This window comes from Schistocerca gregaria, chromosome 2, assembly GCF_023897955.1.
Source record: "Schistocerca gregaria isolate iqSchGreg1 chromosome 2, iqSchGreg1.2, whole genome shotgun sequence".
In the NCBI taxonomy this organism is placed as follows: Eukaryota; Metazoa; Arthropoda; class Insecta; order Orthoptera; family Acrididae; genus Schistocerca; species Schistocerca gregaria.
In genome coordinates this window covers 209879532-210023710 of record NC_064921.1, presented here as the reverse complement: position 1 = coordinate 210023710, position 144179 = coordinate 209879532, and positions in this window count along the sequence as shown.

Here is a 144179-nt window from a genome sequence, read left to right as displayed (position 1 = left end):
AGAGTAAACATTGGACAATTGAACATCGGAAAATCCTTGTGTAGAGTGACTAATCTCGGTAGACAATGTGGCAATCCGATGGCAGGGTGTGGGTAAGGCGAATGCTGGTGAACGTCATCTGCCAGCGTGTGTAGTGCCAATAGTAAAATTCGGAGGCGGTGGTGTTTTGGTGTGATCGTATTTTTCGTGGAGGGGGCTTGCCACCCTTGTTGTTTTGCATGGCACTCTCACAGCACAGGCTACAGTGATGTTTTAAGCACCTTCCTGCTTCTCACTGTTGAAGAGAAATTCGGGGAGGACTATTGCATCTTTCAACACGATCGAGCACATGGTCATAATGCACGGCCTGTGGCGGAGTGGTTACACGATAATAACATCCCTGTAATGGACTGCCCTGCACAGAGTCCTGACCCGAATCCTACAGAACACCTTTGGGATGTTTTGTAACGCCGAATTCGTGCCAGACCTCACCGAACGACTTCGATACCTCTCTCAAGTGCAGCACTCCGTGAAGAATGGGCTGCCATTCCCCAAGAAAACTTCCAACACCTGATTGAAAGTATGCCTTCGAGAATGGAAACTGTCATCAAGACTAAGGGTGGGCAAAAACTATTGAATTCTAGCATTACCGATGGTGGGTGGGGGGGGGGGGGGGGGGGGGGGAAGAGGGGGGGCACGAATTTGTAAGTCATTTTAGCCAGGTGTCCGGTTACTTTTGATCACATAGTGTAGGCTGTGCAGCTGGCATACTCCACGATCTAGTTAATGTGTTCAAGTCTCGGGCTGCCTCTTGCATTTTTAGTAATACGTTTAATGATACCACCAACAAATGGGCGACCCACGTGCTGTGCCTTCTGTGTTTCATTGCTTTCAGGAGACGAGGATTCTCTTCCTTCACTCTGTGGAGCACCTCTTTATTTGATGTCTCGTCTACGCAGGAAATCTTGAACATTCTGCGATAGCACTACAACTCGAAAGCTGTTATTTTATGATTTTTCTGCTTCCACCTGGTGGTTTCGGCGTGCAATATCCTTCCTTGGCCTTCCGTCTGACGTAATGGTATTAGCTACGTAGGCAGAAGATTCGACAGTATCCAGTCGCTCATTGTTAAGTGAAGATTTTGTAACAGTGTTTTGTCTGCTCACCACTAAGATTTTTGTTTCGCTCTTATTAACTTCCTTATTATAGGAAGAGTTGAGGGTGCTTAGCATCTGAGCCAGCATCAACTAATTGTTCTACATCTTTATTTAACACTTCAATACCATCAGCAAGTCTTAGCATGTCTATTTTCCTGCTATGAATTTGAATTTTTCCTATAGTTTCTTGTTTCTCCTTACGTTCGTCTGTTGCCCTCTGTATGTATCCGTTGAACAAGACAGGAGACAATGAGTAGCCCTCTGTATGTATCCGTTGAACAAGACAGGAGACAATGAGTAGCCCAGTCGCGCACCATATTTGAAAGTTTTTGTTCTTGATGTTTTCCACGCTTCATCACAAGCACCTCTTCTCTATACAGTTTCTGCGTTACTCTTCTGTCCTTATACTTTATGCCATTCTCTCGCAGCATCTTGAAAAGCTGTAGCTAGTCTTAGTTTTAGTAAAGAAAAAATTGTTGAAATTGATCGTATCATTTCATTTAACGGGTTAAGGCCATTCACATTGCAGCATCAATGATAATGTTTCTTAGTAGTATGAAAAAGTGATACATTACTTGTACTACTGGTATAAGGTTGACGTACGTCTCCGTCAGTGAGTGCTCAGCGTGACTGATTGCTATGCGTAAGACCACGGTTCAATTCCAGAGAGTTCCAAGGAGATCCCCTTGGTGGGAGGACAGGAATGGGTGTGCGCTCAACCAGTAGAGGAACTACTTGAATAGCAACGGCCTGGAGAGCAGTGTGCTGAACCCACTTCCCTCCATACCGCAATCAGATGACGTCATTGGCTGAGGATGACACGGCGGCCGATCGGCCTCGACTGGCCTGTCTGGGGCCAGAACGGTGGAGCGGTAAGTTGATGTCTGTAATTTGTGTGCTGCTCTAATCATAACATTGTGTTACGTTTGATGTACTTCTCACAGATTCAATAAAATACTGACATCGGTAGATGCGTACACATTCCAGAGATGGTCACTGATAGCATAGCTTCCGTTGCATGAAAGTAAAGTTTACTGTACTTTTCACAAAAAAGCGATGTATTTTGTGTAGTTGGTGATGCACAGCTTCCAGTACCGGAAAAAAAGGGATGACCGCCAATAAGATGCTACACGATATCATTTGAAATAAACAGTGTGTAGCTCCCTCATAAGTTGATTTGAGAAGTATCTTTCCTTTTTTCTTGGTGGAACTAGTTTCGCACACCTGTATCTACTTTAAACCATCTGTACCGTATGATAGACAAATACAGACAATATCCTGTGTACAAAAACTGCCCCTGCAGTGATGAACAAAGCCGCACTATGGCTGACTCAGAAACGCTGAATACACTATGTAGGACTGATATTAGAATTCACAAATGCGGTGTACTTACTACAGATGAGTCGAGCATGCCGGCCAGGGTGGCCGATCGGTTGTAGGCGCTACAGTCTGGAACCACGCAACCGCTACCGTCGCATGTTCAAATCCTGCCACGAGCATGCATGTGTGTGATGTAATAAGGTTAGTTAGGTTTAAGTAGTTTTAAGTCTCGTGGTCTAGGGGTAGCGTCTTTGATTCATAATCAAAGCGCCTTCGGTCCCGGGTTCGATCCCCGCCACTGCCTAAATTTTGATAAATAATCAGCATTGGCGGCCGAAGACTTCCTGCATAAGAAGTCAGCCTCATCCTGCCAACGGCCTTGTCAAAGAAGGCGGAGGAGCGCATAGAGGTTCAGGGCACTCTCTTGCCCTGGGGGTGGGCAATTGCCCCTAATGGCGGAAGAATCAGCAATGATCAACGACATGAGGATGCAGAAGGCAATGGAAACCACTGCATTAAAGACATGTAACAGGACATGTGCCTGTAGTTGAAGAAGTGTGATGATGATCTCTCCATTGGCAAAAGATTCCGGAATAGTCCCCCATTCGGATCTCCGGGAGGGGACTGCCAAGGGGGAGGTTACCATGAGAAAAAGATTGAATAAACATCGAAAGGATAATGTTCTATGAGTCGGGGCGTGGAATGTCAGATGCTTGAACGTGGTAGGGAAACTAGAAAATCTGAATAGGAAAATGGAAAAGCTCAATCTAGATATAGCTGGGGTCAGTGAAGTGAAGTGGAATGTAAGACAAGGATTTCTGGTCAGATAAGTATTGGGTAATATCAAAAGTAGCAGAAAATGGTATAACAGGTGTAGGATTCGTTATGAATAGGAAGGTAGGGCAGAGGGTGTGTTACTGTGAACAGTTCAGTGACCGGGTTGTTCTAATCAGAATCGACAGCAGACCAACACCGACAACGATAGATCAGGTATACATGCCGACGTCACAAGCTGAAGATGAACAGATAGAGAAAGTATATGAGGATATTGAAAGGGTAGTGCAGTATGTAAAGGGGGACGAAAATCTAATAGTCATGGGCGACTGGAATGCAGTTGTAGGGGAAGGAGTAGAAGGAAAGGTTACAGCAGAATATGGGCTTGGGACAAGGAATGAAAGAGGAGAAAGACTAATTCAGTTCTATAACAAGTTTCAGGTAGTAATAGCAAATACCCTGTTCAAGAATCACAAGAGGAGGAGGTATACTTGGAAAAGGCCGGGAGATACGGGAAGATTTCAATTAGATTACATCATGGTCAGACAGAGATTCCGAAATCAGTTACTGGATTGTAAGGCGTACCCAGGAGCAGATATAGACTCAGATCACAATATAGTGGTTATGAAGAGTAGGCTGAAGTTCAAGACATTAGTCAGGAAGAACCAATACGCAAAGAAGTGGGATACGGAACTTCTAAGGAATGACGAGATACGTTGGAAGTTCTCTAACGCTATAGATATAGTAATAAGGAATAGCGCAGTAGGCAACACAGTTGAAGAGCAATGGACGTCTCTTAAAGGGCCATCACAGAAGTTGGTAAGGAAAACATAGGTACAAAGAAGGTAGCTGCGAAGAAACCATGGGTAACAGAAGAAATACTTCAGTTGATTGATGAAAGGAGGAAGTACACACATGTTCCGGGAAAATCAGGAATACAGAAATACAAGTCGCTGAGGAATGAAATAAATAGGAAGTGCAGGGAAGCTAAGACGAAATGGCTGCAGGAAAAATGTGAAGACATCGAAGAAGATATGATTGTCGGAAGGACAGACTCAGCATACAGGAAAGTCAGAACAACATTTGATTATATTAATTGCAACAGTGGTAACATTAAGAGTGCAATGGGAATTCCACTGTAAAATGCAGAGGAGAGAGCAGATAGGTGGAAAAAATACATTGAAAGCCTCTATGAGGGTGAAAATTTGTCTGATGTGATAGAAGAAGAAACAGGAGTCGATTTAGAAGAGATAGGGGATCCAGTATTAGAATCGGAATTTAAAAGAGCTTTGACGGACTTACGGTCAAATAAGGCAGAAGGGATAGATAACATTCCATCAGATTTTCTAAAATCATTAGGGGAAGTGGCAACAAAACGACTATTCACGTTGATGTGTAGAATATATGAGTCTGGCGACATACCATCTGACTTTCGGAAAGGCATCATCCACACAATTCCGAAGACGTCAAGAGCTGACAAGTGCGAGAATTATCGCACAATCAGCTTAACAGCTCATGCATCGAAGCTGCTTACAAGAATAATATACAGAAGAATGGAAAAGAAAATTGAGAATGCGCTAGGTGACGATCAGTTTGGCTTCAGGAAAAGTAAAGGCACGAGAGAGGCAATTCTGATTTTACAGCTAATTATGGAAGCAAGGCTAACGAAAAATCAAGACATTTTCATAGGATTTGTCGACCTGGAAAAAGCGTTCGACAATATAAAATGGTGCACGCTGTTCGAGATTCTGAAAAAAGTAAGGGTAAGCTATAGGGAGAGACGGGTCATATACAATATGTACAACAACCAAGAGGGAATAATAAGAGTGGACGATCAAGAACGAAGTGCTCGTATTAAGAAGGGAGTAAGGCAAGGCTGTAACCTTTCGCCCCTACTCTTCAATCTGTACATCGAGGAAGCAATGATGGAAATAAAAGAAAGGTTCAGGAGTGGAATTAAAATACAAGGTGAAAGGATATCAGTGATACGATTCGCTGATGACATTGCAATCCTGAGTGAAAGTGAAGAAGAATTAAATGATCTGCAGAACGGAATGAACAGTTTAATGAGTGCAGAGTATGGTTTGAGAGTAAATCGGAGAAAGACGAAGGTAATGAGAAGTAGTAGAAATGAGAACAGCGTGAAACTTAACATCAGGATTGATGGTCACAAAGTCAATGAAGTTAAGGAATTCTGCTACCTAGGCTGTAAAATAACCAATGATGGACGGAGCAAGGAGGACATCAAAAGCAGACTCGCTATGGCAAAAAAGGTATTTCTGGCAAAGAGAAGTCTACTAATATCAAATACCGGCCTTAATTTGAGGAAGAAATTTCTGAGGATTTACGTCTGGACTACAGCATTGTATGGTAGTGAAACATAGACTGTGGGAAAACCGGAACAGAAGAGAATCGAAGCATTTGAGATGTGGTGCTATAGACGAATGTTGAAAATTAGGTAGACTGATAAGGTAAGGAATGAGGAGGTTCTACGCAGAATAGGAGAGGAAAGGAATATGTGGAAAACACTGATGAGGAGAAGGGACAGGATGATAGGACTTCTGCTAAGACATGAGGGAACGACTTCCACGGTACTAGAGGGAGCTGTAGAGGGCAAAAACTGTAGAGGAAGACGGAGAGTGGAATACGTCAAAGAAATAATTGAGCACGTAGGTTGCAAGTGCTACCCTAAGATGAAGTGGTTAGCACAGGAAAGGAATTCGTGGCGGGCCACATCAAATTAGTCAGTCGACCGATGACCAAAAAAAAAAAAAAAAAAATCTAGGGGACTGATGATTTCAGAAGTTAAGTCCCATAGAGTGTTCCGAGCCATTTGAACCATTTTTTGAGTCGGCCATAATGACGCTTCGCTCATCACTGTAGGGGCAGTTTTTGTACACAGACTACTACCAGTATTTGTCACATTTACGAAATGGATGGTATGAAAATGGACGCAGATGTCCGAAACTAGGCACCATCAAGAAATAAAAAAAGAATACTTCTCAATGGAACGTATGACGGGAACAGAACCGTTTATTTCGATTATAATACAGTTGCGGACCTATTTGTCACCTTCAGCGCGCAGAATGTTCGTACACTAATTTACTTTGAAGAAACATGGTCGTATTATAGTTTCTTTCAGATAGCTTTTTTCCCGACGATATCCAGTCCTGATGGATACGTGTACTTCAGCGTTAATTCTTGTTCGGACTTAGATTAAGGCGGACACGTATGGAAATAATTATAACTGGCGTCATCAAAATTACTCATCTTGCATTGAACCACTTCCTGTTAAGACAGCTATAAACGGTTCTAAATTTGTAATGAAAAAATTTTACTACGATGGAGTGTAAGACGAAATAACGGTCGAAAATACAATATTCATTTATCGCAAAAAGAAAATGTAGATTAATCTACGAACATTTGCTCTGATGCGAACGCGTTTGGTTATTGACACAGAAGTGGCTGGTGGTGCGTGCTTAAATATTAATTAATTTATGCTTCTGTGTAACGTCAATGAATCTCCCTACCATTATGAAATATATACACGAAAATATTAAAAAGCAGTCAGAAAAATGTACGATAAATTAATTTGGAGGTTCGGCCGAAACGTAAAGGTCATTTGCAGTATCCTGATTAAATAGGTTCGCTAATTTTAGCTGCTTCTCAAGGCAGCAAGTTTAAAAAATATCACTGTATCACAAATTATAATCTGTTCTAAAGATACATACGACCAAATTGAAACATTTACACTGAAGCGGAGTTCACGTTTTAATGGAACTTCATGACATTTAAATTACGTATGGAAGTCGTACCAGAAACGTTAATCTTCTTGAAAACTAAGTCGTCTGGCTATGCCTTACGACTCTCGTCAATGTTTCGATCTTCCAGCGCCACAAACTTTCTCCATCACAGCCTGGTGGACTAGCGTCATCAGTTACGTATAGGTCTGGTTTCGAGACCCGTTCCGAACAATGTTCTAATTTATCCGAGAGCTTCACAAAATAGCTCATCGTCATGGGTAGATATGTCAACGACATTTTATTCTTATTCCATGGCGAAACAGATCAGAGTAATGTTATTCATTTATAACACAACAGATTGCGTCATAAGATTAAATTCACAATGGAGGCAGAAACCAACAAAACCATTTCGTTCTTGGATTTAAAAACTACGAACTAAGAACGCCTTAGAAATGTAAACACGGAATAATATTATTAGGAAACCGGTGGGTAGTTCCTGGGGTGCAGATTCATCAACTCTACGAACAGCAGCGACATCAATAGGCTACACCACTCTAGAATACTGTGCTCCTGTCTGGCAGAGAAGTCACCATACCAACATGGTAGATAAGCAGCTCCGCGATAACATGCGCATTATCACTGGGACATTAAAATCTACCCCAATACCACCGCACTCCGTCGCCGCCAATATAGCAGCGTCAAAACTAAGACGGCAAAAAATATTTAAAGAGTGGGAAAAAATAACAGAAATAGATGAAGCAAAATGCCTACATTAGAAATTTTCCAAATCACGGAACTCCATACGGAATAATAGATACATAAGAGGAGAGGATAGCTCCAGCTTACAGACGCTTGGATAAAGGAATGGGAGAACTCAGTGAGTAATTATCACTTTATAACTGACCCCCCCTAAAGCACTAAAAGGTTTCACCTTTCCTAGGAAAGACTGGGTTAAGCTCAACCGTAGCCGAAGTGGTCACACTAGATGCAAGGCCACGCTCTATAAATGGGGATTCGTAGATAATCCAAGCTGTTACTATGGTGCACCTGATCAAACCCTGGACTACATCAAAAAAATGAACCCTAGGAAATTCAGTGGATCAGAAGGGGACTACACAGAAGCCACACCTCAAGCTATGAAGTGGATCCAAGACCTAGAAATTGACGTGTAACCAATAGTTTCTAGTCTCGCATTATACATGTTGAAACGTCCCCTTGGAAAAATTTATACACGACTGTGCTTAAACTGACACACAATAGTTTTTAGCGCAACGCAATCTGACTTTCAATAATCCCTCCAAGGGAATGGCCCTGACTAACATTAACCTATATGTTTCACAAATCACTTACCTCACAAAAATCTTCGTTACTCGAACTACTGCAATACAGCGAGCGTCACTACTGCCAGCTAACTAAAAGATTCAAGCTACGGAAGTCACTAACTACTGATAGGCACAGTTAGCAAATGAAAGGTTTTAATAGAGAACAAACAATGTATTTACCTTTATAGACATAATTTCATGACAAAAATTCTTACAAATTTCAAAACTCTGCCATCTCTCTCCCCACGTCCACCACTGCTGGCGGCTCACCTCCAACTGCGCAACGCTACGCGCCGCTAACAGCCAACTGGCGCTGCCCAACACTACAATGGCAGACAACAATGCAAACCAGCCACAGACTGCACACAGCACAATCATTGATTTTCAGAGCGCTACGTGGCGTTACCAGTAAAAAAAACCTACACAGCCTACTTACAATGTCACATATCTGTGTATCATATCAAATTGACCACGCGCATCTATAAGAAAGATTTAACTCACTAGTTCATGATGTTAAATATATTTACATGTATATTATTTAGCATCGTAATGTCAATTTTTGTACATGTGCTGCTGGCACGTCATGCAATAAAAAAGTGGTCTGAACATACATTCGACCCATTTTGTAAATCTACCACAACCGACATAATAATTCACGACCAGTCATATCACCCGAGGGCACATAAAAGTACATTTTTCCACACTAAGATTAAACAATTGGACTGTCTAACACTGGACAAGAAAAAAATTAGACAGGAACTAAACATTCTCCGAAACTTGGCTAGAAATAAGGGCTTTCTTATGAACATTGTGTTAACTGTCTAAGAGCTCTCTCTTCATGTCCTGTCAAATATTGCTCCACCAGGAATCCGAAGACAGCAGGCAACAACCCGGTCATGGCAACACTACTGCCTGTGCACCAAGAATTACTGGAAACACTGTGGAAATTTCCTGAAATCTAAAGCGCCAGTAAGGAAAGACTGAATACTTGCCCAAGGAACTACCTATGACAGCTATAAATCCTCAAATACTAAGTTAAATAGCAGTGACGTTAACTGTAGCAACAAACAAGATGCCAACCCACAACTCCCAGGAATGTCACTTCCCCGCAAAATATGGTGTCAATTAAACTGTGTAAGAAATCCATTATGCACAAGGAGGATAAGGATAAGATTAGTGTTTAACGTGCTATCGACAACGAGTTCATTAGAGATGAAGATTTAGAGAAATCACGAAAAACCTGAATCGGGATGGCACGACGCCGGTTTGAACCGTTGTCCTCCCGCCTGCGAGTCCAATATTGAAACCACAGAGTTACCGCGCTGGATGTGATGTACTAGTGGGGAACCACTGACAAACCTAAGTATGACTGTGAAACTGATAAACAAACGTTACTACATGTTGTAAAAGTTAGCTTGTTACGCAGATTGTCTATCAAATGGAGGGATTTTATTGAGGTCAACCATGTTGGTGGTCTCGTTTGGTTAACTTTATAGTGGATTATGGCTGCCTTTCTACCAAAGCTATGCTATCTAATGAACAATAATTGTACTAGTGTTTATTGTAGTTATTTTACTGTTTATAATGTAGCTGTGTCACATTCTAACACACTGTATAATTATTTGTATAGGCCGGTCTTGTATTTTTTAATCATTTCAGTGTTTTTATTTGTACTTGCAATGACATACAATAAATTAATATAATCGTAATAATGTCACATACCATTAAATACCACACTGACTAGATTTTCTCGATTGGAATACTTTGAAATTTGAGTAGAATGTTTTTTTGTAGATACACGACCATTTTGTACCTTAGGAAATCTTCTGACATGTAGAAACACTTTACTTTTCCCGAGTAATTTTCGTAATTTCAGAAAGAAGTGGATGCTGTTATTTGGATATGAAATAAGAAGATATATGATAAACTTATGTTACTGGACTGGCTAGAGGCGTAAGTCTTACTGTGTGCCAACGTACGGCACTCTGCCGTAGGCCTTGATCATACCATGTAGCCTAAGCCATCACTATTAGCTGTACGTGAAGGAAGTTAGCAGATTACACCATTAGTGACTCGTATGTGCACTAGGTCTGTATTCATGAAGGGTTTCTGTTGTTGGAAGATATGGTTGGGGATCGGTGCTCACGATGTAGATGTCAATAAAAATGAGGTATCTATTATCATAGAATATGGGAAGACGGTATCTGGATGTAAATGAAAGAAAAACCTGTGATGTTTAGAAGAACTCAGTTGCCCAATCTGCTCATTATGATAGCTGAGTAAATATTAAATAACTTGGCCATATTTATCTGTTGCACAACGAATAGCAACAGGACGTAAAATGGAAGTTCGCGAGGGAATATGCAAGCCTATGCTCTGGTACAAATATCACGCTTATGCGAGAACAGCTGAACAAATAAATGAGCTAAACAACTACTAAATACGTGATGGTTTCTGTCCCTTAGAACAATCTCGGCTGAGTTAGAAAATTACTTTTAGAACTGCGTCTGGGAAAGCCCAGTCCCATTTATCACCAATTGTTAATTATGGAAGGGTCACAGGAATCGTTCAATGGCGATATTCAGGCACATATACACATACAATAGATATCTAGGACAAACATTAAACGGTCATTCTATTGACTTAGGTGCACGAAGCAAGTGATCAAGAATTTATCAATAATAGTTGCACCATGGAAAAATTCTGAAACTAATTTGGAAGTTTTACCACCACGAATCAGTAAGTATGAAATGTAACAATTCTCACAATCCGCGTGCACGTGGATTCTGCATAATATGAGCGATAAAATTAAGTGTAGCTGACAAAAGTGAAAAGCATACAGTACTGCGAGTCACAGTCTGCCAGTATAAGGCTCTCGCCATCTCAACAAACACATGTGGGAACTAGATTCCCAACGGAAATCGAAATTAGTGACGTTTCAGAAATCTGTTCAATTATAGATGCCTCTGAGCACTATGAGACTTAACATCTGTGGTCATCAGTCTCCTAGAACTTAGAACTACTTAAACCTAACTAACCTAAGCACGTCACACACATCCATGCTCGAGGCTGGATTCGAACCTGCGACCGTAGCAGTGCGCGGATGTTCAATTATACTTTGCTCTTGAGATCACCAACGAACTAAATCAGACTGAACTGAGAAGATACATCACGATTCTACAAGTCTGAACAGACGTAGAGCACAACAATGATCTGCATGTGTGGCCAAGTGCAGCTGATTATAACGTTCCGAAATTAACCAGGAAAATTCCTTATATCTCTCAACGAGCAATGAGCGATGAAAGCAAGACTTTAAATTGGTTGGAGCTGAAATTTACATAAGTAAGATAACGAATTAACAATGAATAGGCACACTCACTCTTAGTCGGTGTCGGCCGTCTCGCGTCTCCCGGAACATTACCGAGCGTACTCTTTTGGAACCCACGTGTCCCGTTCCTCCGGAAGTGACCAGATACCTCCCTTTGTGTGGTAGCATCCTGTACAAGAGCTTTGTCCAAGGCAAACAGAAACCTCTTTGCTGCCTGGTACATGCTTTATAGCGTTGGCTATTCTGCCACTGTAGCAGGCGACGTTCACTCCCACAGATCTAGATACTGAAATTTACCTTTTGCACTCTCATACATGTTTTTCGTTCATCAAGGGAGAGAATGAAAGAATTTATATATTGATACGCTGCACATAGATGCATTGAACAGGCGTGTGGGGCTCCAATAGTTACCAAAAACCTTAGTAAAAATGAGGTGAAATAAAGGTAATTTACACAATGGCAAGTACAGACACACTCAGATGCTCAGTCTTTTTTATGTAGTGTACAGTTTACTCCCGGATTTGAAGTGCCAGAAGTGGATACATTAAGTTAAATGTTAAACATCATGATAAGGAGGCTCATTTAGAAACTTTTCATTCCGTATACATCATCTCTATATGTTCGCTGCAAAGTTCAGTATAAGCCTTTTTTGACAGCATTTCCTTTAGTGTTATGTCCACGTTAACCACTGTGTGACCGTAAGTCGTGTACGACGGTACGTAAAAAATAGATCTAATTTTAAATATGTCTCGTGCACCTGTATGATCGGTCTTGTGATACTGGTTCTGTGACAACTAGATTTGCACACAAGCACCTTGAAATACAGGAACTCATTGAAATATGACATGACAGGGACTACTTGGTATAATGTGCCACCGCTGAATTTTTAAACAGTAAGCTTTCATTAATCATAGTACATTTTATCATCTAATTTGTTATTGTGTTTAAGTTTTAACCGATTTTTACTGCATTGACTTCCTATTCCTTCCGTTTTTGAGGCTACTATAAAATGGTGAAATACCGAAATTGTACAACGGTAGACAAATATAGAAACTATGAAGGCTGCACATGTTATCAAATCATTCACACACTAAAAAAAACTTTCCGTATACTTTCAACATGTTCACGAAATGTGCGTCTGTCTCCAGTTTAGAGATATCTATAGCTGATGAAACGGATTATGCCGGTATTGGTGAGGGTGGGGTTAATACAAGGGTAGGAACTTTAATAATGGTAACTATTAATTTACAGCTCGTACAAAATAGATACGTGTTTCAAAGTTTTACTGGCCTTCAAAGTAGTCACCAGCATTTTATATAACCCATTGCCAGCGATGTGGAATAGTAGGATACACTTAGCAGTGCCAATTGTTTTGACAGTTCGTGCTACTCAGTCTATTGCCCAAAGAATCTGTAGCAGTTCTGAAGCGAATGCCATGAAGTGTTTCCTTCAGTTTAGAAATGGAGTTGAACGTATGAGGACTTTAGTCAGGGGAGTGCAGTAGGTGGTATAGCACTTGGCAGCCCCATCACTCAAACAGATCAGCAACAGCGTGAGCTGTACGTGCTTGAGCACTGTCCTGCAAATGATGGTCAGGTCCTGCATAAAGTGTCATCACTTCTGTCTCTATGCTGTTCATTGTTGGAACACAACCTACGACCAGCTTAGAGACAGAAGTGATGACACTTTCAGAAGGATCTGACGATCATTTTGCAGGACAATGCTGAAGCACATACAGGGCAAGCTGTTACTGATCTGTTTGAGTGATAGGGCTGCTAAGTGCTATACCACCTACTGCACTTCCCTGACACAAACTATCGTGAGTTCAACTCGATTTCTAAACTGAAGGAAAAAACACTTCTCCGCATTCGCTTCAGAACTGCTACAAATTCTTGCAATAGATCTCACCGCTCGAACTGCCAACACAACGACTTCCACATCGCTAGCAACTGGTGTACACAATGCTACTCTGAAGGTCAGCAAGACTTTGAAACACGTATCCATTTTGTACGAGCTGTAAATGAATAGTTGCCGCTATTTAAGTTCCAACCCTCGTATATTTGAGATATAAATTGGCCAAAGTTTGTAATGAAATAAATTGCATCTCAAGCAACTTTTCGAGCATCTATTAGCCAGTACTGTCATTCCCTTATCTTCACGAGGATATCGTGACTAAATAAATGTTGCTCTGAATGTGTATAGAACTGTAAGCTATAGCGAGTAAGACTTCTCGATCTTCCCTTTTGATGTGATCATTGATGATTCTGAAGTTACCAGAGAGTAAGGATGGGACAAACCGACCAGTTAAAACCGTACCGTTATTTTAGTTCTGAGTAACTCGTATTTTTAGCTATTTGTTTGGTCTGGCTTAAAACAAGTTTTTTTGTTTTTTACTGATAACCGAGTAAAAGGCGATATATCAATTACCTGTATCAGCAGTCCTAAAATTTTTCGTTTATAAGTAAGCTTTTTCTTAAAAAAGAAATAATTTTGATTGTAAAATGGGCATTGGTTTGAAATATGGCATTATTATAGAAAATGCACAAAGCGATCAGTGCTTTTTTAATAGCAGTGTCGACAGAAACGCGCAACAAATACATGGTATAAAATTAGTACAGCATTGCTGAGACAATAATGTTCTTTGGCTTTGTGTCTTGGGTTGAGGTACGTGTGTACAGGCAGTACACAAGACTTACCCTCACCTGGTCTGTTCGGTAGTTTCTCTCTCCCATCAGCAGACATTGGTTGTATTGCAGAATAGCACCATCGGGAAATATGTTTTACGAAGTGACATGTCAATGAAGTACAATGCTCAATTTCCTTTAAAATATTAGTCGCTTGTCTGCCATTTTTGTGAAATAAAAGAGGAGGGACATTATGGCTTCAATAATAAATTAAAAACCTAACCATAGTTCGTTCATAGTATAAAATAAAAATGTCAAGTAGCTGATCTGCTGCTTTGAGCAGAGTGTAAATAGAAGTATACTAGTGATCGTTTGTGGTATTCAAACACTTATCACTTTTTGAGAAAAACAGTGAACATAGACGGTCTGAGTTTTATTTTATTTGCCGATTTCTTTAGCATTTTGATTCTATGTACACTACTGGCCATTAAAATTGCTACACGACGAAGATGACGTCCTAGAGACGAGAAATTTAGCCAACAGCAAGATGATGCTGTGATATGCAAATGATTGCCTTTACAGAGCATTCACACAAGGCTAGCGCCGGTGGCGACACCTACAATGTGCTGAGATGAGGAAAGTTGCCAACCTATTTCTCATACACGAACAGCAGTTTGAAACGTCCCCTTAGAAAAATTATTACAAGACTGTGCTTAAACTGAAACACAATATTTTTTAGCGCAACGCAATCTGACTTCCAAAATCCCTACGAAAGAATGGCCCTGACTAACAATAACCTATACGTTTCACAAATCACTTACCTCACAAAAATCTTCGTTACTCAAGCTACTGCAATACAGCGAGCGCCACTACTGCCAGCTAAATAAAAGATTCAAACTACTGAAGGCACTAACTACTGATAGGCATAGTTAGCAAATGAAAGATTTTGATAGAGAACTAACAATGTATTTACCTCACTAGCCATAATATATATATCAGTTCATGACATCCAGTCTTACAAATTTCAAAACTCCGCCATCTCTCTCCCCACTTCCACCACTGCTGGCGGCTCACCTCCAACTGCGCAACGCTACGCGCTGTTAGCATCCAGCTGCCGCTGCCCAACACTACAATGGCGAGTATTACAACAATGCCAACCACCCACAGACTGCACACGGCACAGCCAGTGATTTTCATACAGAGCGGTACGTGGCGGCGGCGTTACCAATAAAAAAATCTAAACAGCCTACTTACATAGCCCCCATGCTCCCCACAAAAAAATTTTACAAATTGTTATGGGCAGTGGCCAATACATATTTGAACAATTTTTTCATAACTACAATAACAAAGAAATGAAATGCACACACTTATCGATACAATGGTGGGCAAAAGCTAAAATTTTCTAACAGTCCATAAAGACAGTCCTGATCATTCATCAAAGTAAAATTGCAGTGTTTTTCTCAAAGTCTGAGTAGTAAAAGAAAATGCACACGGAAGTAGTGGATTTCCATGCAGTCTTGAAGAAGTAGTGTTGTCCTTTCAACGAAAGACAGTGCTGACTCTTGACATGCAGGCAGGTAATGGGCCGCAACATAGCAAACCCACAGCAGAGTCAGTCGAAGTTTTAAAGTATATTGGTAGGTAGGTCGTCACAGAGTAGACACATTGTAGTCCTGGTAGAGATTACGGTATTGGTAGGCCACCAGAGGTGCAGACCCACTGCAGTCCTTGTAGAAATAATGGTATTGGTGGGTCATCAAAGGTGTAGACCCAATGTAGTCCTTGTAGAGATAGCCAGTAGCCATCTGTTGCGACTGTGCAGGCGCACAATCACCGTTGAAGAGTCTTGCGGATAATATAGCAAGTCCATAACCACCACTTGTGCACTCACAAAAATTGTTTTGAAATGTCTTTACAACCAGCAATGCTGTTATCCAGTCCCTTACTGAATTATTAACACACGTGCAAACACTATCAGTCCCTACTTCTCACACATTGTCCATATACTATGACCAACAGGAACGTGTGCAGTGAAATGTAATTTACAAGTTACTTAATTTGATGAACTGGTGTCAATTACAATTTTATAACACAAGAATACAATAACAAAGGTACAAATACATCTTTAAAGAACATAACAATACAGATAACATTTGCAGTAGTATAGGCTTTACAAAAGAATCGAAATAGCAAATACATCAGTGTTACAAAAATTACGACATAAGTACATACATAAAAGATCAGAATAACTCTTGAAACATCAACTTCACACATGAGCATTAAAACAAAATACAATAAATAATGTCTGAACATATTTACAAAGAAAATAACATAGTATTTGAAAAATTCTACAACATAAATCTTATTAGCTAAACACATAAAGACAGGAGAAAGATAAATACACAAGGGTACATAAACACATCGAGGGATAATACGAAAGGAAAGGACAGGATTTGTTTTACTGCAGTATTTTGCATAGAGATCTCCCTTAGTTCATCATTATTCCCAAAAAGTCCTATCTAAACCTGCTTTCTGTATTCTGTTCACATCCTCTTTCAAAAATAGTTTTTCTCCACTGTACACTACTTTTTTGGCCAAACCATTTCCTTATAGCTTCTCAATGCTTTTCTTCCAATTCATCATAGTTAGTTTCTTATATAGTCTACCCCCTCTTAAGCTGACTTAAATCTACTGAGCTCAGATACTAAACTAAGGGACGAGGCACTGCAGCAGCACAAAACAATTAACACAAACAGCAATGATTAAAAAAGTGGAAATTGGAAAAAAAAGGCAGCAACATTACAACTAATATAAGGCAATCCGCAGCAAACAAGAAAAATAAATCAGTAATAAAATTGGCTTAACCTAGTAATACAAGGTGACATTCAGTAGCAATATGAATGGTAAACAGCTGCAGCAAATGCTATAACTTATACCTAAACATGACAAAGCTCAAGCAGAAAAAATGTTACACTAAAGACAACAATGCAGATAAGGACAATGTCTATTCACATCTTAATGTCTATGCAATTAAAGTGGTGCACCACAAAAATTTATTGTAAAAAAATATTACCATGTAGTTGAAAAGACAATTCTGTATGCAATTTCTGTGAAGGGAAATGTGTCTTTGTGCTACTTCGTTTTTTTTTAAGTACATCATAAAGTTATTATTTACTGGATCTGGAGGCATAAAATATTTATATTAGTACATCCATAAAATTTATTTTAACCAATGCTTCAGTGCAGTTAGAAATTAGATATTAAACAAAATGAGTAAATAAATGCATAAAGCAAGCCACATGGCATTTCTCTCAACTAGCAGGACAATAGCCATGAAATGTTTCTCGTCGTTTCATTAGGCATTTTAGTAAATATCATAAATTAAGAGCTCCACAGTGTAATCATATGTTTTCGAGTTTGGGCGTGTAGTATTTGCGATGCTTTCTACAAAGGAATCTCAATAGCGAGGATAATGGCCTCTTTTTTTTTTCTCCACCTCTGCCTCTGACAGGCACACACTAATGGCTTTCTTTTGTCAGGTGATTGTCGCGCAGCTGGGTGCCCACGACGCATTACATGCAGGTGGTCACTTAACTGTCTTATCGAAATATTTACGACACCAGTTTCCGCTACAGTGGCAGTCTCATATAAAAAATTTCACAGGTCAAGATTTTGCGTTTCGCATCTGTAGAAACAAAATTCTATTAATATAACAGTGTCCAAAAAGTTTTCTTCGGCATTGTAATACATTCAAGCATTTACACACATTTCATAACTCTTAAAGTACAATTCTTGGTTTCCAACAACCTTTTTCACAAACCAGAGTCCCTAACCACTACTCATTATTCCTTACCTTATTCGTCGACTCTTCTTCAAGTCGACACTTCTTCAATATTTCAACATAACAGATACATAGCATAACCAAATAACTCATACAGCATCAGCTTAAACATACCTCAGCAGCACAATTCACATCGTCGTCGTAATAATATCATAACACCTCACTCAAATCTCAAAAACTTCATAGCTTTCTGCAATAATTTCAAAACCTAAAAAAAATTCTCTGCTCATGTCAAGTGTCATCTGCCTCAAATGTACTTTAAAAATCATGATCCCATACCAAATACGTCATTCAAAGCTCTCATAGTATCACAATGGTTCTGAAAAAATATGAACATTTCACAAAGTACAGACAAAATAGAATTTCATAAGTGTGAAGTTATCCAACTGTGTAATTACGTAAACATGTGTCACTGATGTAGTAAAATAAATGTTTGTCTCTCCCAGTTAAATGATCAGATAGCTGTGTAATTAATGTGTTAGAGAAATATGGTACCAATGTGTAAAGTTCTATAAGCAAATACCATATTAGCTAGGGCTCCTTGTGTTTGCCACACACATGGTACACAAAGTAAGCGTGTACCCCCTGAGTATTAATGTAATTATATCCTCAGGTGTTACAGATTACAGCAATGGAATGAAATGTATCACGGAAAACCTTTGTATCATTGTACTTCAAATATCTTTAAAAATAAATGTTTTAAGTACAAAATTAATCACTCAAAGACGTGTACTGTAGCGATAAACAGTGCGTCTTGTTGTAAGATAATTATGTGGAAGTGTCGTAGTTATCGTCCTCTGTAAGCAAAGTTCTGCTGAAGTCAATGTACTTACCTCGTAATAAACGAAGTGAATTGCTTTGCGTATAAATATCTTAGTTATTACGCTTATTGCCGTGATGAAGAAAGTACTGTGCTGTAACGTATTGCTGTGCTATGGAAAAGGCTGTCTAATTGTAGCTATACCACAAAAGTTACCACTAAAACATGTTTTACTTGCCAGAATAATTCAGAAAAACTGTGCTTATATAAAACAGATACACCGCAAAAGCACATTGTAAATTGTGTCACCCATTAGTAGCCTCGTGATATAATCGTGTAGCTATCAAAGAAACCAAACGCTAAGTCATCTTTAATCTCACAGAAATTACTTCAAATAAAGAATGTCTTTTCAAATGAACCAAAATGTTGCATTAAATCCTCATTAACAGTATATGTTCTAAGTATGTAAGCCTTATAGTCGTTACGTAATCGTGCAAGTAACAAGCAAGAATGTACAAATAACAACACTGTTTCGTCTGTTCACTATAACAATGCATTCGTAATTTATGTTTAAAAATGTTCCCTAGGTTCTAGACTGTATAGTTAACTTCAAAACATTGTTGCATGTTAACAGTTTCTCAGTGTGACAAAGCATACTAGAAATGTGAAGTGAAAAGTTTTATGGCAAAGACAAAGTTAAAAAGCAGATTATCTTTCAATAAACGATTTTACATGTGAAATGTAGTACAATCCTTTACTCTTCCTAGTACGGAGACTGTCAACTGAAAAGCAATTACAATGTTTTATACGTCGGTAAGGAATGCTAAATCTTTTCTCAAGGTTAGTGTCTCTTGTTATTTTTCTCTGAGCCAGCCGGGGCACGTGGCTGCCTGCGGTGCGAGTCATTGTCTGCTATCTCTTTGTTGGCGCGCGCCGTTATTGGGATTAGGAGACCTAACTTCTACAAATTCACTGGGACGAGGAGGTCCTGCCCTGTTTGAAGCTCGCCAGTTCTGATGCAATTCAGGTCTGTCGTTACGATCATATCGTCTGTCGTCATATCGGTAGTTCCTGTAGTTTCTTTCTTGTCGGTTAAGTGGTGCAGAATTTCTCCCTGAATTATCACTGCGCGGAGGACCCTTGCGTCTGAAATTGTTCTGTCTCCCGTGATAATAATTGTTCTGTTTGCCATATTGTCTGTTTGTATGATTGTCTGTGTAATATTCATTACTACGGAAGTGCGATCTTTCTCTGTAACTATTATTTTGCCAATGGTTGTCATACGGGTGGTGTCTGTTTTGTTCACGATTTGCGGTGTAAGAATAGCCTTGTCGTGTCCAGTTATTATTTCTTTCATCGCGAAATTGCGACGGATGTGATCTGTAATTGTTGTGTTCCTGTGTTCGCGTTCCGCGATTGTCAGTGTCAATTTCCAGTTCTTGTAACAGTCCCTGAAAAGCTTAAATGTCGTCTTTGCATCGTCCTTCTAAAATAATCTGTCGTAAATGTTCAGGTAATTTGATTAAGCAAATGCGGATGAGTTCTGAGGGGCTGTATGGGTTTGAAAGATACTAATTCTTATGCAACATGTCTTCAAAATATTTGACAAGACTGGAAAATTCAGATTGTTCGAAATGTTTCATCATTATGATGCTATGTTTTACTCGGTCTTGTGTGGCTTGGGACCAATATGCTGAGAGGAAAGCATGGTAAAATTCTCCTTCACTGTGGCAATCGTGAATGACCGATCGCATTCTTACAGCTGGTTCATTCTCTAAGTAGCCACACATAAATTCTAATCTGTGTTCTAATGACCAGTTGGGAGGAAAACAATGAGAGAATTGATGGAGCCACGCTTGTGGATGAATGTCGTTGCCAGAATTCTTAAATGTTTTGAATTTACGTGCAGTAATGAACAGCTTATAGTCAAAATCATCGTGTCGGCGGGTAGCATATCGGTCATTGTTACGTCGTATCGGCGGTTCCATCTCAAAATTCGGTGCACCTTGCCAATTACTTTCATGATTTCCGAAATGCCCTGTGTTATTGTTTTGTGGTTGTTCTGTATTGCTATGTCCCTCTTCCCATACTGGGGCGCGAGTGTCCTCTGAAATATGTAATTCTTGTATTACTTGAGCCAACTGATCTTGTACTTTCCACATTTCTCTTTTGTACTGTGTGTTGATTTGACTTTGATTCTGTTTGAATTTCCTAATTTGTTCATACTCTTCAGTGTCAGTGAAGGCTACAGGTTTTGTGTCATTCAGATCATCATCTACCTTCGTAGATACGTTAGTGAACTGATCTGAAAGTTCGGCTACTTTATCCGACAGTGAAATTATTTCCTCTGTGTGTCTTTCTGAACCAATTTTCAGAGTATCTACTGTGTCCTTTAAGTTCGCTTGAGTTTTTGCAAGTTGCGTAACCGAATCGGTAGATGCAACTGAGTCAATTTTAGCTTGCAAGGTCTCATGATTTTCATGAACAATAGTTTGCAGTTCTTTTATGGCTGCTTCGTGATTCTGTAATGCATTTTCATGCCGCGAAAAAATAGGTTGGAAATGCTCACAAATTTGTGTTTTTACGTCATTACAGACTTTTTGACATTTCGATTCGATTTTATGTAACTCATTAGTTAAATATTCACGTGTTTGTTCAACTGTGGTGTCTAACTTTTGAAACTTTTGTTCCATTGTGTCTAACTTTTGAAGATTCTGTCCCATTTGTTTCTGATTTTGTTCAAGCGTTGTGTCTAACTTTTGAAGATTTTGTTCCATTGTGTCTAACTTCTGAAGCTTTTGTTGTGTTTGTCTCTGATTTTGTTCCATTGTGTCTAACTTTTGAAGATTTTGTCCCATTTGTTTCTGATTTTGTTCAAGCGTTGTGTCTAACTTTTGTAGCCTTTGTCCCATTTGTGGCATTAACTGTAATAACAGTGCACTGGTGTCTGAAACATGTTCCTCTGTGCTTTTCGGCAGTGCATTTGAACCGGCAATATCCGCATTTTGAAAAGCAGAAAATGTGTCTTGATTTATTTGAGAAAACGGTGAGGACGCAAAATCTGAATCTACAGTATTTGCAAGATTGTGTCCTGTCATTTCGGAATCCTGAGGCGAGCTGTTGCCGACCGATCTATCGATAATGCTTCCCTGTTCACTAATTGTTTCACTGCTTACACCATTATTTGCAGCCTGCTCCATTTCCCTATGTGCTATTACCAAATTACTACTTTGAACGTTAGTGAATTCATTACATGGTGACGCTAACACACTGCTTTCGTCTTCACTGTCATTTCTCAGTTTACTTTGGAGCCTAGTGTTACGTATTTCACACGCCATTATTGTCACAATTTTTCACACAACAACACAGAAAAACACAATTTGAAGAACAAAAATAAGAGAACACATTAACATAGCACTGAAAATAATATCTAGTTAATTGCAAGCGCAGCTGTGAAATACTTGGTGCAAATCTACATGCATGCCACAACTGATTTACTGTACAACAATGAAAGACTGCAACTACAAAGTAAATTCTCGCTATGATTACATGCTAGGAATAAACAAAGGCTACACTAACTACACAAACTACAAGAAAAAAATCAGAAGATTCCAGTGAGATATCCTGGCAGGGTCGCCATATGACACGTCCCCCTTAGAATAATTATTACAAGACTGTGCTTAAACTGAAACACAATATGTTTTAGCGCAACGCAATCTGACTTCCAAAATCCCTATGAAAGAATGGCCCTGACTAACAATAACCTATACGTTTCACAAATCACTTACCTCACAAAAATCTTCGTTACTCAAGCTACTGCAATACAGCGAGCGCCACTACTGCCAGCTAAATAAAAGATTCCAAACTACTGAAGGCACTAACTACTGATAGGCATAGTTAGCAAATGAAAGATTTTAATAGAGATCAAACAATGTATTTACCTCACTAGTCAGAGTATATATAGCAGTTCATGACACCAATTCTTACAAATTTCAAACCTCCGCCATCTCTCTCCCCACTTCCACCACTGCTGGCGGCTCACCTCCAACTGCGCAACACTACGCGCTGTTAGCATCCAGCTGCCGCTGCCCAACACTACAATGGCGAGTATTACAACAATGCCAACCAGCCACAGACTGCACACGGCACAGCCAGTGATTTTCATACAGAGCGGTACGTGGCGGCGGCGTTACCAATAAAAAAACCTAAACAGCCTACTTACAAGTTGACCGGCGTTGCATCGTGAAACGTTGTTGTAATGTCTCGCTAAGGAGGAGAAATGCGCGCCATCACATTTCCGACTTTGATAAAGGTCGGATTATAGCCTATCGAGATTGTGGTTTATCGTATCGCCACATTGCTGCTCGCGTTGGTCGAGATCCAATGACTGTTAGCAGAATATGGAATCGGTGGGTTCAGGAGGGTAATACGGACACCGTGCTGGATCCCAACGGCCTTGCATCACTATCAGTCGAGATGACAGGCATCTTATCCGCATGACTGTAACGGATCGTGCAGCCACGTCTCGAACCCTGAGTCAACAGATGGGGACGTTTGGAAGACGACAACCATCTGCATTAACAGTTCGACGACGTTTACAGCAGCATGGACTGGCAGCTTGGAGGCCATGGCTGAGGTTACCCTTGACGTTGCATCATAGACACGATCGCCTGTGATGATGTACTCAACGACGAACCTGTGTGCACGAATGGCAAAACGGCATTTTTTCGGATGAATCCAGGTTCTGTTTACAGCATCATGATGGTCGCATCCGTGTTTGGCGTCATCGAGGTGAACGCACATTGGAAGCGTGTGTTCCTCATCGCCATACTGGCGTATCAGTCAGTGAAACCCTACGTTTCAACAGGATAATGCACGAACCCATGTGGCATGTCCTGTACGGGCCTTTGTGGATACAGAAAATGTTCGACTGCTGCCCTGGCCAGCACATTCTCCATCTCTCTCACCAACTGAAAACCTCTGGTCAACGGTGGCCGAACAACTGACTCGTCACAATAAGCCAGTCACTACTCTTAATGAACTGTGGTATCGTGTTGAAGCAGCATGCCCAGCTGTATCTGTACACGCCATCCAAGCTCTGTTTGGCTCATTGCCCAGGCGTATCAGGGCCTTTATTACGGCCAGAGGTGGTTGTCCTGGGTACTGATTTCTCAGGATCTATGCACCCAAATTGCGTGAAATTGTAAGAAACTGTAATCACATGTCAGTTATAGTATAACATATTTGACCAATGAATACCCGTTTATCATCTATTTCTGCTTGGTGTAGCATATTTTAATGGCCAGTAGTGTGTTTTGAAATTGAGCCAAAAGTTCTCTCTTTCCGTTTTCCTTCTTACTTAAGTACAAGAAATAATGGAAATAAAAAACGGAAAATTCGTTAATGCACAAACGATTATTTCTATCAGCTTTTCCACTTTCAACTGGGGCGAAGAAAAAACGATAAAACCGAAAACCGGTTGTTTCAGCTCTAACTGCCATCCCTACCAGTGAGAATCATGCCGCGTTATTTCAAGAATCCAACAAAGGGAGTAAAGAGATAGCGGGGTGAGGTGATGTAAAATTCCTGATCTCCAGACATTGCGCTTGCGTTCTGGGTTAAGTTCAGATAAGTCTGCGCAGTCTATCACTTGAAGAGTGCGTTTGATAGTGTTGATGATATTTCGTTATATGAAGACATTCAATTTAGCGGTCCTCTTGGTGTTATTCCAGATGAGTAGCACATGTGGTGGTACCGGAGTTCACGGTCTGTCTTCTATCGTCATCGTACTACACAGACTTGAAACTCCACTATACACACATCAAATACATCAAAATACAACACAAAACTTCTGCAACACAACGGTATATACTCGCCTGTTACAGTCACCTACACTCAACAAATGAACCAAGACAAATCTTCTATACGTCACGAGCGAAGGAGACATTGTGCGCGGGAAGACGGGAAGATTTTCTGGCTAAGTGGGTGCCACTACCAATCGGAGATTCCCAGCCAAGAATGTTATATACTCACTGTCTTTTAGTAGTACGTGTCTGGAGTATAGCGTTCCAAGGAGAGGAGAACTAATACATTTGTTGGCTATTCCACCAACTACAGACAGGGAAAATAAAACCTGAGACTATCATTTACAATTTCTAATGTGTACATTTAAGTCTTAAGGGCAGGGAACGCCAGATTACATCAAACTACCAATTTTATCGCTGCTGTTGTACTCAGGTATGTGTAATCCGCAGGTGCTTTAATGAAGAAAGCGAGGTTATAGAAAACGTTATTCATTCTAATGACGCATCTTTTCGACACTGCGTAATGCACTGAAAAGCTGATGTAACTAGTGGTATGAACTAATCTGTTTCTCGTGGAACTCAGATGTAGTGATTTTTAATGTAACACAATATAAATCAATTGTGGCTTGCAGATGTAACAAGCTTTATTGTTGGTATGAGTTTAATAGCATTTTTGCAACATCTCCTTTCACTGTCCCATTGTTCCTGCTCGATTTTCTCTTCATATAGTTAACAGAACTTTAGATGCTTGAATTTGTAATAAAATTCTTTTATGTGACAATTTATAAATAAATGTTTCCCCAGCTGCGTCCCATCTGATATACGTCATCTGTAAAAGTCCACTTCCAGTGTGAAGTCAATATCTGCACATATGGTACAATTGGAATCCGAAACATATTTTTCGTCTGATTACAAATGAGTTAATGTGTTTAATATTTGACGTTAAGCATATAAAATCTATGTGGTTGAAAACACAAAAGTCTAATTACGTTACTTTTTGTAAATTTCGGATTACTCATCAACAGCCTAATGAAAAAGTCAAAATCAGAACCGGTAACCCAAGAAAATGATAATCTCTTCATCTGTTCACGTAAAATCTTTTTGGAAAAAATGGGCGTTGCATAATAGTTTTTCCTCCTACCCATGTAGCTATAGTTAAAGAAGTTTCATTTTTATTCCTTTCTGTTACTTTCTTTACAAACTAACGATTTTTAAATAGAAATTCGCCAACAGAATTGAGGAAATGATTATTGGTTGCATTTAGTACTTTCTTAACTACATGTCAGATATTTTATGCTATTAGGCAAATGAATAGAAATTGCTGGTTGTAAATATAGAACTCCTTTCTGAGCCACTGACAACTTGAATACTGTATAGTAAAGCTATTTTTTCTAATGTTCAAAAATTGAATCTCATGTGATTTCCTCTGTGTTTTCTCCCTGTTGCAAATATTATCGCTTCTCGCAACATTGTTTCAATTATTCAACATAACAGTTATCGTTTTCAGTAAGTAAGGTTTAAATCAGTTGCTTGTAATGGTGTAACTTGAATTTTTTCCAAAACAGTAATCAAATGAGCTGGAAAAATCACAAAAAATACCAACAGGCGTACTTTTTGCTTTGTTGCTTTAATGTACAAATAGCACACTCACTTGAGAAAAACCTTCTAGAATGGAAACTTAAATGTGCTGAGTAAACTGGTTTTACTTGAATGTGACACTACTCTTGAGTAAAATACTATTTTGAATATTTTAAGACACTCTTATCCCTTTCTTATAAAAATGTTTAATAAAAAGTATTTGTAAAAATTTCCTTCCTAGTGATGCATGAGATACATAACTAAGGATGTAAAACTAAGTTACAGCAACTCTACAGGACTCTGTAAATCTATGAGCACTAACATGGGCATTAATGTTTGAGAATTTTTCAGATTTTAATAATTTCAGTAAAGGATATTTGGGCTACTTTTAACTGTGCAAATTTTTTTGGAACGCATTTTGTAATATATTCTCTTACTTCTCCAATTGAATCTTTCAGTCGTTTCTTTGCTGTTAAATTTAGAAAAGTGATTTTTAAAATACCAGAAACCTGTGAATTTTCGTCATGGCACTGCAATTTATTTAAACCGTAAACGGTATCTATTGCAACGAATACTTACCCTGTACCTCTTTCACTATAGGACATAGTTTTCATGTTATGTGGAATACTAATTCGTGTCACGTTGTGTATATTTCTGGACGTTTTAATGACTTTGGTAATATGACACTATTTTTTTCTTTCAGAATTCAATTAACAGCATATCTGGAGTTGGTCTGATCCTTATATCCATTTCCCTTTCTCTTTTGCGCGCTATTTGGTCCTCTTACTCATCTGTGGTTTAATGTTCTTGTTATTTTGTTATACTTTCTAGATAACATTTAGGAAAGCTATCATATGTTTACCGATATTTAATTTAAAAATACTGATTTTCACATTAGCATCTCGTGTCATACAACCATAACTTGTTCTTAAAACACTGAAGTCTGATATCATTAATGAGCCACTCATCTTTGTATTAACATTCATCGGAGCTATAAGGTGCTGCATTATTGATACTGATTAACTGTGGATCAACAGCAGCAGAAAATGGTATAACAGAATTAGGATTCGTTATGAACAGGAAGGTAGGGCTAGGAGAGTGTTAGTGTGAACTTCTGTTCGATGGATGTTCTCATCAAAATCGACAGTAAACCGACGCTGACAACGATAGCTCAGGTATACATGCCGACGTCACAGACCGAAGATGAAGAGATAAATGAAGTATATGATAATATTGAAAGGGTAATATTGTACGTAAATGGAGATAAAAATCTAATAGTCATGAGAGACTGGAATGGAGTTGCACGGAAATAGTAGAAGAAAAGGTTACTGGATAATAAGGGCTTGGTACAAGGAATCAGAGTGGAGAAAGACTAATTGAGTTCTGTAATAAATTTCAGGTGGTAATAGCGAAAAATCTGTTCAAGAATCACAAGAGGAGGTATGCATGGAGAAGGTGGATGATACAGGAAGATATCAGATTACATCATGTCCAGACAGAGTTTCCGAAATAAGGTGCAGATATAGACTCAGATCACAATGTGGTAGTGATGAAGAGTAGGCTTAAGTTTAAGAGATTAGACTGCAAGGAACAATACGCAAAGAAGTGGTGTACAGAAGTACTGAGGAATGGCGAGATACACTTCCAGTTCTATAAGGCAATAGATACAGAAATAAGAAATAGCCCAGTAGGCAGTACAGTTGAAGAGGAGTGATAAGCTCTAAAAGGGACAACAGAAGTTGGAAAGAAAAATATATGCACAAAGAAGGTAAATGATAAGAATCTGGGTATGAAAGAAGGAATACTTCAATTCATCGATGAAAGAAGAAAGTAAAGAAATTTTGAGAGAAATTCAGGAAGACAGAAATACCAGTCTCCGAGGAATGAAACAAATAGGAAGTGCACGAAAGCTAAGACGAACTGTAGGGAAGTCAAAACAACCTTCGGTGAAATTAAAAGCTTGGGTGATGACATTATGAGTGGAACGAGAATTCCACTGTTAAGTGCAGACTAGAGGGTGGATAGGTGGAAAGATTACACCGAAGGGACTTTTGATGGGGGAAATGTGATAGAAGAAGAAACCCGGATCGATTTTGGGGATCCAGATAAGAATCAGAATTTAAGAAAGCACGGAGGACTTAAAATCAAAGAAAGCGGAAGGGATAGATAATATTCCATCAGAATTTCTGAAATCATTGGTGGAAAACGACTATTCAGGTTGGTTTGTAGAATGTATTAATCTTGCGACATACCTTATGACATTAGGAAAAATATCATCCCCAGAATTACGAAAACTGCAAGAGCTGACAAGTGTGAGGAGTATCACACAATCAGCTTAACAGTTCATGCATCCAATATGCTGACAAGAATAATTTACTGAAGAATGAAAAATAAAATTGAGGTTGTTATATGACGATCAGTTTTGCTTTAGGAAAGATAAACGCACCACAGGGGCAATTCTGACGTTGCCGTTGATAATGGAAGCAACACAAAAGAAAATTCAACACATGTTCATAGGATCTGTCGACCTGGGAAGAGCGTCTGACAATATAAAATGGTGCAAGATGTTTGAAATTCTGAAAAAAGTAGGGTTAAGCTAGAGAAACAGATGGGTGATATACAATATGTACAGGAGCCAAGAGTGACTAATAAGAGTGGACGACCAAGAACGAAGTGCTCGGATTGAAAAGGGTGTAAGACAGGGATGCAGTCTTTCGCCCCTACTGTTCACTCAGTACATCAAAGAAGGAATTATGGAAAGAAAAGGAAGTTTCAAGACGGGAATTAAAATTCAAGGTGAAAGGATATCAATGACACGCCTCGCTGATGACAGTACTACCCTGAGTGATAGTGAAGAAGTATTACATGGCCTCCTAAATGGAATGAACAGTCTAATGAGTATAGAATATGGATTGAAAGTAAATCGAAGAAAGACGAAAATAATGAGAAGTAGCAGAAATGAGAATAGCACCAGACGTATCACCAGGATTGATGGTCACGAAGGTGATGAAGTTAAGGAATTCCAGTACCTAGGCTGGAAAAAAACCATTGGCGGACGGAGCGAGAAGGAAATCAAAAGCAGACTAGCACTGGCAACAAGGGCATCCTGAGCAACAGAAATCTACTAGTACGAAAACAAGCCTAAATTCGAGGAAAAAATTTGTAATAATGTGCGTTGGAGCACAGCACTGTACGCTAGTTAAACATGGACTGTGGGAAAACAGGAAAGAAGAAATTTGAAATATTTGAGATGTGGTGTTACAGCCGAATGTTGAAAATTAGGTGAACTGACAACTTCAAGAAGGGGGAGGTTCTGCGCAGAATCGGAGAGGAAAGGAATCTTTGGAAAACACTGACAGGAAGAAGAGACAGGATGTTAGGACATCAGGGAATAACTTCCATGGAATATAGGGAGCTGTATGCGGCAGAAACTATAGAGAAAGGCAGATATTCCAATACATTCAGCAAATAATTGAGGACGTAGGTTGCAAGTGCTACTCTGAGATGAAAAAGTTGGCAAAGGAGAGGAATTCGTGGCTGGCCGCATCAAACCATTTAGAAGACTGATGACTCAAAAAAAACCTGTTAATTACCAACAGATAGACTCCAAAACAGCTGAACGTTCCCTAGAGCGCATCTACATACTGTTACTAAAGACATATTGCACAGTAACAGTTCACAATATATGACAAATGAAAGATGCTCAAACACCCCCTTCCTTCACTGATTGTGTGATTAAAGAGGAATTGTGAATCAGATTCGACTAGAAACTGTTCAATAAAGATATGGGAGTCTGGTCTAGCGACAATGATGACCCACCGCTTGATAGTTCGAAGGCGCGAAGTTAGATGGGACGTGAACCCAAGGAAGATGCGGTAGTCACTGATCCCCATGATCCTCACTGAAACCCTGCCTGCCCCCCCCCCCCCTTCCGGTCTTGCATCAGGCCCACTCACTCTCACCACATCGTATCCACCACAGTTGCCACAGTCGGGGGGTTCGTGTGCTATAACAGGTAACTGAGGCACACCGACTGATTAACAGAGAATGGCAAGCGTTGTACTACAAAAAACTGTAATGGGTGAAGTGCCGTTGGTTTCAGTTCTGGGACCAATGCTACATACATACACGAACGACACATGCAAGTGAAGGGGAAGCTACTCTGAACGCCGATGATAATAGATTGTTCAAGTGCTGCCATAGCCTATACTACACCCTCTGACAAAAAAGTGAAACTCCAAGAAGAGGAGGAGGAAAAGAAATGAAACTTAGGAGATGTTATTTCAGTGATAAGTATGTGGAATCAAATTTGCAGTCACCCTGTAAGTATGAGGTTGCAACCCTTATGGCCTGTATGTTCCCACTGAATTGGTTCGGAAGGGGGGTCATAAAGCTGTTGTATCTTCTACTGCGGCAAGGGGCCCACATCTCTTGGAACTGGTTCTTAATACCCTGGACTCTTGCAATGGGATGGAGTTGAAGCCCTAGCTGGTCCCACACAAGTTCTTTCAGGGACTAATCTGGGGATCTCCCAGGCCGTGGGAATATCTCAACATAACGGAGACACACAGGGACACCTGCCGCGTATGGGAAAGGATGTTCCTGTTCAAAAATACCACCACGACGCTGTCGCCTGGGAGTTAACACGTGAGGAAGCAGGAGGTCCGATGTCTCCGTATATCATGACGCCAGGAATAACAGCACTATACCTCTCCATAACAATGGTAGAACTAGGATATCCCCAAAGGCTCCGTCATACTTCCCGACGATGCTCATCTGTAGTTGTGCAGTATCACGTTTCATCGCTGAACACAATGAAACGCAATTTATCAGTAGTTCATGCTTCCCTGTCAGAACACCACTCCGAGCTTGCTTTTATAGTGTTACGCGCCGCCTAGGTTCAAATGGTTCAAATGGATATGAGCACTATGCGACTTAACTTCTGAGGTCATCAGTCGCCTGGAACTTAGAACTAATTAAACCTAACTAACATAAGGACATCACACACATCCATGCCCGAGGCAGGATTCGAACCTGCGACCGTAGCGGTCGCTCGCTTCCAGACTGTAGCGCCTAGAACCGCAAGGCCACTCCGTCCGGCCATGAATAACACCAATGCATTTTGATGGCCGTTCAACTTGTCACAGAGAACTGTAAGTCTAACCATTTACATACCCTTCTGTGGTATGCACGTGTATGGCATTATCTTGATACCGACCATGTCATCTCGGTACTTTACTGTTTGTACCAGGCCTGTTCAGAGATATCTGGATAAAATCACCCGGTAGTGCAATGTTTAGAAAGTGAACACACATCCCAATAAAAGCTAAATAATTCTATTTTCTACAAGATTCTTTCAGACAAATTACCAACTTACTTCTGGTAGCGACGATTTGTCTTGGTGTTACTAATTAGTTACCTTGGACTCACAGTGGACGAGAGGTTGATTTAACAGTCACAAATTTCCAGTTTGGCCAACAATTCATCAGTAGTAGCCGCCTCTTAAAAACTAACGGAGTATCACATGATATTCTCTCGGACACCTTATTCGGTTCTGATATGTGGTCAGTGGCGTTTGATTGTCATAAAACGTCTGAAGTTCTACAAAATAAAGTATTTTTTCGAGTAATTACTAACGTTCCTCTTTGTAAAAACGTCGGGCAGCATAAACATTAGGATACGATTAGGGCAATGATGACGGCAACGATTAGGGCACATCATCCAGCAAAATCTGTAACACTTTATGCTGAAGAAATTTCTCCTTCATAATCCAGTGGATTCATTACGCTAAGAACGTGCAAATCCTCTTTACGTAAGTCCCTAGATGACACACGACACTGCAACGAGTGACACTTTTACTGACGCCACAAAATTTACTCTTCCACAGAGTCCATAATGCGTCATATTTCGAATCCTGTAGCATTGTCAGTATTCAAACGGGCGTAATTCCAAGTGGAGCCTCTACTGTCTTAAGACCAAATCACCTCTCAACCAGTCATTTCCCTTCAGTCCGTCTCAAGACGACAGCTGTAAATTGATGCAGAAGGCTGAACACTCGAGAAGAATTTAAATTATTTGTTTAAATGTGATACAATGTTTTATCGTTGAAAACTTGGTGATCATGCTTTTCTTTCTTTCAGCAACACTCTACGGAAGATTTAAATCGAGATAAAAGAAGAGTTATTGGAAGGGAAAACAGTTCATAATCCTTTTACTGAAAAGTATGCGAAATCTTTGAGACTTATGAAACCATTCAACGCATGTCTTAGACATGTTCTCATCACTTCACTCTTGCGTACATTAATGATTCTCAGAGACTCTTGTTATCGATGTGTTGTAGTAACCACACTGTTATGTCTATGAAACACTTATCTACACGAAGGTGAATATTTCTCGCAGTTTTTGTTTTATACGCAGTAGTCTAAAAGCGACGGTGCCAGAAAACAGATTTGCAGCTGATTGTTTCTTATATCCTAAGAGTTGAATGATATGGGTCTTCTGGGGGTGGTCCCTTCTTTTACAACTCTTTTCGGACAAAAAGTATCCTTCCAACGAGAAACAAGTTGTCTTGCAAATGGGCCGTCCGTAGTGTGAACACCAGAGTGCTACACCACAGCAATATGAAGCTCGGTGACTATTCCAACGGGCCCTGTTTAGACTGGGGTAAACTGGCCGATATCATTGTATTTATGAACGAGTTCACTATATAATAGAGCGCAGGATGTTTACGCCAGGAGAGCATAAATAACGCCACAGCATTGCTGCTCTGAAATAAATGTCTTCCGCCAAACACGCGGTGCGCAATATATATTAAGGGCTGCACTCCTGAAAACAGCTGGTCTCGTATTGGCGGTCGTAAATTTACGTCCGGATGCTGGGAAAGCAGGTAAAAGTAGTGAGAGGCAATGTTACGAATCGTACGCGGGAAACGTAAATATTTTCTGGCTGACAGCTTCCAGTGGTTACCAGCCCAACGTGTACGTCATAAAACGGCTAGTCTACGGCCAAATATATTTTTAAAAAGTCATTTTCTTTTGGAACAAAGCGGGCTCCCTTCCACTGATGACACATTCATTCAAAAGCTTGATGAAAAAGAACTTCTCTTTGTCGGCGTTTCACATAATCGAAACCCATTCCTGTAATCCATATGTGACATACCATATTCCGAATACCTCCCGTCATCAATTTGGTAAGCTCTATTCACACGTCGACACGTACTTCGTACTACAAAACAGTTTGAAAATCTTGGCAGTGACAATCTAAGAGATGTTGTGAGATATTAGTTTTAATACATCCTTCCGAAATTCATTTAATCTTCTTACAAAGAAAGAAGTACGAAGGGACGAAGATACTGATTTTTATAGCAAACACATTTCCTTTTCAACATTACTGCGCATTTGCGATCACACTAGAGCATTGTCGTAATGCTAGGCCACTGAACTCAAAGAAATATTGCGGCCGTTTGTCTCTGAGAGTCTCGTAAGTTCTATACCAATCAGTGCAGTATGACACTGAAATAAGTAGACTGTAAAAGATTTCAGAGCTGTATTGTTTAGAGCATGTTATTTGTGACTATATAAGGCAGCAGCGGAAAACAGAAACCCGCGCGGAATTAGCCGTGCGGTCTATGCGCTACAGTCATGGACTGCGTGGCTGATCCCGGCCGAGGTTCGAGCCCTCCCTCAGGCATGGGTGTGAGTATTTGTCCTTTGGATAATTTAGCAGTCAAGTCCCATAAGATTTCACACACATTTGAACATTTTTTGAAAAAAGAAAGCGCGTGAGCATTGTTCTGTTGATGCACCTAACTGAACGTTTCTCAATATCTGAAATGTGTGACACTGAATATTTTGAAACTCCCCAGGCGTAAAAAGCGCTGTTAATAGATAAATTGTATCAAAAACGCTTTACTTATACTGATTTATTCATTTGGCCTACATGTTTTGTTTTGGTGTCATTTTATAGCAAAATTCATAAAGTTACTCACTAAGTAGCTAAACAGGTTATAAGTAACTTAATTTGGTTATGTGACACACATCCCATCTGAAGTATATTTCTAGGCAAATTCGCAGCAGGATGTCAGACGTGAATTGTTCAAATCCAAGATATATTCTAGTTTCGAGATCTGATAGCGAAGCTGGTAGAAGTGGAAAAAACAAGATAGTCTTCATGATTCCCGAAAAGAAAGAGTCAAGGACCAGATCCAGTGAACGTGGGGCAATGTAATTGGCACACATCGGCCCATTTATGAAATCCCAGACGTCTTACCAAACAGTCATAACGTCATCTATTTTTCTTCAAGATGACAACACTAGATATGTAAGCCGTATGAATAAGTTTGTTCGAATTTTTAAAGGTTTGATCCTGTTTCATATACGCTATATTCGTATCAGACAGAACCAATCAAGAACCCTGTCATGCGTGCAGCTTTCCAGAGGGAGATGTAGCTTCTTTCCATGAGAAATGTTGGCAAACTTGCGATTCTTTTCTACGTAGTAGTGAAGTACGTGTTGACATAAGAATCAAGTGTATGCTACGAACGAACCAAACTGTTACCGAAATTATCAGTCTTCGCACATCAGAATAACTGCAAGTGAGCTTCTTTTTCCTGCCCTATGCTCCTCACGAATGGTGCATTCTCGAGCATCTAACATGTCAATGAGAACGGATACCAGGAGGGGGAGCGGTAAATTTTTTTTCAAAGTTCTGAAGCTGTTTATTGTCTCTTAATAAAACTCTTCATTGTGTTTCTCGTTACCAATAACCAGATTTAAGTCATTTATGGTCACTGGCAAAAGAAAAAGTACAGAAGTCTATAATTTTCAGGATGAGTAAGAGTATGGGCTGTTCAGCACTGGTTCCTGTGCGCTTGGCGCTTGGATTTGGGGGGGGGGGGGGGGGGGCGAGACGACAGACTATCTCTTTCGTCACCCACCCTCCACACCCCTCACCGCCTCCACCAATGTTGATTCGCCTAAGAACGCACAAAGATTGCAACGCCAGAAGATAATAGCAAAATAATGTAAGAAGGCCTGCAGACGATAGGCGATTGGTACGACGACTGTTCGTTAACCCCGAACATAAGCAAATAAAATGTGTTGCGACTAAATAGGCGAAGAGATTCACTACTGTTCGATTACACTACGGAAGCCACTGGAGTGATATTTCGTGACATGGTCACGTAAAACAATTGTTTGAAAAAGTAGATTCTAGGCAGAGATTCATTGTAAGAACATACATAAATGTAATTCATCCTCGAAAGAAAGGCTTCTAAAAGAAGTTCCCGGAAATATGTTACATACTCCCGCATACGATGCTCGAAGTCACACCAAATGGTTCAAATGGCTCTGAGCACTATGAGACTCAACATCTGTGGTCATAAGTCCCCTAGAACTTACAACTACTTAAACCTAACTAACATAAGGACATCACACACATCCATGCCCGAAGCAGAATTCGAACCTGCGACCGTAGCAGTGGCGCGGTTCCTGACTGAGCGCCTAGAACCGCTAGACCACCGCGGCCGGCGAAGTCGCACCAAGAACGTCAGAAAAATTATAGCTCATGCTACGTCTTACCGTGAATCGTTCTTCCCACGTATCGTTGAAGAACGGATAGGGAATGATGGGGCGTGGGGTGAGGGGTGGGGGAGAAATAGTTACTCTCCGCCACACATCAGAAGATGACTTGCAGAGTATAGACTGACGTAACAAAAATCAAGGGATGATGTTATTAATGTTGTTGTGGTCTTCAGTCCAGAGACTGGTTTAATGCATCTCCTATCCTGTGCAAGCTTCATCTCTGAGTAACTACTGCAACCTATATCCTTCTGAATCTGCTTAGTGTATCCATCTTTTTGTCTCCCTCTACGAATTTTACCCTCCATGCTTCCCTCCAATACTAAATTGGTGATCCCGTGATGCGGCGGTGATCGCGGAGGCGCTGGCGCCGGCGTCTGTGGTAGTGTCAACGTAGCTGCTCTGTCCGTTCCCAGGTCTTACTAAGATTATAGCCTCAAACTCGTTTGATGTGATGCGAAGTTCGTTGATTTCTCTAACGACACTATCCCAGTATTTGGAAGCCTGTGGCAACATCCGGGTGTGTTCATACTCCATCATCCGTACTCCGTAAGATGATTCACGCACAAACAGTGCTCTGCGTCCGCTGACTTACTCGGATACGTCAGTCGAGTGTGCCTCTGGTCTTCTCGGCAACTGTCTCTCTAATATATGGCTCTCCACATTATCACGGAATCTGGCATACGCCACCTGCAAACCGAGATCATCTTTGAAGCTTCCCAATAACGCTCTCGTTTTATTGTGAGGGCAGCAGGTCGGTGTGGCCTAGCGGTTCAAGGCCCTTCAGTCTGGAACCACGCGACCACTACGGTCGCAGGTTCGGATCCTGCCTCGGGCATGGATGGGTGTGATGTCCTTAGGTTAGTTAGGTTTAAGTAGTTTCCAGTACTAGGGGACTGATGACCTCAAATGTTAAGTCTCAAAGTGCTCATGGCCATTTGAACAATTTTTTGAGGGCAAAACACTGTTTAAAGTCTGTTATCCTTCAATATGTGTCAAATTTTTCCCTATAGCGCACGATTGTACACTATAAAGCCAGCGGCTGCCTCTTCTTCTAGGACTTCTTCCGTCTCCACCGGTTGTACTGTAGTAGTGTGGGGCGGAGAACGTGCCTAATCTGCCATTCTGGGTTCACCTTTTTCGGAATATACTGTAGTTCTGAAGTGATCCAGCTTCTGGGGCAGACTGTCTGCGTCTGAAACTGTGCGCGCCTGTGTATTAGTGTTTTCAGCATCCTATACCTCTACGAAGGGTGGTGGCAACTGTTTGCATGCAAATACAGGTCAGAGTGCGTTTTCTTCCGATACATACAGTGATCAATGGTGCCATCAGTTCTTCTCTTGTCCATGGGGTCAAGGAATGGTAACCTCCCTTCTGCTTTGGTCTCCGTAGTGCATTTGGTGTTGGGACGTATGGAGTTCAAATGGGTAAGGACGTATAGAAATTTGTCCCTTGCATGTGACCACATGACGAACGTGTCATCCACATAACGTAAAAAACGTGGGTTTCCGTTTGGATGATGCCAGGGTTTCCTCCTCGAGGTACTCCATATACAAATTTGTGAACACAAGCAATAATGGGTTGCCCGTTGCAACTCCTCCCGTTTGTCCATACTGTTCTCCTGTTAATAGAAAATAAGTGGGCGTCAGTACATGCCTGAAAAGGTCAATGGTCTTCTTGTCAAATTTCTGACCAATAAGATCTAGTGACTCCTGCAGAGACAAGCCGGTGAAGAACGAAACGACATCAAAACTCACCAAAATATCTGAGTCTTTCACTCCGAAGTTGTCAAGGCGTCTTACGAAATCCACAGAATTGTGGATGTGATGAGGGCATTTACCCACATAAAGGCTTAGTATTTCCGTCTTGCATTACGTCAGCAAATACGCAGGTGCGTTAATGTTGCTGACAGTTCATGGTGACCCCCCTCGTAAATTCGCCTCGTCGAGAAGTGCCCTGGTCTTTTTATTCACCTACTTTTTGGTCAGAGTTGGGCTTCCTTTGGGACTCGTCATCTAGTAGGCTTTGCATTTTTTCGACGTAGTCCTTGTGGGAAAGAACAGCAGAAGCGTTGCATTTGGCAGCAGGTAGGACTACAACCTCAAGGCACTATTCGAGGAATCTGCGATTATTCCCACACTGTCACTTTTACTGTTACTGCAGGTCGTGTTACACAACAATTATAAAATCCGATGGCTTTGCCTCAACTGTGGGAAGACTAACAAATGTGTTACATTATGCCAATGCATGACGATGGTGCAACTAGAAGACAATAGACTCAACAAGGTGCCTATTACACTTCAAAATAGATTAAATCTGAAAATATGTGAAAGGTTATCCCTGAAATTTATAAAAAACATTATAGACCAGTGCTATAATTTGAATTCCGTTTATTCTGATACGTGCTCTAAAGTACTGATGTCAGCCTATTGTAATACCACACACAAGTTTCACAAGCTACAGCCAGTGTTTCAGAGTGATGAGTATGACTTACGAGAAGCATTCTTAGTTGAATGGAGAATACAAGGCTGATGACTCATCTGTTAAACTGTGAATATTGTAAACAAGGTAAATGAGTTTTAATACAGTTTCTTTTTTTTCATATTTAACGTGCAACTGATTTAGCACTACCTTTTCCATATTTGCAAGTACCGCACTGACTGTGCTAAACCAGCACCACATCTTTAAGCACTAAGAATAAGATGCAAATCATTCAGTTGGGGAGACAGTGGATCATGTGTCCGTGTGTTTACTCATGTGCCTGAGAAGAAGGAAGGAAATGTGCGAGGTGACTGCCCACAGCCAGCAGCCCGCCTGTCACTTGTCGCTTGAGCAGCCGCTGGCCGCTCAGGGTAGAGTTGCCCCCTCCCCCACCCTAACCTCTCCCTCCCCCCACCCACCCGCTGCCCATTCCATGGACGAGTGCAGTGCCAGATTGTGGATGGTATAATAAAGTGCATAGTTAACCTATCCCAGTATTATCTGTTATAACATTACAGTATGAAAGTAGCAAGAGCGTATATTTTGGCGCAATTCGACGTTAAGTTCCACATTTACAACTGTATTATTTGAAATTGTAAATAACATCAGGGATGCATTACCGTGCTGATAATTTCAGACATTTCATCGTGGTACTACCGCGTTTTTCAAGAAAGTTTAGACTAACAATGACACCCTCATGATGCTGGAGACACTAAGGGTTGTGGGGACAGTGGTAGGGGAGCAGTAGCAACACACTGCACCAGTGGTGGAGGGGAGACAACAGTCTTTGGTCGTAAATTACTATTTTTATGATGACACACGAAAGCAAGTACACTGCTCGGATGCCATCTTGCCCATCAATTATAAAAATGTAATGACTATTATGGACCATTAATAGTAATTACAATGACAGTTATTACTCACAAATTATGTGCTAAATATAAAAAACAAAAGGCCTAAGTCAACAGCATAAGAACGCTAGAGGAATTCGATGGTTCGCTTACTTAAGGAGAAAAAAAAGGGATCCAATGTCGGTAAATTCTCATAGATATATTTACGTTTAATAGTTAGAAGGAATGTGGAATGTTAATGTCCCAAAAGGTCATTGTAGGTACAGGAAATGTTAATTACCGGTTCATTGAGTGACTATTGGCCAAATGATATGAACCAACAACGGACATTACCTAGAAAATACTCGTGCAGCCCATCGACAGAACTGAAGAATGTAAAAATATTCTAAAACGCCCTATGTATCGCAACCTTAGGAACCATGAAGACAACATTAGACTAATTATTGCTCATTATTCTTCCCATGCTCCTCACGCGAACGGAACGGTAAGCCCTGTTAATCCTATGCCACGCAGTTCTCAGGCGTTTGCGGAGAATAAATGTAGATGTAGACACGAAATTGAACGGTTTGTCCCATCAGCGTTATGTGTAATGATACGATACATGTACGAAAAGTAAACGAATTAAATGCTAACAATATGCCTTCCCGTAAACTCAATCGCACCACGTGGTTTCTAACTTTAGCCAACATGTGTCGTATCTTGCTACCCATTGTTCAGCTACCAGATCCAATGAAACACTATATAAACGGAAAAGCACACTTCGGTTCAGTATACTAGATAGGTTTTTTGTGATTACTAAACAGAGAGCGGAAATTAGCACACAAGGTACAAACTTCTCGCTAAGGGCCCACAGAGAACCGTAGAGATTCAACTGATTCTCGCGATGGCAGAATCTGTTCACGGTTGGCTTTGGTTGTCACATCTGGCTAAAGAAAAGACAGAAGTGCATGTTTCCTGTGCTTTATACTACTAGAATTCCTGTTCAAATCAGGTATAACATAAGACGTTTCTACCTAGATGTGGGGATTTGTCTCATTGACAGGTCAAACGGATTGTAGCTGGTGGGATTTTGGATGAAAGTTAGGTGCTACAGCGACCCAAGGGCGCCCATACGATAGCTTGTAGTGGTGAAGGACTAGACATGGGTTACGGAGTCTTTACTCGTAATATCTTGGAAGACGGATAGTGACTTTTAAGTAGCCACAAAAATGTTCAAGTCCCAAGCCTGTTAGAAATCTGCTTAATACCGACGTTTAAACCATTCTGTAGAAAGAAATCATCTGATTATATTTTTCCTTTCCCTGAAATCCAGGGGGCGCCGCATCCTCCTCTTGCCCTCACGGCATCGTCACGCTTTTAGTAGAAGGTGACACCTTAGTTCTGCGATCGACAGTGTCGAAAGACAATGGGTGGCAGGATAGAAGTTTAGGTACCGTCTTTCCTTAGTAGGAGGAATAATCAGTGGTGATTAACAGCCTGGGGATGTAGAAGGAAACGGAAATCCCCATGCGTACAGAAACATATATCCAAGGCCTTTTAGACTTAAAATGTTGTACTTTAATCTCCAAAACTGTTCCGGAGATAAACTACTTTCTGATATGGATCTTCTGATAGGAACTGTCCAGGAGGTGATTAAAAGTACCTCGAAGAGAACGAATAAGGAACACTTGGTATGACTCACAGTATAGAGCGTTATAACTAAATACTATTGTGATGGAGAAACTGTAAAATCTGAAGGTAGATACTGACAACGTAACAAGCCACTTACTATGTGCATCTCACTGACTGAAATATTTTCCTTAAAGTAGAAACGAACTCAGTGACGTTGGGGCATGATTTTCAAACACTAATTTTACTTCTCATACTTACGTAACTTAAGCCCTCATTAGCCATAAAGTGTACATAATATGCTTCAGGAAACATTTCATCCGTCCTAAAAAGTTTCTTTGAAAAATAAGCATTTCATTGTAATGCATCATCTGCTATGGCCACATAAGAGAAGTGTATTTGTCAGTTACGAACTAGTATCGAGTTACAAGCTAACTGCAATGGTAGCTACAAAGAGAAAAATACTAAGACCAATTGCCATTCAGCGTGGGTTCAACAATATATTCAGGGTGGTCCACTGATCGTGACCTGGCCAAATATCTCACGAAATAAGCATCAAACGAAAAACTACAAAGAACGAAACTTGTCTAGCTTGAAGGGGGAAACCAGATGGCGCTACGGTTGGCCCGTTAGATGGCGCTGCCATAGGTCAAACGGATATCAACTGCGTTTTTTTAATAGGAAACCCTACTTTTTAATTACATATCAGTGTAGTACGTAAAGAAATATGACTGTTTTAGCTGGACCACTTTTTTCGCTTTGTGTTAGAGGGCGCTGTAATAGTTACAAACATATGGCTCAGTTTTAGACGAACATCTGGTAACAGGTAGGTTTTTGAAATTAATATAGAGAACGAAGTTACGTTTGAACATTTTATTTCGGTTGTTCCAATGTGATACATGTACCTCTGTGAACTTATCATTTCTGAGAACGCATGCTGTTACAGCGTGATTACCTGTAAATACTGCAGTAATGCAATAAATGCCCAAAATGATGTCCGTCAACCATAATGCATTTGGCAATACGTGTAACGACATTCCTCTCAACAGCGAGTAGTGCGACTTCCATAAGGTTCGCACATGCATTGACAATGCGCTGACGCATGTTGTCAAGCGTTGTCGCTGGATCACGATACCAAATATCCTTCAAATTTTCTCACAGAAAGAAATCTGGGGACGTCAGATCCGGTGAACCTGCGGGCCATGGAATGGTGCTTCGACGACCAATCCACCTGTTATAAAATATGCTATTCAATACAGCTTCAACCGCACGCGAGCTATGGGCCGGACATCCATCATGTTGGAAGTACATCGCAATTCTGTCATGCAGAAAAACATCTTGTAGCAGCATACTCTGCAACATTTAGACTGTCATCGACAAAATGTGGGCCAATTATCCTTCCTCCCATAATACCGCACTATACATTAACCCGCCAAGGTCGCTGATGTTCCACTTGTCGCAGCCATTGCGGATTTTCCGTTGCCCAATAGTGCATATTATGCCGGTTTACGTTACCACTGTTGGTGAATGACGCTTCGTCGCTAAATAGAACGCGTGCAAAAATATCTGTCATCGTCCCATAATTTCTCATGTGCCCAGTGGCAGAACTGTACACGACGTTCAGAGTCTTTGCCATGAAATTCCTGGTGCACAGAAATATTTTACGGGTGCGATCGATATTGATGTAGCATTCTCAACACCGACGTTATTGAGATTCCCGATTTACATAAATAACGTAACTATCCGGTGAACGGTCCGGACACTTGGATGATATCGTCCAGGATACCGAACAGCATACATAGCACACCCCCGTTTGGTATTTTGATCACAATAGCGATATATCAACACGATATCGACTTTTTCCACAATTGGTAAACGGTCCATTTTAATAGGGGTAATGTATCGCTAAGCAAATACCGTCATCACTGACAGAATGCTACGTGATACCACGTACTTATACATTTGTGACTATTACAGCGCCATCTATCACAAAACAAAATAAAAATGGTCCATCTGAAATATTCATACTTCTTTAGGCATAACACGAATATGTAATAAAAATGGGGGCTCCTATTTAAAGAAAACGCAGTTGATATCCGTTTGACCTATGGCAGCACCATCTGGCGGGCCAAGCATAGCGCCATCTGGTTTCCCCCTTCAAGATCGACGAATTTCGTTCTTTGTAGTTTTTTCATGAGATATTTGGCCCGGTCACTATCAATGGATCACCGTGTATAAGCACAGCTATAAACAAAAACGCTCATTGTTATCAAATTACTTGTGTTGCACTTTATGCGCAAGCTGACACGTTCAGTTTCTTTGATGAGATATGCTGCCCTAGTTTAATGAACAATCGACAAACGTAATGACAGTATTCAGAATGAGATTTTCACTCTGCAGCGGACTCTGCGCTGATATGAAACTTCCTGGCAGATTAAAACTGTGTGCCCGACCGAGACTCGAACTCGGGATCTTTACCTATCGCGAGCAAGTGCTCTACCAACTGAGCTGCCGAAGCACGACTCAGACCCGGTACCCACAGCTCTACTTCTACCAGTACCTCGTCTCCTACCTTCCAAATTTTACAGAAGCTCTCCTGCGGACCATGCAGAACTAGCACTCCTGAAAGAAAGGATATTGCGGAGACATGGCTTAGCCACAGCCTGGGGGATGTTTCCAGAATGAGATTTTCACTCTGCAGCGGAGTATGCGCTGATATGAAGACGGAGCACAAACTCGGGTTAGGGAAGGATTGGGAAGGAAATCGGCCGTGCCCTTTTCAAAGGAACCATCCCGGCATTTGCCTGAAGCGATTTAGGGAAATCACGGAAAACCTAAATCAGGATGGCCGGAGACGGGATTGAACCGTCGTCCTCCCGAATGCGTAAACGATTGCGTGCATCAAATGACCTGTTCATACCGGAGTGAGCACAATGTAAATATGCTGTTCCGTCACGGTCCCGGCGGATGCATACATAAAAGTAACTGTAAATTATGAAACCTGATAGTCAAGGGAAGGCAGGATTCGGTCACGATTGTGGACGGGGCCGTAGTGAGTAACTTCTGGTTCCCTTTTACAGTTAGACATAATTTATTTTAAAAAAGTAATTCCAGACTCAACCATAAATAAAAATACCACACGTTATTAATGAAGGATTAAAAAACTGTGTAAGTAATAGAGTTTTCAGTGAGATACAATTTAGCAAATCACCATTAAACACAGATAGAGCAGATAATGTTTTAAAAGGAAGCCACTGTGATATGGTCCTAAGGCCTTACAGGCCAGGAATGGCAATAAATTGAGAATTGTTCAAAACTCGCTTCAACTTAAAAATTACAGGTATTGAAATATTAAAGGCCACAAACATAGCAGTCCGCAGCTCGTGGTCGTGCGGTAGCGTTCTCGCTTCCACGCCCCGGTTCCCGGGTTCGATTGCCGGAGGGTCAGGGATTTTCTCTGCCTCGTGATGACTGGGTGTTGTGTGACGTCCTTAGGTTAGTTAGGTTTAAGTAGTTCTAAGTTCTAGGGGACTGATGACCATAGACGTTAAGTCCCACTGTGCTCAGAGCCATTTTTGAACAAACACAGCAGAGGGCTTGAGACGCCAGGAATGGCAGTAAATAAGGTTTTAAAGGCTTACTGTGTAAATACAAATACGAAATTAGAATTTTAAGGCAAGCCATCACAATCACGGCTGGATGCCTTTCACGCCAAGAAAGGTAATAGATTAAAAATTTAGAAACCTGCTGTAAAACAGCAAACACAGTAGCAAAGGTTAATTAAAAAAACAAGCAACCGATCACCAAACGGGTGAAATAAGATGATTCTTAAAATCCACTGAACACTACAATGCTAGATTCATTCCAGAAGGCGACCAGAACTATGAACTAGACAAATATAACCTTTAATGTAGGCATTACAAGGTATTGTAACAAATAATACAATAATAAAACGCAAGGACCAGTACATAAGTTCCTTAAAGGTTATTGAGGCCGATTATACCCGCAGAAGGCGTGGACTGAGGGAGCGTTACACTGAACTACTGGCCATCATACCTCGTTTCAGAACACACATGTCTTACAAGAAGCAAGGAGCCACAAACGGGCTCCAGGAATCGATCTCTGAGAAGGTCCAACAACAAACACATTCACAAGCGATGAAAGAGGCAGCCAAGAGCTGCATTCACTTCACAAGATCGCAACTCAGACTAGTGGCAGTCTAACGAATGACTAATGATAGTGTTGATGATGCTACCTGACGTCCGATAAACGAAATGCAACGATGGAACAGTACGCCGAAGCCGGAACCGGCCGTCTGCTCTATGTCTCCAGAATACTGTGCTTAGAGTGCCAGGAACGAGAAGGGAATCACTACCACCAGAGTAGAATAATCACCAACCGACCTACAGTCAAGACAGCTGTCAAAACCACATGCCTCACCGGACAGCAGCGGCAAAGCGAGGAACTTTACACTGCCGTTACGTACACTAACCCCCAGGACAGGCAACTGGGGCGTTAGCAGCCACCAGGCAAGAAAAATTACCGCTGGTTGAACTTAACAAATTGTAACAAGTTGAACACAGTAAATAGTAATAATAAGTCGAGGAAAGCTAATCAGATCCGCCTTCCCCAAGCACTCAACTCGCTGCTCTTCGCCTCGGCGACTCTACGAGCAACAACACTAATGCACGTCACTGGAGATTCGCGAGATATCACAATGGTGGAGCTTTGTCTACTTGGATTGATATGCACTCATCTTCAAGCTTTCTGGATCCGGTTTACGATGAGGTTGCGCACCCTCATGACGACAGCCCTTCCATCCAGCAGTCCATGTGTGCTGCCAGCGGTCCCAGCGTGTTCTCGCACTGTGGGAACCTGGCTCCTCCTGAGGCCCCATCGAACTGGCCCACTCACACGACCTGGAAAAACAAAGATAGGGCAACAGTTACTACATATCGATAACCGCCGCTGCTGCCACTAGCGGAGAGGCTACCCTTTCGAAAGCGAGTGGCGCCAGTCAGCACGATAAGAAGACAAAAAACCGCAACCATACCAACTAACGATACCGCCTGGCCTCCAACAGAGGGCGGAAACCTACAAACAGCACCAGCGCGAACCGCAGCACGGCTCAAATTATGTAACAGATACGTAGCGTAGTGCTCTCAAAGCATGACAAGATGCAGTTCAGTCCAACCTGAATATTGGTAAGTGTGTAGTCGATAAGTAGGAGAACTGGTACATGGGAATAATCATCAAGTCACAGCTCCACCTGTTAAAACCCTTACTAGTGAGGGGAGTTTCCCATGTCTGACTCTCTATAAGTGAGATCCATCTCAACAGCAGAAATTGACTTCTAGAATATACGAGACGTTAATCAGACATCAGTCATTATAAATCAATATAGACATATGTCAGTTGTAATACATTTCCGAAACAGGATACATTGTATGTGGATAAATCAAAACTTTGATTATTTGTTCACGTGATAGGAGGGTTAATGTGCTGTGTCTATTATGAGAAGCCAACAAATACTCGCGTGATTAATGTACCGTCGCGCGGGATTAGCCGAGCGATCCAAGGCGCTGCAGTCATGGACTGTGCGGCTGGTCCCAGCGGAGGTTCGAGTCCTCTCTCGGGTATGAGTGGGTGTGTTTGTCCTTAGAATAATTTAGGTTAAGTATTATGTAAGCTTAGGGACTGATGACCTTAGCAGTTACGTTCCATAAAATTTCACATACATTTGATTATTGTACCGCTGGAAAGCGTTAGAGCTTTAGGAAACATAGGCGAATTAGTTGAAGAATGTATATCTCTGAAGAGGATAAGTTGTTTTCCAAGAGGTCTAAGTGATTAACTAAATTACTTTCGTCTGGTGATAAAATTTCACATGCGTTGTCATGCAGTGCCGCAGTGGTATTCTTGGTGAGCCAGGTTTCTCTCAATCCACCTTTTATGATTGTGGATGACAATTGATTCCATGAAGACTCAGTACACCGAAGGACGGTTCAAATATTAATGGAGAGCGATTTTGTGAAGAACACAACACTGATAAGTATTGTATAATAGATCAAACAAATCCAGTGTAACAATACACCTGCAAGTGGACAATAGTTGAATGTAATGGTTTATGACTTCTCAGCGAAAACTAGAAATAATAAATTTAACAGCCAACCATGCTTAGAGAGTTTTAAAAAAAGGCGTAATTTTATTTTAAGAAAAAAGTGATTAGGGAAAATGATATCCGTGCATCATTCCTTATAGAGCAGTGGTCGTCAAACTTCTTTGCTCAACAGCCACGAGTAACATTTTGGGACGGCACCTCGGGCCGCGTATGCGCCGATCTTATTGTTAACTGGCAACTTTCATAAATTAGGAAGTTATGCGGCGATATGTTCGCTACCAGTCCCCAAGCACTGATCGTTAAAACTCGGCAGCATTCGGAAAACTTCATCCTGTTTCATTTCCTCGTTAATGTTTTCCACGTATTCCTTTCCCCTCCGATTCTGCGCAGAACCTCCTCATTCCTTACATTTTAAGCCTACCTAATTTTCAACGCTCGTCTGTAGCACCACATCTCAAATGCTTCGGTTCTCTTCTCTTCCTGTTTTCCCAAAGTTCATATTTTACTAACTTACAATGCAGTACTCCTAACGTACATTCTCAGAAATCTGTGTTTGATACTAGCGGACTTCTCTAGAATATGAATACCAGTTTTTCCCAGTGCTAGTCCTCCTTGCTCCGTCCATTGTGGGATATTTTGTTGCCTATATAGCAGATTTCCTTAACTTATCTACTTCGTGACCGTCAAACCTAATGTTAAGTTTCTCTCTGTTCTCATTAAACAACTTCTCATTACTTTCGTCTTTCTTCGATTTAGTCTCAATCCATCTTCTGTGCTCATTAGACTGTTCATTCCATCCAGCAGGTCACGTAATTCTTCTTCACTTTCAGTGAGGATAGCAATGTCATCGGCGAATCGTATCATTGATATCTCCTCACCTTGAATGTTAATAGCAATCCTGAACCTTTCTTTTATTTTCGTCATTACTTCTTCGATGCATAGATTGAACAGTAGAAGCGAAGGAGTACGTCAGTATTTAAACCCTTATTAATTCGAAAATGACGTTCTCTGTCTTTCGCTCTTACTATTCCCTCTTGCTTCTTGTACATATTGTATATTCCCGGTCACCCCCTACAGCTTACCTCTACTTTCCTCAGAACTTCGAACGTCTTGCACCATTCGACAATGTCGAAAACGTTGTACTGCGTTTAATTATTGTATTTAATTTTGTATTCCTAGCGACAAACATATACAGCGTTTAAAGATGAGCTTGTCTCTCATGCTCATTCACTAATTCATGTACAGGCTAGTATAAACTCCCGCTAATTGAGACAGTGCAAACGGAACACTATTCCCGTATCGGTAACCAACTTAATAGGATTGATGTTCAGAAAGTGCACTGCAGGATTTGCGTCGTTGGTAGTGTTAGCGTAATAACTTGTCATTAGGCTCCGATACAGGTACGGCGACACAGCACTGAAATTCAACTAACAGCGTGCATTACAGCTGCAATCAACGTGGGTCCGGATGAGGTGAGCAGGGTTTTATTCGTGAAGTTGTTTTATTGAAGCAACAGCAACAGTCCTACTGCAATTAGCGAGTATCGACGCGTTAAAGGAATACTCACAGGTTCCCTTTCCGCGACGGGGTTGAAAAACATGATTCGGAAGTTCGAATTAACTGGCGATTTGAGAAATGCCCCTAGGAGAGGCCGACAGGTGAGTTGCGCCACGAACCGTTGAAGAGGTAACTGTTACCATAGCTGATAATGCTGGATGTAATGTGCGCTCTTGAAGCAGTGCACGAGCTATGTCACGACAGCCGAACCCTCTTTGGTCCATCTTTCGAAAAGCGCTGCGAACAGTTGTGAAATGGTATCCACATATACTTGCAGTTAGTCTTAGATGAAGAAGGTCATCACACTGATCAATGTTTGTAGCCTGGAACGTAAATATGGTACACAGTTAACAAATTTTAGCCTCTTATGTGTAAATTGAGAACTTTCTATCGATGAATTACTCGTGATTTCTGCTCCGCATGTCCTTACAAATATTTACGCAAAGTTTCATTGTCCTACGATTAGTCGTTCTCCATGGGGGCCATCTCTAGTAGCAGGAGTTTAATCACAATATTTTTGTTGTTGTGATTTTCAGTGCAAAGACTGGTTTGATGCAGCTCTCCATGCTACTCTATCCTCAGCAAACTTCTTCATCTCTGAGTAACTACTGCAACCTATATCCTTCTAAATCTACTTAGTGTATTTATCGCTTGGTCTCCCTTTACGATTTTTACCCTCCACGATCCCTTCAGTACTAATTTGCTGATCCCTTAATGCCTCAGAATGTGTACTACCAACCAATCCCTTCTTTTAGTCTAGTTGTGCCAAATATTCCTCTCCTCCCTGATCCTATTCAGTACCTCCTGATTACTTATGTGATCTACACATCTAATCTTCTGTAGCACCACATTTCAAAAATTTCTACTTTCTTCTTGTCTAAACTATTTATCCTCCATGGTTACACTCCATACAAATAATTTCAGAAAAGACTTCCTGAAACTTAAATCTATACTCGACGTTAGCAACTTTCTCTTCTTCAGAAACGCTTTCCTTGCCACTTCCAACCTACATTTTATATCCTCTCTACTTCGACCATCATCAGTTATTTCACTACCCAAAAAGCAAGACTCATCTACTACTTTAAGTGTCTCATTTCGTAATGTAATTCCATCAGCATCATATGATTTAACTCGACTACCCTCATTATACTCATTTTGTTTTTGTTGATGTTCATCTTATATCCTCCTTTCAAATAACTGTTCATTCCATACAACTGCTCTTCCAGGTCCTTTTCTGTCCCTGACAGAATTACAATGTCATCGACAGACCTCAAAGTTTTAATTTCTGCTCTATGGATTTTAATTCCTATTCCAAATCTTTCTTTTGTTTCCTTTACTGCTTGCTCAATATAAAGACTGAATAACATAGCGGTAAGGCTACAAGCCTATCTCCCTTCCCAACCTCTACTTACCATTCATGCTTCTCGACCCATATAAATGCCATCTGCTTTCTGTACAAATTATTGTATAAGGTACCGCATGTGACAAATGTGAAAGATAGCGTCGCATTTTTTTAACTCGTAGCCAATGTTTTATCGGTATTCTGAATGCTCCCAACGAGCCAGTTACAAAGAAACGCTACAGAAGCGGTACCAAATCGCTCACAACGCTATTTCTTATGAAGTAGATCAATAAATTTGAAGAAGCGTACCTTAATCTTTGGTCGCCAATGTACTCCTCCTCAGTTCACTCCTGATTATTAACTCATCACGTATCGCATCTCTATGGGCAACGAGAAGGACAATGGTGTTAGGAACATAGTGGCTAATTACAGACGGAAGATACGTTTCACTCTTCACTAAGAACAAAACGTACGTTCAGCTGCACAGGACGTCAAAGAAATCACCATCACCGTACGTATTAATTTCACTATTTCTGGCAGATAAAGTATATGTTTTTCCTTTTTTTGGTAGTTCAACCAATGAACTAATGTTTGCAGGTTGACTACTTTGGATAATTTCATGAAACATGGTTTGGTGGAGGAAGTGTTTTTTGTCTATATCTGATTCGCAGACAGATAAAATATAATCTGAATATTTGCTGTCTCCAAGAAGAAAATGTTCAGTTTGGTTTACAGTCATGCATAATTGAGTGTTAAAGCGTCATTCCAAGAATCTGTTGGACGAATAAATTGTCTCATAAAAAAAAGATCTGTATTTATCACATACAGGGTGTTTCCAAAGGAATATCGTGGTTTTAACGCTTTGTAATATTTATTACACTTAACTTACGGTTATAAATGATATGTCAAATGAAAGAGCAACTCAAACAGCTGTGTTTGGCACCAGTGCGCATGCACGTTTCCGCCGCAATCCGCTAGACAGCTGTAGTAACGAAGATGGTGACTCGTGAACAGAAAGCGTTTCGTGTTTTGCAGTTTGCAAAGACCGAATCTGTAGTTAATGAGCAACGTGCATTCCGGCTGAAGTTCGTTTGTGATCCTCCAAGTGATATTAACATTAGTAGATGGTATCATCAATTTGAAGATACCGGCTGCCTTTGTGAAGGGAAGAGCACAGGATGCCCAAGATTTAGTGAAGAGTGTTGAGTGGGTGAGAGAGGCGTTCACTCATAGCCCAGAGAAACCAGTCCGCAAGGCTAGTCGTGAATTACAAGTTCCCTTGTCGACTGTTTGGAAAGTTTTAAGAAAACGCGTACAACTACCTCCTTACCGTTTACAGTTATTACAGGCTCTAAAGTCGGCAGACCATGGACTACGTGCCAACTTCGCAAACGAAATGTTGTTTCATGACGATGAAGATTTTCTGAATCATGTTGTCGAAGTGATGAATCGACCTTTCACCTTAGTGGACATGTTAACGTTCACAATGTGCACATCTGGGGCTCGGAAAATCCTCATGAGGTGGGACAAGTGCAACGAGATTCCCCTAAAGTGATAGTTTTTTTGTGCTGTATCCCGGGGGAAAGTTTATGGGCCTTTTTTTGGGTGAACCTACTGCAACTGGCACTTCTTACCTTGATACACTAGAGCTATGGCTCTTCCCTCAGTTGGAAGAACATGAACCAGAGAACTTCATTTTCCAGTAATATGGTGCGCCACCTGACTGGCATAGCGAAGTACATGACTGGTTGAACTTCACTGTACCCAAGCGCTGGATAGGCCGCAAGGAGCCCAATGACAAGGCTTGCTTTGCATGGCCTCCACGTTTACCTGACCTAACGCCATGCGATTTTTTTCCTTTGGGGCTTCATCAAGGATCGTGTGTACGTGCCTCCGCTACAAGCAGACCTCCCTTAATTAAGAAACCGGATTGAAGCATCTGTTGCTACAGTCACTGATGACACACTGATCCACCTTTGGGAAGAACTCATCTGTATACTTGATGTGTGACGTGTGACAAATGGTGTTGACATTGAACATTTACAAGGTTCTTGGTAAAACTGTTTGAGTTGCTCTTTCATTTAACATATCAATTACAACTGTTAGTTTAATATAGTAAATATTATAAAGCGTTAAAACCCCAATATTAATTTATAAAGACCCTGTATTTCAGTGAATGTATCTAGAGATGAATTGTTGGAATCGTCGCATTTCTTAGGTATTTTTCTTTTACGGATTAATTTTGGGAACCAACATAGGTATATTCACATTTTGAGGTTGTTTCAGCATAGAATGATTTTAATAAATTTAATCAGTCTCGCAAGGGTGAAAATTATTTTATTGACCTCCTGTGACTGTAGCAACCTCCTCCTTTGGAACTTTATCTTTAGCGCTATTGTTACTATATCAGTGTGAGCAAACAATACTGTGAAAAGGAAAATTGCTAGTCACCATATAGCGGATATGCAGAGTCGCAGATAGGCACAACAAAAAGACTGTCACAAGTACAGCTTTCAGCCAGTCAGGCCTTCGTCAAAATTTGACGACAAACACACACATACCCCCTCACGCAAGCGCAACTCACACACACACACACACACATGACTGTAGTCTCAGACAACTGAGGCCACACTCAGGGTATGTGTGTGTTTGATGTCTAATTTTCATGAAGGCCTTACTGACCGAAAGCTATAATTATGACAGCCTTTTGTCGTACCTATCTGCGACGCAGCATCTCCACTGTATGGCGAGTAGCAACTTTGCTTTTTACAATATTGTTACATTCCACCCTAGATTTTTAATTGTTTGATTAATGTGACCAATTAGTTACAACAAAACTGATATTATAAGAAAGAAATAAAAAGCCTGCACAAACATTAGAAAGCCATTTTCCTTGGAGCACTATCTGGATTGTAATTTTATGAAACACTTATAAAAATTATGGAAGTTCCACATTGTTGTCTAAAACCAGAAACATGGCCCAGTACCTTATGTGCCACCTTGTGGTACAGAGTGGTTTCAAATTTGTGGAGGCGTATGCCTTAAACTAGCAAGTGAATTGGTTTTGTTTTGAAATATTTAGAGAAAATTATTGAAGTTACATAATTTGGCCAAAATCAAAAACATTGCGAAGTACCTTGGGTTCCACCTTATGGCACAAAGTGGCTTCAAATATCGGTGAGGCACATGTCTTCAAGTGAACAAAGAGATCTAACGTTTTAGGTAAATCTCTAAGAAAATGTACTAATGTCCTCATAACATTAAATGATATGTTCAGAGATTGCTTTCAAAGTGTCTGTAGTGTTAGATTTAAAGAGTGTGCAAGGCAGTCCACAAATACAGCTCTTTTCTTAATTTCCGTAAATTTTGCTTGACACCAGTATGTAATACAACCATGTCAGCAAAAGTATAAAGCATTCGCCTCTACAATTAGACGCAAACAAATCAAACCGCCTTAAAATATCGATAATATCAAATACCATATTAGCTGTGGTCTTTGTGTAGAGTAGAGCTCTAAGAATCAGCAACAAATCTTATATAGACGCTAAATTGTCTTTTATGGCAATGTCTGTTGTTCCATCTGCTTTGAGTGCAAATGAGTCTGCACTCCTGATAACCAATAATTTTCTAAGAATTGTATGGGTTAATAGTCAACATTTCATTTTGTACGTCATGGGATGTCCATTTGTAAATTTTGAGCTGTAGTCAAATTAATAGTTGCTGGTTACCTTCACAACGAACGGTTAATACATTATCAAAGTTACTTTTTTCATCAGTACGCCCTCGTTCTGCAAGACCTTGCACTGCTAAGTAACGAAGGGAAAGCTTGAGGTTTTATGAACTTCCAACTTACCCCTTTCTTCCAGTTCCAGAAATCAGTTTCCAGGAAAGTTATCTACATATTCCAAGAAAAGTAAAAACGATTTTCATCAAATACTTGTTTGCAAATTTTACAAAACGTAATCGACCCATAAACATTAATGTTGCCAAGAGGGCCGATAAGTGCAACGTTTTTTCCATGGAGCCGTGGTTTTTGCTTCCGCCACAATACCTTTCTCTTCATTTTCACACACAGCACCATTAATACTAAGTCTAGCTTCACCATCACAAACACTTGGTGCGTTAGTACTGTTCTCCCAAATCAGACATTTATTCTTTTAATAAAGGAACGCAGACTTTTTAATAATTCGGCTAAGTCACAATAAGACTAACTGACCACTAACGCTGTCCACTGTGTGACTTATTAGTGCATTGACGTATTAGTTCACACCCATCAACCGATAAGAAGTTTGGGCAGCTAATGGCACAGTTTCACTTGGCCACTCTCTGCTCGTTGAAAGTTGGCTGTTTTGGGGCGCTCGGGAATATTTACTCTCGTTGCGAACGTAATATTATTATGCGTCGTAGCAGTAAGCTACCATGGCGTGAATGAAGTTTATTCTTGTGCTTACTAATTCATTATTATATACATAAATGACTGAAGATGCTTTACCCGTACCTGGTCCTTCTAGTGACAGTTTCGTGTCACTTTTGGAGAACGCTAACATTTTACAGTTCGTTTCTTTTATGTGCTGTAAACTGGCGGCCTGGGAGAAGGAGGAAGTAGTTGTCAGGGAACCCAACGCGCTAAGAGCCGATTGTAAGCTTCTTTTCCAGCATGGCTCGGAGGGTACAGGGACCAAGTAAAAGTGTGTGATTAGCACAGATGCAGGGGAAACTCCGTGAAAACAGCTGATCACGTGCAGACGTCAAGGAGCGGCACAGATTAACTCGCAACAGCTCGACAAATTGACATTTTTCTCGCACTTTATCATTACATATTCTTGTACAACAATGTAGTTCCACGTTTAACAAACGTTCCAGTAAAGTGCGGTGTAGGATAGTGAGAAATGTATTTGGAACATAGGATGGTGCATGACCACTACTTCTAAATATTGGGGGAGCACAAAGCGCCTTGTCTCCCCACGCCCGTTCTCGCCTGCCTCCCAAGTCGCCATCACTCAACAAAATGTGAGTGTTTCCAACAATGTAGTAGGTAGACGCATGCAGATACGAAATCAAAGGTAGCGGATATCCGCAGCTCGTGGTCGTGCAGTAGCGTTCTCGCTTCCCGCGCCTGGGTTCCCGGGTTCGCTTCCCGGCGGGGTCAGGGATTTTCTCTGCCTCGTGATGACTGGGTGTTGTGTGATGTCCTCAGGTTAGTTAGGTTTAAGTAGTTCTAGGTTCTAGGGGACTGATGACCATGGATGCAACGTCCCATAGTGCTCAGACCCATTTGAACCATAGTCCCATAGTGCTCAGAGCAATTTCATTAAAAAAAAAACACGTAGTGTTTGTAGAAGATTCAGGGATGTTTACGTTACTTGATTAGAAGTAGGTTCTGCAGTATTCGATGTTAAATACATAAGACTGCGCTCTCTCGATTTTGTAAACAAGCCAGAGGATCTAGACATAGAAATCGCAATAAAGGTCGTCTAAGCTATATTCACTTTAACTGTGGAAACTGCGGAGATAACTTGAAAATGAATGTTATAATATTCTGATATAAATAATTTCGTGTATTCAGTAGCAAATATATATAAAGCTCATGAGTTTTGATAACTGCCGTTTTTAATGAGACTGAAGTGTATACTTTACAACAAGCTGCCTCGCTTCTCTTACTGACAAAACAATTACACACGTGTTTAGAGATGCACTGTTTCTGAAATGCGTGTAATAATACTACATTTAATTACTTAGGTGTGGAGGGTAAGCAGTATTCTGTAAATGTAATTGGAAGACTTTTGTAGTATGGATTTTGTATGACGAGGGAATCAATAGACACAATATAATTAATTTCAATATATATCAATAGTCGACGTGATGATTTATCCACATATTAGGTAGTTGTTTTTATTCACCTCATAATAAAACGATTGAACTCAAACAATTAGTTTTTACTTTGTTAACATCTGACTTTCATCTCGGGATCTCCTGAAGGCTTTCCGCCGCCGACATGTCATTAACTGACATTTAATTGTAAGCTTCAAGTGACATCTGCTGCGGTACAAAAACGTTCCCTGTTGTATCAACAACATCATAATGCACTTAGCGGTCGAGAAGAGATTTCATCACTACCGTGGCACTTCGTGTAAAACCGTCACCCTTCAACCAATTTTACTTCCACTCGTCACACACACTACTTCCGTAAAAGCCGATGGGACCATAAAACTAGAGAGCAGTCCACAAATATGCTGGACAAATACATGTCATTTTGGTTTCACTCCGCAGTAAATTTCGGCTGTAATTAGCTTCTGCCTGTGGAAACATGGTCAGCCAGAACGGACTTTCTGGCGTTGATTTCTGCTTCATTCTGACTTGCTGGGAGCCGATTTCCGTACTGTGAGGTGGTGGATGCTGGCCGCAATTATCGTCATGTGTCATCATACTTGCTGGGAAAGATCGAAGCACGCGCTAGATGATGCAACGCCTTTCACATGTGTCCGAAAGCTTCTTGTAGACACGACTGTTTATCGAGTCACGGTTATTAAAATTAAAAAGGCACTTGTGATCAGTTCAGATTTGCGTGTTCACTTAGATAGCAATATCCAGCTGTACTTCATTTATCCATGAGCATTTAATCCCTCTCTCGCTGGCATGTCAGCAAACTGCCTTAATATAATTGAGCCGTGGTAAAAATTGCTGTTTTGAAGAGCGCTCAGCAGCGCGTTGTGTGAAGCAGTCGCACTCCGTTTCCGGCGGTGGCGCCACTGTGGCAATCGCAGATTTGGTGTCTCCCTCTGGTGGGAATGGGGAAAGGCTGCCTGTTCACGTGCATTTAAGGTGCGCTATGAGCTCACCAGTTGGTCAGTCTGGGTGAGTTTGGATTCAGTCTCTCCTTCCCAGCTTGCTAGTCTGTCTGTCGTCCCAATTTGTGGCGCAGTGAGAGAACTCAACGGTGGTTGCCCGGTCGGGGGCTTAGTTCCTGCATCTGAGTCTGCGCGTTAGGCCGCCAGTCTGCTCGAGTTGCTCAGGCAATGGTCATTGGTGGTTGGATCGATCGGTTGGTCGGTGGCGCACTGAGACACAAGATGACTTGTCCGCCTGGAGCGTCGGCGCATGTGAGGTCGCCACGTGAGTCCAGTGGGCCGCGCCTTATAGCGAGGGGTAGTCGCTTTGCGGCCGACACGAGGGCAACAGGAGTCAACCCACGAGATCGGTCTGGCCGGTGCGAACTGCGACGCCGTGGGACGGGAGATCGACGCGCCTTCGTGCGTCCGTTGAAGCTGCTGGCAGCGGACGGCTCGGGAGGGCGTTTTTGTGGTGCTGCACCAGCTCTTAGCCAGAAATCGCAGTCTTAGAAGTTAAGTGATTGGTGATATGTTGTTTCATTTACTTGTCAAATTCTACTTGTTTTCTTGGTGAGATCACCAGCCGCTTTGTTTTGGGGTCGTCCCACCATTCTTCTCCGTTTTCCCACCAGCGGGAAGGTGGTTATTTCTGAATTGTGTGGTCCGTTTTCCCTTGTGGAGTATTGGCGTGTTAGAGCAACCTGCGGTTCGAGTTGTTCGGTAATCGCCTTGTCAATCTGCCGTACGTTAATAGCTGCCTCTGTCATGTTTGTCGGATTCGGTGTGTTAACGAATTTATTGCTTGAAGTGTAACGGCGTAATCCCTGAAATGTGTTTTTATGTTGCCTATCATCTTGAGAGGCGGTATATGTGTACTGTAGAGCATGTTTGGCCAACCTTGTATAATTTTATGTAAGATTGCATTTCATGGGCTTTTATTTTTATGGTCATTTTGGTATATAAAGTTGCCACCCTTCCACTGTAAGACTTTCCTTAGAAGTTAAAATCCAGTTGCACATTCGGTGGCAACTTAATCTTTTAATTTTAGTGTTTTGTACCTTTTCCATACCTCCTACGGGGTGCATAGTTTTTGTGCTTGTGTGAATAGTTAAAACTTTTAGTTTAAGGTAATCTGGTGTGTTGCAGATTTGCACCGGTGCAGTATTTCAGAGTTTGTTGTGAGCGGTCGTGACTACGGCCGTGTCGAAAGAGAGCGGCAAGGTTCTCAGCCCGAAAGCACATACACACAAAAATTTGATTTTTTCTGCCTCAGAATAAATTGTAACTTGATATTTAGTTGTTGCTTTCTGCTTATAATTTTAAATCTGTTTCTTAAAAAAAAGCTTTTAGGAATAAAATTCCCATTTGTTAAAAGCAACTACTTCCACGGTCACATAGTGTGATTAAATGTGTTAATGTTCTTGATGAATCGCTAGTAAATAAATTCTTAAGATAAAGTTTTGAAAGTAAAATCACGGTTCAATAATCTAAGTCGTATGTGTTTGTGCAGAGCGTCTAGCACCGTGCACAGCGTGCTCGGGAGGTGGCGGCAAACATCATCCGTCAGTCGATAGGCAACCGCAGAGCGCTGCAGCCACAGCATCGTGCCCTAGTTGGTCGCTAGAACAACGACCGACGGCTATATGTTGCTCATTCATAATTATTAAGGAATAATGGTGTGCCGTATATGTAAACGAAATGGTTCAGCTATCGTTTTATATCCGAGGAAAGGCAGTTACTATAACGGAGCAATGAGAAACGCTTAAGAGGAACTAAGTTTGTATGTAGAGGGTCGGAAGGATCGGAAATGTCTGTTCTCTAACTTCAGTTGATGCAGTTAGCTATCGATTATAATTAATCGAACGGTTATATCAATTTATGGTGCTGGAGAGAAGTTCCAGAAATTTAAAAAGTATGAGTGAAAATGTTCGTATTTCGGTGAAAGATTGCAACAACAGGTATAGGGCTGGAAACAATATAATTTTTTGTGCCGGTCGATTAATTTCGAAATATCATAGTAGTGACGCATTCTTCGAATAGAAGTGTGTGGGTTTAAGTTTTGGACTTGTAACGCGGTTACGAGGTTTCTGAGAATTGTGAATTGTGAGTCGAAAAAGTATTATTTGATTTCGGCGATCCGTCTGCAGTCCAGCTACGTGAGTCGGAATTCTGCTTTTGTTGTATTTATAGCACGCCTGTGAAGTGGGTGCTGTGATTAATTGTAAAAGTTGACTAAGGTGGTATCTGAGGCATAGGGTAATGGAGGTGAGTGTATTGGATGGATCTAATATTTGAGGGATATGTGAATAAAGTTTTGTGGATAATGAATTACTTTATTGTGGAGCGGAGGCCTCGATTTATGAAGAGTGGTTTTCCTTTAAATTTGTTAAAGTTTACCTCACTCAGAGCTGCGATAGTAACGTTTCGTGTTGATCCATAACCCAGCTGAACCGTATTTATGCGGGATTCCAATTCAACCATTATGCCTGTAGTTAACACTGACGAGTGACATTTTCATTGAGGTTTTCTTAGTGGGACCACGGGTTGCTAAGACCTGAAGTAGCTGAAAAAGTGATGGCAGCATTCAGGATTTTTGTCTGATTTCTTCATAATTACTTCATGTTGTTTAGTGTGGGGATTTAGTTTCATTTGTCACTCGATCAGTCGATTGCATTTGTTTCTGTACTTTGTAAGTAAAGAAAAGGAAATAAAGTGTTACTTCGTTTAATAGTCAGAATCTAGTTCCTGCGTTCTCATTTTGCCCGAAGTTACTAAATAGTTGCTATTTGAGAAAAATCATTACTTATCAAGGAAACAAGCGAGATCTAAGACTGTGGAATATCAACTTGTAGAAGAGAGCTGTCAGAGTCAGAGATTCTTTAGTGACAAATGAGCGCAAGACAGGTAATCCAAAGTATTTACGAGTTACAGAATTTTGTCTTCAAGATCATTTACTTCATAATATCATAAAAAATAATTAGGGCTATAAGTTGTGTTTAACAGGATGTGAGAGTGAGTTATCTGTTTATAGGCGCAGATAATACGAAGGATTGGTTTATTATTGTTCTAAAGTTGAAAGGTAACGAACGGGGTTTCGGAAAATAAAGAAATAGATATTGTTTATATTATTGACGGACATTACCGTAGAAACAAAATACTTCGCTGATTGTATCTGTCAACATTCAGACATCTCAAAGAGATTTTTGATTTTTTCGTGGCGCCAGTACGCGTAAGTAACACGGCAGCAAAATACGTCAACCTTTACTGTAATTTTACTAAGATCTCAATAGGGAAGTGAGTGCATTTGAGGTCTGTGACATGTTAAAGGGTGGTCTGACGTGTGTATTGCTAGTAATGATTCGTGGCTAGTCTAAAACGTTACGAGTAAGAAAATTAAATTATTTCTGATATAACAAGAGTTCCAGAGCTTTACTTCTTACATATGTTGTTAGACAAAATAAATTCAGATTAAATTCGACCAAATTATGGTGTTACTGGACAATGTACGATACGCAGTTACATTTTCAGCCAGTGTGTTGACCTCAATATAGAGAGAACTACATAATAAAATTCACTGCTGTTGACCTTCATATAATAGTAACACATAAAGGAAAGATGTTTAAAAACTATATCGATAATAACCTACGCAAATACCTGCCGTTTGTGCGCTCAATAGCAATTTCCCAGAACCAAAACTTCTCTGTAGCGACAATGTAGTGGCTGCATTCCTTCACATTATAAATCATAGTTTTTAAGACTATTAGTAAAAAACTCGAATTATCGTCTTGTTGTTGCTGGGTTGTGTCTGCTAGCAACAGAGCTAGTTAGTGAAGTTATAGGTAGCAATTCCGGCACAGTGAAATGTGTTTATTAATAGTCACTGACTTCAGAATGAAATATTTTCGTATTTAATAAAAATGTATTTGAAATGCAAACGTTTCATTTAAGCCGCCTCTAATAAGCCTTAAATATCACGTACACCACTTGCACAACGTGGGAGTAAGTTATATGTTACCCGTATAAGGTCCATCGACGCATTTTGCTGCTGATACAGGACGACAACTAAGCGAATCGGTTTGATAAGAATAAGAATTTGTTTCAGACATCACGTGACCTCATTGCTTCCGATTTTTCCGAAGTGAACACTATTTTGACTGATACAGTTGAAGAAATGGAGCAGCACGTTGTTAAGACTTGTTAAGCCTTACAAGGTGATCCAGTGGTGTTAGAAATAATTCGTAATACAACGCAGCGAGAAGTGTGGTATTGCCCCCCCCCCCCCCCCCCCCCCCGTTCTTCCCCCGAAACTGCGTTGTCAACATGTCGAACATCTCCTTCAATAGTTACGAGGATACAGTAAACTGTAACATGCAATGCGCATTGGTAGTATTGCATTTCTTTATAATGTACTTCGTGGGAGTAGCTTGAAGTGAATTACATGGGTACTTAAGAGAAAATTTATCATTTCAAATACGTTTTTAATAACTAGAACAATATTTCATTTTGCAATCAGGAGCACCTCTCAACCATATACTCGCTGTAACCACGCAAACGGGTCTTCTGGGCAACCATGTTTACTGAAACAACTTTTTTTCTACTGTCGTACGCATGCTTAAAGCCATGTCACTGTCCACTATTTGTGAGAAACCCTATGTAATTGAGTAAAGCGGCTTCCGAACTTATGGACATAGGAAAAATTCTGTTCACATGAACTCTCCCTCACACATTGTCGACTGCAAAATGACATAGCGGACACAATACGCAAAAAGACGAATAAATCATATCTGTAGTTGAGGTCGCTAAAACACAGATTTATGATGACTACCGATCACGTTAGAAGAAACAAAAATTCATCAGCGGGACTTGGTGCAAAAGAAGATAGCAATTTCAAGAATGAGGTTCTTGATCACTAGTTCGTGGGATAGTGCACTTGGTTAAAGTGCAAGTATCTCAACGACAGAAAGTTAGCAGATACCTATCCGTCTAACGGGGCTTTACATTCAACACGTCCATTAGCGACTTTTCGAGAAGAGTGGACTATATATGAGCATTATTTTTGACTCTTTCATTTGTCGAGAGTCGGAACGCAGCGGAAGCGTACGAAGTTGAGTGCCATATCGCCATATAGGTTACAAAGACTATGGATAACACCTCAAAAAAGCTTAAACTTTCAGTGAATTATTTACTAGAATCAAACTACGTTAATATAGCAGTTCCTCATGGTGGCTTATTAGGGCCAATAGTGTTGCTAACATAACCCATTGATTTTCCCAGTAGTGTGTGGAAATAATTCTCTTTACTCTTGATAATAACATTGAGAAAACAAGAGAAGTCTTGCAGAGAACGCAAATGAAACCCTCAAGGTAGTTTAGGATAAATGCCATGAATTTTAGTTTCAAGAGGCAAAATGACACTCTTAAAATAAAAGTTGATAGTATCTCTAGAGACTGTGAAACAAACACAAAATTTTTAGGAATGAATACTGATTCTCAGCTGAGGTGGTATGAACACACAAAATACTTTCAAAGTGGATGTCACCAGCTAGTTATACGCTTGGAGTAGAGTCGTCAGTGTGTAAGAGTGTCTTTTTGTTACCTACCAAGATTATGTACATACAGTTCTTCGCTGCTGAATTCTAATGTGAGAAAAGAGTGCCAAAAATTTGAATACAATGTTCAAACTACAGAAAAGGTCCATATGAACAATAATCAAAAATAACAGTTAAAATCACTCCACTCCATGACTACCCCAGTGGCACTGGTGCAGCAACCGAAATAGTTCTTTAGGACAGAAAAACAAGACTTGGTTGCACAAGATAGGCTTATTTAATCTTCAGTGTGACGTTTTTCGCCTGTTATAGGCACCCTCAGACAATTTAGGGAAATTACATTAAAAATGCAGTAAATGAAGCAGCCAAAAAGGAATACAAATGTCTCAAAAATGAGATTGACAGGAAGTGCAAAATGGCTAAGCAGGGATGACTAGATGACAAATGTAACGATGTAGAGGCTTATCTCACTAAGGGTAAGACAGATACTGCCTACAGGAAAATTAAAGAGACCTTTGGAGAAAAGAGAACCACTTGTATGAACATCAAGAGCTCAGACGGCAACCCAGTTCTAAGCAAAGAAGGGAAAGCAGAAAGGTGGAAGGAGTATATATAGGGTTTATTAAGGGCGATGTACCTGAGGACAATATTATAGAAATGGAAGAGGATGTAGATGAAGATGAAAGGGGAGATATGATAGTGCGTGAAGAGTTTGACAGAGCACTGAAAGACCTAAGCAGAAACAAGGCCTCCGGAGTAGACAACATTCCATTGGAACTACTGACGGCCTTGGGAGAGCCAGTCCTGACAAAACTCTACCATCTGGTGAGCAAGATATATGAAACAGGCGAAATACCCTCAGACTTCAAGAAGAATATAATAATTCCAATTCCAAAGAAAGCAGGTGTTGACAGATGTGAAAATTACCGAACAATCAGTTTAATAAGCCGTAGCTGCAAAATAAACTTAGAGAAAGCTTTTGACAATGTTGACTGGAATACTCTCTTTCAAATTCTAAAGGTGGCAGGGGTAAAATACAGGGAGCGAAAGGCTATTTACAATTTGTACAGAAACCAGATGGAAGATATAAGAGTCGAGGGACATGAAAGGAAAGCAGTGGTCCGGAAGGGAGCAAGACAGGGTTGTAGCCTCTCCCCGATGTTATTCAATCTGTATATTGAGCAAGCAGTAAAGGAAACAAAAGAAAAATTCGGAGTAGGTATTAAAATCCACGGAGAAGAAATAAAAACTTTGACATTGTAATTCTGTCAGAGACAGCAAAGGACTTGGAAGAGCAGCTGAATGGAATGGATAGTGTCTTGAAAGGAGGATATAAGATGAACATCAACAAAAGCGAAACGAGGATAATGGAATGTAGTCGAATTAAGTCGGATGATGCTGAGGGAATTAGATTAGGAAATGAGACACTTAAAGTAGTAAAGGAGTTTTGCTATTTGGGAAGCAAAATAACTGATGATGGCCGAAGTGGAGAGGATATAAAATGTAGACTGGCAATGGCAAGGAAAGCGTTTCTGAAGAAGAGAAATTTGTTAATATCGAGTATAGATTTAAGAGTCAGGAAGTCATTTCTGAAAGTATTTGTATGGAGTGTAGCCATGTATGGACGTGAAACATGGATGATAAATATTTTGGACAAAAAGAGAATAGAAGCTTTCGAAATGTGGTGCTACAGAAGAATACTGAAGATTAGATGGGTAGATCACATAACTAATGAGGAAGTATTGAATAGGATTGGGGAGAAGAGACGTTTGTGGCACAACTTGACCAGAAGAAGGGATCGGTTGGTAGGACATGTTCTGAGGCATCAAGGGATCAGCAATTTGGTATTGAAGGGCAGCGTGGAGGGTAAAAATCGTAGAGGGAGACCAAGAGATGAATTCACTAAGCAGATTCAGAAGGATGTAGGTTGCAGTCGGTACTGGGAGATGAAGAAGCTTGCACAGGATAGAGTAGCATGGAGAGTTGCATCAAACCAGTCTCAGGACTGAGGACCGTAACAACAACATAAGTACAAACTGCTATTAAAGGCAATAATAAATGAATAAATTAAAAAAAACTAGATTGAACTATGGAGCACAAAACCACATTTGTGTTTCAGTGAGTGGTGAGAGGTATAAATTTCAGCTCATAAAGTACTGCACCGTAACTGAGCCTACCGATAAAAATTCTTGTTAATTGTAATTGAGAAAGTGAAACGTGACGCTAGAGAAGAATATTTAAAATTGGTAGTTAGATCGAATAACTAATAAGGTATTGAATTGAAAAAAGAAAAAATGGCTCTGAGCACTACGCGACTTAACTTCATAGGTCATCAATCACCTAGAACTTAGAACTAATTAAACCTAACTAACTTAAGGACATCACACACATTTATTCCCGAGGCAGGATTCGAACCTGCGATCGTAGCGGTCGCTCGGTTCCAGATGAAAAAAGAAGATAAGAAATTTGTGGCATAACTTTAATGAAAGAAGGATTCAGTTGATAGGGCGCATGCTGAGGCTTCAAGAAATCGTCAGTTAGGTAAAGGAAGTGTGATGGGAAAGTGGCGGGGGCGGTGCGAATGTTAAAGGTGGACCATGGCTTGAATACAGTTGGCCGATGAAAATGGATTGAGGCTGCAGTGAAACTGTGAAGATGAAGAAGATTACATGGGCTAATCTAGCACGGAGAGCAGCATAAACCAGTCTCTTGACTTCAGACCACCCCAACTACACGAACAGCAACACTAAAATAATTCATACAGGTGTCATAAACGATAATGACAGAAAATTCTTACGATCAACGGGGAATTTTACTCAAAAGTTTAAGATTTTAATATCTTAGCAATCGAAACACGCATAAGATCCTCTGTAAGTAAAATGTCGAATATTCTTTGTTAATACTGTGCTGCTTTTCTGCACCGCAATTAAAATCATCTTTTACTGTTTCGGCAACAGAGGTAGCAGCGTGTGCCGTGACTGTAATTTCTTGATCGTCAGATACAAGCCTTAACAGTCGAAACCGTTGTTCTGAAAGCAGAGTAAAACTGCGGAGGTGAGCATAATTCTGCGAACAACACCCATGATCCTCCAGGTATGGTCCGAGCAATCAACCGATCCCACTCAATCCCTCCAACTACAGTGCGGTGCGACACACTGGCCAGCACACCGAACCTTTGTTTACTAGGGTTACTGGTTTGTGTCCCTGTGCTCTACACGCCTATTTCATTATCACCTATCAAAAATCTAACAACAAGAAATGACCTGGCACACAACGAGAAATAGTTTGTGGGGTGCTCAACTGCTTGGTCATTAGCGCCTGTACAAAGTCTCAACTTTTTCACACTCAGTTTTTACGCTGTCCAATCTAGCCACTATCGTCAATGATGATGATGAAATGCTGAGGGCAACACAAACACCCTGTTCCCGGGCAGAGAAAATGCCCGACGCGGCTGGGAATCCAACCCGGGACCTCCTGATCCAGGGGCATCAACGCTAGTCACTAGAACACGGGCTGCGGACACAACGAGACATGAGTTACATCTCGTGTTCGTAAGCTACATTACTTACTTCAGGGCGTGTAGCGAGAACAGAATGTGCATCATTTTGACAGCAACTTACGTCTAGAAATATATCCTTGCTATGAAACAGAAACATTCGTATTTACTAGTTTCTTTCATTAATTGAAATCTCCGTCAGTATTTAGCAGATATGAAAATAAGAACAATTAAGCATCACTGGCTGTACTTCGGGTAACATTTTTTTCTTTACGTATTGTAAGAAGGCAGTTTAGGTTTTCTTATTGGTAACGCCGCTTAGCGCTCGGTATGAAAAATCACTGGCTGTGCTGTGCGCAGTGTGTGTTTAGTTTGCGTTGTTGTCTGCCATTGTAGTGTTGAGCAGAGACAGCTGGATGCTAACAGCGCGTAGCGTTGCGCAGTTGGAGGTGAGCCGCCAGCAGTGGTGGACGTGGGGAGAGAGATGGCGGAGTTTTGAAATTTGTAAGAATTGGTGTCATGAACTGCTATATATATTATGACTAGTGAGGTAAATACATTGTTTATTCTCTATTAAAATCTTTCATTTGCTAACTATGCCTATCAGTAGTTAGTGCCTTCAGTAGTTTGAATCTTTTATTTAGCTGGCAGTAGTGGCGCTCGCTGTATTGCAGTAGCTTGAGTAACGAAGATTTTTGTGAGGTAAGTGATTTGTGAAACGTATAGGTTATTGTTAGTCAGGGCCATTCTTTCGTAGGGATTTTGAAAGTCAGATTGTGTTGCGCTAAAAAATATTGTGTTTCAGTTTAAGCACAGTCTTGTAATAATTTTTCTAAGGGGACGTTTCATATGTCGACCCTTAGTCACGGATACCTCACTGGAATCTTCTGATTTTTTTCTTGTAGTTTGTGTAGTTAGTGTAGCCTTTGTTTATTCCTAGCATGTAATCATAGCTAGAATTTCCTTTGTAGTTGCAGTCTTTCATTGTTGTACAGTAAAACAGTTGTGGCACGCATGTAGATTTGCACCAAGTATTTCGCAGCTGCGTTTGGAATTAACTAGATATTATTTTCAGTGCTATGTTAATGTGTTCTCTTATTTTTGTTCTTCAAATTGTGTTTTTCTGTGTTGTCGTGTGAAAAATTGTGACAATAATGGCGTGTGAAAAACGTAACACTAGGCTCCAAAGTAACTGAGAAATGACAGTGAAGACGAAAGCGGTGTGTTAGCGTCACCATGTAATGAATTCACTAATGTTCAAAGTAGTAATTTGGTAAAAGCGCATAGGGAAATGGAGCGGGCTGCAAATAATGGTGTAGGCAGTGAAACAATTAGTGAACGGGGAAGCATTATCGATAGATCGGTCGGCAACAGCTCGCCTCAGGATTCCGAAATGACAGGACACAATCTTGCAAATACTGTAGATTCAGATTTTGCGTCCTCACCGTTTTCTCATATAAATCAAGACACATTTTCTGCTTTACAAAATGCGAATATTGTCGGTTCAAATGCACTGCCGAAAAGCACTGAGGAACATGTTTCAGACACCAGTGCACTGTTATTACAGTTAATGCAACAAATGGGACAAAGGCTACAAAAGTTAGACACAACGCTTGAACAAAATCAGAAACAAATGGAACAAAATCTTCAAAAGTTAGACACAATGGAACAAAATCAGAGACAAACACAGCAAAAGCTTCAAACGTTAGACACAATGGAACAAAAGCTTCAAAAGTTAGACACCACACTTGAACAAACACGTGAATATTTAACTAATGAGTTACATAACATCGAATCGAAATGTCAAAAAGTCTGTAATGACGTAAAAACACAAATTTGTGAGCATTTCCAACCTATTTTTTCGCGGCATGAAAATGCATTACAGAATCACGAAGCAGCCATAAAAGAACTGCAAACTATTGTTCATGAAAATCATGAGACCTTGCAAGCTAAAATTAACTCAGTTGCATCTACCGATTCGGTTACGCAACTTGCAAAAACTCAAGAGAACTTAAAGGACACAGTAGATACTCTGAAAATTGGTTCAGAAAGACACATGGAGGAAATTAAGTCACTATCTGATAAAGTAGCTGAACTTTCAGATAAGTTCACTAACTTATCTACAAAGGTAGATGATGATCTGAATGATACAAAACCTGTAGACTTCGCTGACAATGAAGAGTGTGAACAAATTAGAAAATTCAAACAGAATCAAAATCAAATCAACACACAGTACAAAAGAGAAATGCGTTAAGTACAAGATCAGTTGGCTCAAGTAATACAAGAATTACATATTTCAGAGGACACTCGCGCCCCAGTATGGGAAGAGGGACATAGCAATACAGAACAACCACAAAATAATAACACAGGGCATTTCGGAAATCATGAAAGTAATTGGCAAGGTGCACCGAATTTTGAGATGGAACCGCCGATACGACGTAACAATGACCGATATGCTACCCGCCGACACGGTGATTTTGACTATAAGCTGTTCATTACTGCACGTAAATTCAAAACATTTAAGAATTCTGGCAACGACATTCATCCACAAGTGTGGCTCCATCAATTCTCTCATTGTTTTCCTCCAAACTGGTCATTAGAACACAGATTAGAATTTATGTGTGGCTACTTAGAGAATGAACCAGCTGTAAGAATGCGATCGGTCATTCACGATTGCCACAGTGAAGGAGAATTTTACCATGTCTTCCTCTCAGCATATTGGTCCCAAGCCACACAAGACCGAGTAAAACATAGCATCATAATGATGAAACATTTCGAACAATCTGAATTTTCCAGTCTTGTCAAATATTTTGAAGACATGTTACATTAGAATCAGTATCTTTCAAACCCATACAGCCCCTCAGAACTCATCCGCATTTGCTTAATCAAATTACCTAACATTTACGACAGATTATTTTAGCAGGACGATGCAAAGACGACATTGAAGCTTTTCAGGGACTGTTACAAGAACTGGAAATTGACACTGACAATCGCGGACCGCGAAAACAGGAACACAACAATTACAGGTCACACCTGTCACAATTCCGCGATGACAGAAATAATACACGACAAGGCTATTCGTACAACGTAAATCGTGACCAAAACGGACACGACCCGTATGACAACCGTTGGCAGAGTAGTAATTATTACAGGGAAAGATCACCTCTCCGCGGTAATGACTATCACAGAGACAATCAGAGAAACAGACAATATGGAAACCAAAATAATTATTATCAAGGGAGACGGAATAACTTAAGACGCAACGGTCCAGCGCGCAGTTACGATTCAGGGAGAGATTCTCTACCACGTGACCGACAAGAAAGAAACTATGGAATCTACCGACATGACGACACACGATATGATCGTAACGACAGACCTGAATTGCAGCAGAACTGGCGGGATTCAAACAGAGCAGGGCTCTCTCGACAAGGTGAATTTGTAGAAGTTAGGTCTCCTAATCCCATTAACGACTCGTGCCAACAAAGACACAATAGGCAATGACTCATACCGCTGGCAGCCACAAAACGTACGCATGAAACTGACGACGCAGCTGCCGCAGCTAGTAATTACGTAAAAATGTAAGACATTAGGGACATCTTACTCCAGGAACAGGACGTAAAACATAACAACATTGCATATCCTGTGATTCACATTACAGTAAATGACGTAAAATTTACGGCAGTACTTGACTCAGGCAGTCCCATTTCAGTAATTAGTGAAACAGCTTTTAGTAAATGCAGCAAATCGAAAGGTTGTCCCACACTTCCGTTACGCAAGATTAAATTACAAGGTGCAGTCATTGGAAAAAGTGTAGATGTACGCCAACAAACCAACTTAGAATTCTTTTGTCAAAGTCACAGCTTCTCTATAAATTTTCTTATTGTTCCATTATTGTCGACAGAAATTATACTGGGAGTAGACTTTTTGAATGAAAACAAAGCAATCTTAAACTTTCACGATGCTGAAATAAGTTTAGAGAAAGAAGGTAAGTCAATAGCTTTGAAATTTGAAGATTGGCTCTCAAACCATGACGAGGAAATTAATCGGCTTTACCTTCTGTTAGACAACAGTTCGGAATTTTCTACGGAACTAGACACTAACAGTCGCTCTGCAAGTACTGACAGGGATGATATCGACGGCACAATTGAAACTATTGAGTTAATTCAGAATAAATTTCAAACAATTGAGAATTGTAATGACAGTGATAGACAGGACCTTTTTGAGATTTTACAAGCACATTCCACAGTTTTTACTCACAAAACAGGAACAATCAAGGGATTTCAATACCAATTTCGTGTTCGTGAGCATACTAAATTTTGTGTTAGACCATACGTAATTCCAGCACATTATAGGGACCGTGTTAGAACAGAAAACAATCCATGCTTGACGACGGCATTATTGAGCCTGCAGTAAGCTCATACAACAATCCAAACAATCCATTACATGTTGTTGAGAAGAAAAATGGATCGATCAGGCTTGTCTTAGATTCGAGATAAATCAATACCATCATTATTCCTGAAACAGACAGGCCGCAAACGTTGGAAGAACTTCTTCAAAATTTTAATGGTGTAAAAGTGTTGTCTTCCATTGATCTCAGATCCAGCTTTTATCAGATCGAACTTCATCCAGAATGTAGAAAATACACAGCTTTCCTTTGTTTCGGCGTTTGTTATCAGTTTCGGAAACTTCCTTTTGGTTTGAACATTTCCTCGGCAGCATTCATTCGCGAGCTAAATTCCATATTACCTAAGCTCTTAAAACGTCACATCACCTTATATGTGGACGATATTCTGATAGCAGAAGCCTCATGGGAACAACATAATCGCATCCTCAACAGCGTGTTGCATATTTTTGCAGAATCTGGAATTACAGTCAACTTGGAAAAGTCTGAATTCGGTAGGACAAAAGTGAAGTTTTTGGGACATATTATTTCTTCTGAAGGCATCCAGCCGGATCCTGAAAAGTTAGAAGCAATCAGAGCCATTCCAATTCCATCCACAAAAAAGCAAGTCCGCAGTTTTCTAGGTCTCGTAAATTTTTACCGTCGTTTTCTGAATATGCAAATTCTAGTTACACCAAAACTTTGTTCTCTCACTGAAAAAAATACTATTTGGAACTGGGACGAACAAGCACAGTTGGAATTCAATTCTTTGAAAGAATCGTTACTTAACGCGCCAATACTCGCTCATCCAGATCTCTCACAAGATTTTTGCCTTAGCACGGATTCTTCTGAAGTCGGTCTTGGTGCCCATTTATTTCAAGAAGCCACAGAAAATGACATTACTGTTCAGAAAACCATTGCTTTTGCTAGCCGAGTGCTAACAAAATCTGAAAAAAATTATTCCGTTACTGAATTAGAAGCTTTAGCTATCGTTTGGGCATTTAACAAATTCCGTTTCTTTCTTTATGGTAAGCACGTAAAAGTATACAGTGACCATCGTGCATTACCATTTCTTATGTCTTCAAAATTAAAACATGACAGGTTAAAACGTTGGGCATTGTTTCTGCAAGAATTCCACTTCACAATAGTCTACATTCCCGGCAAGGAGAACATTGTTGCGGACGCACTGTCACGCGCACGGGCTGGGCTTGAGAAAAGTAACACAGAAAGCAACCTCGAGAGAAATTTCAGTATTCTTTACATCCAGAAAGTCGCCTTTGAAAACTTCATCACCACATCTTTAAAGGACATTGCTCATGAACAAGATAAAGATCCGATTTGGAAAGACATCAAAAGTAAATGGCATGAAAAGACACACACACAGATTCGGCATTATTATCTGGTTAGAAACAACATACTGTTCAAACGATGCACTGTTGATGACAAGCTATGGGTACTTTGCATTCCAGACGATTTCGTTAATAAGCTCATTTGGTACATTCATTTCAGCTATGCACATTTTGGTCCACGAAAATGTTATCATATTCTTCGAACGACTTGTTATTTTAACAATATGGAAAAGAGAATTCGAAGAGTCTTGTCTATTTGTAAACTTTGTCAAAAGGCGAAACCATCTACTGTCTCTCATCGTGCTCCATTGTTTCCTATCATTCCTTCTAAATTAAAAGAATTTGCTGCTGTTGATCTCTTGGGACCGCTTGTCAGAACATCTAATGGATTTTCGTACATTCTAGTCGCTGTTGAACTTACTTCAAAATTTGTTTCTTTCACTCCGTTACGTAAAGCCACTGGACGGTCTGTATCCAACGCCTTTGTTAGAAATTTCTTACGTGAAGTTGGACACGTTAGTAAAGTAATTTCAGATAACGGACCGCAATTCAGATCTGCTGTTTGGTCACGCATGCTTCGTAACCATAAAATCAAATCTGTTTTTATTTCATTGTACTCACCACATTGTAACCCGTCTGAACGGATTATGAAAGAAATCAATAAGCTTTGCAGACTTTATTGTCACAGAAAGCAACAGCATTGGGACAGATATTTACACTTATTTCAAAACGTGCTGAATGAAATGCCTCATGACTCCACTGCTTTATCACCTGTTCTTGTACTGAAGAATAAACAACCACCAAACAGAATCAGAGAGCTTGTACCTTTTCCGAATACACGTAAACTTCGACACAAAGACATAATTGATTTGGCAATTAAAAATATAAATTCTGCTGCAGACAAAAGGAAAAAATTACACGGTAAAGCAAATGCAAAGAAATGATATATTGGTCAGAAAGTTCTCATTAAAGCTCATCCATTGTCACATAAGAAGAAACACTTGAGTCACAAATTCTTTCTAGTTTACAATGGACCTTACAGAATCCGACGTATACCACATGATAATTGCGTTGAAGTTGAAACTCTGCGTACTAGGAAGAGTAAAGGTTTACCCCACATTTCACATGTAAAACCGTTTATTGAAAGATAATCAGCTTTTTAACTTTGCCATAAAACATTTCACTTCACATTTCTAGTATGCTTTGTCACACTTAGAAACTGTTAACATGCAACAATGTTTTAAAGTTCACTATCCAGTCTAGAACCTACGGAACATATTTAGACAGTATTTACGAGTGCATTGTTATAGTGAACAGACATCACTGTGTTATTTCGTGTGTACATTCTTGCTTGTTAGTTGCACGATTATGTAACGACTATAAGGCTCACATACTTAGAACATTTACCAGTATTGCTAATGAGATTTTAATGCAACATTTTGGTTTACTTGAAAATACATTCTGGATTTAAAGTACTTTCTGTGAGATATCAGATGATACAGTGGTTAGTTTATGTGACAGCTACACGATTTTATCACGACGCTACTAATGAGTGACAATTTACAATGTTGCTTTTGCAGTTTATCTGTTTTATATCTGCACAGTTTTTCTGAATTTTTCTGGAAAGTAAAACATGTTTTAGTAGTAACATTTGTGGTATAGCTCTACAATGAGACAGCCTTTTCTGTAGCACAACAATACGTACAGTACAGTACTTACTTCATCACGGCAATAAGCGTAATAACTAAGATATCTATACGCAAAGCATTTCAATTTCGTTTATCATGAGGTAAGAACATTGACTTCTGCAGAACTTAGCTTTCGGAGGACAATAACTACGACACTTCCACAGAGATTGCCTTACAGCAAGACGCACATTTAGCGCTACAGGACACGCATTAAACTATTTATTTTGCAACATATTTGAATTACAAAGAAAGTTTTCCGTGATACATTTCATTCCATTGCTGTAATCTGTAATACCTGAGGATATAATTACATTATTCCTCAGGGGGGTACACGCTTACTTTGTGTACCATGTGTTTGGCAAGCACAAGGAGCCCTAGCTAATATGGTATTTGTTTATACAACTTTACACATCGGTACCATATTTCTCTAACACATAAATTACACAGCTATCTGGTCATTTAACTGAGAAACAAACATTTTTTTTTTAACTACGTCAGTGACACATGTTTACGCAATTACACAGTAGGATAATTTCACATTTATGAAATTGTATTTTGTCTGTACTTTGTGAAATGTTCATATTTTTTCGGAACCATTGTGATACTATGAGAGCTTTGAATGATATATTTGGTATGGGATCATGATTTTTAAAGTACGTTTGACGTAGATGACAATATTGAAATGAGCAGAGAATTTTTTAGGTTTTGACATTATTGCAGAAAGCTACGTTGTTTTAGTGATTTGACTGAGGGGTTATGATGTTATTTTTACGACGACGATGTGTATTATGCTGTTGAGGTATGTTTATGATCAATAAGATGATGCTACCATATATGAGGAATTTGATTGTGCTACGTATTTCTTATGATGAAATATGGATGAAGTGTCAACGAATATGAATGTGTATAATAAGGTAAGGAATAATGAGTAGTGGTTAGGGACTCTGATTTGTGAAAAAGGTTGTTGGAAACCAAGAATCGAAACTTTAAGAGTTATGAAATGTGTGTAAATGCGTGAATGTATTACAATGCCGGCGAAAATTTTTTGTACACTGTTATATAAATAGGATTTTGTTTCTACAGATGAATAACGCAAATTCTTGACGTGTGAAATATTTATATGAGACTGTCACTGTAGCGGAAACTGCTATCATAAATATTTCAGAAAGAAAGGTAAGTGACCTTGACGTAATGCGTTTTGGGCGCCTGGCCGAGAGGTAGTCGTCTGACAACAGAAAGCCATAAAAAAAAGGGCACTATCCTCGCTATTGACATTCCTTTGTAGGAAGCATCGTAAAAACGACACGCTCATTACTTGGAAAAGATACTTATTTACTTCTGCACACCTGATTATGACAAGCATTTTTCTATGAGAGTTGAGAGAATTTGTACTAACTTATGAAATGTCACATGACTATTGAATGATATTTTTATGCTTTGCCTTTCATAGTTGCTTATTTCATTTGATATCTGGTTTCCAGATGTGTTGCAGCATTGGTTTTATAAAATAAAATTAAATGCATTTGCTAATGTGAACACTTCCTGTCAACAGATCTATTAAATAATTATTTTATGACCCACATTCTTTGAAAAAGGAGCTCTTGGAATGGAAAGAGCAATAAGAAGCGACTAATAACAGTAACTATACATATAATTTTCTTTTCAAGTACTTGGTAATTTGTTGTAGTATTAGTTTTTGTGGTGCACCACTTTAATTACATAGACATTAAGATGTGATTATAATTTCCCTTATCTGCATTGTTGTCTTTAGTATACTATTTTTTCTGCTTGTGGGTTTGTCATGTTTAGATATAAGTTATTGTATTTACTGCTGCTTGATTTGCAAATCTGCATTTTTTTGGGTCATTGCTGTTTGTCTTAATTTGTTTTATGCTGCTGCACTGCGTCACCCCTTAGTTTACCATCTGAGCTCAGTAGGATTAAGTTAGCTTAAGAGGGGGTAGACTGTATAAGAAACTAACTATGATGAATTGAAAGAAAAGCATTGAGAAGCTATAAGAAAATGGTTTGGCCAAAAAAAAGTACTGTACACTGGATAAAAACTATTTTTGAAATAGGATGTGAACAAAATACAGAAAGCATGATTGGATAGGATATTTTTGGTGGAAACAAATGTTGAGATATGACGAAAGATCTACAGAATGAAGTTTTGGGTTGGACTGCAGTACCAAATGTTACACTGAAAACAAACCCTGCCCTTTCCTCTTGTGTTATCCCACTATGCGTTTGTGTACCCTTGTGTATTTGTTTTCTTCCTGTCTCTGTGTACTGTTCATAGAATTTTTTCTCTTCTAATACTAAGCTACATTCAGTATGATGAGGAATACTGTTACCCTCAAATATAATTTGCATTAATAACATGTTATTTACTTAGTAAAGATGTTTACTCATTATTTATTCTGTTTTGTTCTAATGATCATGTGTGAAGTTGATGTTTCAAAAGTTATTCTGATCCTTTATGTATGTACTTATGTCGTAATTTTTGTAACACTGATGTGTTTGCTATTTCGATTCTCTTGTAAAGCCTGTACTAATGCAAATGTGATCTGTATTTTTATGTTCTTTAAAGATGTATTTTGTACCTTTCTTATTGTATTCTTATGTTATAAAATTGTAATTGACACCAATTCATCAAATTAAGTAACTTGTAATTACATTTCACTGCACGCGTTTCTAATGGTCATAGCATATGGACAATATGTGAGAAATAGGGACTGATAGTGTTGCACGTGTGTTAAAAATTCAGTAAGGCACTGGATAACAGCATTGCTGGTTGTAAGGACATTTCAAAAACAATTTTTGTGAGTGAACAAGTGGTGGTTATGGACTTGCTATATTATCCGCAAGACTCTTCAATGGTGATTGTGCGCCTGCACAGTCAAACCGATGGATGCTGGCCATCTCTACAAGGACTACAGTGGGTCTACACCTTTGATGACCCACCAATACCATTATTTCTACAAGGACTGCAGTGGGTCTGCACCTCTGGTGGCCCACCAACAGTAATCTCTACCAGGACTACAGTGGGTCTGCTCTGTGATGACCTACCTACCGATAGTCTTCAACGTCGACTGACTCTGCTGTGGCCCATTATCTGTCTGCATGTCAAGAGTCAGCACTTTCTTTCGTTGAAAGGACAACACTACTTCTTCAAGACTGCATGGAAATCCACTATTTCCGTGTGCATTTTCTTTTACTACTCAGACTTTGAGAAAAACACAGCAATTTTACTTTGATGAATGATCAGGACTGTCCTTATGGACTGTGAGAAAATTTTAGCTTTTGACCAACATTGTATCGATAAGTGTGTGCATTTGATATCTTTTTTATGGTAATTATGAAAAATTTTATCAAATCATTATTGGCCACTGCCCAAAACAATTTGTAAAAATTTTTTGTGGGGAGCATGGGGGCTATGTAAGAAGGCTGTTTAGGTTTTCTTATTGGTAACGCCGCTTAGCGCTCGGTATGAAAAATTACTGGCTGTGCTGTGCGCAGTGTGTGTTTAGTTTGCATTGTTGTCTGCCATTGTAGTGTTGAGCAGAGACAGCTGGATGCTAACAGCGCGTAGCGTTGCGCAGTTGGAGGTGAGCCGCCAGCAGTGGTGGACGTGGGGAGAGAGATGGCGGAGTTTTGAAATTTGTAAGAATTGGTGTCATGAACTGCTATATATATTATGACTAGTGAGGTAAATACATTGTTTGTTCTCTATTAAAATCTTTCATTTGCTAACTATGCCTATCAGTAGTTAGTGCCTTCAGTCGTTTGAATCTTTTATTTATCTGGCAGTAGTGGCGCTCGCTGTATTGCAGTAGCTTGAGTAACGAAGATTTTTGTGAGGTAAGTGATTTGTGAAACGTATAGGTTATTGTTAGTCAGGGCCATTCTTTCGTAGGGATTTTTGAAAGTCAGATTGTGTTGCCCTAAAAAATATTGTGTTTCAGTTTAAGCACAGTCTTGTAATAATTTTTCTAAGGGGACATTTGAGTATTAACTGATTACTGACTGATATGACTATGGAAATATGGTTGTATCTTATCTAACTCAAATTCTCAAGCTCACGGCAAGTTCCCAGTGCACACTACATCAGAAATACACAGCTTTACACTGAATCACACATCGCCTCTTGTGTGTTGTATTATATGAATCAGCCTATTGAACAGAATTATGGACGAACAGACTCTGGGTTTTCAGCAATTTCTATATTTCTGTACTGAAGGCTTACACCAACCGGAAAAACGAAAGGTCATGAAACTATTCTCTATTCTGTAGCCTGGTCAACACAAATCAGTCGGTATTGACAAAAAACATCAAAATTACCGAAATTCTTAGAAGAAAGTAACAATCTGGCTGAGGTGAAACTGAAATTTATGAGAACGTTAAGTTAAATTGGTTTTTATTCAGCACTAAACACACACTAGCTCTGAGAGGTGTGAGCTTTCACCTGATATTAACCTAAAAAGTAAGTAACTGTGGCATGTAAGTAAATACTGGGTCAATCGCCAAAACTCTGATTTAGATGGTTCAAAAATGGCTCTGAGCACTATGCAGTTCAACTTCTGAGGTCATCAGTCGCCTAGAGCTTAGAACTAATTAAATCTAGCTAACCTGAATATCCTACCCGTAGTCTAGGGGAGCCGGCACGGTTGCTCACCGTGTTTGGTCAGACTGTTAGCTGCCCTCTGTAATAAAAAAAACTGAGTGAATGGATCAATAACGAACTTCAAAGGGCGTCAGGTGATGTCCGCCACGAACAATTGAAACGAACAATAACGAATAAAATGAGACTACAAAAAAAAGGAAAGTAGCGTCTTTGATTCATAATCAAAACGTATTCGGTCCTGGGTTCGATCCCCGCCACTGCCTAAATTTTGATAAAATGATCAGCATTGGCGGCCGAAGACTTCCGGCATAAGAAGTCAGCCTCATTCCGCCAACGGCCTTGTCAAAGAGGGCGGAGGAGCGGATAGAGGTTCAGGGCACTCTCTTGTCCTAGGGGTGGGAAATTGCCCCTATAGGCGGAAGAATCAGCAGTGATCAACGACATGAGGATGCAGAAGGCAATGGAAACCACTGCATTAAAGTCACGTAACGTGTATCCACAGGCCATGTGGCCTGTAGTTGAAGAAGTGTCATGATGATCTCTCCATTGGCAAAAGATTCCAGAACAGACCCCCCTTTCGGATCTCCGCGAGGGGAATGCCAAGGGGGAGGTTACCATGAGAAAAAGATTAAATAATCAACGAAAAGATAATGTTCTACGAATAGGGGCGTGGAAAGTCAGAAGCTTCAACATGGTAGGGAAACTAGAAAATCTGAATAGGGAAATGAAAACGCTCAATCTAGATATAGTAGGGGTCAGTGAAGTGAAGTGGAAGGAATATAAGGATTTCTGGTCAAATGAGTATCGGGTAATATGAACAGCAGCAGAAAATGGTATAACAGGTTTTGGATTCGTTATAAATTGGAAGGTAGGGCAGAGGGTGTGTTACTGTGTACAGTTCAGTGACAGTTCAGTGTACATCAACCAAGAGGGAATAAGAAGAGTGGACGATCAAGAACGAAGTGCTCGTATTAAGAAGGGAGTAAGACAAGGCTGTAACCTTTCGCACCTACTCTTCAATCTGTACATCGAGGAAGCAATAATGGAAATAAAAGAAAGGTTCAGGAGTGGAATTAAAATACAAGGTGAAAGGATATCAATGATACGATTCGCAGATGACATTGCAATCCTGAGTGAAAGTGAAGAAGAATTAAATGATCTGCTGAACGGAATGAACAGTTTAATGAGTGCAGAGTATGGTTTCAGAGTAAATCGGAGAAAGACGAAGGTAATGAGAAGTAGTAGAAATGAGAACAGCGAGAAACGTAACATCAGGATTGATGGTCACGAAGTCAATGAAGTTAAGGAATTCTGCTACCTAGGCTGTAAAATAACCAATGACGGACGGAGCAAGGAGGACATCAAAAGCAGACTCGCTATGGCAAAAAAGGTATTTCTGGCCAAGAGAAGTCTACTAATATCAAATACCGGCCTTAATTTGAGGAAGAAATTTCTGAGGATGTACGTCTGGAGTACAGCATTGTATGGTAGTGAAACATGGACTGTGGGAAAACCGGAACAGAAGAGAATCGAAGCATTTGAGATGTGGTGCTATAGACGAATGTTGAAAACTAGGTGGACTGATAAGGTAAGGAATGAGGAGTTTCTACGCAGAATAGGAGAGGAAAGGAATATGTGGAAAACACTGATAAGGAGAAGGGACAGGATGATAGGACATCTGCTAAGACATGAGGAAACGACTTCCACGGTACTAGAGGGAGCTGTAGAGGGCAAAAACTGTAGAGGCAGACAGAGATTGGAATATGTCAAGCAAATAATTGAGGATGTAGGTTGCAAGTGCTACTCTGAGATGAAGAGGTTAGCACAGGAGAGGAATTCTTGGCAGGGCGCATCAAATCAGTCAGTAGACTGATGACCCCAAAAAAAAAAACCTGAGGACATCACACACATCCATGCCCGAGGCAGGACTCCAACCTGCGACCGTAGCGGTCACGTGGTTCCAGACTTAAGCGCCTAGAACCGCACGGCCACACCGGCCGGCTCTGATTTAGAAATTATCAGCAAAATGTCTCTAACACTTATTCAAAAGGAGCATAAAACTTGGGGATCGCAACAAAAACAAAGAAATTACACAGGTTTCATGTTATATATGTCAACAGGGTAAAGTAATCTGTATCGCATCCTATATCAGTAGGTTTCTTAAACTGTCCTATGCCAGCAGGCTTAAGAAGAGAACGATACAAACTTTGAAGAAAATGAAACGTTCTGTATGCAATGGCTTTAACATAAATAACGACACAAGTGCCATCATATCCATTTCCATTCAATTCGCAAGATTCTCTTGAAACCAGTTCTTCTTCTCGTCTACAAAGGGAATCATTTCAGCTAACTCCTTTCTTCACAGTATGGTGTTGAATATCAGAAGGCTTCACTTTCCTCTTCGAGATTTTATGTTCCTTGAACTCTTCATTTGCACTGAGAGTTGACCGAACTTGGAACAGCCCTATCAGTTCACAATCAGGTCCACTATAGTTTTCAACTCGGCACATCGGTGAAATTCATATTTTCTCAGCAGCTGACAAAGTTTTACAAACCTCTCTCTTGCGTAACAAGCACTGTGAATGGTGTTGTGGGCGTGGACTCAGTGATGTGGCTAACTAATCATTCCGAACTTGAAACACAGTAAGCTTATTTCGGTGGTCAGCATGATTAAAATCACGATCGCAAGACACGAAAGAACGTTCTTTCACCAAAATCTTGGCGTTTATTTTCGTAAAGGAACCCTCTCTCTTAGGTAAGTAAATGATTCGTACATGTAGTTAAAGATAACCTTGTAATTATAACGATGATTATTGTGATGTTGTCGGTACGAAATTCGTTTCAATATTAAATTAAACACATTAAAATACTTTAACATCACTTACGTTGATTCCAGGCCTTCTAACAATGTTAAAAAGACGTATGAACTGTAGTAAATAATTAGCTTAAAATAAAGTAGTCTATCTCTCTCTGTTATCCGTTCTGTAACATACATGCTGTTGACAAAGATATATGGAATAGATGTCAAAGATTGCTATAGACAGGAGCCACTAGCAAAGATAATTTATATGGACGTTGAGGGCTGCCATAAAAACGACGTCCAATATCAATGCGACATTCTGAAAAGCTGCCACAGAGTGCTGTAACGACAGCAACGACAGAAGGCTCCTGACACTGTACCACCCAAGCGGCTCGTAGAGAACTTGAGTGCTTATGGAATATCGTCAGAGTTATGTGACTGGATCTGCGATTTCCTGTCAGAGAGGTCACATTCGTAGTAATTGACGGGAAGTCATCGAGTAAAACAGAAGTGATTTCAGGCGTTCCAAAAGGTAGTGCTATAAGCCCTTTGCTGTTCCTTATTTATATAAACGATTTGGGAGACAATCTCAGCATCCGTCTTCGGTTGTTTTCAGATGACTCTGTTATTTATCGACTAATGAAGTTATCAGAAGATCAAAACAAATTGGAAAACGGTTGAGAAAAGATATCTGAATGGTGAGAAAAGTGGAAGTTGAGCCTAAATAACGAAAAGTGTGAAGTCATCCACATGAGTGCTAAAAGGAACTCGTTAAACCTCGGTTACACGTTAATCAGCCTAATCTAAAAGCCGTAAATTCAACTAAATACCTAGGTATTACAATTACCAACAACTTAAATTGGAAGGAACACATAGCAAATGTTGTATTGAAGGCTAACCAAAGATTGCGTTTTATTGGCAGACACTTAGAAAATGTAACTGAACTACTAAGGGACTGCCTACACTACGCTTGTCCGTCCTCTTTTAGAATACTGCTGTGCAGTGTGGGATCCTTACTAGGAAGTGCCGACAGAGTACATCGAAAAAGTTTAAAGAAAGGCAGAAAGTTTTTTATTATCGCGAAATGTGGGAGAGAGTGTCACTGAAATTATACAGGATTTGGGCTGAACATCATTAAAAGAAAGGCGTTTTTCATTTGGACGGTATCTTCTCATGAAATTTCAATATCTAACTTCCTCCTCCGAATGTGAATATATTTTGTTGACATAGGGAGGAACAACCACCACGATAAAAGAAGGGAAATCAGAGCTCATTCGGAAAGATGTAGGTGTTCATTCTTTCCGCGCGCTATACTAGATTGGAATAATAGAGAATTGTGAAGGTGGTTCGATGAACCCTCTGCCAGGCACTTAAATGTGATTTGCAGAGTATCCATGTAGATGTAGATGCAGATGTAGATATGTAAACGTTAAGGGTTGCCGAAAAGACGGCGTCCTCTATCGATGTGACGCATCAAAATAAATAGGAAATTTAGTAGTGAATATAATGGTCGTTAAGAGATTATTCATATTATGAATGCTAGAATAGCGAAACATCACAAACAGAGACAATAAATATCATTTATAGAAAGCCAATGGCAACAGATGTCATCATTAACTCAGCTTCATACAGTCCACTCAAACATAAAATCAATGATCGACAGAATTATAAAATTACCACTGACCCCAGATGAAATCCACAAAGAGATGTCAATACTAAAGCACATTGCTGATACAAATGATAATAATCCCAACGAAACTAAATTTTTGTTTTATAAGCAACAACTTTCGTATGGCACTTCTGAAACTGGATATCGAAAGTTCTCAAAAATCACATATATGGGATATATTTCTGACAAAGAAAATAAATTATTTAAAAGTAGCGAACTGACAATAGCTTTTACTGCTAACAACTTGCTTCTGAATAGGCTTAGACATACCATTGGTCTAAATGACATCAAATATCAAAATTCTGGCATTTATAAAATTTTATGTAATGATTGTGAAAAACAATATATTGGACAGACAGGTCGCAATTTTGCCATACGTATTAAAGAACAAACCTCAGGTAGTACTCGAGGTATATCTTTATTGGGCCAACATTTAAAAGACTGTGATCACTTTGAGGGTCAATCCAGAAAAATTTAAAGATTCTCCATATTGTCCCTAGAAGAAATAGAAATATACGGATATCATAAAATCGGGGCTCTAGCTTTACTAAACGTGCAACTTGATTTTAGGGGAAAATATTTCTTTGATATTTTTGAAGACTTTTTATAATTTTGACTGCTTTTTCGTTTTTCTTTCCTCCAATCTATGTTTTAGTTAACCTTCTTTCTATACAAATAATGCCGACTTGTGATTTTATCATTAGCATTTTTCTATGATTAACGACGTTGTAGTTTCTTTATATTTAACACTACCGTTACGTTAGTATTCTTAATGTTCTGTTCCCAACCCCTCCCCCCCCCCCCTCCCTGGCCCCACCCCTTCTCTTCACAAACTGGTTTTCCGCTAACAGTCTCTCTTTCTTTTTGAACGGATTTTCTATCCTTTAATTTTCCATGGGTTATTTCCACATCACCATTATTTTACTCAATATTATCTATTATATGAATTTATAACCATTTCATGTCTAACACGAGATGTAATGTAGCTCTGTATTTCTAAAACCTTATGCTGCCCTTTGTGTCTGTGTTCCCTTCCTACATATTAGTCATGACTGCTTGTTAACTAACGCTGCATGTTTCGCTATTCTGCCATTCATATTACTTTGAATAATCTCTAACGACTATTATATTCACTAATATATTTTCTATTTGTTTTGATGTGTCACATCTATAGAGGACGCCGTCTTTACAGCAACCCTTAACGTTTACATAGATCGACGTTGCTGTCGTTACAGTACTCTAAGGCAGCTTTTCAGAACGTCGCTACGATATTGGAAGCCGTTTCTACGGCAACCCTCAACGTCCATATAGATTATCTTTGCCAGTAAATTCTCTCTATCGCTATAGCAACCTTTGACAGCTATTCCATATATCTTTGCCAACAGCATGTATGTTACGGAACGGATAACAGAGGGCAAGCTTAGACTACTTTATTTTAAGGTTGCTTACCTTTTTATTTTATAGATGAGACTTCAAAGCACCATAGTGACTCCTTAAAACTGTACACTTCGCTAGATGACCCTTAGTACTTTCAACAACTTCTTTTAAACGTGAGTCTTGAAGCCAAGAATCCCGGAACTTTTGTGTATATTGTGGTTTCGGCAAAGCTATACACGTACGAAGCCGTGAAATAATACCGTACACTGAGAATCGCAATTGTATAGTGCACATCGTGAATGACAACAATCGAGTTACTTCTTCTGCGCGTCTGACGTGAACGCTTCCTGCGTCAGCGTTGCCAACCCCAGAAGATAAAATTATGGCATTTTGAATTTAAAATTATAGATTTTTATCTGAAATTATCGTAAACTGATAATCTTAAAAAAGCAAAAACAATAATGCTAATAATATGACGTGCACAATATTCGTTTTCAATCGCAAATTGCGAAGTCTTCTCATCTTTTAACATTTTTATCCATAAAACCTCCTAATTACGAACCGATACGTCTCTAATTGCGATGCTAAGTACTAAAAATACGTTCAGAACCAGATAAACTCGGAAATGTCCAAAGCATCGCAGATTTTATGCAAGGAAAATTCGCTAACCCCGATCGAAAAGTAGCACTGTGTACGTAGTATAATTAAAAATAATAATATAATTAAACTCACCCTGATAAGCATCGTTGTCGAACTCCACATCGGCGAAATCGGCGTCACTATCCCGATGAGATTCCTTCTTGTTAGCATAAATGTTCGACGTGTTCGTTGATGCAATCATTGCACTGGTTGGTTCGAACTGTACACAATTCTTCACACGCTGGGAAATGAGCTGACTGTACCCGAATGCAACTTATTTCTCAATGGTGTCTTCACTAGATTCATTTTTGAAAAGACCCGCTCACAATCAGCACTAGAATGTTGTAAAACTAATATATCTAGCACAAAGATTCCTATTTGGAGGAACTCTTGGTTACCATGAAGGTCTCTAGCGTTCTTTATGAACACCCAAAATTCGTCCACCTCTTTAGACCGTAGATTTTCGGGAAATTCTGCTTGTGGCAATGCTCTCCACTAATCATCAATCATTTGCATAAGACTTTTGTCTTTTGGAGAAATCCTCTGAACCGACTTTGTAATTCGAACAAGCGTTGACGGCCTTGCAGCACTTTTTGACAATGCTATTTCTGATGTTAACCAACTCAACATTTTTAGAACAGAATTATTGAAATCATACCGCTTTCTTATCTCACAACAAGATACTATAAGAAACTGCTGAAATTTGTAGTAGAAATCAGTCACTTAAGATTTTTGAGAGATGTTTTCAGATTGGCTCATGAAATCCATCACACCTACACCTAAATACATTTGTGTATAAGGAACAAGTTGGGCTGGGTTTGCTGGATCTGTGTCTGTCAAATCAGTTTTATTGATATAATCAGGAGACATATTGCAGAGAAGCATTTATTTGTACGTTTTGCACTTTCTATCATGCAAAGAGCAAATTACTAATTTGTTGCTTTGAAAATATTGATTCAGAGACACAAATTTCGGTAGAATTCACTCGAGAAATATGAAAAACACATGTACAAAGTTGTCCCTGAATGCCTTTGCTAACTCTTCAGCTGCATACACTCTTTCTTCTTCCCACTTCCAAGGGAAAAATGATTGCAATGCATTCCATTGTTCTAGAATAAGTGGAACTACTGTTAACAAAGATAACGATCTTGTTTGAGACGCATGCAGTATCTTGTGGGGTTCGACATTACAAAACTGTTGGAATACCACAAACTGGGCTATTCTTTTTGAACTATGCTTAAAGAATAAATATGAATCCCTTGCTGTATCTTCACATAGTCTTGGTTATTGTTTTCAAGCCTCACTTGCACATAGGTGCAATGAATGACATATACATTTCTGTATAAAAATACCAAGAAAATCTCTAATTATTCGAGTAGCAACAGAATTATCTTTCCCCATCATGGTGCTGCATCCATCCGAAGCAAATCCTACTGAATTTTCATGAGGAGTATTATGTACTGACAAGGCTTTACGTACGAGATCGTACAAACGATTAGGAGTGGCACCTTCATGAGCGGCTCCTGCATTTTTCTCATCAAACAGCTGTAACAGCTGCCAAAATTGGGTATATATTTTGGAGCTATCTTCATCAAAATACCGCACACAAATACCCAAATTTTTCGTAGCGGAAATGTCGGTAGATTCATCAATTATGAAAATGAACTTTTGTCTGCGTAAAACTTCATTCAGTTCATCCAAATGACATTTACCTATGACATTCTTTATCAACCTTGTGGCTTTTGTTCTACGCAACTGCAAGTTCTCAACTATTTTAGAATCGGGAAACGCAATTTTAATAACATCTGTTAAGTGATTGACTGTATTAATAGAGATGTTATGTTCTGCTAAAAATCCACATAGCAATATTTCAGCCCTCTTGCTCTGCTTATCACATGTATCAGACGATTTTGATTGTGATGAAAAGTCAAGTTTCTTTTGTAGAGGCCCGACACATTTTAGGGCACTTAAGTGTTTTTTCCTTTTAGCGTGATTTTTCACTACAGTCAGATCAGCACTGAATTCACATCTACAAACATTACACCGAGCTTTATGTGAATCATCACTAACAGGTTGTAGCCAATCCCTGACAGATAAACCAGTTAACCATTTCTTTCCGAACTTTTGTTTCAAACGTTTTAATTTCAACTCACCACGCAGCCTCAATTTCTTCTGTGGGGTCCGCGGACAATCTACATCACTGTTGTCACTTTCCATTATTTATATTTGAATACACCACTACAGTATTTATTTAAAGAACACCACACTTTAATTTCCCTTAAGAACAAAAAATTAATATTCTTTTAAGAGCACAAAGACAACTACCCGTGCATTCAAGTCCCAATTTCACCAGCAACTGATGACGATGGCCTAACCCTAATAGCCCATATTGTTGTGAAACAATATTTGTCAGGCGGTAAGGCTATTCCCCGGAAGCGAATATACAGTGTTAAGAGTCGTTGGGCTGTTGCGGGGAGTGGAAGAGAGAAAAAGGGGAAATTGCTTATATTGAATGGAGTATATGGACTTAAATACATGAAAATAGATTATTAACGTATGAAACTACTACAAGTATCAATTTATTTTCATTTTAAATCTTCACAAAAATTATCGTAGATTCTGCAATTATCAGCAATGTACTATCGTATATCGTGTTCACGTTTCAATTATCGTATATCGCGATAATTTATCGTATGGTTGGCAACGGTGCCCTGCGTGACCCTACAAGCGCTGAGCCGTTATTCGAAGCGACAATGAAATTAATGAGCGCCCATTGGTTGAAACCGGTTGCTGCACTCATTGCACTTGCGCAAGCCACCTTCGCTTGTGAAATGAACTATAACTTATTGCTACTAAAAACTGCTCATTCTACAGGGAACCCTCTCTTGTAGTCTATCGAGAGTGATGGTTTGTTTGATGTCACGATATAATGCACTGCTTGGAAGCCTATTAAGCTGGAACCGCGGTGTTGCCCTTTTCGACTATACTCCTTTCCGTATCTGCCTAGTTTTTGCACTTCACTTTGAGCGCTACCTACAGCTCTCTTCCTCTGCTTTGATGCAATTTTCCTTTCCATTTTGTAATATTGTGTATAATTTAAATGTAACAGTTAACTCAGCAATGCCATATTGTTGTAAACAAAGCGCAGATCTACTTCAGTTGTCAGCCAAGTCACACAACTGCAAGCCAAGGCTCTAGCAGGGACTTCGTGGTTGACTCGTTATCTGAACAGCGATGTTGGTCTTAGACACTAGAGCCATCTTTAGACAGTTGTAAACACTCTTCCCCGCTGTTCCACGCTTGAATCAGAATTTAATTACGTTATCGGTCTCGGAATTTACAGCGGAATATCACCAATAACTCAGTTTTCTTTTCTTTTTGACACTTGACCCGTTCTTTACTTACGTGCGACAATTATATACAGCTTGTGTTTAAAGCTCACATTTCACCCGCGTTTGCTTTAAAATATATAATTATGGAAATGCTGCTCTGCATTGAGCAAACACAAATTCTTCTTGCTTAACACTCAAACATATATCGCTGAAGTTTCACTATCGTCAGTAGGTTCATATATTTTTTTCTGACGGATAACTTTGATTAAACTTGCATTTACTTTTGTTGTTGTAATAAAGTCCTCTCACCAGAAAGCGCCAGAGAGGAAAGATGGATGTCACTAAGGATTTATTCGAACTCCTTCCTTGTGTAGTTTAGGGGAATCAAAAACCCACGGTCAGTAGGATTCAATTCAGTATTATGCAGTTTTACATTTATACGACTAAGAAACGTCGCAGCATAACAAGTCATTACATCTTTTTGTTAATAATCTGTGTTTCCGGCAACAGAGTGAAAGGATGACAGTGATCAGCTACGATTTTACTTACTACTTTTATAACCAGCTAAGTAATGCTGTAACACAAATCAGTGTTAAGAGAGAAGATACAGGTTTAGTACATACTTTGTAGATGAGACACTTTATGTACCTTCCAATCGTACCTCATAACTTGTTCACGTCATTGCCACAGCAGTTCTCTATGTTCTCTGTTACTGTATTAATTCGTTCGCTACAATTATAATCATTAACACTAACACAAGGGCTTCCTGCTTATGCGTTCAGTTTCTACGCTCCTTCTTTCCCTCCGACCACCCTCCCACCCCCTCTCTGGCACACACACACACACACACACACACACACACAAACGCGCGCGCGCGCGCGCGCGCGCAAGAGTAATGCATTGTCACCTCAACGTAAACTTGCACCAAAATACTGGAAATTGAAAAAAAAGGCGGATAAGTTAGTAGACACAATAATGTGACATCTCTATATTAGTGTGGTGACATGAATTACCTAAATACCTTACAATGTAAGCTTTCACGGCCGGTATTGTCTTCACTTAAAACTTCCTGGCTGATACGCCGTGGTCGAAGTATAAAACTCTCTCCTGACGTTTCGTCTCCGATTGCGGGAGACATCCTCGGAGGTAAAGCGGCGAACAGGAGAGAGTTTTATACTTCGACCACGGCCTATCAGCCCGGAAGTTTTAAGTACCTAAATACCGTTCTGTTTGTAAGCTCTCCAGACAAAAGGAGAGAGTGAAGTGATAAAAGTGTGAGAAACAGTTCGTACAATTACATCTCACAATTAAACACTCCAAGGACGTACAGGTATTTCCTCCCAATTTTTATGTGAAAACTTTTACATATTTTTCATTTAACAGAGGTTATTAACACTAAATCTTTATTCTTAATGTCTACATATTTATGTTTCAACGTAGTGATCCTGTAGACGAACACATTTCTCCCAAAGAGAGACCAGTTTGTCGTTAGCGTCTCTGTAGAATGTTTGACTTTTTTAACACTTCTGCTTGCACCACTTCACCCACTATGCAAGTGAAGTCCTCGCAGCTGTTCTTTAAGTTTTGGACATAGATGAAAATCGGGACTGTTTGGAGGATAGAGATGACAGTGAATACGAGGCATTGGTTTGTTGCAGCTATGGCAGCGCTCGTGTCTGGGAGAAGTTACTCTTTGTGTGGACGAACTTTTTGAACTCGAAAATCGATTATAGCACCCCTTTTCTCTCGCACAGGCATAGTAATGTTATACGCTATAGTTCAGAGCCGGCCGCGGTGACCGTGCGGTTCTGGCGCTGCAGTCCGGAGCCGCGGGACTGCTACAGTCGCAGGTTCGAATCCTGCCTCGGGCATGGATGTTTGTGATGTCCTTAGGTTAGTTAGGTTTAAGTAGTTCTAAGTTCTAGGGGACTTATGACCTAAGATGTTGAGTCCCATACTACTCAGAGCCATTTGGGCCATTTTTAGTTTAGAGCCCTCTAGCGGCAGAGGACTGCAGGTATACAGCCTCCAAGAACAGAGCTTTAGGATGTTAATAACTTTTATTTTATTTAAAAAGTTTTAAGTGCATTACGTAAAAAATTCGGAGGCATTACCTTTCAGCAGGCCCTCTCACAATACTATGGAAAACGCAGTACGCCCGCTATTGTTTACTCGGGAAAAGAGTAAAAAAGCAGTAGTTACTCTTTGAGCAAAGGAACATAGTGTTTTGGCTACTACTTTGCAGATGCCATGCTGTCAAGCCATAAAGAGTATAAACGCAGGCCAATTTGTTCAGAGCCACCATGAAAAATAAAGCGATTTGAAACAAGTAATCACAACAAAATAAAAGGCACAGGTCATACTACAGCCTAAATGTACGGAATCAACCGTGAATTGGTATAAGTACTTTAAGGAAAAAAACACGAGAGCCACTGAAGATGAAAGATGTAGAAAAACATTTGGATAAAAAGGAAAAACGTTGTGGAGTTCTAAGAACCAAATGAAGACACTTGCAAACAAAAGATCAAACAGCGTAGTTAGACTTTCACTAAACGAGTTCTCCATGCACTTTGTATTTTCGTCGTCACCCAAAAAATAAATGTCTTAATGTTTTTTTTTTAATATCCAAGGGATCAGATTGTACTGTGGACTAAAGTCGTGTCACTTGAGCAGATTACCCTGCAGATCTGCAATGGGAGGGCATAGCAACGGAGGCACACAATCACTTATACAACAGGTGAGTGATGATCGCGCAACCTCAGAAACTGTTGTACCGAGTGCAGCAGACAGACGCTTATCTAATGAAGGATTAAGTTAAACATACAATTGAGTCTTACAGAATAGTGTTTATTAGTCTGTCGCGAAATTATTCCGGTTTTATCGTACTATAAGCAGTCCGATAGCTTAAATAAACAACGTTGCTAAATTTTAGTTACATTCTCATTTCAGAAGCAAATTCCTCTTTAGATGGGACATTATCGACCCAATTTGCTTACTGTTAATGGAAACTGAAAGAATGATGGCACTATAAGAACGGATGTCGTGCACAGCCCCGGTGGCTTTTATTGCTAACACAGTAGCTGGAATGCGACCACAGCCCGACTGTTTAGCGGTTTTACATCTGCCTGTGATCCCCCTTTATAGGTCGTTACGCTTCCCTGGGTGACAGACTGCCTGAATTTCCAATAGCGAATAGTCGCCGAGCACTATAGATAAAAGATGACGCACTCTACCATGCCACGTGGCAGAGAGCCCGCTCCATGGAAGTTGCAGGAAGTAGGTTGGTGCTGTTTTGAATTACATTAATTTTTTTTCAGGGAGAAGTCTGCCGTTTATTTATCTTTTCCCTCCAAAGAGCCGTATCAAATTAACATCGATGCTTCCCAACCAATCAAAGTTCTGGGAAGCACAGCGATACGCTTTTAATTTTTATCAAGTCCTTCTTTCCATTTTTATATTTTTTCTACAGGGATTGAAACTATGCTGCCTTTACAAACTTATAGCTAGTGTTCTATTTTCCTTTTATCGACGGTGTACAAAAAGTTAACTCTTTTGTACTCTGAAAAGTAAAGTGGCAATTTCCTACCTCCTTCATAGGCACATAAACGGTGATTCTCGAAGCTATTAAAATATTTTAATATGTTATTTTACAAGTAAAGCTAAGGAAAAGAGTTCTTATAGACATAGCTCCACAAATGTTTAGTTACGGATAATAAAAGATTTTGCCTGAAATTTAGCAACTTCGCTAATATGAAGCCATCATAAAACTGTACGAGGTTAAATTAAAGAAGGATTCCCATTTATTTTGTTGTTATTGGTCTGATGACTCTAATAAAACATGTTCCAGACGAGTGTCTCCAGTAGTTTCACAGAAAATCTAGAGAAGCAAAGATTATTATGCAAGGAAATCTGTTTACTTTAAATTAAGAATGCAGAAACGTTTTTCATTGTTGGCAATCGTTAGTGAGATTGTTCAGACGTTTCCTAACCTTGAAACGAGTTAGTTTGTTGTAATGTTCATTGAAAGAACATAATAACAACAGTGTATTTAAGTGAAACCACATGGAATCTGTTGTAGTTTGTAGATTGTTTGTGAAACAGGGATGCGTTTCAAATTTACGACAGACGAATATGCCGACATGGTGTTTATTTATGGTAATGCTAGGGCTGCTGTTAACGAATATCGCGTACTTTATCCAACTCGTAGGATTCAGAATGCACGAATCTTTAGCGGAGTATTTTGAATGTTACGGGAGACAGATTCTCTACCTAGCGTTCATAACCAGCATCCTGCCCTTCGTCTGGAGTTGTGGAACTGGTTAAATACTAATCCGTGGTTACACAAATGCAGTTTATTTACTGATGTGGCACAGTTTACTCGAGGTGGTACAATCAGTTTACATAACAAACACGTAAGATCTAAAGAAAACCCACATGCAACAGTGCAACCCAATTTCCAGCAGCGATTTAGCATAAATGTGTGGTGTGCTACAATCAACACACCCTTTATTCGACCATTCATTTTCCCAGGTCGTCTAACTGGCGAGACGTACTTACAATTCCTTCAAGAAGAAATGCCCCGCTTGCTCGGACATGTTCCACCTGCTATGCGATTGAAAATGTATTTTCAATACTGCGGCGTGCCTCCATATTTCACTAATGCCGTTATTATAAATTGAAATGAATATTTTCCCCAGAAATGGATTGATCGTGGTGCTACACGTCTGTGGCCACTTAGATCGCCCGATTTAACTCCAACGAATTTTTGTGTAATGAAATGGATGAAAGACATAGCTTATGAAGACAAAGTCAACACACGTGAGGCATTACTTGCTCGCACTATGAATGCAACAGACGAAATTAAGAACAATCCTGTGAAACTGAAACGAGCAACAAAATCTGTACATACACGTGCAGCTAAATGCATTGAACTTGGCGAAGATATTTTTGAACATTTATTGTGAATATATTGTGCAATTTCATGTACACTGTACAACTTCCTCAATAAAAGCATTCATACAGTTTCAATTAACGTTATTACCACCATTTTATCCAAAATTAAGTCCGTTACAACTTCTGTTGAAAATATTGTGCAATTGTCTTGAATCTAAAAAGCAAATTGGGCCAAGTAGATAATAAATTAAAAATTTTAAGAAGTTACTTCTTTTCTTCTCTGGATGTTCTGGGAAACCACTGCAGGTACACTTCTGGGAGATGCTCCATTAGATTGACCAGATCAATAACAACAAAATAAATGGAAATCTTGCTTTATTTTAATCTCATACATTTTTCCGAGGGCTTCATATTAGCGAAGTTGATAAATTTAAGGCAAAATCTTTTACTAGCCTTAATTCCGTAAATAAAACTTTGCTGACCTATGTTTATATGAACTTTTTTCTTTACTTTTTCTTGTAGAATAACACATTAAAGTATTTTTATATCTTCGTGAATCACGCTAGTGTCGCAGCGTATACCAGTTCATATTCTGCCTTATTGGTTTATAGACAAGAAAACTGACTGAAGTATTGAATGTCTAAGCCGGTGGCTTTACAATCATGGTACAAAACTCGATGTATAGAACGGTTTTTATTTTCACAATAGAACATATAGCCATACCGAAAGCTCTGAAGCACGGAAGAAGTTTACCAATCACGCCATGTAAACCGTCGAAACATGCACCACTGGTGTGTCGACACTCCCTGTTGTCTTCGTCAGTTTAAACCTCAGCGTCTATGGAGTATAAACTTGTGGTGTGGTACAGTGAACCAGCAGCCCATAGGCCTGCATTTCATAGGCGGAGCATTGAACGCACCATAGAATCGCGCCTCCTAACACTCCATCTTACACGGATGTTAGAAGAGGTCCCTCCGCTGACTAGGAGGAACCTCTGGTACCAACATGATGTCTGTGCAGCCCATAGTGCGCAAAGTACTACAGCATACCTTCACGAATTGTTTCCACATCGTTGGACTGGACACAGAGGACCTTTACCTTGGCTGGGCCGGTCCCCGGTTCTGACGCCTGTAGACTTTATCTCTGGGGAAAATTTGAAGACACTGTCTACAAGAACATACCAATCTAACCTGATGATATGCAACGACGCATTATTGCAGCCTGCTTGCACATCTCCGCCAAATGCCAATATGTGTGAAGCAGTCGTTCCATAACAGATTGGAAGCGTGTATTGCGCCGCAGGTGTTTCTTTTTTTTCTTTTTTTTCCAATTTTCTTGTTACTGGTCAGAATAGATGTAACTTGTGTAAGCACTAGTATTGTCCTTTAGTGTCTGCTACCATGGGTGCTGTAGAAGTGTCGTTTTGGGAACTTTTCTGTATACGATTGATAGGACGATGTAGACAATTTCATGGGTATTTCTCCAATATAAGGATGCGAAGAACGCGACAGCGCTTGTGTACTGTTTGAAATTATAATTGTGCACTGTTATCAGAGACGCTGTGTCACCTGGAGGCTTTCTTCGACTATCTCTGCTTTGCGAGATACGCGGAAGATGATCCGCACGTGATAAGGACACGTAGAGCAGTTGGCAGTGGTGTGTCATGAGCAGCAGTACGGCATAGGCCGAGTGGTGAGATAGCAGTTACATTCTAAGGAAGTGAAACATGTTCATTTACTGATTAATTATTTGAGAATGAGGAAAGAGATTGACACACTTTGAGGAGATATTTTTGTTATGATTATTTTGATTAGTAATAGAAGAGGAGTTAATTTAAGGAAATTGTTTTCGGATTTCGTACTTCGTTACGGCAACTTCTAGCAACGCATTCTTCGTTCAGACTTCCACAGACTCGAGTATAGGGAAAGATAAGAAGCCACGAACAATTTTCAATTTAAGTTTGGGGTTAAGAAAACTATTGAATAGTTAATGTCATTTTTACCAGATGCATTTTTGGAAATATCTCATTTTATTTTGAAGACTCCTTATGTTTGTTCACTCAATAACTACACTTCGTTTGTGTATTAATGTTTGTGAAGCAAAGAAAGAGATAACTTTTTAATATATGATTTCTCTAATTAGAAAACTAAACGCATTGATGTTACAATTTACCCCAAGTAATTATCCGCATCCGAAGTTCACACCAAAATGTAAGTTATCATTTTTACTTATTCAAATTTGTTACGAACGAACTATGCTCTGCCCTTTTAAGAAAGAGATCGCGTTGCACCAGACGCATCTCAATAGTTAGTTGTAGCTCAGCAAATGCGACGTTCTTTCAAGACAAGAACAGTGTTAACGGTGTTTCCTTTGTGCAACAGGTAAGCCAAAATCAAAAATACAGAAATAAGGTGCCACTGAGTTTTTTTCCAGAGCCAGTTTATCAGTTTAAAAGTTTAATGATTCAGTGCTGAATTCAGGCAGCATTCTCGGCATTACGAATGTTGAAATAGACGGCGAATCAGGTACGCTCTTTCATGTTACCTTCTCGCAGTCATATTTTGCAACACGTTTTCGCAATCGGATTCTTAAGTTTACGAATACCTATGTTGAAAGTTTATTTAAGTTTACATACAGGTAACGTACACTGCCAGCGAACAAAACTTTTAATGAATAGCAGTTTTTACTAAGGTAAGTTTCACGCTATTTCCCAAACGACTCGCACTAAAATCCTGCAAGGAAAGCCATTGATATTATTATTTACCCCATTTATAATTTTTATAATGGGAATGTGGCACTGTTCCATAAAAAAGCGTATGTTCGCATGAAAATACACTTTCTAAGTATTATTTAAATCTCTCGATTGGCTAACAATACGAACCCCTGACAACCAATCCATTCAGTGAAAACCGCACATTAATGGCACTTTCCATTTCCGGAATACTTGTGGTGTAAGTTTTACGTGATTCACCCAGACGCAAAATGTTAATCGACAGTAGTAACTAAACTGTTGTGTTTCTTTTTTATAATAATTATTTCTCTTGTACAAAATCTTGTTATTAGTTAGTGTTAAACTAAGTTGCGTAACAGTTAACTATTTATAGCAAAAACAAATAACACTTTCCCAGATCTATCTACAGCTCTTTTCCATTACAGAAAGCGGCCGCCACTTGATCTTGGTTTTTCTGCTAATCCTTTTGAAAGGCAATCATTCCTCTATGAGAACTTTTCACAATGAAGCGAGCGTTAGCATTTATCCTCCGGTCGACCACTAAAATAGAACATGGATGAACGAAATAAATCGAATGTGTCGCCCTCACTGGAACTATCTAAGCAGTAGAATTTAACTCTTTAAAGGAGCTTCGGAAATGTGGATGGCCACTGTTTGGTACACGTCTCCAAAGTTAATAAGTAAAGTGAAGATATTTTAATAGTTCTATCTCGTAGTACTAATGAAATAAATACAAATTGGTATCTACCGCACAGTAAATCATAGTTCAGTAACTTTTTAGAAAATATACTACAGCGCTAATATATTTCAAATTTGTTGTGCACCATATTTAAAAGCTCTACGGGTATAAGGTTAATAGTTTGAAACTGACATCACCTTCCAAGGTATCCAATAAAAATATATCTTCACCTCAAATGACTAAAATCATATGAATGTTCAGTAAACGTTACAATCTATACAGGAATTAATCTTCGTAATTACTGCTTCATTGACGAACTCTGCATGTTGTTAGTACAGAGATTGGATGCTCAATACGTAGAGTAGCACAGAATCCACAGTTAGTGAGAGACACGTTGTACGTCTTTTCCTTATGACACACACGCGTTTTGAATTTTTATCTAGAGCCATTTACAGTATGTCCTAGACGTGAATTAAATGAAGCTCTCATCTCCCAGTTCACCCATATTTTTAGGTCTCCCTTGGTTATCAGTTGAATGTCACTACTGGAAAACATCTGCCAAATGGAATAAATGGTCTCTTCCGGCTAGTAAAAAACTGGTAGCTACTTGACGGCAATGTGGCAGCGCGTCACCACAATATAGTAATTTTGGATGCGTGTGGATGGTTGTTATTACATTGGTACACAGTAACACCTTAACTTATACTAGGGTAGTCATAAAATTTTATTAATCACCTCCAAAACATTATGTTAGTAACTCCTTTTCTTGTTATTTGCAGGTACATGTTTGCAGTTGTTGTACACATTACCAGGTTACCACATCATGCCTCTGTAGGGGTAAAAAGTAAGTGGTACAGCAAACTGATAGTGTCTCGTGCCGTTACTCGTTCTCTGTATTTGAAGGTGAACAACACTATAATAACCATAGTTGGTGAAGTGTATGGCTGCACTATGCCATCACACAGAGTCCAGTCACTGTCAAAAGCCTGAATAATCACCTTTGGCAGCGCGAGCCGCTGTAAGACGCGCAGGAAGTGTGTCAGTGACGTTCTGGAAGGTGCCGACAGGGATACAGAGCCATGCGGACTCCCTTGTCGCGGCCATCTGCGCTAGGTTTCTCGGTTCAGAATCTATGGTGTGAACAGCCCGATCAGTGTGGTCCCACTGATTCTCGACTGTTTTTAAACCTGGGCAGTTTTGAGGCCAGGGCAGTACGATAGGCCCGTCCTGGTTCTCTTCGAAACACACGCATACATTGAGTGCTGTTGACACATTACAATGTCCTTCAGGTAGTCGCCATCGAGCCGAGGGAAACGGCTTGTAAGGGTAGAAAACCTCACCAAGTATAGATGTGTACATGTATCGAGCCATTGTCTCTCCCAGAATGACGAGACCACACACCGAATGCCACGAAAATATTTCTCACATCATAACGCTCCCTCCTCCTGTCTGTGCCCTTCCGACGATTGTTGCAGGCTGTTTCCTTTCAGACGCTTCTGTCCGATGGAGCGTAAAATATGGTTCATCTGAAAAGCTCACATGTAGCCCCCCAGTGGACGTCCAATTGTAATACTGAAGTGCAAATTACAGCCAATGAACAGCATTCAATATGGGTACATGCACCAGGTGCCTTTTGCGAAGGGCCATACGCAATAACGTTCACTGAATGATAGTTGAGGAGCCCCTTGGTTAATCTGGGTTGGCTATTGCTTAACAATTGCAAATCTACTCTCCCGTAAACATCTCTGGAGCCGTTTACCCCCGTCTCCAACGGCCCATGGTGCACAACAGTTGTATCGGTACCGTTTTGGGCAGTGCAGATTTGCCACGCGAGGTATATTTTAACCATGGTGGCACGCGAACAGTTTACAAACTTAGCAGTTTAGGAAAAAGTTCCAACCTTGGCCTGAAAGCCAATGATCATTCCCTGTTGAACGTAATATAAATCGCCCCTTTCCCGCAGTACGACGTCGGCTGCCCTCTTTTCCACTCGCACCCCGACATGTTTTGTATACCATGAACTTGTAGTGCTGCCAGATTCCGTCTGTACGTGGTTATTGGACACTGACGTCGAACGTAGGTGGTGGTCTGGACCCTGACTGGAGCATGTTTTACACGATGGTTATTGTGTTCAGACAAGTCTGAGTGATGAGGGATGAAGTAGCAGACAATGTGTCTATAGAATCAGGAATGATAAGATAATGGAGGTATAGTCTGTCTGTAAACTCAAGAGCGAGCAGCGCTTTTGGTGGGGGAAGTGGCCTTTCCTGGAAGAACTCTGCCACTGGCCTACAGAGCAACCCAAAATCAATTGCCCGTTACCTGTCCAGCGGTGTAGTTCGCCGTGCAGTGATATACGTCGTTTCTGTTCGTAGGATCTTAGTTGCCAATCTCAGTCAGTTAACTTTGAGCACTCACTGATATACTCCAGTACCCGGAAGTGATGTATAATCGCTCTCAATTACAAGAAAATGTGCAGAATACGAACAAGAGGAGATATTTGCGGAGAACGAGCGTTCGATCGTCTCTAACGTTATTACAGCGTGTGTTAAGGAAGCTATACAAAAGGAACTGTTGGCTAATATTACCAGTCCCCAATTGTTTACGCAAACGTCAGCCTGGCCACAATAGGACTCATAAGGCAGCAACGCGAAAACAACCCGCATCGTTTACTGGAATAGTCGCAAAGGAAAACTAATAATTTAGGGAGGAAATCCATAGTTATAGACAGTTGCACATAATTGGTCATTCGACAGACGATGGAGGACTTTTACATAAACCAAAAAATAGTGCCCACATTGATGAAATTACTTATTGGCGTGAAACAAGAAATACAGTTTCCTTGCAGAAAGATGTTTTACACAAGACATTGCGTGAAATGGGATTTACCTGGAAATACTTTTCAGACATGTTTACGAAAACAGTGTCAAAAAAGCAGTGCAAATTGATCTAATACAACACATGAAATAATACATGTCTGGTTACTTTTTAAACATCCTTCGTGTTGCAAGAATTGTTAAGTTTCATGCAGCCCTTCAAAGAAGACTTTTACCTTTTAGTAGAAACACAAAGTAAGAACAAGCCTTAAATTCTAGACTGATTGCATTATATCTGGTTCGTCTTACGAACAGAGGAACATACATTCATATGAATAGGCATTTGGTTCTATGTTTGTAGTAAAATCCTGACTTCCGTTCTAATGTTAATATTATTTACTCTAAAAAATTCTGTTTCGAAGAAGCTATCGTCTTTTGTTTTCCTTATACTCTTAACGCATTTGTCTAAAAATAAACGCAGCCGGGACGTATCTGTACACAGCGTCGCCACAGATTTAAAGCGCGCGCCGCGGCAGCGACTGTACTACGTTGTGGAACAGCCTGTAGAAGCGCCCTGTGACGTAGCAGGGTAGGCAGAGTGGGGACTCGCGCGCTCGCTCTTCAGTTTACCGACAGACTATACTGGTGCTCCAAGACCGGCGTATCAGAATGCAGGAGATAGTAGAAAAAGTGAAGTCGCTCATGGATCAGTTTTCGACATGTTGCAGAAAATTTAGACCACAAAAAATGTTGCTATTCAGTGGGAACAGCGAAAGCTCACACCTATGCTAAAAGCTCGATGAATCGTAGTACATGTGGAACTATTGCACCTGTGTCAAGCCAATTCAGATGACTCGCAAAGTCGCCTAATCAGCATGGACAAGCTCTGAGTGTGTCAGTATGGCCGGCCGCTGTGGCCAAGCGGTTCTAGGCGGTTCAGTCCGGAACCGCGCTGCTGCTACGTTCGCACGTTCGAATCCTTAGGTTAGTTAGGTTTAAGTAGTTCTAAGTCTAGGGGACTGATGACCTCAGAGGTTAAGTCCCATAGTGCTTAGAGCCATTTGACCCATATGTGTCACTATGACACTGAGACAATGGAGCAAAGAGAGTAGTGACACATTGGGATCACTACGACGGGAAATGCTAAGACGCTACCTACTTCTAGCTGAGTGTTTTTTGGGATTGTCGTGGTGTGGTGTAAAAAAGATTATAGTCCTAAGGGGAAACCGCCACAGAAGCCAAATGAGGTGCTATCAAGACAAAGCACTAAGGGAAGCTGTCCAGGGGTGCTCTTGCTCCATGAAAACGCCGCAGCTCACTTTACACAGGCACAGTTTGTAAGGTGTAAGGCAAATCCAACACCTTCCATGAAAACCCTGACATGATAGGCAAATCCAGTAGTATGTCAGATAGCTCCGAATAAATCGTGACTTTAAATTAACCAAAATAATACGAGTAACGAGTGAGCAAATGGGATACCACAGACTAACACAAGAATGCCTAAGTGCATGTCATACCTTCTCACAGCGAGACAGACGCAGTTCGGAGGTGAGGAACGAGAACAGAAACCGAGAACAGAACCGTGTTAAGCTAGAAGGCCCTACGATAAGAGACGGACACTCACGTTTCCAGCTAACCGATAGGACCACCCCCCAGCCCATGTTAAAAGATAGAGCCATCCAGAAGAACAGTATAGATCTTACGATAACACTAAAAGGGCCACACCAGCTGCAAGTTTTAGCGTGAGACTTTTTCGCGTCTCTGTTACGTTGCAAACTTTAAAAACATTGTCCCAGCACGAAAAGTATAACGTTTCTCATTGGATAGATCGAATTTTTGTAGGCGGAGCTTAAGGTTAACATTGAGACCCTGATTGGTCAGATGAAAACACAGCCAGATAGTTTTTTTTAAACCAACTTCGGTAAATTGCATTAAGGAGAAGTTAGAAAAGAGTTAGGAGAGAGTTGCTTCCGAGACGGCGAGCTGGATGGCTGCTGCGCCGCCCGCTGACCCCCTGAAGCTGCCTAACCAACGACAAGGTAATGAACGCACGCGATGCCGCATAACAGTGCATAAAGCTTCACTCATAACTGCAGAAGTCTCATCTGTTACACGGCCGTTGTGCGTAATACTAGCGTCGAGCGTCAACTAAAGCTCATGGTATTCACATTTGCTACGTAAGTTAAAATCTGAAACGCGATGATTTTTCTGTTATATAATTATTGAGAAGCCACATCAGCCACTGTAATTTACGCCAAGTTAGATAAGTAATTAAAGATAATTGACGGTTACTGTAGACCATTTTGATAGTTTTCTCTTTTGTGAAACTTAATTTAAACCTAGATTATAGATGTGATATGGCACAGGTCATCCTTCGATCCACTGTAGAACTTGGAAACCCATTCAGCCAATACTCGTTCACATTTTTGTTGAACGCAGTTGGTTTTTATCATCCTGTGTTAAAACATTTCCTTTGTCAATAGCGCAATTTATAAACAATGTTTTGTGAGTAGAATAAAATTTCCAATGGTAAACGTAACTGCTTTTTCGACGTTATTTTACCAGCTAACTAAAAATAGGAAGGCCTTGAACCCCTTCCACTAAATTTAGTTAGTATTAAGATTCTTTTACAGAGAGTGCAGTGGAGCTGACGCTGAAATCATTAAGTATTTCGTTATATCACCGCTAGTTTCACTGAACTCTTCTGAACTCTACATGTCATGTGTGGTCTGGCGTCTCCTTACCAGCAACAGGTCCCAGGTTCAAACTAGTCAATTCCCTAAAAAAACACGCTCAGTGCGTCGTTGCGCGAAAGTGGTAGGGAGACACGACATAGAACAACAGACACCACGCAGAATGTTAGAAGTTGCTTATGCAGTTTCTTTGGGCCGTCAAATTTCACGTTGGCCTACACCGCTCCCGCCCCCACCCATCGCTCAAACCACGAACTAATTTATGTCATGGCACTCAGTGATTTCTTCTCTTTCATTACATGAACAAAACCAATGAGTGGCATCAAGTCATCAATCGCTGGGAAAAATTCATTGAAGGAGAATGATTAGGGAAAGGATGACGTAATCGCTATGATGGCAGATTTACTTTCCCGAGCTAATAATTAAATCTTTGTGACCACCCTATTATATGGAATAAGAAGTTCTCAGATTTCCAGCCGCGTCGAGAGATTAAAATTGCACGAACTTTCGGCCAAGCATTCATTGGCAATTGTCAAGTGTTATGACCGCCAGTGGGCCTCTGGTACGCCCCATATACACACTAACTGCCACCTGTGACGTCACTGGTGCTCGCGGCATCGTCATGTAGGACCATACGCTGACTCGGCGTTTGATGTGCCCGCTTCAGCCGCGCGACGTCTGGACCCAAAACCATGCTGAGCTGCAGGCCACCGTTTCTGTTTAGGGTGTTAACAGTGATTTCTAATTCAAAGGCTTCTCTAATCATACAGTCTCAGCAGCCGTTAGCGATAGCGATGACAAAGGTTTCGTCTGATTTCATCCGGTGACCATTTTCTGTATTATGCTCAGCTAAAGCAGATTTCTCGACTTACCGTAGGCGAAGAAACCTCTCACTCTCCTTCCTGCGTTGTTTCACAATGCGTGCTGCTCGTCCGACGTAAGAATGACCACACTTATATTGTATATTGTAGATCTCAAGTAGTCTGAGACATGCTTCGTCATTAACTACTGTCAGTGATTGAGGGGTTTCTGTCGGAGGCCTGAATATCGATTTCACCTTGTGTCTTTTCAGGAACCGGCTTATTTTCCCTGATATGGAGCCACAGAACGGCATTAACGCAAGTTTCTTTTTCTTCTCCTCCTCGGTGGTCTTACTGTTATTCTGTCTTGAAATCACTTCAATCATTTGATGAACGTTATAGCCGCTTTTCCTGAAGCTATTGCGTATGTGACTTAGTTCATGGGGTAAGTTATCAGCGTCTGATATCGTTCTTCCAGAATGCACCACTATTTGAAATACAGTGCGCTTCTGCGCCGGCTGATGATGGCTGATGGCGTGCAAGTATAATCGGTGTGAGTGGGTTTTCTACAGACACTGTGACGGAGGTATCCATTTCGTTTGCGGAAGACAAGGGCGTCGGGGAAGGCAATGCATTGTCTTTTTCTACCTCCATGGTGAATTGCATGATACTGTTACTGTTGTTGAGGTTTTCCAAGAACTCGTCAAGTTTCTCACGTCCGTGGATTGAAATGACGATTGTTTCGTTAGTGTATCGAAAGAAACAACCAGGCTCTAATGGCGCCTGGTCTAAAGAAATATCCTCAAAATTCTCCTTGAAGAGGTTTGCAACAGCTGGAGCTAACGGGCTCACGATCACTCACACTCAAGGCACTTAAACGATATGGGTTCCACAATCCACAGCACTACAGAATGGGCACCACATACTTCTGTCCTGATGAGAAAATCCTAGGAGAAATTCATAAGCTAATAACATCATCACTCTTGATTTCCACGCGGAGTGGCCACGTAGTTTGAGGCGCCATGCACGGATTTCGGCGCCCCTCCCTCGGGTATGGGTGTGTGTTTTTCTCTTAGCATAAGTTAGTTTCAGTAGTGTCTAAGTCTAGGGACCGTCGACCTCAGCTGTTTGGTACCTTACAGATTCACACACATTAGAATTTGAAAATTTGACATATATAAACTAGCTTTGTGTGCGTTTATGTTACTTTGTTCACAATATTCCTTACGACGCGACAGGGTTTGACGAAAACGCTCTACTTACAATAATCACAGTAAAACACAATGAAACAGCCTGTTGAAGGACCCTCCATAGATCAGAACTAAACTACACAGTGGAGTCTAGAAACAGGTTGGCAGAAATCTACTCGTATTAGCTAACTACTTCATTAGAAAGGCCGTATGGTCTATTATCGTATAAATATAATATAAAGAAATTAAATATATGTCATTGTTTTAAACAGACTTCAAAGAGAATCTGATCAGCTACAATCCATTTTCTGGGACATGTTAAATACTATCCTGAACAACGACTTACTACTGACAAATCAGTGACACATAAATTCAAAAAGAAAAGTGAAATAGGAAAATTACAGGTTCGTTGGCAATGATTTCATCTATGTAGATAATACTTGTCACGTTGCAGGAAAAGACAATGACATAGTAATTCGTCATACCTCTGAGACAAGCTGAAGATGTCTGACGTAGGAACTCATAACTGACACAATTTATTCTGGACAGAAAGTCCGTATCAAATACCAAGTCATCCACCTAATATAGGTTATACGCAGTCTCCTGAGACTGTAATAAAAGCCTCATTTAGGCCAGATGCCTTTTGGTTCATTGAAAAACATGTTCAGTAACCACTGTAAGAATGTCATCACTGAAGATGCTTTAAAGTACAGCGAATAGCTTATGGCCTAAATAAGACTTTTATTACAGTCGCAAAAGACGGTATGCAACCTACAAGAATATTACTTGTATAACGGCGACGGCTGAAAACATGCCGAAAAATAAAAAAAAAGGCAAGGCATCTTTAAGAGGTTCATTTCTATATATAATAACGATGAGAGACTGATAAGGGTGGTCTAAAAGTGACATTAGTTTTCAGATTCTTTGAATAACATCTTTAAGTGTCTGTTGTTAGCTGTTCTACAGTAACACCATGAATAACTGTCAGTTTCACTGCAACTTCAGATGGCTCTACATCGGGAATCGCAACAGAAGAAATCATTAATCAAATCTCGTAGCTATGCCCATTTGTAAAGGAAAGACATTTCCAAACTCCTTTTCTATTCAGCTTCCCGTCTATGAGACAATATACACTGCACTCTGTGCACAAGTCAGTGATGTGTTAAGGCTACGAAGAAACTAGAATCCTTTCTTTTGTCAAACTCATCACCTTATCATTAAAAAAAATTACACATGTAGCCAGTTAAATCTCCGTCAAACAGTAAAACGATTACTTCCACGCTTCGCAGAAATGCTTCTTTCTGGTATAATTTCACAATCACTAATGTTACTTCCTTTACCTCTCTCACCATTAGGACCTACTTGTGTTTTATCATGATCCTCTTTCTCTGCCTTTCCCAAATTACCTCTCACGTCCATTTACACCAGTTCTATCATCCCCTCCGACCCCAGGGGTTTTGTCTATGATTTCTTTTGAGCTTTCCATGTGTGACGCCGTACTAATTCCAAATGATGTTATTAGATACTATAGAAGTTGACAAGGCAGTGCCTTTTGTAATATTTGTCTCGCAAGGGGCTTACGTTCGTGTGTCACACTAAAGAAAGGAGAAAGTTTTAGCAATTTATTTCTATAAACTCGACATTTTAATGTCTGCAGTTGGTGGCATCTAGAGCGCTTGTGTATCAGCCTTATTAAAAACAGAACTAAAGTTTCTCTAACCTCACAAAGCTCGTCGATCTTGGTATTCATTTAAGTTCACACCACAAAAAAAAAAAAAAAAAAAAATGAAACGATCGCACGGTATTGTTGGCCGGGAGGCCCCATACGGAGAAGTTCGGCCGCCGTATTGCAAGTCCTTTTTAGTTGACGCCACTTCGGCGACTTGCGAGTCAATGATGATGAAGAACACACAACACCCAGTTATCACGAGGCAGAGAAAATTCCTGACCCCGCCGGGAATCGAATCCGGGACCCCGTGCGAGGGAAGTGAGAACGCTACCGCAAGACCACGAGCTGCGGACACATCACAGGAATTATTTTTCGTCAGAAATTTCAGCGATGTGTTCCAGAGATCAGTAGCAGAACTTACCAGAAATTGAATCACAGGCAAGCGATCACATTTTACAAGAGTAAGGTTTTTCTTTCATATCAACAGGACGGGACAAGAGGTAATATAGTGCTACCAGTTGAAATGTACATAAATTTCTCTTTATTCTACTCTTCATAAAGTAATGTAAATTGGGTTTTTTCTGCTATAGCTGCTACAGTTTTCCAGTAATTATATTCATTTTTAAGTCTTTATCCCATATTATACGAAAGTCTTTGTCAATATATGTGTCGTTACGAACATAAAGTAAAATGGGCAGAATGCCAAATCAGATGTAATAACAGCCTGATAACGCTAATCATAAATAAATAAATAAATAAGAATTTAAATTTCGTATATATCAGTCAAAAATCATACACTACAACAGAAAACTGTTCATCTATGAGAGAAAAGAGGGGGAAAGTGTATTTGAAACGTAGGTCCATATATTTGTATCATGGAGTTCTGTTAGTATACGTTCGTCTTGGGTCTGAGCAGTTTTAATTACTAGGCTCTAGAAAGTACGTCTTAACTACAAATAGATACACATTTTTGTATTAGCGAATGAGTCACCACTGGATAGAAAACAAATAGCAGACCTGGAAGCGTAATACAAAATTTTGCATTTATCCACCATATTGTTCTACTATCTGTTCATTACAGATATTGAGTACTGCACAACTTGTTAGCACAACTAAAACTGAGGCAATACATTGTCAACCTTGTGCTAGTCATCAACTAACAGTTCACGTTACAGTTATCCGAAGATTAAGTTCATCCAAAAAAGAGAATAGAGAACTAAACCAGTTTACCGTCGGATACTGTTACCAATCTGAAGCCTTCCGAACCAGCGAGAGTGTTAGCACTAATCAAAAGTCTGACGGTTTAGCACCAACAGAGTACTTTGTTCTTTGTTTTAAATGGAGCTGAAGAATCCTCCTTAGAAAATGGGAAACTGTTACAGAACTTTTCTTATATTTCGTAGCCCATACGTTCACATATTTAATCCCTGGACGGTCAACTTGCAGGAAAAAAGGGCCTATTTGTTGCTTAGGAGCGCTCCAGATGGCATAGAACAGGTAGCAAACAGGTCTTCTAACGCTCCACTGCTGACGTACATGGACGTGCATTACGCCCACCTGTGAAGTTGGTCCGCCATTGGAACACAATATACGAGAGATTCTGCGTGCCTAGGACTCGATAAGTCCTTGTATGTTCCTGGAGGTGGTGCATGGTTCAAATGGCTCTGAGCACTATGGGACTCAACTGCTGTGGTCATCAGTCCCCTAGAACTTAGAACTACTTAAACCTAACTAACCTAAGGACATCACACACATCCATGCCCGAGGCAGGATTCGAACCTGCGATCGTAGCAGTCGCACGGTTCCGGACTGCGCGCCTAGAACCGCGAGACCACCGCGGCCGGCAGGTGGTGCATGGCACCAAACACTACGCACGCCGTAATGTGCTGGGAGGGAAGAACACGAAATTATTAAGTGAGCGAACATGCTTATTATAAAGTAGTATTTCAGAAATTAGCTCTAGAATCAAGCGGATAGAGCTTAATTATCAATGACGTTTCTGTGACCGGATTTTTTTATTTTTTAATAACTTGTACCGTAGGACCAAACTGAGAAGTAAATCTCCAAGGTCATGGAACGTGTCAGTACATGAAATGTACAGCACAAAAGTAATAAAAGATAAAATAAAATGTTAATGAATACAAAAAAAGACACGCTATAAATTTATGTAAACACAATCAGTGATGTAACACAGGAATCAGTTTAATTTTTCAAGGAACACCTCGACTGAAGAGAAAGAGTGACCAGTGAGGAAACTATTCAGTTTAAATTCGAAAGCGCATGGATTACTGCTAAGATTTTTGGATTTTTGAGGTAGCTTATTGAAGATGGATGCTGCAGTATACTGCACGCCTTTCTGCACGAGAGTCAAGGAAGTGCGTTCAAAATGCAGACTGGATTTGTGCCTAGTATTAACTAAGTGAAAGTCCCTAACTCTTGGGAATAAGCTAAATTCGTTAACAAGAAACTACAGTATAGAACATACATATTGGGAAGCAAATGACAGAATACCCAGACTACTGAAGAGGAGTCGACAGGAGGTTCTCGAACTTACACCACACCAAGTTCGAGCCGCCCGTTTCTAATCAAAAATACACTTTGACAATGGGAAGCGAATGAAAATAAGCAAAGTAGACAACTTTTCGTGTCGAACTATCACTTACTTCAGACACCATTCTAATAGCAAAAAAGTATGCATTAAGTCCTTGGACAAGATCTTGAACATGGAATTGTCACACCTAGAAATTTTAACTGTTCAGTTTCACTTATCATATGACAAGTCTATGAAATTAAAACGTCATGTTTTGTTGAATTGTCTGTTAGAAACTGTGAACAGTCTTACTGCGATTTAGAGTTAGTTTCTTTCCTGCAAACCATGAACTTAGGTGTTGAACTGCACTATTTGAAACAGTGCCGACGTCACACACAACATCTTTTACTACCAAGCTAGTGTCATCAGCAAACAGAAATACACTCCTGGAAATGGAAAAAAGAACACACTGACACCGGTGTGTCAGACCCACAATACTTGCTCCGGACACTGCAAGAGGGCTGTACAAGCAATGATCACACGCACGGCACAGCGGACACACCAGGAACAGCGGTGTTGGCCGTCGAATGGCGCCAGCTGCGCAGCATTTGTGCACCGCCGCCGTCAGTGTCAGCCAGTTTGCCGTGGCATACAGAGCTCCATCGCAGTCTTTAACAGTGGTAGCATGCCGCGACAGCGTGGACGTGAACCGTATGTGCAGTTGACGGACTTTGAGCGAGGGCGTATAGTGGGCATGCGGGAGGCCGGGTGGACGTACCGCCGAATTGCTCAACACGTGGGGCGTGAGGTCTCCACAGTACATCGATGTTGTCGCCAGTGGTCGACGGAAGGTGCACGTGCCCGTCAACCGGGGACCGGACAGCAGCGACGCACGGATGCATGCCAAGACCCTAGGATTCTACGCAGTGCCGTAGGGGACCGCACCGCCACTTCCCAGCAAATTAGGGACACTGTTGCTCCTGGGGTATCGGCGAGGACCATTCGCAAGCGTCTCCATGAAGCTGGGCTACGGTCCCGCACACCGTTAGGCCGTCTTCCGCTCACGCCCCAACATCGTGCAGCCCGCCTCCAGTGGTGTCGCGACAGGCGTGAATGGAGGGACGAATGGAGACGTGTCGTCTTCAGCGACGAGAGTCGCTTCTGCCTTGGTACCAATGATGGTCGTATGCGTATTTGGCGCCGTTCAGGTGAGCGCCACAATCAGGACTGCATACGACCGAGGCACACAGGGCCAACACCTGGCATCATGGTGTGGGGAGCGATCTCCTACACTGGCCGTACACCTCTGGTGCTCGTCGAGGGGACACTGAATAGTGCACGGTACATCCAAACCGTCATCGAACCCAACGTTCTACCACTCCTAGACCGGCAAGGGAACTAGCTGTTCCAACAGGACAATGCACGTCCGCATGTATCCCGTGCCACCCAACGTGCTCTAGAAGGTGTAAGTCAACTACCCTGGCCAGCAAGATCTCCGGATCTGTCCCCCATTGAGCATGTTTGGGACTGGATGAAGCGTCATCTCACGCGGTCTGCACGTCCAGCACGAACGCTGGTCCAACTGAGGCGCCAGGTGGAAATGGCATGGCAAGCCATTCCACAGGACTACATCCAGCATCTCTACGATCGTCTCCATGGGAGAATAGCAGCCTGCATTGCTGCGAAAAGTGGATATAAACTGTACTAGTGCCGACATTGTGCATCTTCTGTTGCCTGTGTATATGTGCCTGTGGTTCTGTCAGTGTGATCATGTGATGTATCTGACCCCAGGAATGTGTCAATAAAGTTTCCCCTTCCTGGGACAATGAATTCACGGTGTTCTTATTTCAATTTCCAGGAGTGTATTTCACAATCACCTGTAATACCAGATGGCATATCATTTATATAAATAAGGAGCAGGAGTAGCCCTAGCACTGATCCCTGGGGCACCCCTGCCCCCACCCCCGTTTTAACTATGCTTTACTCGGACTCCATATCGTAGCCACTGTTAATTCTGTGGAGAATTACTTTTTGCTGTCTGATCTAATATGAAGAAAGTGACAACAAGTAACGAAGCCACCACAATAGCTTACGTTTGAAGGCAGGTTTTCAGAAAATCCTGACACCCACCCTTAAACAGTTTATGTGCAATAGACACCTACTAATCTATAAGTAACACTGTTTAATAGGAACTGTCAAACCTACAACAAGGAACAGTAATCCACTGAACACAGTAAGTGAACAGGTCCGTCATACCATTTCATCCACTGGCCTATATGCTTGCACACCTGGTACATGATATCTACACTTTCGATATTTGAGTCGATCCACGTCTTACTATGTACAAAATAATGTCAACAGAGGCCCGGGATCTTGTTTTCCCGTAGTTACATTTTTAGTCACAGGTATTTCACCCGATTTTAAAGGAATCGTTTGTCTGCTCAGAACAGAATTGTGCTAGTAACATAACCGATACCTTGTAATTTTCTGTGGCAGATGCGTTGCTTGGACATATACAAGTACAAAGCGATAATATACATTTTTTGTGTCTAGACAGTGCCACGTTCTCGAATATCAAAACAAAAAAAAATAGTATATTATCGCTTTGAACTAGTATATATCCAAGCAACGCGTCTGCCACAAAAAATTACAAGGTATCGTTTATGTTACTAGCGCAATTCTGTTCTGAGCAGACAAACTATTCCTTTAAACTTGGGTGAGATACCTGTAACTAAAATGTAACTACGGGAAAACAATATCCCGGGCCTCTGTTGACATTATTTTGTACCTAGTAAGACGTGTACCCACTCAAATATCAAAAATTTGCATATTCGGTTTACAAGCGCCTACAGCTGACCGATTTAAAACTTACTCTTGTCTAAACACCTTTCAACTTCAGGACGCGGACATACATCAGCAATAGCTTACCAATTAAATAAATTAATAATCTCACATTTTCAATAGTAATATTACCTTTCCTCACGTTACTTTTGGTGTATTAGTTTTCCATATTGTCTTCGTATACAGAGACGTGTTTCGCTGCTATGCTCGAAATGTTTATCAGCGATTACGTACTTTAATATCAAACTGTTTCTAACCGAGAATCTATTTGGGACGCTCCTACAATAAACACTTTCATTATTTTGATATTTGCTGCCGTAAAGCATACATGCTATAACTCTCAATGACGAACTTTATTACCATTCTCAAATATTGATAGTCTACATTATAATTAAAATCTCATGTTGTTTTACTTATTTTTTCTTATTTTTTTTACTTTTTATCATAGTTTAAGGACTTAATTTCGCCATTGGGTACACTAGATCGAAACGATTATTACAAAACAAGACTCTATTTTGATGTTTCTTTACCTTCGTTTTATTGTAACCTTTTTTCTTCAAGATGAGTATCGTGTGGACACTCCCGTATTCCAAGATGGCATCAGCACTGTTAACATGTCTCCACACATGCGTTCGTCGTTTGACGAACAGTCAACCTATAGTCCTACTGACCCGCTGAAACACCCGATATTAATTCTTCAGAAAATGTCTGTGCCTGTTTCTGAATATGGATAAAACATCAAGTTTGTGACAATTTGGTAGCTCCTTGGGATCTTCAGTGAGCGTCCTCAGCTGCATATGGCAAACTGAAGAAAATCGTGGACTTTATTCATCACCGAATTCAGGCCATTATCAAAGCTGAAGCGTGTTACATGGTATTAGCGTGGTGTATCCTGAGAGGGACAATTTTTTTGTCTGGTGCGCATGGGACATTCACTGCATCTGTCAAAAGGCGATTTAGTTGGCCTAAACTATCTCGTGGTATCCTCTGTTACTTCGTTATATAGGTTACATATGTCTGGCAGCGAAAATTTTAAAGGTGAGCAGGTGCAGAATGATTAATTGCGAGAGGCCGGTAGTGCACCGTGGTATACTTAAAACCTACGTTTCCTTATTCTGCTGTTCTGCGTCCTCTTGCCAGAGAGCAGATTTCTTACCTTAAACACCTGCCATACACGTATGTCAGGCACATCACAAGTACGCTATTAAAATTTGTAGCTCACATTCCCAGCTTCTCCGCTCCACTCACTCTAACTACCCAAAAATTTATCAGTAATTTTTATAGCGTGTGCTTTCTTTATCTTATGCTGTTTTTCTCGGTTTGCTTCTTAGGTATATGGATATATTCGTGAAGCTCACTCACTGTTGAGTTTATTTGCGTTTGAATGGAGGCTTTTCTGTAAACAGCCTGAAGAAGTTTCTAGATATTGGCAAGTTTGTCTCCCACCCACCCGCCCCCACGCTACGTCATCTCAGTCACCCTGTTGCACAATACATTTTGTTTCTACTGACGATCACATGAGTGATGTTAAATAGAGCTCCAACCTAAATAACAGCGTTCAGCAGAAAACGCTAAATTAATTTATCATCAGGAGCACGCCATGTGGAAGACTCAAAGCTCCTTGTTCGCTTCAGTTTCTCCTGATGGGATCCCTACACCAGCAACTTGTGTTTGCGACAGACTGCTATGCAGTTTCGTCTAACATGTATGTACGTGATTACTTATTACAGAATTAAGTAATAATTGCCTTACACAGTAACGTTACGTTAATATACACTTAGTTCGTGTTAAGAGCTCATGTAAAAATTATACTACCTGCTGTTCCCCAGATGCAGAAGGAACACCACAGCCACAACGCAATTGTTGTAAATCTGGTTCTTCATTATTACAATTCAGGGCTTTCTCCCTATTCTTCCTTCAGTGGATGGTTTTCCAACTTAACAGGTTTGGGTGAAACAGTTTCGAGAGATATTGTCACGCTGAAATGAAAACATTTTAGCTAACTCAAAGATACTGCCAAGAAAGTAAACAAGTTAAATTCATATCGAACTATGTTCTTCACTACTATAATTATCAAATTGGTATGGCATTGATTTACACCGATTTTTGGGATTGTCTTTGAGCTGAAAGTAGCCAGTCTTGTTGTATTATGACAGCGTATTCTTATCAAAACCAATTGAATCATAAAACCTTTGCCACAGACTTCAGCGCTTTGAAATGGATTACTTTTACAGATGGGGGAACACGAAGCACATTAAGTCGGTTGGTGGAACGCATATTGTAAACCTCTTGTCGTCCTTCTACAGTTTCTACTCGCTTGGCCGTACGCACACTATATTACTGTAACAAATATATCGGTCGATTACACAGTTACATGTGATATGTTTTATCGAAAGCCTGTATGACAACTGTACATCGAATAACAAATTACGTAATTTTAATACATCTATAAAAAAAAATAGACGGACCACGAGGGAACTATCTGAATGGGACGGAGATCAGTAGATGTGACGTACATGTCCAGCAAACAAATAATTGCAATTCCAGAAAAACTGTATGATTTGTTCAAAAGAAAGAGCTTTACAAATTGAGAGAGTCAAAGCGGATTGTCCACCTCTGGCATTTATGAAAACTGTTATTTGACGTGGAACGGATTATAGAGTTTTTGAATGTCCTCCTGAGGAAAGTTGCTTTACAATCTGTCCATTTGGGTCGTTAGTTGAGGGCTCTATCCGCAATGCTTCAAATATTCTTAATTCGGGAGAGAGCTGGCTACCTTGTTGGCCAATGCGAAGTTTAGCAAACACGAAGACTATCAGCAGACACTCTCACCATGTGTGGAAGACCAGTATGTTGCTGAAATGTAATCCCAGTATGGCATGCCACGGAGAGCAACAAAATGGGGGTAGAATATCGCCGACGTACCGCCGTGCTATAGGGGTGCTGCTGCTGGTGACAACCAAATGGGTCCTGGTATGATACGAAATGGCACTCAGGTCACTGTCTGAGTCATCTCCAGAGATGTCTTCGGTGGTCATCGTGGAGCTAACCTCATTTACTGCAGTAGAACTGCCTTCCGTGACGAATTCCGCTTAGAAAAGTCCCCCGATGACCAGCAAAGACATCTCTAGAGACACCATGTACAGGTGTGGGTTACCAACCTGATTGTCACCTACCATACGGACTGACAACTAGGAGTGATGGTCTGAGGTGCCATTTAATTTCACAGCAGGATCCCATTGGTTGTCACCTGCCTCACTCTTAAAGCATAGCGGAACGTCGACGACACTCTACGCCCCGTTATGTTGCCCTTCTGGACAGACCATCCTGGGCTTACTTTTCAGTAAGATAATGCTCTTCTGCACACGGCGAGAGTTTGTAGTGCTTGCTCCGTTCTTGCCAAACTGTACATTGGCCCGCAGGAGAGCCAGATCTCTCCCCAGTCGAGAATGTTTGGAGAAGTCTGGGCAGGGCCCTACGAGCAGCTCACGATTTTGACCATCTGACACGCCAGTCGGGCAGAATTGGCGCCATCCCTCGGTTGGACGTTGTGACGTATAATTTTATATGTATAAATTTTCGGTGCCTACAGTGTCACGTCTTTTAGTGTCACAAAAATTTTTATTTTTAAAGGGGATCCCTTAAGACTATTTCCATGGGTTCCCCCTCTCACATTTCTCCCTCATATCATAAAATTGTCGTCTGGTATAGTACAAACTGGAAAAATAAATTCCTTTTAAAGCACAGTTTCGTATATAATTTATATTCAAAACCTTACACAGAACAAATCCTACAACGACAATACTTTGCACAAGTTTAAGGGAAGAAATGCTTCTGGTAGTTATTACAGTATTTAAAGATCATCAAAATATGAACAGGCTGAAATGAACAAACAGTACATGAGACTATGTTAATCAGTTCAACTGTCAAAAGCTAAGGAGCATATTATTAGCAAAATGAGAAATATGCTAAAGTGTAATGCCAAAATGAGCACCTCTCAATTGGGAGTAAATCAAAACAATCAGAATGGCTGAAAGAGAGCACAGTAACATGAGCCATAAACGAATAAGAGCTAAGCAACTAAGGGAATAGGCAGAAATGAGATGCCAACACAATGAGAGCTGACCGAACTCCGTTGGCATTTATACAGGGTGTTACAAAAAGATACGGCCAAACTTTCAGGAAACATTCCTCACACACAAAGAAAGAAAATATGTTAGGTGGACATGTGTCCGGAAACGCTTAATTTCGATGTTAGAGCTCATTTTATTACTTCTCTTCAAATCACATTAATCATGGAATGGAAACACACAGCAACAGAACGTACCAGCGTGACTTCAAACACTTTGTTACAGAAAATGTTCAAAATGTCCTCCGTCAGCGAGGATACATGCACCCACCCTCCGTCGCATGGAATCCCTGATGCGCTGACTCAGCCCTGGAGAATGGCGTATTGTATCACAGCCGTCCACAATACGAGCACGAAGAGTCTGTATATTTGGTACCTGGGTTGCGTAGACAAGAGCTTTCAAATGCCCCCATAAATGAAAGTGAAGAGGGTTGAGGTCAGGAGAGCGTGGAGGCCATGGAATTGGTCCGCCTCTACCAATCCATCGGTCACCGAATCTGTTGTTGACAAGCGTACGAACACTTCGACTGAAATGCGCAGGAGCTCCATCGTGCATAAACCGCATGTTGCGTCGTACTTGTAAAGGCACATGTTCTAGCAGCACCGGTATAATATCCAGTATGAAATCATGATAACGTGCTCCATTGAGCGTAGGTGGAAGAAACTAAAATGAGCTGTAACAAGGAAATTAAGCGTTTCCGGACACATGTCTACATAATATATTTTCGTTATTTATGTGTGAGGAATGTTTCCTGAAAATTTGGCCGTATCTTTTGGTAACACCCTGTATACGGTTGCGCTCGCGGCGGCGTCTCGCGGCCCGTACGCAAGTTGTGCGATTGCTGTCGCAGGTTGGCCCTTAATCTATGATGTTACAACGTCCAACAACTGTATCAATGAATGTCAAGACGAATAACTACTTGCACAATGGTCAGAGTTGGGGTAACGCATTACAGACTTGGTCAATTTCTGAAGCTCTTTCTCTTGAATTAAAGATTCATTTTTTTCTATTTCTCGGTGCGTATTTACAGATATCACCTGTTTTTCTACTTTTGAGCCATTTTTGTCTTTTGATTTATTGCTGCGTCATGAACACAAAACTTTTAATAAAATGAATTTTTCACTCCACGGCAAGTGTACGCTGGTTCGTCCCTTCCTTCCAGGCTGAACCGTGTTCCACACCGATACTCGAATGTGAAACCTTACTCTTCGCAGGCAGTGCTTTTACCGACTGATTCATGCACGACTCAGCCCTGCTAGCCCCTTCTCTCATCCAACCTCCTCACTTTCCTAAAGCTATAGTTTTTCCAGTACCTACCTCTTACTTTGCGATCTGTAGTGTGGAAACAGTTCCCTATGGTGTGACCCCTTCTAAATGACGTCTCTCCTTCCAGTGGTCCTCGTTCAGTCAGGTAGCGCAGGCGAGTTTCTCTGACGAATAGCACGTTTGAGAGACGCATTGCGGAAGTAAAGTGGTTAGTGCGGGTCGAGAGCCGCCTACTGATCGCGGAAGGCGTAATGCCGCGTTCAAGTTCCACTTCGGTAAGTGGATGATTGGTGCATAGGTTCTTCGCTTTTAACCTTAAGTTTAATAAACACAACACATAACAGATACTTTAGTCATCAATAATATATTATCCTTCACTACCTACAACAGTCTGCTGACACTGAAGTAGCTTCAATTTGTAGTGTAACGACGTAAGTTTTCTATAAATGATTTTCTTTTGACATATAACCATGTGCATACTTCGTCACCTACGTCAGTTACAAAACACTTCAAAATTATTTAAATTCTTTTTAAAGTTGTCTCTGAATGGTTCTTGAACGAAACTGTAATTAAAACATCTTCATTTGAGTCGTATTCGCAGAATTACGTCACTCAGTCCAGTTAGTTTGCGCAAACTTTTTTCAATTTACATGTGGTTTGTTTCTTCTCAGACAATATATTAATGCAAGTTATCTGCTTTAATAAACGTTAAAACCACATTGAATAAACTTTTAAGAGTCAAACTAGCGATGAACGATGTCAAAATTAATAATCTTATCAAATAAATCAGTAATGCTTCTTCCTTAATATAATTCTTCATAAATAAATTCTTGGAACACGTATTTAAACTGTTGTAGTATACACTAGTTTATTATATTCCTATATACTACATACAGACGTGAACCTGAGCTTTTACAAAATAGGACTGAACATTTACAACATGGTTAAACTTTCTATGACGTCATTGTTGTAGAAACATTACAAATTCTTATTTTTTCAGTTTTTAGAAGCACAACGCAACAACTCGTTTCCAGGATCTTCTGTTGCTCTTTGGCTGTCGACCCGCGACGTATAGTGGCCAGCAATTTTCTCTCTGGTCCCGGCAGTGAAGATGCTGTCTCCATTCGTTGCGCCGCCCTCTCCGTACATGAAACATAAAAATAAATACAAAACTTTAGATAATTCACAACCATTACAAATATTACAAAATACATAAACAAAACACTAAATGAAACTTATATTCACCTGCAAACTGGGCTGAAACTGATGGATGGGTGACGCTTCAATTTCGCGTCCCATTACAGATTCCGCGACTATAGAAATTACGTGGTTTTGCGGCGAAGAACTCGTTGAGTTGTGATCGGTGTGCATTTTCTTTCGGAAAGGAAGTTCTTTGAATATTTTTCGGTAGAGAGCGGGAAAGGTGAAAATCTGAGGGTGCAAGATCAGGTGCATTAGGTGAGTGTGGAATGACTTCCCAATCCAACCACGTACAGTATTTTTTCTCATTCAAGCACAACACGGGAGGGCGTTATCGTGGAGTAGCATGACTTCACGTTGTCTTGTTGGTGGTTGTTCTTGGCCTGAAAGGCGTCTCAGTTGTTGCAAATGTCAGTAATGATACTTGCACCTCGGGAAAGGTATTCGTAGTACACCACACCAGCGCTGTACCACTAGATGCATAACATTATCTTTTGTGGATGCTCGCAGGTCTATGTAGTAGTAGTTACTGCTTTGTATGCGTCCAGCCATTACTTTCTTTTTTATGTTGGCATAAAGACACCATTTCTCGTCACTAGTAACGATGCACGACAGTGGTGGTCGGTGTTGTTGGCGAGTCAGTTGCCGGCCGCGGTGGTCTCGCGGTTAAGGCGCTCAGTCAGGAACCGCGTGGCTGCTGCGGTCGCAGGTTCGAATCCTGCCTCGGGCATGGATGTATGTGATGCCCTTAGGTTAGTTAGGTTTAAGTAGTTCTAAGTTCTAGGAGACTGATGACCACAGATGTTAAGTCCCATAGTGCTCAGAGCCATTTTTTTTTTTTTTTTTTTTTTTTTTTTTGACGAGCCAGTTGACGATGAGTATTCTCAGTTGAGCATATAACCACTCACAGATTATTTGATTTTGGCTTTCAGCTTGCGGTATGTATACACCCGATTTTTGAACCTTTCCCACTGCACTCAAATCTTTAACGACGGTAGAATGATCACAGTTCATCACACTGCCAGTTCGCGAATACAATTTAGTGGATCACTGTGGATTAATGCTTTTAATCTATCTGCATCAACCTCCGAAGGTCTTCTGAACGTGGAAAGCCCCTAACATCAAATCTGGCCTTCTTAAAACTCGATAACCATCTTCTTGCCGTTATCTGTCCAATAGTATTATCCCCATATAAGGCGCCAATGTTTTTGCCGGCGTCCGTTGCTATCACTCTTCTACTGAGCTCAAAGAAAAGACTGTGTCGGAAATGTTCCGATTTCTCTATTTGACACTCCACTTTCTTGCTTCCACATATTCATCCATTCCATTCGACAATGATGTAATTCCAAAGACATCACTGGACTGTACGTTGCGGGTGTAGTGGTTCGACTTGAAGTCCCATACCACTTTCCGGTGGTGGAGGGTCGGGTCGCAGGCAGATATTGGGTAACTGCGAACTACACTGGGTATCAGCAGTGATGGTTGACGATGGTCGATGCCCATCGGGTGCTGAAGTCAACGATAGCGCTTCATTGGTGGCCGTAGCGGTGCTGTCGTTGGCCATGGTCGGAATGGGGGTCCTCTGCGATGATGGGGGAGAGTTGATGGTAAGGTGCCGATGGCGGTTCCGGCGGGGAGGAGGGGGGGGGGGGACATGAGAGTGTGAAGGGTTGACAAGCATCTCTTACAGCTAGGGACAAGACGTATTTTTTTCGAAAACGTTACGAATTTATGCACCAATGAAATAGCTATAACCTGCGAGAAAGTTTCGTAACAGTTGAATCCTTTTTCCCGCTTTTGTCTTTCTGAGTACGCCAAATTTAATTCCTGAATAACTTTGCTCTGATGATTGACCTTACTCATTTTCATTTATTTTCTCCAAGGCTGAGCTATGAGGGCTATCCACAAAGTACATTACGTTTTGGAATTAAAAATAAACAAAGTATTGTAACATTTTTTTATTATATACAGATGAAAGCCACACTTAAACTCTACTTTTCTACATAGTTGCCATTTAAATTAAGGCACTTATCGTAGCGATGGACGAGCTTGGAAATTCCTTCGTCGTAAAATTCGGCCGCCTGCGCCTTCAACCAAGTGATTATCTCTTCCTGAAGCTGTGCGTCGTCATCAAAACGCGGCATAGCCAACCACGTCTTAATTTCTTGGAATATGTGGAAGTCGCTCGGTGCCAGGTCGGAACTGCACGGCGGATGAGGAAACAACTCCCACTTAAAAGATTCGAGAACTTCACGGGTGGCATTTGCCGTGAAGGCCCGGGCGTTGTCGTCAATCAGCAAGATTTTTGAGCCCAACTTTCCCCTCGCTTGTTTTGTATTGCTCTTCTGAGGTTGTGCAGAGTTTGGCAATACCTTTTAGAGTTTATTGTAGTGCGTCTTTCCAGGAAATCCACAAAAACCACACCTTATCTGTCCAAAAAGACAGTCACCATCACCTTCCTTGCATTTCTTGGGCTTTTGGGGGGAATTTGTGTGCCCCCACTGCATTGACTGCAATTGTGTCTCGCAGTTCACATGCTTAATCCATTTTTCGTCACCAGTAACAATGCGATCGAGTATTGAGTCGTCATCTTTCTCGTAAGCGTCCAAAAACCTTAACCCTGCAGCCATTCGCTGATTTTTGTGAATTCTGTCAAGATTTTTGGTATCCATCTTGCACAAAACTTGTAGTAACCAAGCTTTTCGGTAGTGATTTCGTGCAACAAACTTCGTGAAATTTGTGTAAATCTCATAGAGAGTTCAGTTATTGTGAAATTACGGGTTTCACGAACAGCGGCATCGACTTTTTCGACAAGTTCGGCAGTCACTATGCTGGGTCTTCCACTTCGCTCTTCGTCGTGAATGTTAGTTCGGCCATTTTTAAATTTTATGACCCATTGACGCACTCCACCTTCAGTGATTCTGTTGTCCCCATACTCTTCACAAAGTTGCCGATAGATTTCTATCGGTGTACTGTTTTGTTTTTTTTGCAGTCAGAAATCTTATTAGAGCACGCACTTCACCCTTCGCGGCATTTTCAACTAACGCTGACATTTCAAACGGTCACAGTAACTCAACGGAGTACAGCACGAACCTCTCACTAGCACGGCAGTATGCCGAATGAGCGGCGGAATACCATGACAACAAGGTGGCCGCGCTAGTCCCGCCCCTAACGGACACAAACGAAAACGTAATGTACTTTGTGGAAAGCTCTCGTATTAGAGATATTCCGGTCGTATGTCTCATCTATGCCTTCTGAAATGAATTACGCTTTCCGCCTCGTGGGCATCAGTATTAAGTCTTTGTTTGCAGGTGTATGTCTTTGTTTCATTGGATTTTTTTCTTGTCTGTGAAATCATTCCCTAAGAATCTTCCAGCAGAACTGTTACGGCGTCGTGCGGCTGAAGGCTGCTTTCCCCTCGGGACTCATCCCTTTCACTTTTATCTCCCGCCAGCTACAGCGGCGTTTATCCCTTTTTGTTCTGCCGGCCTTCAGATAGCAGCGGCGGCGCGGAGTCGTGAGCGGACAGGTCGGTGTCCTGTCCCTCCTCGCTGGAGATTTCTCCTTGTAAGAGGACGCCAGGCCGACGTTCGTCTCTGTTCCACCTACCGCCACACCTCCTGCAGCGGACCACGACAGCGGCCTACAGCTGTCAAGCCCCTTTTTACAGAAGACACGGAATAAAATGATTCTCTTCAGCGGAAAACTGCACTGCTCTAGTAGAACCATCAAAACTCCAACACAGTGCATGTGCCATGAAAAAATGTTAAATGTGTACTAGGTGCTGGGATACGCAAATGATTATCATATCAATTACGCAGAATGTTAGTTAGCAGAACAGCAATCGTAATGATGTTTTCTTATTTACAGTACAAAGAGGGTCATTCAGTAATTAAATAGACAAATTGGTCTGGGGAAAAAACTGATAGTAGGGCAAGTTTGGTCCTTTTATTGCTTTAAATTGGCATCACTGGGACGAGCCCTTATCAGCTGATGTGTCAACATTGTTTTGTTTACACTCTCTAAAATACATTTCAAGATGGCGAGTCCGCTTGAAACATCCACATTACTTCAGCAACGTTCATTTATTCGTTTTCCACTTCCTGAAGACGAGAAACCAGTGAATATAAACTGTAGAATGTATAAAGATTCAGAGCAGTTCAAAACTGGTGGCGACTCAGTCTCTGACGACCAGCGTTCTGGCCGACCAGTTGCAGTCTCAACTCCCTCACTTGAAAGCCTAATTGATGACATTATTCGTGTCGACCGTTGTGTGACTGTGAAAATTATAGTTGCTAATATTCAAGCTGGTAATGGTACAGTTCATAACATGTAAGTAGGCTGTTTAGGTTTTTTTATTGGTAACGCCTCCGCCACGTAGCGCTCTGTATGAAAATCACTGGCTGTGCCGTGTGCAGTCTGTGGCTGGTTGGCATTGCTGTAATACTCGCCATTGTAGTGTTGGGCAGCGGCAGCTGGATGCTAACAGCGCGTAGCGTTGCGCAGTTGGAGGTGAGCCGCCAGCAGTGGTGGACGTGGGGAGAAAGATGGCGGAGTTTTGAAATTTGTAAGACTGAATGTCGTGAAATGATATATATATATATTATGACTATTAACGTAAATACATTGTTTGTTATCTACTAAAATCATTCATTTGCTGACTATACCTATCAGTAGTTAGTGCCTTCCGTAGTTTGAATCTTTTATTTAGCTGGCAGTAGTGGTGCTCGCTGTATTGCAGTAGTTCGAGAAACCAAGATTTTTGTGAGGTAAGTGATTTGTGAAACGTATAGGTTAATGTTAGTCAGGGCCATTCTTTTGTAGGGATTTTTGAAAGTCCGATTGCGTTGCGCTAAAAATATTGTGTGTCAGTCTAAGCTCAGTCTTGTATAACTGTTCAAAGGGGACGTTTCATATGTCGACCCTTAGCCGAGGATACCTCACTGGAATCTTCTGATTTTTTCTTGTAGTTTGTGTAGTTAGTGTAACCTATGTTTATTGCTAGCGCGTAATTGTAGAGAGAATTTCCTCTGTAGTTGTAGTTTTTCATTGTTGTACAGTAAAACAGTTGTGGCATGCATGTAGGTTTGCACCAAGTATTTCGCAGCTGCGCTTGCAATTAACTAGATATTATTTTCAGTGCTATGTTAATGTGTTCTCTTATTTTTGTTCTTCAAACTGTGTTTTTCTGTGTTGTCGTGTGAAATATTGTGACAATAATGGCGTGTGAAAAACGTAATACTAGGCTCCAAAGTAAACTGAGAAATGACAGTGAAGACGAAAGCAGTGTGTTAACGCCACCATGTAATGAATTAACTAATGTTCAAAGTAGTAATTTGGTAATTGTGCATAGGGAAATGTAGCGGGTTGCAAATAATGGTGTAGACAGTGAAACAGGTAGTGAACAGGGAAGCATTATCGATCGATCGGTCGGCAACAGCTCGCCCCAGGAATCCGAAATGACAAAACACAATATTGCAAATACTGTAGACTTAGGTTTTGGGTCCTCACCGTTTTCTCAAATGAGTCAAGACACATTTTCTGCCTGTCAAAATGTGAATGTTGCCGGTGAAAATGCACTGACAAAAAGCATAGAGAAACAGATTCCAGACACTAATACATTATTATTGCAATTAATGCAACAAATGTAACAGAATCAGAAACAAATGGGACAAAATCTTCAAACGTTAGACACAATGGAACAAAATCAGAGACAAACACAGCAAAAGCTTCAAAAGTTAGACACAATGGAACAAAATCTTTAAAAGTTAGACGCAATGGAACAAAAGCTTCAAAAGTTAGACTCAGTGGAACATACGCTTGAACAAACACGTGAAGATGTAACTACTGAATTACATAAAATCGAATCGAAATGTCAAAAAGTCTGTAATGACGTAAAAACACAAATTTGTGAGCATTTCCAACCTATATTTTCGTGGCGTGAAAATGCATAACAGAATCACGAAGCAGCCATAAAAGAACTGCAAACTATTGTTCATGAAAATCATGAGACCTTGCAAGCTAAAATTAACTCAGTTGCATCTACCGATACGGTTACGCAACTTGCAAAAACTCAAGAGAACTTAAAGGACACAGTAGATACTCTGAAAATTGGTTCAGAAAGACACATGGAGGAAATTAGTTCACTATCTGATAAAGTAGCCGAACTTTCAAGTAAGTTCACTAACTTATCTACAAAGGTAGATGATGATCTGAATGACACAAAACCTGTAGCCTTCACTGACAATGAAGAGTATGAACAAATTAGAAAATTCAAACAGAATCAAAATCAAATCAACACACAGTACAAAAGAGTAATGCGGGAAGTACAAGATCAGTTGGCTCAAGTAATACAAGAATTACATATTTCAGAGGACACTCGCGCCCCAGTACAGGAAGAGGGACATAGAAATACAGAGCAACCACAAAATAATGACACAGGACATTTCGGAAATCATGAAAGAAATTGGCAAGGTACACCGAATTTTGAGATGGAACCACCGAAACGACGTAACAATGACCGACATGCTACTCGCCGACATGATGATTTTGACTATAAGCTGTTCATTACTACACGTAAATTCTAAACATTTAAGAATTCTGGCAACGACATTCATCCACAAGCATGGCTTCATCAATTCTCTCATTGTTTTCCTCCCAACTGGTTATTAGAACACAGATTAGAATTTATGTGTGGCTACTTGGAGGATGAACCAGCTGTAAGAATGCGATCGGTCATTCACCATTGCCACAGTGAAGAAGAATTTTATCATGCCTTCCTCTCAGCATAATGGTCTCAAGCTACACAAGACCGAGTAAAACATGGCATCATAATGATGAAACATTTCGAACAATCTGAATTTTCCAGTCTTGTGAAATATTTTGAAGACATTTTGCACAAGAATCAGTATCTGTCAAACCCATGCAGCCCCTCAGAACTCATCCGCATTTGCTTAATCAAATTACTGGAACATTTACGGCATATTATTTTGGCAGGACGTTGCAAAGACGACATTGAAGATATTCAGGGGCTCTTACAAGAAAACAGGAACGCAACAATTACAGGTCACATCCGTCGCAATTCCGCGATGAAAGAAATAATAACTGGACATGACAAGGCTATTCTCATAATACAAATCGTGACCAAAACAGACACCACCCATATGACAACCAGTGGCAGAGTAATAGTTACAGAGAAAGATCGCATTTCCGTAGTAATGAATATAACAGAGACAATCATAGAAACAGACAAAATGGCAACCAGAACTATTATTATGAGGGGAGGCAGAATAATTTCAGACGCAAGGGTCCACCGCTCAGTGATAATTCAGGGAGAAATTCTCCACCACTTAACCGACAAGAAAGAAACTACAGGAACTACCGACATGACGACAGACGATATAATCATAACGACAGACCGGAATTTCGTCAGAACTGGCGGGATTCAAACAGAGCAGGGCCCTCTCGGCAAGGTGAATTTGTAGAAGTTAGGTCTCCTAATCCCAATAACGACGCACTCCAACAAAGAGATAGCAGACAATGACTCGCACCGCAGGCAGCCACGTGCGCTGGCTGGCTCAGAGAAAAATAACATAGGCGCTAACCTTGAGAAAAACTCCAGTATTCTTTACCGACGTATACCGCATGATAATTGCGTTCAAGTTGAAAGTCTGAGTACTATGAAGAGCAAAGGATTTCACCATATTTCACATGTAAAACCGTTTATTGAGAGATAATCTGCCTTTTAACTTACTCTTTGCCATAAAATTTTTCACTTCACGCTGCTAGTACAATTTGTCACACTGAGAAACTGTTAACATGCAACAATGTTTGAAGTTAAATACCCAGTCAAGAACCAAGAGAACTTATTTTAACAGAAATTACGAATGCATTGTTATAGTGAACAAACATTACAGTGTTATTGTGTGTGTACATTTTTGCTTGATAGTTGCACGATTACTAACGACTATAAGGCTTACATACTTAGAACATATACTGTGAATGAGGTTTTAATGCAACATTTTCGTTTAGTTGAAAAGACATTCTTTATTTGAAGTACTTTCTGTGAGATTAAAGATGACTTAGCGTTTGGTTTCTTTGATAGCTACACGATTATACCAAGACGCTACTAATATGTGACACGATTTACATTGTTGCTTTTGCGGAGTACCTGTTTTATATCTGCACAGTTTTTCTGATTTCTTCTGGAAAGGAAAACATGTTTTAGTAGTAACTTTGTGGCATAGCTACAATGAGACAGCCTTTTCTGTAGCACAACAATATGTTACAGTACAGTACTTACTTCATCACAGGAATAAGCGTAGTAACTATGATATCTATACGCAAAGCATTTCACTTTTGTTTATCATAAGGTGAGTACATTGACTTCTGCAGAACTTAGCTTTCTGAGGACGATAACTACGACACTTCCACAGAGATTATCTTACAACACGACGCACAGTTTAGCGCTACAGTACATGTAGTTGAGTGATTAATTTTGTACTGAAAACATTTATTTTTAAAGATATTTGAAGTACAACGATACAAAGGTTTTCCGTGATACATTTCATTCCATTGCTGTAATCTGCAACACCAGAGGATATAATTGCAATAATCCTCAGGGGGGTACACGCCTACTTTGTGTACCATGTGTGTGGCAAGCACAAGGAGTCCTAGCTAATATGGTATTTGCTTATTCAACTTTACACATCGGTACCGTATTTCTCTAACACATTAATTACACAGCTATCTGATCATTTAACTGGAAGAGACAAACATTCATTTTACTACATCAGTGACAGATGTTTACGTAATTACACAGTTGGATAACTTCACACTTACGAAACTGTATTTTGTCTGTACTTTGTGAACTGTTCATATTTTTTCAGAACCATTGTAATACTATAGGAGCTTTGAATGACATATTTGGTATGAGATCATGATTTTTAAAGTACGTTTGAGGTAGATGACACTTTTGACATGAGCAGAGAATTTTTTTTTAGGTTTTGAAATTATTGCAGAAAGCTATGACGTTTTTGAGATTTGACTGAGGTGTTATGATGTTATTATTACGACGACGATGTGTATTATGCTGTTGCGGTATGTTTATGATCAATAAGCTGATGCTATATTAGGAATTTGATTATGCTACATATTTATTATGATGAGATAGTGAAGAAGTGTCGACGAATATGTATATGTGTAATAAGGTAAGGAATAATGAGTAGTGGTTAGGGACTCTGGTTTGTGAAAAAGGATGTTGGAAACCGAGAATCGTACTTTAAGTGTTATGAAATGTGTGTATATGCGTGAATGTATCACTATACTGGATTTTGTTTCTACTGATTTGTAACGCAAATTCTCAACCTGTGAAAATATTTTTATATGAGACTGTCACTGTACGGGAAACTGCTGTCGTAATTTTTTGAGTAAGGAAGGTGACCACCTGCACGTAATGCGTCGTGGGCACCCAGCTGTGCGACAGTCACCTGGTAAAAAAGCCATCAGTTTGTACCTTTCAGAGGCACAGGTAAAAAAAAAAGGGAAGCCATTATCCTCGCTATTGACATTCCTTTGTAGAAAGCATCGTAAATACGATACCCTCAAACTTGAAAACATGATTACACTGTAGAGTTCTTAATTTATGACATTTACTGAAATGAAATGATGAGAAACCTTTTATATCTATTGTCTTTATAGCTGAGAGATTGCTCATTTTGTTTAATATCCAGTTTCTATCTGCACTGCAGCATTGGTTATTTAAAATTTAATAGATGTACTAATATCACTTTTTTATGTCTACAGACCCAGTAAAGAATCATTTTCTGATGTACTTTCTTGGAAAAGAGAGCACAAATAGACATTTCTCTTCACAGGAATTGCAAAAATAATTTTTTTACGATTTGGTAACTTATCTGCTAGCCTATGTTCTCGTGATGCATCACTCCAGTGTTAAGATGTGACATAGGTATTAAACATTTTTACTGTAATATTTTTTCTGCATCAGCTTTGTCATGTTTAGATATAACTTATTACATTTATTGCTGCTCGCTATGCTTACTTGCATTTTTTTGTCATTGCTGTTTGTATTAATTGTTTTGTGCCGCTGAATTTCCTCGTCCCTTAGTTTAGCATCTGAGCTCAGTAGCTTTAAGTTAGCTTAAGAGGGGGTAGACTATATAAGAAACTAACTATGATGAATTGGAAGAAAAGCATTGAGAAGCTATAAGAAAATGGTTTGGCCAAAAAAAAAATGGTGTACAGTGGAGAAAAACGTTTTTTGAAAGAGGATGTGATCAGAATACAGGAAGCATGCTTGGATAGGATTTTTTTTTTGGCTGGAGCAAATGTTGAAATAAGAGGACGATCTATGGTATGAAGTTTTGGGTTGGACTGCAGTACCAAATGTTACCCTGAAAAGAAACCCTGTCCTTTCCTTGTGTTATCCCACTATGTGTTTGTGTACCCTTGTGTATTTATGTTCTTCCTGTCTTTATATGTTTATCTGATAAGACTTATATTGCAGAATTTTTCTAATACTAAGCTACATTCACTATAATGAGGAATACTGTTATCCTCAAATATAATTTGCATTAATAACGTGTTATTTACTTTGTAAAGATGTTTACACATTATTTATTATGTTTTGTTCTAATGCCCATGTGTGAAGTTGATGTTTCAAAAGTTATTCTGATCTTTTATGTATTTACTTATGTCATAATTCCTGTAACACTGATGTATATGTTATTTCGATTCTTTTGTAAAGCCTGTATTACTGCAAATGTTACCTGTACTATTATGTTCTTTAATGATATACTTTTTGTACCTTTGCTATTGTTTTCTTATGTTATAAAATTGTAATTGACACCAGTTCATCAAATTAAGTAACTTGTAAATTACATTTCACTGCACACGTTTCTGTTGGTCATAGTATATGGACAATATGTGAGAAGTAGGGACTGATAGTGTTTGCACGTGTGTTAATAATTCAGTAAGGACTGGATAACAGCATTGCTGGTTGTAAGGACATTTCAAAAACAATTTTTGTGACTGCACAAGTCGTGGTTATGGACTTGCTATATTATCTGCAAGACACTTCAATGGTGAGTGTGCGCCTGCACAGTCAAACCGATGGATGCTGGCCATCTCTACAAGGACTACAGTGGGTCTACACCTTTGATGACCCACCAATACCATTATTTCTACAAGGACTGCAGTGGGTCTGCACCTCTGGTGGCCCACCAATACCGTAATCTCTACCAGGACTACAAGGGGTCCACTCTGTGTTGACCTACCTGCCAATATTCTTCAAAACTTCGACTGACTCTGCTGTGGCCCATTACCTATCTGCATGTCAAGAGTCAGCACTGTCTTTCCGTTGGTAGGACAACACTACTTCTTCAAGACTGCATGGAAATCCACTACTTACGTGTGCATTTTCTTTTACTACTCAGACTTTGAGAAAAACACTGCAATTTTACTTTGATGAATGATCAGGACTGTCTTTATGGACTGTGAGAAAATTTTAGCTTTTGACCAACATTCTATCATTTCTTTGTTATTGTAATTATGAAAAATTTTTCAAATCTGTATTGGCCACTGCCCAAAACAATTTGTAAATTTTTTGTGGGGAGCATGGGGGCTATGTAAGTAGGCTGTTTATGTTTTTTTTATTGGTAACGCCGGCGCCACGTAGCGCTCTGAATGAAAATCACTGGCTGTGCCGTGTGCAGTCTGTGGCTGGTTGGCATTGTTGTAATACTTGCCATTGTAGCGTTGGGCAGAAGCAGCTACATGCTAACAGCGCGTAGCGTTGCGCAGTTGGATGTGAGCCGCCAGCAGTGGTGGACGTGGGGAGAAAGATGGCGGAGTTTTGAAATTTGTAAGACTGGATGTCATGAAATGATATATATATTATGACTATTAAGGTAAATACATTGTTTGTTCTCTATTAAATCATTCATTTGCTAACTATACCTATCAGTAGTTAGTGCCTTCCGTAGTTTGAATCTTTTATTTAGCTGGCAGTAGTGGTGCTCGCTGTATTGCAGTAGTTCGAGTAACCAAGATTTTTGTGAGGTAAGTGATTTGTGAAACGTATAGATTAATGTTAGTCAGGGCCATTCTTTTGTAGGGATTTTTGAAAGTCCGGTTGCGTTGCGCTAAAAATATTGTGTGTCAGTTTAAGCACAGTCTTGTATAATTGTTCAAAGGGGACGTTTCATAACATTATCGGTAACAAACTGAAGTACCGCAAAATATGTGCAATGTGGGCCAAAAAGGAGTTGACGCGGCTACACAAGGAAACAAGGTTCAGAGTGTGCATACAGCTAAAGGAATAATATGAAAGAGAAGGGACGAAACTTGGGTTCACTATTATGAGCCAAAATCTGAAAGTCAAAGCATAGGGTGGAAGCACACCAATTCACTGTCAAGAAAAAATTGAAAACCCAAGCATCAGCAGGAAAAGTCATTTGACAGTGTTTTGGGATGCTAAAGGTCCAATTTTTTGTGGTTATTTCGAAGAGCAGCGTGCAATGAACAGTCAATGCTACTCGGATTTGCTTTTAAACAAGGTGAGGCCAGCCATGAGAGGGAGACGTCGTGGATCTCATAGGAGAGGTGTGCTTCTAAGCAAGAGAACGTACATCCTCTTATTGCTCAGATAACCCGTGGAACCATTGACAGAATGGTCTGGGAAGCACTGCCTCATCCCCTTTACAGTCCTGATATAGCGCCTAGTGATTTCCATTTGTTTTGTGCACTGAGGGAGGTATTACATGGGAAGAGATTCCTGGAGAATGAGGACGTGAAAAGGTTTGTGGGGAAATTGGTTCAAACATCAAGATAAAGAGTTCCTTGCAGCCGGTTTAAAAACGTTTGTAGCCCGTTGGAACAAGTGCATAAATGTTCAAGCGGACTATCTTGAGAAATAGAAAAAAGCATTGTTTTGTGAAAATAAACGCTTTTTCCTCCAGACCAGTTTGTCTTTTTAATTATTGAATGACCCTCGTAGTATGTACACTACAATAATGTAGCACTTGGAGACGATGAGTAGCATTTCTACCATCATCTTAAGACCGTTAATCGAACGACTGGTGTGCTCGTTTTTGGGTTTCCATTTCTTTACCGTAAACTGCAGCAAGTGGACGAGTTATGTAGCGACGGATACCTGCACTGTGTACTAGAAGAGTCGATCCAAAAACAAATGGTTCAAATGGCTCTGAGCATTGTGGGACTTAACTGCTAAGGTCATCAGTCCCCTAGAACTTAGAACTACTTAAACCTAACTAACCTAAGGACATCACACACATTCGTGCCCGTGGCAGGATTTGAACCTGCGACCGTAGCGGTCGCGCGGCTTCAGACTGTAGCGCCTAGAACCGCTCGTCTACTCCGGCCGGCAGAATCAATCCAAGTTGAGAGTTGCGTTTTTAACGTCGTCATGTTTACGTGAATGTTTTAGCGCGACACGTTTTGGTGCAGATCTTAAGGAGCGGAAGCGGCTCATCGAATAAATAATATCGCGTGCTATTTAAAGAAGATATACTGCTGTTTATATTTTCGCAACGAACACATTACAAGAAAGGTAATCAAGATGATTAATGTCCCCTATAGCTAAACAACATTTCCTTAATGTATTTTAGCAGTAAGGCAACCGGACATCTCTTTCGCGACATGTAAGCTTAGAGCCTCGCCATTTTTAGTACAGTCCTTCTGACTTCAGGCGCATGTTGGTCATCTGCCAACGATGCTGATACAGTGGCTGTAGTAGGAGTTCGTACCGACACACAAACACACGCATACACACGCGCACACACATAGCATGTCATTGTTTTTGCAAAATAATCCAACTTATGATCGTCGGTGAATCCTAACAACAAGTTATGTTGGCCAATATTTCATTTCCTATAGTTCTGCCTCTTTGAAAGCACCTACAACGAGGTGGCAATTCTAATGATGAGGTACGTTCTCGAATTGGTCTATTGGATTTTAAGAACTCTGGATATTTCGGCAGACCAGTTAGCAGTGTAACTTTTATCACAATTCGTCCTCTCCTCGCTGAACCGTTAGAGGGTGTTGTTGTTGTTGTCTTCAGTCCTGAGACTGGTTTGATGCAGTTCTCCATGCTACTCTATCCTGTGCAAGCTTCTTCATCTCCCCGTACCTACTGCAACTTACATTCTTCGGAATCTGCTTAGTGTATTCATCTCTTGGTCTCCCTCTACGATTTTTACCCTCCACTCTGCCCTCCAATGCTAAATTTGTGATCCCTTGATGCCTCAGAACATGTCCTACCAGCCGATCCCTTCTTCTAGTCTCGTTGTGCCACAAACTTCTCTTCTCCCCAATCCGATTCAATACCTCCTCATTAGTTACTTGATCTATCCACCTTATCTTCAGCATTCTTCTGTAGCACCACTTTTCGAAAGCTTCTATTCTCTTCTTGTCCAAACTACTTATCGTCCATGTTTCACTTCCATACATGACTACACTACAAACAAATACTTTCAGAAACAACTTCCTGATACATAAATCTATATTCGATGTAAACAAATTTCTCTTCTTCAGAAACGCTTTCCTTGCCATTGCCAGTCTACATTTTATATCCTCTCTACTTCGACCATCATCAGTTATTTTACTTCCTAAATAGCAAAACTCCTTTACTACTTTAAGTGTCTCATTTCCTAATCTAACTCCCTCAGCATCACCCGATTTAATTTGACTACATTCCATTATCCTCGTTTTGCTTTTGTTGATGTTCATCTTATATCCTCCTTTCAAGACACTGTCCATTCCGTTCAACTGCTCTTCCAAGTCCTTTGCCGTCTCTGACAGAATTACAATGTCATCGGCGAACCTCAAAGTTTTTACTTCTTCTCCATGAATTTTAATACCTACTCCAAATTTTTCTTTTGTTTCCCTTACTGCTTGTTCAATAAACAGATTGAATAAGATCGGGGAGAGGCTACAACCCTGTCTCACTCCTTTCCCAACCACTGCTTCCTTTTCATGCCCCTCGACTCTAATAACTGACATCCGGTTTCTGTATGAATTGTGAATAGCCTTTCGCTCCCAGTATTTTACCCCTGCCACTTTCAGAATTTGAAAGAGAGTATTCCAGTCAACATTGTCAAAAGCTTTCTCTAAGTCTACAAATGCTAGAAACGTAGGTTTGCCTTTTCTTAATCTTTCTTCTAAGATAAGTCGTAAGGTCAGTATTGCCTCACGTGTTCCAATATTTCTACGGAATCCAAACTGATCCTCCCCGAGGTCCGCATCTACCAGTGTTTCCATTCGTCTGTAAAGAATTCGCGTTAGTATTTTGCAGCTGTGACTTATTAAACTGATAGTTCAGTAATTTTCACATCTGTCAGCGCCTGCTTTCTTTGGGATTGGAATTATTATATTCTTCTTGAAGTCTGATGGTATTTCGCCTGTCTCATACATCTTGCTTACCAGCTGGTAGAGTTTTGTCATGACTGGCTCTCGCAAGGCCATCAGTAGTTCTAATGGAATGTTGTCTACTCCGGGCGCCTTGTTTCGACTCAGGTCTTTCAGTGCTCTGTCAAACTCTTCACGCAGTATCTTACCTCCCATTTCGTCTTCATCTACATCCTCTTTCATTTCCTTAATATTGTCCTCAAGTACATCGCCCTTGTATAAACCTTCTATATACTCCTTCCACCTTTCTGCCTTCCCTTCTTTGCTTAGAACTGGGTTGCCATCTGAGCTCTTGATATTCATACACGTGGTTCTTTTCTCTCCAAGCGCAGCCACAAAGGTTGTCAACAATGTCGTCCTCTTGCTCGTCGCAATGCGAACTGTCGTTTCTGATCGCGAACTGCGTGAGAATCAACGTTCCAAGGAAAGAAAAGGTTATATAGGACCCCTTTATGCCATCCCCTGAAGCCTTCTCATGTCGATTCTGAGTAGCGGTTTGTCTGAAATGTTGTCCTCCCCCACACGCAAAAAAACCACGTGATTTCAATGCTGAGCCTTACGGCTCTAATCCCCAAATTAGAGGCGTCAAAATAAATGCTGATATGTGGGTAACACAGGTTGTCACGAGCTTGACATCGTGTGTCACGGCCACAATTGCGTTGGTGCAAAACTGGGGATACTTTACCGCCAATGTGACGTCATCAACCCACATTCGATGCACATGAAATTCTGAGCGCTGGCCTCCATTCCGCATGTTTTGACACCTTTGTGTCCGAAGCGTTTCCGAACCCAAGGATGTCCTCGCAGTGCTCTACGCTTTTGCACAGTTACAGGAGAAGGTTGGAGGCACCTTTCAGCCAAATTTCAAACCTCAGCGTCGCAGTGGGAGACAATTACTGGGATCAGAACGAAATTTTCACTCTGCAGCGGAGTGTGCGCTCGGTTTGAAACTTCCTGGCAGATTAAAACTGTGTGCCGGACCGAGACTCGAACTCGGGACCTTTGCTTTTCGCGGGAAAGTTCTCTACCAACTGAGCTACCCAAGCACGACTCACGACCCGTCGTCACAATTTTACTTCCACCAGTACCTCGTCTCCTACCTTCCAAACTTCACAGAAGTTCTCCTCCGAATCTTGCTGGACTAGCACTACTAGAAGAAAGGATACTGCGGAGACACAGCTTATCCACAGCCTAGGGGATGTTTCTAGGATGAAATTTTCAGTCAGCAGCGGAGTAAGCGCTGGTTTTGAAACTTCCTGGCAGATTAAAACTGTGTGCCCGACCGAGACTCGAACTCGGACCTTTGCCTTTCACGGGCAAGTGCTTCCAGCAGTGCTAGTCCTGCAAGTTTCGCAGGAGAACTTCTGTGAAGCCTGGAACGTAGGAGACAAGGTATTGGCTGAAGTTAAATTGTGAGGACGGGTCGTGAGTCGCGCTTGGGTAGCTCAGTTGGTAGAGCACTTGCCCGTGAAAGGCAAAGTTTCCGAGTTCCAGTCTCAGTCCGGCTCACAGTTTTAATCTGCTAGGAAGTTTCAGTTACTGGATTTTCAGAAACTTTGTCATACAGTGTATTAAAATCTGCTAATCTGTATCAGCTGGTACTAAAGAAAGTAAATCTGGTAGTATAGATAAGCAGTTTAACTAAACCGTTCACAGTCTCGTAATATCGGCTCATACATGAGCTGCTCGGGGGAACAAAATGGTAAGCGCCAAAATCACAGTTTCGAGATACAGCGCATCTAAAGTTTTAATTGATCTGCAAATCTGAATATTTTTTTTTAACAGTCCTTTCATTCTGTAGTGTTGCTAACATCTACCTTCTACTATACAGACATAAATGAAACTGAGAACTGACTAAAACAAATTAAATATACAAAAATTATTACATTACCATACACCATTAACAACACATAGTGATAGAACATTACATATTAAATTTTACAGTAAGTCTTCAACACTTTACTGAAACTACAAAATCATACATCACTCTCATTACTAATGTCTTTTTCATCTAAAACTGCTGGCTTTAGTGACAAGAAAAATCCATTGTGGGCAGGAGGTATGTAATTTAGGAGCGACAGGACGTCAGCAACTTTCTTCTTTTCAATAAGTCTTGGCCCACTGTATTTAAGTGGAAGCGTATGAACTGGGCCTTGTGTTTCACGTTTCCTGAAGCTTATTTCTTGTCAAATGTCATGAAAAAATGTCTCGCTGATGAATAAAGATGATGGATACTCGGAGGTCACCTTCCATCTACATATTTTCCTTAGGTTGACATCTCGATCATCAACTGTCTTCTTTCTGAAGACAAACGCTTCTTTAGAGTGTCGTATTTGATAGAAATCCTCTCTTTTCATATTATATACAAGCCGACTTCTTGATGATCTCGCACCACTGATGTGGACTGTACACATCTTCTACTTGTCGGCGAGCGTAATTTTCAACTGTACTTCAGGAACATAATGGTATGTACATGCACTTACCATTATGTTCATGAAACGTACTAAAGACAGCACATTTACAAAATAACATACCTCTGAGTCATCTGAATAGTTAGGAATGTATTCTGGATCCCTCTCGAAGATATTAGTATCATTGGAAGTATATTCCTTGTCTTCTACCATGTTCACTGTTGCCATAATCTCAGAGATGTTTTTACTTGCCGCCATTCTCTTTGTCACTTACCATAATGTTTCCGCAACAGACGGACAGTGGCGCTTACCATTAAGCTCCTCCCTGACATCTGTTGAGTGAATTTGGAACTACTAGTAAGTTTACTGCACTGTGCATCCCACAGGTGGTGTCACTAGCCATCTACCCCAAAATACACGGCGATGGCGCTTACCATTGTGTTCCCCCGAACAGCTCACATATGAAGCAGTGCACCTTTAGACAGCTACACACTCCTAATAAGCGCTGGAAGGCTATCGTTTTCATCTGAAGTGCTCCTTGAATTCGTTATATCGTTTCGAGTGCAGCACATATGAATGCCGTAAATTTCTTGCCCGCCGGTTTGATTTTGCAGAGAAATTTTGAAAGCATTTCAGTCATAACTGCAATTATACGAGTTGAAGGACATGGAAGAGAAGCAGTGATGTAAATGTGAATTTCACGGGGTAATAGCCTATCATCAATGCAACTCAGTCTGGTCACTGATCCAAAAGTAAAGAAAACCTAGGGGAAATTTGTAGACGAAATTGAAGTTCAGGAAGAAGAAATATAAAATTTGAGATTTTCTAACGACCATTTATTTCTGTCACGAAGGCGGCAAAAGACTTGGAAGAGCAGTTGAACAGAATGTATAGTTTCAGGAAAATGGATTATAAGATGAACACCAACCAAAGTGAAGTAAGAGCAGCTGAATGTAGCTGAAATAAATTAGGCGTTGCTGAAGGAATTGGATTCATCTACATCTATATCTACATGGATACTCTGAAAATCACAATTAAATGCTTGGCAGATGTTCATCGTATCATATTCACAATAATTCTCTATTATTCCAATCTCGCACAGCGCGCGGAAAAAGCGAACACCTATATCTCTCGGTACTAGCTCTGATTTACCTTACTTTATTATGATGATAGTTTCTCCCTATGAAAGTCGGTGTCAATAAAATGCTTTCTCATTCGGAGGAGAAAGCTGGTGATTGAAATTTCGTAAAAACACTCCGCCGCAATGAAAAACACCTTTGTTTTACTGATGTCCACCCCAAACCCTGCACCATTTCATAGACAGGATCTTACCTATTTCGCTATAATCAAAGCGTGCTGCTCTTCTTTGAAATTTCTCAATGTACTCCGTCAATTGTCTCTGTTAAGGAACAAACACCTCGCAGCAGTATTCGAAAAAGAGGTAAAGACAAGCGTAGTGTAGGCAGTCTCTTTAGTAAATTTGTTACATTTTCTAGTCCTGCCAACAAAATGTATTCTTTGGTTAGCGTTCCTCACAACGTTTTCTATGTGGTCCTTCCAATTTAAGTTGTTCGTAATTGTAATTCCTAGTTATTTAGTTGAATTTCTGGCCTTTAGATTTGACTGATTTACCGTGTAACCGACGTTTAACGAATTCCTTTTAGCACTCATGTGGATGACCTCACACTTTTCGCTATTTAGAGTCAACTGTCAATTTTCGCACCATTCACATATCTTTTCTAAATCGTTTTGCAATTTGTTTTGATCTTCTGATGACTTAAGTAGTCGATAAACGACAGCGTCATCTGCGAAAAACCTCAGACGGCTTCTCAGATTGTCTGCTAAATCGTGTAAATAGATGAAGAATAGTAAAGGGCCTATAACACTATCTTGGGGAACTCCAGAAATCAATTCTGTTTTACTCGATGACTTTCGGCCAAGTAATACGAACTGTGACCTCGATGGCAGGAAATAACGAATACAGTCACGTAACAGAGACGATATTCCATAAGCACTCAATTTATCTACAAACTGCTTGTCTGGCATAGTGTCAAAAGCCTTCTGGAAATCTATAAATGCGAAATAAATTTGAAATGCATTGTCAATATCACTCAGCACCTCGTGTGAGTAAAGGGCTAGTTTTGTTTCACAAGAACGATGTTTTCTTAATCCGTGTTGACTGTGTGTCAATAGACCGTTTTCTTCGAGGTATGTCGACGTTAACGATATGGGCCTGTAATTCAGTGGATTACTCCTACTACCTTTCTTGAATATTGGTGTTATCTGTGCACAGGAAATTAGGCACTGTATGTAGAAGACGGGTTTTATTTGGGAAAGAAAATAATATGCGGTGACGTAATGGGATACTGTTGGTGGAAACATCTAAACAACTAGTTCCCAACAAGATATGAACCTACAGAAATCTCAGTGTCATGGCGAACATGCCATGGAAATTGAGATGCACACCAGCTCAAACTGCAGGAAAAGGTGTTGTGATGTGCAGGGATACAGTGGATGTCCCCAACGAGGAATTTAAAGATGAGTCGGCTCCAGAAAGTGCAGCTCACGTGCGAAACGTCATGAAGAAGGTGGCTAAGGAACTGGTAAAGTCGACTCCTTTGTTATGACTTTTTAATAACACAAAACTTTCTGAGCACACTAAGGCAGGTTGCCTTCGCTTAAGTTAGCGGCCTTAAATACTCAACCCGTTGCGCTGCTTCGAAATGCCGGCTTTTTGGACATGATATTCTTGGGTATCATGGAGAATCCACTTGTGCCAGATGTGGCAAGGCCACCCAAGAAAGAGTCGCTCGTACATATCCTTTGAAGTGTATGAATTTCTCTCGCGCTCACCTCGTCTGGAGTCGGAACTGCAGCGTATTCCACGAATAACGAAAGATACAATGATTAAGACTTCGAAGAGGTCCCATATAATAAGGGCAAAAAGATGTATAAAGCCACGCTTACCCCACAGTTCGCTACCTCCTTTGTTTCGGTTTATAAACAGCCAGTGCCGAAAGCCAATACTGCTACAGAAACAGAGAATGCTACTGTCAGCACTAGTACCTGTGTTTGTCCATGCATTTGTGCTGCTACAGTCATTTCGAAGCCTGTCCTGCATCCCAAAATTTCAGAAAAAGCCATGGTTGCCGTCGTTGTGAAGCTCTAGGCCACTCCTGAGATTCAGTCTGGGACACTGTGCAGTTTGACCCCAACTACAGCCACAGTTGTTGATCCAAAGCCTACTGAGAGCAAAAAATCAAAGGCAAAACATCCACTACTGCTCGAATCGGAAAATCAGCAATCAGACGATGTCGACATGATCTTCTCTAACATCCCTCTCGATTCTCGTTTAGATAGACCTTGTGTTGGCATGGGGCACTCATCTCGCTCCAAGTCTAGGCCCCCACGCTTTATGCTTTGGTAGAAAGTCAGGCTGAAAGTGCAACCCCCATGACAGATGGCTCCCATTCTACTGTGGGAAATTAATGGTTTCGGGACACATATGGAGGAACTGAAACAGCTAGCACAGGAACGCCCCTGTGCTTGTGTTTGCAGAAAAAGAGTTTCAAAGCGTCTGATGCCCATGTCCTGAGGGGCTATACACTCTATTGTAAGGATTACCTAACTCGGGAAAGGGGCAAGTGAGGGTCGCTTTGTTTTTCAATAAGGCGCTGCACTCCACTGCTCTCCCGCTAGCTACAAACTGAAAGCCGTTGCTGTTACAGTTCCTGCCTGTCATAAGATCATAGATAACAATCCACATGATGTCTTTGATTCTTGAGCTCTAACGGGTCTTATCAAATAACTCGCCCGACCATTTCCCCTACCGAGAGACTTCAGTGCTCAACATACATAGTTAGATTCCACATCTACTTGCCCTTGTGGTTGGGTTTAGGAGGGTCTTTCTAAGGCATCGATTTCTCTTCCAGCTCTCCAGCCTTTTCGGACGCTGTTCACTGGGAAGTTACTGACGACCTTCATTCTAGTGATCACTTCCCACACCGCATTCATCTCCTAGATGTACCAAAAATAATGGTCAGCATTGCTAACTGGAACCTTTTTAGCCAGCTCTCTGTATTTGAACACTGCAACAGCATCTATGCATGGGTCGACTACATCACATGAGTGATCCATCATTTCGCTGACTTATCAGTTCCAAGATCCTCAGGTCATTTTAGGAGGCAAACTGTATATTGGTCGGGAGATGACTATCGTTCAGCAATCCGGGACAGACGTGTGATTCTTCGAAGTTTTAAATGCCAACCAACAGCAGACGTCCTCGCAGCCTTCCGGGTCGCGTGAGCCAAGGCCCGACGTGTTGTTAAGGAGACCAAGAAAAGGTGATGGCATGCATTCCTGGACTCTATCAACCGTTCCACTTGTCCCACAAAAGTAAGGGAAGCCATCGGGAGGATTTATGGAAACACAGCCGTTTACGAGTAGCAGCAGTGCTGAAAGAGGGGTGTCTCCAGACAACGCTCAGACGATGGCAGAGCATTTCGCAACGAATACTGCCGATGCCAGATAGGATCTGGCGTTTCGCCTCTACTGCGTGACTGCTGAGAGGGGCAAGTTTCCAAAATTCTGAGTCTTACAACTGCTCTTTCTTTATTTGGGAGCTGGAATCGTCACATTCCGAGACGTGATACTGCACTTGGTCACTAGAAAATCTGGCACTGCATGCTTCGTCACTTGCCAGTAGCTCAAAGGAAATCCTCCTCAAATGTTTTAATCGTATATGGAAGAGAGGCATCTTTCCAAACTCGTGGAGAGAGGCTATTATGATACCCCTCCTCAAACCAGGGAAGGATCCCTCCATTGCCATGTAGCTACAGGAGTGTCGCCTTAACGAGCTGTGCGGGAAAGATCGAGAGAGAGCAAATGGTTAACCGTCAGCTGGTCTCTTTGCTAGTCAGCTTCTCAGTCGCTCTCAGCGTGAATTTAGGAGAGTTCCGCCCACTGTTGATAATCTGACCATACTAGAGGCTTTTCGGCATGATATTCAGCAGGCTTCCCTACGTAAACAACGCTGTTTCGGTATATTATTTGATATAAGGAAATACAGTATTTTCATGCAATTCCATCAATGGGGCTTTCGTGGCTGCCTTCTCATCTTCATAAGGTCTTTCCTGTATATGCGCTTTCTTAGGTCCCGAGTTGGTGATGTGCTGTCGCATTGTTTTGAGAAGGGGAATGATGATCCTCAGGGCACTGTTTTAAGTGTTACCCTCACTGCCATAGTCATGAACAGTATTACATCTACGGTACAGCGTCCTGAACAGTGCTGTGGTCTGTCCCTCAGTGTTAAGTGTTTCAGCAGCTACACGTTAGTTGCAGCTTAACAGAGCGGAGGCTGGAGGACTGGGCTGCAAAGGCAGTTTTCCAGTTGTCTGTAGAAAACTGAGTGTATGTTCATCTTAATCGTTCTCGTCGTATTTTTAATTTACCTGACTTCCGCTTAAGGGACACCACTCTACATTTTAAAGACTTGGTGAAGTGCTGAGAGTTCAGGTTTTGTCGTTTGTCCACCACGTTTCCGAGAATCTTTGATAGACTTTGTAACGTGTTAACGGGATGACTGTCTCATCCATGTTCTTTGGTATGTGGACAGCCAATCAAATTTCCCTTTGCCATTCTTTCAGCCCCTCTGCCTTATTATTTCTCATTTAAAAGCATATATATAGCACCTTGTACCTATTTTCTGTTTGTCACAGCAAGATCGATTATAAGTAATTTATACTATGTAATTTTATGTATGTGACTATGAAATGTTTGGTCTTTACTGATTAATGTCTTTGAATTGCCAGAGGGAAGTGTGTGCTTATATACTTAACAGTGTGTTTAAGTAATGAAACTTTATCAAATATGTCTGTTTATGCAAAAGAAATTGTACGTAGAAAACTGGCTCATACTTAAGGAAATTGTATTGTAAGGAAGGAAAAGATGTAGGAAAGCCCCTTCGCTACTTAAGTTGGTTGGCGCGCGGGAAAAGTTGGAATTGGGATTGGCGGTCAATCTGGGCGGCAAGGGAGAGAGTACGTTAGGCAGTCAGTTGCCAGCAGTTGTACAGTCAACACCGCAGGTGCCAAGTTAGGCATTCAGAAACCAATTTGTGATGGAATGTCCTTGGATGTGGTTTCGGCTGTAAAATGGTGTTCCCGCATTTTGGAATGGCTCAGAAAATGATTAATACGTCGCCACGAAGAATTGAATAGAGCATTAACCCGCCATAGGTGAGGCCAGATAGCCACTACGTGCCTACCACCACTATTACGCCACTGTATTGCCAACTTTGTCAATCAGTATGCTTGTGTGTGGGTGTTTTTCAATAATAATTTCAAAGATGAAAATTCGTGTTTTTACTATGAAACTTTCCAGTTCATGAAACCAAGCAGGGTTCTATCTTAAACTTGCTAAAGACCAAGTATCCTGTTTATGAAAAACCACTGACTTGCATCTATTTGAATGTGCCTAAGTTTCAGTGTTAAAGCATAAAAACTTTACTTGGTGAATTACTTTTTCTCAGGTAAAGAGACAGGCAATAATTTTGAACTTATAAAAAACTTTATTTTGCCTCAAATTGTTTCTATTTTGAATGTGCCAAGATTTTGGTGTTAAAGCACATAAATAGTGTTAGTTAAAATCACTTGCTTCACAAGTAATGAAAGAGGCGCATAATTTCGAACCTACTTGAAACTTAACTTTACCTTAACGATTACCTTGAACTTATTCCTGAAATTAATTAAGAATATTGTTAGTGTACATTGCTATAAAGCATTGAAAGATAAATAATCTCAAGTGGGACTGGGAATCAGTATTAGTGTTATGCAAATTGTTTTTCAAATGTGTGCACAGTCTGCTTATATGGAAGGTAACAGTTTATGGGTACCACCTTTAATGTTTCCTAGTATTGGATAGTTTATTTAAATATAGTTCTTGCGAATGAAATTTGAAAGATTTTCACATTAGAGTGAACATGAAATGTGTTAGTATGATGTTATTTAATTGCAGTAGGATTATTTCGGTATTAGCTAAATTAGGACTATGTTCATGCCCAATTTTGGTTTTGTGATGTCTTTGATAATATCTTGGTACTGAATTGGTTAATAAGTTAAGATAGTAATTATAGTTAACAGGAGTAAAAGTTTTATTTATATGTCGATGATTGCCTATCTATGCAAATGATAACTGCTGTTATCCACTATGCAATTCTTCTGGTAATTATGTGTGTACATTGCACTTTACTAAGACACAAAGATAACGAAAGTTCCTTTCGTAAAATTGTAGTTAAATTCTTTGAACTTAATGTTTCCACATTATTAGGCAAAATTCGGCTGCCTGCCGTTTATTATTTCACTATCGGGAACTTAGTTACTTTTTTTCGCATCCAAAATTAGTCTTTCAGTTTCTCTACTAATCGCCGTAGTCACGAAATCTATGTTTGATCCCTTTTGTCTATTAGGTTAACACACGGTCAAACTATTCAAAATTTCTCCAAGAGGGTAACACGTTTTGCACATTAATGTCATATTTGGAACCAATGCATCAATAGTGTTACATGTAGACTTAGTACGTATGCGATAGTGATTGTGGGACAATGCAAGTGATGTGGGTGTGAGTGCATGAGTGCCATTTTATCGGTTTCCTCGTTACTGTCTAATAACATTTTCGTATTTTTATGCACATTCGTTTCTTTTAATGTGTGTAAGGTGGCTGATAACCTCGACGTTTTGCCCGTAAGCTCTAAATACACACACGCACACACACACACACACACACACACACACACACACACACACACACACACGCAAGTGGGCGCGTCTTTCATCCCCGCAAACAGGCAGCGCAAACCTGTCCGATCTCCCACGCACCAGCTGGCCGGCCACAGCTGTGACGCTTGCAGTGTTGCCAACTGTGGACACTCGAAGTGATCGATGTATTCCAATCAGACACGTCGCTGTACAACTTAATATCTCTGTTGGTAGTGCTGACACACTCGTCCACCAACTGGTTTACTCAAAGGTGTGCCGGCTGTGTTCCCCGCGCCTAACAGAAACCCATAACGAGCAACGGAGAACCATATGTGCAGAGTTGTTTTCGCGTTGCGAGGCTGATCGTGACAGTTTGTCGAACATCGTCAGAGGCTACGAAACATGGGTTCACGTTTTGAACCGGAAACCGAACGGCAGTCCATGCAGTGAAGTCACACCACCTCCCCTCCGACGGAAATGTTCAAGGCCGCACCCTCACCAGATAAAGACATGGCGACAGTTTTCTGGGACGAAAGGGATTATTAGGTTTGATGTCCTCCTCATGGTACAACAATCAACCCGGAAGTGAACTGTGCTTCTGTCAGGACACCGAAGAAACTACTTCAGCGTGTTCGTCGCCACAAAAATGCGAACGAACTCCTCATTCTCTATGACAACGAAAGGCCTTACACAAGACTGCGCGCCCGAGATGAGCTGACAGAACTGTTCGTCCTCATCCACCCTAAACCGGGATCTTGTACCTTCTTACTACCATCTTTTTAACCCAATGAACGATGCACTCCGCTGGGAGGAATACGTTGGAGTATGTGGTGGTTACTGATGAAGCAACACGTTTGCTCCCTCGTCGACCACGCAGCCATACAGGCCCTCCCAGTAAAGTAAGAAAATCGCATTCAACTGAGATTATGTTGAACATTATATTCCTGTAGCGGGAAGAGTAAGGAATAACATGATGCATTGGAATCCTGAGAAACGCAACCTGCTTTCAGAAAAAGAATTTGATCCATTACTTACCATTCGTACAATTCAGACATTTCAGGGACTGGAGATGGTGTGGGAGCGTTGCTTCACCTGTAAGACTAAAGTCATTAGTACAGTACGGCTTCTGAAGCCATCGCGCGGAAGCGAATTATTTGCCAACTGTATTCCACTTCTGTTCCTGGGCGGGCATCGTGCAGGGGGAGCCCGCGGCGAGTACTTTTCGCTCATTAGCGCCGTAGCGCGGCTGAATGAGCAGGCTCCGGCGGAATTCCATTAGCAAGCGACTCGAGCCGCCCGCCGCGGTATTAGGACACGGCGGCTGCCGGGTTGCCTACTCCCCAGGTGCCGTACCAGAACCCAGCTACCTGGTCCGCTGCGGCGCTCGATCTGCAGCCGTGCCGAGCCATTCCGGCCGCGCCCCAGCTGCGACTCGATGCGTTCTTAACGGCCCAATTACAGGTCCCCGGTCCCAGCAGGCTGTGTTCCCCGTCGTTACGGCGTCGTTAACCGCGTTACCCCGCTCATGGTAATTAGCCGCACACACCCTCCGCTAAAGACGCAACCTGCCCCGGTAGGCCATTATTTCGGCAGCAAATTACAGTCAACTGATGCCCTCAACGACCTTCTGT